General features: G+C 43.8%; 3 protein-coding genes across 8 annotated transcripts in view; 1 reads left to right on the top strand and 2 right to left on the bottom strand.

Moving 5' to 3' along the window:
- TMC7 (transmembrane channel like 7) overlaps positions 1-28,588 on the bottom strand; it is a 54,892-nt gene extending 26,304 nt beyond the window's left edge. For both annotated transcript variants that reach the window (XM_059415967.1, XM_059415968.1), the window contains exons 1-5: positions 28,230-28,588; positions 11,934-12,177; positions 10,655-10,803; positions 7,465-7,632; positions 5,311-5,393 (exon numbers count right to left, since the gene is read on the bottom strand). In XM_059415967.1, coding sequence (XP_059271950.1) covers positions 5,311-5,393; positions 7,465-7,632; positions 10,655-10,803; positions 11,934-12,177; positions 28,230-28,296 — 711 coding nt within the window. In that variant the 5' untranslated portion in view covers positions 28,297-28,588. The remainder of the gene's footprint in view (positions 1-5,310; positions 5,394-7,464; positions 7,633-10,654; positions 10,804-11,933; positions 12,178-28,229) is intronic.
- Positions 28,589-40,750: 12,162 nt separating this feature from the next.
- Positions 40,751-121,653, top strand: TMC5 (transmembrane channel like 5). Of its 3 annotated transcripts, none has more exons than XM_059415231.1 (21): positions 40,751-40,830; positions 75,728-76,594; positions 79,418-79,590; positions 84,367-84,456; positions 89,772-89,871; positions 92,278-92,365; positions 92,801-93,049; positions 94,813-94,964; positions 97,018-97,162; positions 98,631-98,786; positions 101,898-102,049; positions 104,424-104,502; positions 105,265-105,362; positions 106,403-106,498; positions 109,223-109,298; positions 109,487-109,620; positions 111,884-112,057; positions 113,541-113,619; positions 119,309-119,413; positions 120,603-120,645; positions 121,349-121,653. In XM_059415231.1, exons 2-21 carry the CDS (start codon positions 75,807-75,809, stop codon positions 121,393-121,395), a joined length of 3,024 nt encoding a protein of 1,007 aa, XP_059271214.1. In that variant the 5' UTR covers positions 40,751-40,830; positions 75,728-75,806; the 3' UTR covers positions 121,396-121,653. The 3 variants fall into 3 exon arrangements, with proteins under 3 accessions (XP_059271214.1, XP_059271213.1, XP_059271212.1); XM_059415230.1 differs by lacking the exon at positions 40,751-40,830 and adding an exon at positions 50,591-50,708; XM_059415229.1 differs by lacking the exon at positions 40,751-40,830 and adding an exon at positions 53,951-54,084.
- Positions 121,654-128,340: 6,687 nt separating this feature from the next.
- GDE1 (glycerophosphodiester phosphodiesterase 1) overlaps positions 128,341-143,733 on the bottom strand; it is a 20,373-nt gene continuing 4,980 nt past the window's right edge. Inside the window, exons 2-6 of one of the 3 annotated variants that reach the window (XM_059415226.1) lie at positions 138,688-138,863; positions 136,166-136,271; positions 133,055-133,147; positions 130,519-130,730; positions 128,341-128,986 (exon numbers count right to left, since the gene is read on the bottom strand). In XM_059415226.1, the coding sequence (XP_059271209.1) occupies positions 128,839-128,986; positions 130,519-130,730; positions 133,055-133,147; positions 136,166-136,271; positions 138,688-138,863 (735 nt within the window). In that variant the 3' untranslated portion in view covers positions 128,341-128,838. The remainder of the gene's footprint in view (positions 128,987-130,518; positions 130,731-133,054; positions 133,148-136,165; positions 136,272-138,687; positions 138,864-143,733) is intronic. The other 2 variants (XM_059415228.1, XM_059415227.1) reach the window with 2 other exon arrangements.

The raw sequence follows: 143,733 nt of genomic DNA, 5'->3' as shown, positions 1-143,733 counted from the left end.
TATCACTCAGTCAAATAAATAAATCAAATCTTAAAAAAAAAATTACAAATTTTATGGGGTACATGGGTGGCTCAGTCATTAAGCATATGCCTTCTGCTCAGGCCATGATCCCAGGGTCACAGGAGAAAGCCCCACATTGGGCTTCCGCTCAGCGGGAAGCCTGCTTCTCCCTCTCCCTCTCCCCCTGTTTGTGTTCCCTCTCTCGCTGTGTCTATCTCTATCAAATAAATTAATTAATTAAGTTAAATAAATTTAAAAAATAAAAACTTTTGTGCTTCCAAGGACACAATAAAAAATCTGTAAAGACAATCCAGAGAATAGAAGAAAATACTTGTAAATCATGTATTTGATAAGGCACTTGTATCTACAATATATAAAGAACTCTTGGGTGCCTGGCTTGCTCAGTTGGTAGAACATGCAACTCTCGATCTTGAGGTTTTAAGTTTGAGCCCCACCTGGATGTAGAAATTACTTTAAAATAGAATCTTTAAAAAAAAAAAAAAGAACTCTTAAAACTCAACAATAAAAAGACATAATCCAGTTTAAAAATGGGAAGGGGGGGCGCCTGGGTGGCTCAGTGGGTTAAAGCCTCCGCCTTCGGATCAGGTCATGATCCCAGGGTCGTGGGATCGAGACCCACGTCGGGATCTCTGCTCATTGGGGAGCCTGCTTCCTTCTCTCTCTCTCTCTCTCTCTGCCTGCGTCTCTGCCTACTTGTGATCTCTCTCTCTCTCTCTCTGTCAAATAAATAAATAAATAAAATCTTTAAAAATAAATAAATAAAAATAAAAATGGGAACAGGGGGCGCCTGGGTGGCTCAGTCGTTAAGCATCTGCCTTCAGCTCAGGTCATGATTCCAGAGTTCTGGGATTGAGCCCCACATCGGGCTCCCTGCTCAGCAGGAAGCCTACTTTTCCCTCTCCCACTCCCCCTGCTTGTGTTCCTACTCTCTCTGTGTCTCTGTCAAATAAATAAATAAAATCTTTAAAAAAAAATGGAAAGAGGATCCAAATAGACATTTATTCAAAGAAGATACACCATGGGGGTGCCTGGGTGGCTCAGTTGCTTAAGTGTCTGACTCTTGATTCCTGCTCAGGTCACGATCTCAGGGTGGTGAGATCGAGCCCTACGTTGGGCTCCACGCTTAGCACAGAATCTGCTTGAGACTCTCTCTTCCTCTCCCTAGGCCCCTCCCCCACTTATATGAGGGCTCTTTCTCTCAATAAAAAAATAAAATCTTTAAAAGAAGGTACATAATGGTCAATAAACACATGAAAAGATAGATGCTCAACCCCATTACTCATTAGGGAAATGCAAATCAAAACCACAAAGATGCTCCACTTCATACAAACTACACTGGCTATAATCAAAAAGTCAAGTAAATACCAAGTATTGACAAGAATGTTGGAGACATCAGAACCCTCACACACTGCAGGTGAGAATGTAAAATGGTGCCACCACTTGGGAGAAGTTGGGCAATTCCTCAAAAAGTTATACAAGGGGTCACCATCTGACCTAGGATTCCACTCCTAGATATATACCCTGAAGAATTAAAAAGATCTGTCCCCAACAAAAACCTCACCCATTAACGTCCATAAGCAGCATTATTCATAATAGCCAAAAAGGTGTAAACCACCCAAATGTCCATCATGAATGGACAAACAAAATGCAGTATATCTGCACAATGGAATCTTTTTCTGCCAGAACAAGTAATGAAAGATTGATACGATGTCACACATGGATGAACCTTAAAAACATGCTAAGTGAAAGCAGCCTGAGATAAAAGACCATGTACTAGAGGATTCAGTGTTGATGAAATGTCCGGAACAAGCATTTCGTAGACAGAAAGTAGATTCATGGTTGCTTAGGGCCGGTTAGAAGGACTGGAAGGCGATATGGAAAAGGCGATGGAATTATTTTAAGGCAATGGAATTATTCTAAGATTGACAGGTGGTGACAGCACCTATACACTAAAAGAAAATTGAATTGTACACTTTAAATGAGAGAACTGTATGCTATGTGAATTATCTCAATAAAGCTGTTACCAAAACCAAACCAAACCAAACCAAAAAAACCCAAAGGTGCCCTATGTGAAAATATAGAACAGAAAAGTTCCTGACTCCTTAGGGTGGAAATAACTGAACACACCACACGTCTCCTTGGACAGTGGGAAAATTCTAGGAGAGTGGGAAGACAGTATATCAAGAAAGTAGAAATAGTATATACATAGTACAGAGATGTTCAGTATAGTGTTGTTTATAAAGGGGTAACATGAAAGCAACAGAGGACTTGCAAGACCATGAAAAAGCCATATTATAAAATATGAAGCAACACCATAAGAAGTAAGTACACGAGAAAGGTCAAGAAGGCTATGAGCCAGTATGGCCTCTGGGAGAGGTATTTTTATCTTTCATTCAATAAATTCTTAAATTCATAAATTTTTTAAATGATTTTATTTATTTTATTTGTAGACAGAGATCATAAGTAGGCAGACAGGCAGGCAGAGAGGTGGGGCGGGGGGGAAGCAGGCTTCCTGCTGAACAGAGAGCCTGATGTGGGGCTCGATCCCAGGACCCTGGGATCATGACCCGAGCCGAAGGCAGAGGCTTAACCCACTGAGCCACCCAGGTGCCCCTCATAAATATTTTTTATGATAACCATATATTCTTATATTGAATATTAAAGTGTTTTTTTTTTTTCCTTAGGAGAAAAGTGTAGGAATAGAAGACTCCACCTAATTTTTCTAAGGGCTGGGGACACAGGCCATAAAAACTTGCCCAACTACAGGAAACCTGTTTCTATTGCCCCAGGTTGATATCAGGCTGTCATTGATATGTCCCTCCAAATAATGAAATATGATAGGGCAACGATCCAGTGGGCCTGGAAAATAATCTTTCTGATTTGATTATGAGCTCAACTGTTTTCAGCAAAGACAAGCCAGTGTCTAAAGATTCATTCATTCATTCATGAGAGAGCGAGAGAGCATGCTCCAGAAGAGAGTAGGCGGGACAGAGAGCAGGCAGTGGGGAAGGACACGGAGAAGCTGAGCAGGGAGCCTGATGTGGGACTCGGTTCCACAACCCCAGGATCATAACCTGAGCCAAAGGCAGACCTTAGCCAAACGAGCCACCCAGGCGCCCCGACAAGCCAGTGTTTAACCTCTCTGACCAACTCTTCTGTCATCACATACAGTCTATGGAACATTTATTAAGTGCATCTATCAAGGGTCCTACAATTTTTCCTATAAGGAAGGAGGTTATACTGTGTGGAGATCCACAAAGAGAAACTTCTCTTGTGGAACGTCATCTGCACAAACAGGCCCAACAGTAGTTCTGGGACTCCAATCCCACTTTGCTTTCACTAGTGACCTTGGGTTAGTCCCTGAATTTCTTTCTTCCTTACATGTTTTAGACAGCTGATTCCATTTCATCTTTTGCATGGTGGACATTTTAATAATCACCTAACAGTCCCTTCTCATTGCTCCAAGGAAAATATGAGCTCAGAGATGTAAAAACTGCTTTTTCAAAATCAAATGCAGTGGACAGACTCAAAGCTTTTTACGTTTCGAAAAGTGGACGCTCAATGACATGGCATTTTAAGACCAGTAACTTTCAGAAAGATTTATTTTATTTTATTTTTTAAGATTTTTTATTTTATTCATTTGACAGACAGAAATCACAAGTAGGCAGAGAGGCAGGCAGAGAGAGAGGAAGCAGGCTCCCTGCAGAGCATAAAGCCCTATGTGGGGCTCGATCCCAGGACCCTGGGACCATGACCTGAGCCAAAGGCAGAGGCTTTAACCCACTGAGCCACCCAGGCACCCCAAAGATTTATTTTATATATTTGTATTTTTTTTTTAAATCTAAAGGAGTGGTTCTTCTTCCTCTTCTTCTTTTTTTTTTTTTTTAAATAGGCTCTGTACCTCCCATGGGGCTCAAACTTCTTGCCCTGGGATCAAGAGTCACATGCTCTCCCCACCGAGCCAGCTAGGTGCCCCTCAAAAGGAGTGGTGGTGGGTTTTTTTGTTTTTGTTTTTTTTTTTTTAAGATTTTATTTATTTGACAGATAGAGAGCACAAGTAAGCAGAGCAGAAGGCAGAGAGAGAGAGAGGGAGGCAGGCTCCCTTGCGAGCAGAGAGCCCAATGTGGGACTTGATTCCAGGGCCCTGGAATCATGACCTGAGCCAAAGGCAGCCACTTAACCCACTGAGTCACCCAGGTGCCCCTGGAGACATTTTTGATTTGTCACAACTGTGGCTGCTACGGGCATCTAGTAAACAGAGGTCAAGGACACTGAACTTCCTATCGTGTAAAGGAAAGGCCCCCACAACAAAGCAGTGTTGGTTCCCAAACATCAGCAGTGCTGAGGTTGAGGGAAAACCGGTCTAGAAGGCAGACACGGCCACTTTTCATAGCTACAACCTTATTTCCTGAAAAAAAGAGGGTTATACAAATGGATGCACACACAAAAAATCAATTTTTAGAAGAAAGAAGATAAAAAAAAAAAAAAAACAACTCTTGGAACTACGATAGGAAGGATGAACTTAGTTCCACTTCAGAGCAAGGCTTTAACAAACTGGGGTGACTTTGGATTTGGGGGAATGTATATGGACATGTACGCATGTGGTGTGCACACACACACGAGCATATATATGTCTGATGCATCTCTCTGTGTGTGACTACTGGGAGGCAGAGGTGTGGCTTTCAGCGGGGTGGTCTGGGACCCTACCATGTAAGGCTTTACAGTGTCTGAGAAATTAAATAGATTCTATCTGGGGGGATTTTCACTGATACTTCTGTCTTTGGGGGAGACTCAGTATTTTGTTACAAGTCAGTCCAAAGGGGGCTAGGACTAGGGAATGGCCAGTGGCTGAAAGTGACAAAGCCTGTTTTCTCTATGTTCTAGCCATGGGTAGGGGAACATTATCATTGCTGATGAAGTCCCTGCAAATCCTGTTTCTTTTACTCATATTTGTGTCAAATCCTGTGCCTGGCTCTCACTGCAGACAATCAGGAATCTGATCTTTAAAATAACCTACTTTCAGGGTGCCTGGGTGGCTCAGTGGGTTAAGCCTCTGCCTTCGGCTCAGGTCATGATCTCAGGGTCCTGGGATTGAGCCCAACGTCAGGCTCTTTTCTTGGTGGGGAGCCTGCTTCCTCCTCTCTCTGCCTGCCTCTCTGCCTACTTGTGATCTCTCTGTCAAATAAATGAATAAATAAAATCTTTTTAAAAAATTAAAAAAATAAAAAATAAAATAACCTACTTTCAGTCTATTGAGGGTCCAAATACAGAATTATGTTAAATACTTACCGTGCCAGAGAGCAAGTCTATGACATAACTATAAAAGTATATGAGTCCAGAGCTACTTATTGGATATATGGTGCACTGAACATCTGTAAAAAACAAAAACAAGATCAGTGGAAAAGAGGTTTACAGTTTCCACAACGTGTCTATCATAAATTGTATATATAGGCCTGCACATGTATGTTCCTTTAGAGATGTCACATATAATCATGTTTGGATGTTTGTGAATTTGTGGTTTTCTGTTTGTAGTGCAAACCCCAATATACCAAGTATAGCACCATTTTCTCCCCTCCCTACACACCTGTTGATATATGTTTTTTCCTATATACTTTTTTCTATATACTTTGTATATACTATTTGTACATATTTTTTTTCTATATACTTTGTATGTAGGTCCACTTACATACAGTGCACATTACATACAGTGGAATCATTGCGATTGCGATTGTGATCACAATCATTGTGATTCCACTGTATGGACAACCAATTTTTTTTAATAAACAATTTTTTTAATTAAGAAAAAGTAGCATGGAAACAATCCAGGTGAAGGAAAACCAATTTTAAAAAGATCTTGGGGCGACTGGGTGGCTCAGTGGGTTAAGCCTCTGCCTTCGGCTCCGGTCATGATCTCACGGTCTTGAGATGGAGCCCTGCTTCGGGCTTTTTGTTCAGCAAGGAGCCTGCTTCCCCCTCTCTCTCTGCCTGCCTCTCTGTCTACTTGTGATCTCTCTCTCTGTCAAATAAACAAATAAATCTTAAAAAAAAAAAAAAAAGATCTGTACGTGTGTGTAAATAAACACACAGCTTCATTAAAACAACCTATGCATTTACATATGCACAAATAACTAAGAAATTATCTGAATGTCAATTTTAATGACACTACCTTATCCTTGAACGGCTCATTCATCAACGGCTCATTTTCCTGTATCAGTGAGCTACTGCTTCGTAACAAAGAACCACCAAGTCTCAGTGAACAAGTCTCCATCAGCTTTCTCATTCATGGAGCTGCAACTTAAGTTCATTGAGTTGATGCAGGCTGAGCTAGGATGGAACCCAGGCTTCCACATGGGCTCAGGTCTGCACCATATGACTTCATTCTGGGGCCCAGGCTGAGGCAATGGTTATCTGAGCAATGCTCTTCTCATAGGCAAGCCAACCACAGAAGACATTTCAAGCGAATACTCCACTGGACAAAATCAGCCACATGGCCAAGTGCAATACCAATGGGACAGAAACTATTCTCTCCCCACAGTGGGAGGCCCTACAAATCACAATTACAGGGGAGTGAAAAATTGAGGAAAATAACCCAATCTACCACCCCTTCTCTGGGCTTTAGTTTCCCCTTTGTTAAAGAAGGGAGTAGAACCAGTTCTGTCTGCCAAGGCCAATTCCAGTTCTGCCGTTTTATAATTCTCACTGAAGTCAGGCTCTGACTCCACTTGCCTACTTCTGGCCCCCAGCGCGGAGCTTCATACCTAGAGGGGAAACAGTAATGTCTGTAGAATGACAAAGACTCTCCGTGCTTTTGTTTGAAAACACAGGATGCCCCAAAGATGAGCCTTATGTTGATTATTCAATAAGAAAACACAGGTCCAGCACTTGGTGTAACATCTGGCACATGACTGGTGGAGGCCTGAGTGTCCCCATTACCAGACAAAAAAGTCTCAACGTAAAGTTACAGGAGTAGGTTATATCATGTTTGCTAAATTTTCCTTTTAGCTTGCAGTGCTTTCCTGATTTCAGCAAATGACTTGCTGAAATCAGGACTGGCCAAGTGACTTGCTTTGGGTAATGAGATGCAGCAGAAATGAAAAGTGTCATTTCCAGGCAGTAGCTTTAAGAGATGTTTGCCATTGGTTCCTTTTCCTTTGGACATAGTGACCATCAGTGGTCCAGAGAGAGGCTGCTCCATCAGCTTGGGCTCCAGAGTGAAGATAATACAGAACAAAGCCACCGCCCAATAGTACCGGGGTGAGAAAGAACCTTTTGTGGTTATTAGGTGCTGAGAGTTACGGAATCACTTGTTTCTGCAGCATACCCAAGCCCATCCTAACGTAGGCACCAACAACTTAGAATACAAAGATTCCCAGAGAAGGAAGCTGTGTAGACAGGTACACAGCCACAAGAACATTCTCACAGCAAACCAGGGCTTAGACTCACCTGTGTCTTCGGACGGAATGAGCACGAAGGTGCTGTTGGTGATGTTGTATTTGGTGAGCAAGACTGGGAGCAAAACCAGCATAAAGATGATCAGAAATATCACCAAATTCAGCAACACCAGAAACCGCAAGAAGGAGAAATAGGACTGAATCCCAGTGCCAAATTTCCCTGGAAAAAAGAAATCCAGACATCACTGATCAGGACTATTGACCCACATGCATTACCCACAGTAGAACCAATCAGCCGAAAAGCAATATTTCGAGTAATATTGATGGGAGAGTAAAGAAGTATTTTGGTTTTCTACCGTTGGTTTTAAGGTTCTCCCTCTTTCTAAATCTACCCTTGACCTTGAATTAACTACTTGACAATGTTGAGGCAGGACTCAATATCTATCTTTTCTTATATGAATATCTAATTGACTCAATGCCATTTTACTGAAAAGGCTACACTTTCCCCAGTGGATTAAGTGAGTGCTTTTGCAACGAACCATAAATGTATGACTCCAAATAAAATAAAATAAAATACAATAAAATAAAAGTATGAATAAAATAAAATAAAATAAATGTATGAATCCATTCCTGAATTCTGACCAGCCATGCACTGAACAAAAACCTCCAGGAAGGCCACCACTAACCAAAAAAGGAAGCTGGGTATAGTGGCTGAACCCCTGGGCTGGGAAGCTTGGATCGGCCTGGATCAAATCCTTCAAATCCTGGGTCTGCCTCATCTTAGCTGAGTGGACTTGGATAAGTATTTTAACCTCCCTGAGCCATGCAAATGATGCCTACAGGGAATGCTCTTATGAGGATTAACTAAGCCCATCCAAGGAAAATGTTCAACACAATGCACGGCTCACAGAAAAAGGTCAGTCAGGGTTAGCTTTTATTATTTGGCTCCAACTGTGATGCTATACTTAGATCTTAGAAAAAGTACAACCAGACGATTAAGTTTTAAGTGAGCCCACGAAGCCCCTGGTGATAGAGTTTACATTCCCCAAAGAAAACAACAATTGAAAAAGGTACTTCATTGAGTAAGTTACCAAGAGTATTTTATAGGTCTTAAAATAGTAATAATGACAGCATTTCTTCCATTCATCCTGCCACATTCCCTATGAACTTGACAAAATTCCTACATTAGCAGATTTGAGGAGTTGTTTGTAAATCGTTTTTGCTTTACGGTAGAAACTATGTCATCCTAAGAGGTATTTTCACCCTGGCTCTGCTATGTCACCCAAGTGTTTCAATGTTTTCCCCTAATTTTTTATTTTGGCGCAACTTCCAGTTTTTGTATACTTGCTATGGACTGAATTTTATCTCACCCCTCCAACCCCCACCCCTTCGCCCTACGGTGAAGCCCTACCCCCTAATGTGATGGTATTTCAAGGTGGGGCCTTCGGGAGGTGATTAGGTTTAGATGAGGTTGTAAGAGTGGGTCTCCATGATGGGGTTTAGTGGCCTTACAAGAGGGATCAGAACTTTCTCTCTCTCTCTTTCTCCTTCTCTTTCTCCAAGAGCACACAAAGATGAAGTCATGTAACGGTCATGTAAAGACACGGTGAGAAGGAAGCCTGGTCTTGAACTTCCAGTCTCCAGCATTTTGGGGCACCTGGGTGGCTCAGTCAGTTAACTGTCTGCCTTTAGCTCAGCTCATGATCCCAAGCTCTGCATGGGGTGAGGGGCAATCAGCAGGGAGTTTGCTTCTTCCTTTCCCTCTCGCTCTCACCTTCTGCCGCTCATGCTAAAATCTTTAAAAAAAAAAAAAAAAATTCTGTTGTTGAGGTCACCCTGTCTATGGTATTTTGTTACAGCAGCCAGAGCTGACTGACCATACTACAACCCAATCCTTACCCATGTGGAAAAGTAGGGATCTTCAATATTTTTAGGGCCATGGGTACTTTTAGCAGTCTGGCAACGCCTAACGAACCCCATCTCAGAATAACATTTTATTTTTTTTTTTCTTAAAGATTTTATTTATTTACTTGAGAGAGAGACAGTGAGAGAGAGCATGAACGAGGAGGTCAGAGAGAGAAGCAGACTCCCCATGGAGCTGGGAGCCCGATGCGGGACTCGATCCCAGGACTCCAGGATCATGACTTGAGCCGAAGGCAGTCGTCCAACCAACTGAGCCACCCAGGCGTCCCCAGAATAACATTTTAAATGCACTAAGTAGGGGCGCCCTGGGTGGCTCAGTGGGTTAAAGCCTCTGCCTTCGGCTCAGGTCATGATTCCAGGGTCCTGGGATCAGGCCCCGCATTGGGCTCTCTGCTCAGTGGGGATCCTACTTCCCTTCCTCTCTCTCTGTCTACCTCTCTGCCTATTTGTGATCTCTGTCAAATAAATAAATAAAATCTTTTAAAATAAATAAATGCACCAAATACTATATGTTAACAAACTAGAATTTAAATTAAAAATTGGAAAAAATTGGGGTGTCTGGGTGGCTCGGTGGGTTAAAGCCTCTGCCTTCAGCTCAGGTCACGATCCCAGGGTCCTGGGATTGAGCCCTGCATCAGGCTCTCTGCTCAACAGGGAGCCTGCCTCCCCCTCTCTCTCTGCCTACTTGTGATTTCTGTCTGTCAAATAAATAAAAAATCATTTTAAAAAATTGGAAAAAGTAAATGGAATCATATATTTTGCATATATATATGACAAATAAAATAAATATAACAAATAAAATACAAAATGAAATAATAAATGTACCAAATATAGGGGCACCTGGCTGGCTCCGTCAGTAGAACATGGGACTCTTGATCTCAGGGTTGTAAGACTGAACCCCATGTTGGGTGAATAGATTAGTTTAAAAAAAAAATAAACTCTTAAAAATAAATACAAATGGGCATACAGTTATAATACTAAAAACCAAATTTGTGCTAGAATAATACATGAGCATCTTTATTAGCACATTAAATAATAAGACCTAGTGGCTGATCTTGCAGATTCACTGCTGCAATTTCAAAGCAGTGATGAGCATGAGTGATATTCCAAGATAATACAACCAGAAGGGAAAGGAAAATAACTGATTTTCCTGGGGACGAAGACACAGGTTCTGCTAATCCTAACGGGTGCCATTGCTCCCATTCATCATGGAAGGAAGTGCCAAATTTCATCTAGAGGTTAGAGAAAATATAGCTGTACTTTCCCCCAGGCACAGGGGTCTCCTGCAGAGGAGCACGTGCAGAGAGGGGGTTTAGTACCTTCTATGCTTCGAATGTCCTCCCGCCACAGCTCCAGGTGGGTGGTCATCTCACGAGCCTTCCCTATGAACCTCTTCCAAGACTTGCTGCTGTACCGTTTCCACTGGTCCCACTCAGATAAATACTTCATTTGGGTCTCCTGAATGTTCCTGCGTTAAAAAACAATATGACAGGGGTGCCTGGGTGGCTCAGTGGGTTAAAGCCTCTGCCCTCAGCTCAGGTCATGATCCCAGGGTCCTGGGATTGAGCCCCACATCAGGCTCTCTGCTCAGCAGGAGGCTGTTTCCCTTCCTCTCTCTCTGCCTGCCTCTCTGCCTACTTGTGATCTCTGTCAAATAAATAAATAAAATCTTTTTTTAAAAATTAAGGAAAAAACCCCAACATGACAATGATCATTAAAGCGTCCTTAAGCCTCAGCATCAAATAAAACCCCAGCCAAGAGGATGTGGAAAACCTAGAGCCTTCCTACACTGCTGGTAGAAATGTACAATGGTGTGCCCCTAGGGAAAAGAGCCTGGATATTCCTCAACACGTTGAACACAGAATTACCACTATGACCCAGCGATTCCACTCCTAGGCAGATATCCCCAAAGAACTGAAAACAAGGGGGTCCCAAACAAAATCTTGCACACTGCAGCACTATTCACAATAGCCAAAAGGTGGAAACAACCCAAATGGTTGGGAAAATGGTGGGAACCCAAAACCCAAAATGGTGGGAAACAACCTACCAACAGATGAATGGACAAAAAAACCGAGGCATATCCATCCATACCATGAAGTGCCGTTCAACCGTAAAAAGGAATAACATACAGATACATGCCATAGCTTGGGTGAGTCTTGAAAACATTATGCTACGTGAAAGAAGCCAGGTACAAAAGGTCATATATTGTATGATTCTATTTACCTGAAATGTCCAGAATGGCAAATCTACAAAGAGTAGATCAGGGGTTAGCAGGGGTGAGGGGAGCGGAAACAGGGAGGGATTGCAGATAACAATGAGGCTCTACACAGCTGCAGAGCCACAAGCTGGAAAGAGCCTGGGTCCCTAAATGACTACAAAGTTCCCCCTTGATCTGAAGCCAGAACTGATGTGAACAAGAAACAAACTTCTAATATGTCGAGCTACTACATGTTTGGGTAACTTTGTCGCTGCAGCTTGGCTGACCCTGAGTCATACATTTCTAATTACGTGAACTCTTCAGGAAATGCATTCCATGCATAAAGCACACCTCTGCCCAAAACATACATCAGATGGCTTCTAGATGGCCACCAAACAAACCTTAGCCTCCGCTTCTCAGAGATGTTCAGTGCATACTTCCGAATCGACTGGCTATTGAAGTTTTCGGTGATTCCTCCCTCCAGCTGGGAGCTGTAAGAGTCTGTTGGCTTCAGCAAAGTGCCACTTTGCTTGTCTCGGGAAAGAATGGTTGTCCTCCTGCGTGCAATGGACCGATAGCTTGGCAATTCTTGAAGGAAATTAACAGGTGGAGAAGAAAAGCCACTGGAATCCACAGAGAGGTTCTCTGGGCAAGAAGAAAAAGAGAACCATCATTGACCACAGTGAGCTTGGGAGCCAATTAAAAAAAAAAACTTTGTTGGGTGCCTGGGTGGCTCAGTGGGTTAAGCTGCTGCCTTCGGCTCGGGTCATGATCTCAGGGTCCTGGGATCGAGTCCCGCATCGGGCTCTCTGCTCAGCAGGGAGCCTGCTTCCTCCTCTCTCTCTCTCTCTGCCTGCCTCTCTGCCTACTTGTAATCTCTGTCTGTCAAATAAAATAAATAAAATCTTTAAAAAATAAAAATAAAAATAAAAATAAATCTTTGCATACCTAAATTGTGCAGATGGTCACTAGCTTGCACCACTGACAAAAGCATTTGTGCTTTCATTATTCTATTTACCAGGATGGTGATCGGGACAATACCATCATCTGCAAACAGTTCACTTTCAGCAGCTGTGTGTGCAAATACGCTTTAGGTTACATAATATCTAGGTTCTAGTGTTTGGATGCAGCCACTAGCTAGATGTGTGACCTTGGGCAGTTATCTGAACTTGTTTACATTTGTCAGATGGGACCAGTCCTATTTGCCCCAACTATCTTTCCAAAGTATAGGCTATAATGATTTGTAGAACTCCAAAATAAAGCATTACTCAAATGCATAGTGATACCATAAATAGTAACAATAATAATAGTATTGACAGAGAACTTCCTGTGCACCAGGCACTGTGTTAGGAGCTTCACATGCATTCATGGATCTGGGCTGGCTGTGCGATCTGCTCAGACCAACAGAATGCAGCAGAAGTGATGCTGGCCAGTTCTAAGCCTTATCAGCTTCTCTGCTCTCTGGATCCCAGCTGTTGCCATGTGAACAAGCCCAAGCTACCTGCTAAAGGTTAAAACCAGTGGAGCAGGGACGATCACCCCAGCTGAGACCATCCCAGGCTGGCTTGCAGCCTGCTGTCACTCAGCTGACCACAGAGGCTCACACATATTGAGATAGGTACAATTATCAATCCCATTTTACAGATGAGAAGTTTGATGGGTTGCCCAACCCCATGCCAGTCCTCAAAGCTCTGCATGGTCGGACACTCATCTGTGTCTAGAGGGCTCTTTGTTCCCCAACTACATATTTTTTAAGATCTTTCAGAGACCAAGATGGTTTCCTCCTCCGATTTCCTCTTCCTCAGAGCCTTTGCATATGCTGTTCCCACTGTCTGCAATGAACTTACCACACCTATTTATCCTTTTAGCTCTGACTCACATGTCATTTCCTTAGGGAAACTGCCTCTGCCCCACTGCACTATTACAGGTGCCTTGTTACACATTCCCCCCAACACACACACACTAAGTCCTTTATAGCATGTAACAATTTGTAAATAAATATATAATATTTGCAAATAAATTTGTGTGACTGTGTGAGTACATCTGTCTCCTCTAGGAGACTGGAAGAAAGTTCTCAGAGGGCAGGAACTGGGATCATTTCTTCACCACTGCACCCCAGGACCTAGCATCATCCTTGATTCAGAAAGTAATTTAATAAATGCTCATTGGGTGGATGGATGGATGGATGGATGGATGATTGGATGGATGGTTGGATGGGAAGATGGATGGATGGATGAATGGATGGGTGGGAAGATAGAATGAAAGATGGATGGATGGATGGTTGGATGGGAAGATGGATGAATGGATGGATGGATGGATGGATGGATGGATGGATGGTTGGATGGATGGATAGAAAGATGGATTGATGAACGGATGGATTGCTAATTTGCCCATGCTTAATCTGTGAGTAGGGGCACTGAAAACAGAACCAGGTCTGCCTGACTCAGAAATCTGTATTTGTTCTACTACATCAGGCCACTGTTGGAGGCCAAGTTTTGCTGTGGCTTATGCTGTGGTCTAAGAAGGGAGGGCCTTCCACTGAAGCTGAGGGACACCACCTTCAAGATGGGTTTTATGCCTGATCCAATTTTAGTTGCAGAAAGATTACCTTTAATGGAGAAAGGACACAGGGAGTGGAAGTAGGAAACAGCCATAATTACCTAAGCAATTACCTCTATAGGCAGCAAAACTTCTAAGGCTTAATATTAGATGCTAAATTGCTTGGGTTTGAATCCTATCTCGGTCGATCATTAATGTGTGTGTCTTTGGGAAAGTTACTTAACCTTTGAACTTCAGTTTCCTCATCTCAAATATTCATTCAACAAATGTATCTACCATGTGTCCTATCTGGAGCTAGAGATACTGACGTGAACAAAGCAAATGCCCTATTCACATGGCACTTACATACTGAGGTGGGGGCTGGGGAAGATTAGACAGTAAACAGGTGATGAATATTATGTCAGGAGGTGATAAGTGCAAAAACAAAAACAGAGTGGGGTAAGGAGACACAGAATGCACCAGTTCTGAGAAGGTGGGTCAGGTATGGTCTCCGTACTAAAGTAGTATTTAAGCTGAGGCTGAACAGAGGGCATAAGCTCTGTGGATATTTGGGTAAGGGCAACCCAGGAGAGGGAAACAGCAAGTGTAAAGGCCCTGAGGCAGGGTGTGTAAGATGGGCTTGAGGAAGAGCATGGAGACCTATGTGGTTGGAGAAGAGTGAATGAATAGGAATTTCATTGTCTCTGTTGTTTTTGACCTCTGATGAGCCACACCAGCCCCTCCACAGTCCCCTCCCCTTGAATCTGTGTTAGATCTGTGACTTGCTTTAGCCAGAGGTTGCAACAGAAATGTTGCTCTGCCAATTCTAGCCTCAAGCCTTAAAAGGACCTGAAAGTTCCCACTTCTGTGCAGTTGGGACCCCAAAGTGGCCATGTAAGAAGTCTGGCAATGCTGCTGGGACCATCATGTGGAGAGGAAGAGGCCCCAAGTGCCCGAAGAAGAGACCCCAAGGAAACAGCGAGAACCATAGTCTCTGCCTCTGACCTCAGTGAGCTGTTGCAGCCAGCCCCCAGCTCTTGGGCCATCCTCATGGAGCACCACCATGGGCATGAAGAGGACTTCTGGAAGCTCCAGACCCAACAGACATGACATACAGCAGAGCAAACCATCTCTTCCATGCCCTGCTGATTCTGGCGCACAGAATGAGCAGAAACAATAAAACAGCATAAGCCATCATGTTTGAAGTAGTGTGTTAACAACAGGTAGATGGGACAGGGAGCATGGAAAAGCAGAGGTTAGAGAGGTGCCTGGAGCCAGACTGAGTCAGACTCTGTGGGCTGGCTGTGATGCTTGAATGTGGGGGACGGAGGGCTTGGAGCCAAAGCCCATTGAGACCTGACCATATTTTCAAGGATCACCCTGGAGGCTGCTGGGCCAAGCACGGGACCCATGAGGCAGGGGGGTGGGAGCAGCTTCTGAGCATTAAAGGCAACCACATGGGGAGAAACACTCAGCATAGCCGCTGGCACACAGTGGGCTCCATCAGTGTACTTACAGCTAATAGGAGGAGGGAGCCCTGGAGAGGGGGAAACCAGCCAAGGCCTCGCTCTCTGAGCAGGAGTCTGACAGTGCAGATTTGTAACGTTGGCCTCTCTGATGAGCATGTTCAGACACAACGGGACAGCTGTCCCACTGCAGATGACACACAGACACGCGCCTGGAGCCCTGCCAGCTGCCGGGTGCAAGCCGGTGAGTCTTACTCAACCTTCCACTTCCCTGCTCCCGCGCACCCAGAGGATGTGATCCACTTCCATTAGTAACAGTGGGCGTGGGGGACTGGAGGCTAAAGGGTCCAGGCCCTGGCTGGAGGCCACTCCTTCTGGAGAGCAACAAAGAGCTCTTATTAAGAGCAAACAAAGGTCTTTGAATACAGAGCACCACCCAGCAACTGAATATTCAGCAACTGTAGGGTCAGGAACCAGGGCAGGAGCTGGAGCCTGGGTTGGCTTGTCACCCACTAGCCAGGCCACCCCAGGCAAGACAATGACTGCCTCACGGTCACATGTTTTTCTTTCTCAGGAATGGGGCATATGATATCATGGACCTCATCAGCATGATCATAACAGTGGCATTGCAAACCACACGAATAATATTAGCTAGGATTTACCAAGCCTGTACTTTGTGCTAGGCTATGGGAGGTAATCAGTATGCTTCAATAGAATCATCCCATTTTGTGGATGAAGAAGCTGAGGTTTGCAGAGGTAAAGGGCCTTGCCCACGCACCCAGCTAGGAACTGTTGGAATAAGCAACCTGTCACAGGTCTGCCAAATGCCAAAGCTGTAGTCCTTAGCGTGACATGATTCAGTAGGCCACGGATTTGAGAGTGCTCTGTGAACACTAAAGACAGAAATTATTTCATGGCTCCTCTCTATACTCCTATTCATATTCCATAACAACAGTTCCTGGTGGAAAACTGTAGTTTCAAAATGGCGGCCATCGAAGGGGAATGACTTATCCTCTTCAGACATTCTTGGGAAATGCTGCATCTTCAAACAGAGAAAAAAAAATCACAAGCCTACCTTTGAGCACAGGCATCACTCTTTCTGTCAAGGAGATCCACCTTCCCTCAGTTTCACACAGGACCACACATCTGTCAAAGCATGACATCACCTGATTTCCCACGCCCACCTGCAGCAGTAGCCAGGGAAGGCTTCACTGGCCCGGCTTTTCAACAGGGAAATTGGGGCTCTGAGAAATGGTGGCTTGCCCAAGGCTTTGCTATCATGAGACTCCAGTTCTACCTTCTTAGAAAGACAGGTTGCATCATCTCTCAGAGCCCTGCTTTTTTCTCATCCTTCGAGAATAAGAATGTCTCCTTACGGCTACTGTCAGATATTCTCCTGAGTTGGTCTAGCTGAGAGTGTCGTCATCGGCACAGCCAACGAGGTCCTGTGCTCAGTGTGTGGCAGCCTGTTGGCCATTTGTATGGGAGGCAGGAGGGGTTTTGAGACATTGGGGGGGGCCTCCATCTAGGAATGTCTAGAATCTGTTGGCCATTGGAACCGGATTTCAGCAACTAGGAGATTCTTATTTAGGTGGGGAGGATGACTGGGTAATTACAGGAGATGTGGGGTCAGGGGTGGGCATTAAGTATGTCTTTGGATATCTGGCATCCTTCCAGGGTAAGGAAAAAGTTAGCCTCTCAGACTTAGAGCAGTGTCTTGCTCATGGAGAGCCCTCCATCTGAAGAATGAATGAATGAATGGGCAGAGGAATGGGCACCTGGAGAGCCTCTTTCAGTCCCAACTTTCTTGGCAGTTCTTTCCACAGGCCGTGAGATCCTACCCATAGGCACGGACACTCCCAGGATGTGGGCACAGGCCAACTGTGACCTAAATGGGACTAACACCACCACCAGCCTCCCTCGAGTGCCTGCCAAGAACCTAGCCCAACCGTATTTGGTGCTGGGTTCACATCAGGGTTTTTCTTTCCCCTTGCAGAATCACGGAAACTCCCGGCACTAAGGGACCTTCTGGGTCATCTGGTTCAGGCCTCTTGCCAGCTGCTGGGGGAATGAGTTCTGTTTGACAAACTGCATGGAGCCCCTCTCTGCAGGAGGCTCTAGAGAAGAGGGTTTGGCCTGCCTCAGTGAGCTTTCACTCGCTCCTTCTGCCCTATCTCCTGAGTGCCCATCCCACTGCAATCATCCCTAGTCCTATCCTGTCGAACTGTTTACTTGCACCTTGTCTCTGACCTTCTCCCTCCCCACGCTTAGGACTAGCAACCTGCAGGGGCACGGAGCCCATCTCTGTCCTGCACTGCTGAGTCCCCAGGGTCTAGCACAGAATCCAATACATAGTGGATGCTCGATAAACACCTGCTGAATGAATGAATAAATGAATCTTGTCCATGGGATACAGGCAATGTTGGCTCACCTACCAGGCAGACCAAAGCGTGTGCTTAGCACACTAGCAAAGCAGGGTACCAGAAAGGGAGAAAAACATTAAGGAATTTACCCACTGAATATCATTCTTTTCTATATGGATGATATATACTCTTTTTTCACAAACAAAAATTTAGAGGAAGAAAAATAAGCTGGCAAGAAATAATGATTGGGATGTTGATGGTATGTTATATCCTTCTATTTAAGGTACTTCACACAAACGAGCCTTACTAGAAGCAAGCTTTGCTGTTACCAAGAAATGATCAAATTGGGATGCCTGGGTGGCTCAGTTGGTTGGACGACTGCCTTCGGCTCGGGTCATGATCCCGGAGTCCTGGGATTGGGTCCCGCATCGGGCTCCCAGCTCCATGCGGAGTCTGCTTCTCCCTCCTACCTTCTCCTTGCTCATGCTCTCTCTCACTGTCTCTCTCTCAAATAAATAAACAAAATCTTTAAAAAAAAAAAAAGATATGATCAAATGGCTTGGGTACATCCATTGTGAGGTTACCAATAAGGCAATGTAGACATTGATTTCAAAAACTTTTTGCACTTCTTTCCACTCAGATTCTCTGATATTGTTATTTTGGATGCTAAGTGGAGGTAGAGGACCTCAAATAATTTGTGCTCACAACTCATCCTAACCCTAAACCAAGGGGTCACAGTTGAAGGAATCTAGTTGCAGCCGCTAGGACCTCTCCACCAAGTGGTCCAAGGCCAGAGTTTTATTACTGTCCTCCTCATGGAAAGGCCATACGCCTGCCCATCCATCCATCCATCCATCCATCCAGTCGCTCACTCCAAAACATTTACTGAGCAACTGCTAGGTGCCAGCCAAGCATTGTTCTAAGACTGGGACATAGCCTTGAATACATCCCACAAATTCCCTTGCCTTTATGCGACTTACCTTCTAGCCAGAGGAGACCAACAGCAATCAAGTTAAGAACAATATATTTCAGATGCTGACAGTGCATACAGAAAAACAAGGCAGGGATGGGTTTAAGCAAAGGCTACAGGAAGGGAGGGAAAGAGCCACATGGCTATCCAAGGGAGAGAGAAGAGCAAGGGCAAAGGCCCTGCGGCAGGACTGTGCCCGGTCAATTCAAGGAACCAGAGGAAGGCCAGTGTGGCTGAAGGAGAGTCAGCAGAGAGGAGAGTGATGGGGTAAGAGTTGTGGGAAGAAACAGGCCAGACCACACAGGGTCTGTGGGCCATGGTGAGGACTCTGGCTTTTGGTCTAGTAAGGTAGGAGCCATGCGGGGTTTTGAGCAGTGGCACGACATGATCTTACTCAGATTTAACAAGATCTTTCTGGCTGGCCCCGTGGCTATTTCTATCCTTGAGCTGCACAGCTTGGCATGGCTATATCCCATGCCAGGGCATCATATGACAGGCTGCACTGTCCTTTTGCAATGAAGGACATGTTCTGTATCTGCACTGTCCAGTACGCGGACCACCAGCCACACTGAGCAATTGAAAGGTGGCTGGTAAGACTAAGGAATTTTTAGTTTTATCAGACGTCATTAAATTTATATTGCATAGCCCCATGTGGCCAGTAGCGACTGGACTGGACAAGGTAGAGAGGCCTTGTTCTTTACAGTCCAACGCCTGGTCCCAGAGGGGAGGAGCCAGGGGCCTTGGGAGCCTCCTCCATCTGCTAGACTTCAGAACTAACTGCCAGGCTGGGAGAACCTGTATGAATCATGCTACCTGGCCCCTGGGTGGGGCCTAGGGACTGGCTGGGGCCAAGGCTTTATGACCAGATGAGCAAACAGTCTTCCTGAGGAGTGACTAATTGGGTAATCAGAGCGATGCTGGGTCCTAGACCCGAATCTCCTGGCTTTCAGGTGGGTGGGGCATCCGGTGGGCTATCTGGGGAGCAATCACTGTGATTCTGTCTGTCTGGGCAGGAGACAGACAGGACAGACAGAGTGGTTCAGAGCACCTCCTCCAAAGCCCACAACCTGGATTCAAATCTCAGGCCTACTTGTTACCTTATTGACGATTCCATGCCTCAGTTTCCCCACTTATAAAATGGTGATAGGAGTTCCCACCTGACAGGACCACCCTGAGGATCAGGCGGCAACTAGACACTTAGAAAAAGGTCAGCAAACCTTACAATTTCCTTACTATCCTCACCCAGGCTCTTGCCACAATTACTCATCTCTGCCATTGTTGCAGAAAAGCAGCCATAATCCACAAATGAATGGGCATGATTGTGTTCTAATAAAACTTTATTTATTAAAAATAGGTGGTAGGCTGGATTTGGCCCGTGGGCTATAGTGTGCAGACTCCTGGCATAGAGCAGTGCCTGGCATACTGTGCTATACGTCTGGTTATTTACTGAAGAACTCAATGTACAGAAAGGTTTCATGTTTGCTGTGAGGGATTCTTGCTACGGACCACGCTACTCCTTATGTGGAATGTTTCTCTTCCTGACCAAGACTTTTCCAAAAAAGATTTCCAACGTTCCTGGAAGCAACAACAAAAACAACTAGACTTCACTGAGCATTTACCAGGCACCATGGTTATGCCAAACCATTTATATACTTAGCTCCCATGATCCTTACCATCATGTCACTGCATGGGTCCTTCTTTTTTTTTTTTTTTTAAGGACTTGATTTATTTATATGACAGACAAAGATCCCAAGTAGGCAGAGAGGCAGGCAGAGAGAGAGGAAGGGAAGCAGGCTCCCCACTGAGCAGAGAGCCCGACGCGGGGCTCGATCCCAGGACCCTAGGATCATGACCTGAGCCAAAGGCAGAGGCTTTAACCCACTGAGCCACCCAGGCGCCCCTGCATGGGTCCTTCTTGAGTGTTACCTTCATCTTGCAATAAAGAAGTTCAGAGAACTTTGCACAAGGTCAAGCCAAAGTCTGACACTCCTGGCAATTAGCATGGTGCCCGGCACAACATAAATCAAATAAACATCTCTCAAATGAACACACGGACACATTGGCTCCAGAGTCACAACATTAATGTCCTTCTATTTCAGCAGCTCGTCAGTAACTTCTCAGAGCCTCAGTTTCCAGGGGTGTAAAATGGGCAAATCACACTTGGTGAGTTGCTGTGAATAATTTAAGAAATCTACGGGAGTCCAAAGCCAAACTGCTGACCGGCCAACTGGATCCTCAGGACCCGGCTCCTGCCTGCCTGACTTGGTCCCCTCTTCTCCTCCCCTAGGCTCCAGGCTGAGCCCTCCTCAGATACACCAAGGTCATGCCCACCTCCACCCCAGAAGTCCATACCTCGGCGAGACTTCTCTGATCACCTCAGCTAAGTAGGGCCTCCCCCTCTCTAGCTCATCACCCCTTTCATTCCTTCTCAGCAGTTACGCTTAGCTGTTAACTACCCTATTTTCTTCTTTACCTGTTCAGTGAGTGTCTCCCCTGCTTGGCCAGACACTTCCGGAAAGCATGTCTCTGGCCTGTCCCTCTCACTACTTGGTACCTCGCCTGGTACTGGGTCACGGTTCATGCACGGTCAGTTCCCTTCCTCCTCCTCCTCCTCCTCCTCCTCCTGCTGCTGCTGCTGCTGGTGGCGGGGTGGGTGGGTGGAGGGAGCCCCACCAAAGGTCTAGGTGGTCCCACACTCAAACAAAGCTCCTTTAAAAAGCAACCAGACACAACAAAGCTTACAACACTGAAAAGTCATTTCCCCCTTTTATCCCTCTAAATTCTTCACTTCCTGAAAAAACAAAACAAAACAAGCCAAAGAGGGCCTTTGGGCCTAATCTGGCCTGAGTTGCTGGGCAGAGCTCACTCAGCCTCTTCAGACAGAGGGGGAAAACACAACTCAAGTCAGATGGCTGGCTGGCTTACCAGAGAACCATCGTGGCCTTCCGTGCCCTTTCATGGCCTTCTGTGGCCTGTGCAGTCTCTGGCTGTGTCTAGACCTGCAGAAGATCCCTCTCTCCTGGGGCACCTTTAAGGGTGACAAGTCACCCTGATGCATGGGCTTAGCTGATAAGGGGAACAAAATAAATACTGCGGGATTAATGGTTACTGTCTTCCAGTTTAAGACAAGGTGTCAGATTAAAACAACCCAAATAGTTGCCTAACTATATAACTAATAGCATAACCCCCAAAATATAGGTATACGGCACATGAAATCATCAAGGTTTACAACAGTAAGGCTAGAGAAGGTCCAAGCAATAATAATATAATAATAACAGCAATAAGACCTTTGGAGTGTTCAGCATCTCCCAGGTGTGGTACTCACTCTTCAACGTGCCTATCTCAGTAAATCTTCTCAGGAACCAGGGCGCCTGGCTGGCCCAGTTGCTAAGTGTCCAACTCTAGATTTTGGTTCAGGTCATGATCTCAGGGTCGTGCTATCAAACCTGGGTGTTGGGCTCCATGTTCAGTGGGGAGTCTGTTTGGATTCTCTCCCTCTGCCTCTCCCCCCAGTGCTCTCACTAAAATCAATCAATCAATCTATCTATCAATCTTTAAAAAAAAAAATGCTCTCAGTGAGCCTGGACTAAGCATCTACCTTCAGCTAGGGTCATGATCCCAGGGTCCTGGGATCGAGCCCCACGTAGGGCTCCCTGCTGGGAAGCCTGCTTCTCCCTCTCCCACTCCCCCTGCTTGTACTCCTCTCTCACTGTCTCTCTCACTCTGTCAAATAAATAAATAAAATCTTAAAAAAAAAAAAATCCTCTCAGCGACGTCTAGCTGATAGGAATACAGCTATTCTCATTTTGCAGAGAAGAAAACTGAAGGTCAGAGGAGTAACAGGACTTGCTCAAGGTCACACACCAGATAATCACCCACATTGGGAATTATACTTGGACTGGGCAGATTTCATAAAAACTACTGCCAGATGTCTTCTTTATTTACCTTAACACAAAACAACAACAAAAACCAAACCAGGTCCCAGCCCCCACTCGCAGAAGGAGTATAGAGAGGTAGCTTCGTTTTATTCCTTTACCTTTCCAAATGTTCCTGCTCCAAAGGCGCAGACCGAGTCCCACCCTGCGGAAAATAGGGTCAATCCAAACCCAGTCACCCTTCCCCGAGTGCTGCCGGTGGGCAAGGAGAGAGGAGAGGCGAGCAGCTCTGAAGCCATCACGTAAGTTGCAATCCTGACTGGTGGCCACATGATGACAATCAGTCCATCTTGGTTGAGTCTGTTGGGTTCCCCTGATGAACTATGGGGTAATGGTCACAGCAAACCCCCACATAAGGGTTAAGAGTCCCTGAGTTTAGGGGCGTCTGGGTGGCTCACTGGGTTAAGTCTCTGCCTTAAGCTCAGGTCATGATCTCAGGGTCCTGGGATCAAGCCCCACATCGGGCTCTCTGCTCAGCAGGAAGCCTGCTTCCCCCTCTCTCACTCTGCCTGCCTCTCTGCCTACTTGTGATCTCTGTCAAATAAATAAATCTTTAAAAAAAAAAAAGAGTCCCCGAGTCTGGCCAATCCTCAGAAAGTTAAGCACAGAATGACCATAGGATCCAGTGACTCCACTCCTAAGAATATACCCAAGAGAGCTGAAAACAGATGTTTATCAAACACTTGTACACAAGTGCTCACAGCATCCTTTTTCCTAATAGTCCGAAGACGGAAATAATCCATCCATCAGCGGATGAACAGACACACAAACAACGGGATAACTACACAAGGGAATATTACTCAGCCATAAAAACAAATGAAGGACTGCCACATGCTGCCACACGGAGGAGCCTCGAGAACTTTCTTTCTGCTAAGTGAAGAAGCCAGTCACAGAAGGTCACGGTATTGTATGAGCCCATTTATAGGCGATGTCCAGAATGGGGCCATCCATAGAGATGGAATGCAGATTGCTGGTAGCCAGGGGCTGGGTGGAGGGGAAATCTGGGAGTGATCGCTTAATGGGCACACAGCTCCCTTTGGGGCTGAGGAAAATGTCTAGGAACTGGACAGAGGCAGTGGTTGCACAACACTAGTGTACTAAATGTACTAAATGCCACTGAATTGTATGCTTTCAAGTGGTTGATTCCGTTACGTGAATCATACCTCAGTTTAAAAGTCACTGCGTGCCAGTTGAAGATGATCTAGGATGAAGTATTTACCGAATGGAATGTGATAAACTTTTGGTAAACGGGAAAAGCCACCAGGAGTCATACCATGCAGTAAACATAGAACATCCTGGGAACCATGGGGCTCAGGGACCTGGGGGTGGGCATATGCCTCCTGGGGGGTACCTTAGGTAGGGCGGGGTCTTTGCCTCTCTGAGGAGGTGACATTTAACTGAGATCAGGCAGAGGAATAGTGACTACAAGACCTCAGGAGGAGAACACTGGAAGGGACCAGTAGCCTGAGGCGAAGGGAAAGCAGCAGGGTTTGGGGAGTGATAGCCAGGAGCCGGCTCAAGAGGCAATCCTCTCTAGAGGCCCTGGGAGAAGGTGGTCTTCCAACTTTTATTCCTGTCAGAACCTTCATTGATAGGGGTGGAAACTGAGGCAAATCTTGTCTGAACTTGGGTCTGCTCCATTCTGAAATCCCTGCTCTTAAAAATGATATAACTCGGGGCGCCTGGGTGGCTCAGTGGGTTAAAGCCTCTGCCTTCAGCTCAGGTCATGATCCTAGGGTCATAGGATCGAGCCCCGCATCGGGCTCTCTGCTTGTCGGGGAGTCTGCTTCCTCCCTCTCTCTCTGTCTGCCTCTCTGCCTACTTGTGATCTCTGTCTGTCTGTCAAATAAATAAATAAAATCTTAAAAAAAAAATGATATAGGGGCCCCTGCATGGCTCAGTTGGTTAATCCGATGCCTTCGGCTCAGGTCATGATCTCAGAGTCCTGGGATCGAGTCCCGCATTGGGCTCTCTGCTCAGCGGGGAGCTGCTTCCCTCTCTCTCTCTCTCTCTGCCTGCCTCTCTGCCTACTTGAGATCTCTGTCAAATAAATAAAAAAAAAATTTTTCTTAAATGATATAACTCAAGAGAAGCGAGAATACAGCTCAACGGATGCTTGGGCAGGGTGAGTCCTGTGGGCCAGGTGGACACGGATCAGGGACACAGAGTCCAGCCTGCGAGAGGGGAGGTAGTCAGGGAAGGCTTCCAGAACGAAGTGGCACCGGACTGAAAGAGGAGTATGCCTTATAATGGAACAAGGTGATGAATGGCACCCATGGCAGAGGGAACAGGAGGGGCTTTATATGCTCTAGAAGCATCATTGGATGAAATCATGAAAGGCATCCCACTCAACTAATACTCCCTGAAGGCCTACTATGTACCAAGCACAGTACTAAGCATGAGACATGATGGTGAGCCAAACAGGCCCAGCCCTTGCCTTCCTGGGACTCATCATCTAGTGGGGAACAGAGATGTTATCAACAGCAGTTAATAACTGCTGTTATTTACATGGCGCTGTGGCAGCCAGTCTCCAGGGTGGCTGCCAGTGATCCTCTCTCTGCAAATACCCTGACATTCACACCCTTCCATGGGTCCTTTCTACAATGAACAGGGCTGATCCATGTGACCAATAAGATACTGCAGAAATTTAAAAAAAAAAAATACTGCAGAAATAACCGGGGGTAAGGGGCACCTGAGTGACTCAGTGGTTAAGCATCTGCCGTCGGCTCAGATCATGACCTTAGCTTCCTGGGATCGAATCCCACATCAGGCTCCCTGCTTAGTGGGAAGCCTGCTTTCCCTCTCCTAGTCCCCATGCTTGTATTCTCTCTCTTGCTGTGTCTCTCTCTGTCAAATAAATAAATAAATTCTTTAAAAAGAAAAGAAAAGAAAAGAAATAACAGGGTGTGATCTCCAAGCTCTCCAGATGATAAAAGACATTAGGCTTCTTCCATGCTCTCTCCTGGATCACATGCTCCAGGGAAAGCCATGTCCACAGGGCACTCAAGCAGCCTCTGGGAGGTCAGTACGGAGAGGCTCCCTGCCAACAGCCAGTGTCCATTTGCCATTCCTATGAGCAAGTCATCTTTGGAAGGGATCTGCCGGCCCCAGGCAAGCTTTCAGAGGATGGCATCCCGGGCCCTCACCATGAATCTGACCTCGTAAGAGACCCTGAGCCAGAACCAGATAGGTCATCTCCAAATTCCTGGCTTGCAGAAACTGTGAGATAAAAGTGATTATCACTATTCTAAGCTTAGAGAAGTTTGGGAATAATTTGTTACACAGTATAGATAATATAAGTACTTACCAAGTTTTTTATGTTAATTAACTCCTAATCCTTATACTGACCTCCTGAAGTAGATACAATCATGACTTCCATTTAATACATAAGGAAGCGGCACCTGTGTGGCTCAGTCGGTTAAGAGTCTGCCTTCCGCTCTGGTCATGTTCCCAGGGTCCTGGGATGGAGCCCCGCATTGGGCTCCCCACTTGGCAGGAAGCCTGATTCTCCCTCCCCCACCCCCCCTGCCTGTGTTCCCTCTCTTGCTGTGTCTCTCTCTGTCAAATAAAAATCTTTAAAACACACACACAAGGAAAACTGAGGCACGAAGCACTTAAGTTCTTTGCAGAAAGGCAAGACCAGGACATGGAAAATGAGGATTTGCATATGGAAGTCCAGAGTCTAGATTCTCAACCTCTACACCACGGATGCCATCGTGGCTTTGGCTACACTTCATTCATCCATTCATTCATTCAACACATATCCATCATCTACTATATGCCAGACATTGTTCTATATCCTAGGAGAAGAAAACAAAGCCCCTACTTTTCATGGGACCCACATTTGAGGAGAGACAGCTAAGAGACAAGAAAAGCAAACCAGATGACTTCAGATGGTGGTGAGTGCTTTGAAGACATAAGCAAGGAAACCAGTCGGGGGAAGAGAGAGGAGGGCTGAGCGCAATGGGAAACCACTGGAAAGTTTTAACTTAAGAAGGGGAACGATATGATCTGTTTCATCATTTAGAAGGATGTATATTTCCCGATCTGTAAACCAGAACCCCTTTGTCTCCTGTCTGGCTCCAACTGTCCTCCCGCGATGCCCATACAGCAGGCCACCATTTACAAAGTACAACAAAGTTACAAACACCGTCCCTTCTGAGCCTCCCAGCCATGCTGGTGGATACAAGGTCATTTGTCCGAGGGACAGGAAGACCTTTTAGTCAGAGGGGCCAGTTATGACTCTTCTAAAAGAGATGTCTAGAGAGTCTCCTTTAACACCCAGCAAAGATCCATGATAGATGAATTTCATCATGCCCCCTGTAGGGAAACCAGGGTCAGCATCTTAAAGGGGATGGATTGTGCTAAAATAAGAGGAAGATAAATGGAAACCAACTAGGAAAATACTTGAATGGCTGCCATTAAAAGGCTGAAGTTGGGCTGATGTCAGCACTATTAACAAGCTAGAAAATAATTAGCATCAAATGGAACTTGACTTCTGTCTTCTGATTCCTGAGCAAGTTCCCAGGGTTTGGATCTCTTTAAGATGTCTTTCTTCTTCTTTTTCTTCTCCTAGATGTGAGGAACAATCCAATCATAAGGGCCCCATGTCCAAATCCACACCCATGGTTTACTGTAAATCCTTGTAACAAAATTTCTATTCTCAAATTGAAATAGAGGAAACGCTGCTTATAAAACTCACAGCAGGGTCTTGTGTTTTGTTAAGGACAAAGGTTAAGATGGGAATGCTGTAAGAAGCCTGCCTAGGTGCTGGCAACTTTTCTATCTCAACTGGGTGGCAGTTGTACATGTTTATGTAAAAATCCACAGAGTTTAGACGTCGACGTAAATTTTACTCAGTAAAAAAAAAGGAAAAAGGTGGTAACACTTGGCTGTCTACCGTTTTTTTGGTGCCTTTCGATGTATCAGGCACTTCACATATTTTTTTCACCATTGGTTCTACTAACATCCTAGTCCCATCTTACTGCTGAAGAATCCGAGGCTCAGAGAAGGCAAGCCATTTACCAAAGATACACAGCAATACAGAGCCAAGGCGGAATTCGTTTCCAAGCGTGTCTAATGGTAAAGCCTGCAATGTCTGGGAGGCAGTCACCTCGTGCCAAGAATGGTAGGGCTGGCGGGGCGCTCATACTCTTTTCAGTTACCACCTAAGGGATCCCTAAAGCAGTAACGGGAAGGCACCACACGGTCAGGACTCCCATTCTGATGCTTCTTTTGGGAGAGGGCAGGCGCCCAAGGAACTGGGCGACGGCGGGTTGCAGAAGGGAGACCAGGAGGAAGAGAAACGCGCTTTCCCCCAAAGCCAGGAGCGCCCGGCGCGGGCAGGTGGCGAGGGGCTGGGCCCGCGCCAAGCTCGCCGCAGCTTGCCCGCCGGCCGCCGGGAGCGCGGTCCCCGCCGTCCTACCTGGGTGGATGAAGGTCGGCCTGCTGCGCCTGCCGGGCGGGAGCGCACTGGCACTGGACTCGCTCATGGCTGCGCCCCCGCGCCCCGGAGAGCCGCCGGAGACCCGCTCCGGCCGCTACCACCTCCGCCGCCGCCGCCGCCGCCAGCTCCCCGGAGCCGAATTCCAGGTTCCGGCGCGGACGTCACAGAGGCCGGGGCGGGGCGCGGCGCCGAGACGGCCCTTTTCCCCGCGCGCCGCCGCCGCCCGACCACCGGGGGGCCCAGGGTTGGGGATGGGAGTCCCGGCGGCGGGCGGTGGGAGCAGGGATCCGACCCGCGGCTGCGGAGCCCCAGGCCCGGGAAGGCTCCACCCAGCGGCCGAGATCAGGGGCGACCTCCCGGATGTCTTAACTAAATTTAAAGAGTTATTCATAAAAATGAATAAAAACCGAGACTCTGAACAAGTGTATCTAGTAAGTCAACTTGTGGGTCCGTAAAGCGGGGCGGCGGGGAAGAGTATTTGTTCATGTTTGTAAATGCGGTTGGGGACCGGAGAGGCTCAATGAGGTGCAAGGGAGGGTCTCACGATCTAATGGGTTTGGGTTATAAATTTCCCACCAGATCCGTGCTTCATCGCTGGACGTCGACCCATGGCCCGTGTCAAAATTAAAAGTAATCGCTGAGTATAAATAAATGTAAAATGGTTAAGTACATGTAATTCTGTGTGCATTTATAAATAATTGCACACAGAATTGCCAAATTAAAATAAATAAATGAGGAAGTGTAGGTAAATTTCCTGTGCAGGATTTCGGATAATTTATGTGGAAACTTCAAGGCGGTATAGCCTCACTCTCTACTCTAAACGGGGGCTGCACACTGTGATTTCCTCCCCAACAGGGCAGTATGGCTGCGAGCGCAAGTAACTTTACCTGGATAATACTTGGCAAACACTTCTTCAGACAGACAGTCAAGGTCAACACCCACAGTGATGATGTCACGTTGATGGTATGCGCTCTCAGAATGATGGGATGAGAATCACACTAAAACCTGTCACCCTAGTCCAGTCATAAGAAAACATGAGACAAACCCCACACGTGAGACATTCTAACAGGATCCCTGGTTACTACTCCCCCACATTGTCAAGTTGATCAAAAAACAGGGAGAGTCTGAGAAACTGAACAGCTAAGAGGACCCTTAGGAGAGATGAACCCTGTTAAGTGTAATGGAGATAGGGAAGGGGAGGGATGTGGAACCAAAAGATCATTTAAGCAAACCTGAATAAAGGTTGGACTTTAGATAATAAGAACGTGTGAATATTGGTTCATCTATTGTGAAAAATGTCAAAGGGAGGTAAGATGGTAGTAATCAGAAAAACCGAGTATATGGAACCTATGTCCTATTCTCTCTATGGAAATTCTCTGTACTCCCTGGGCTATTTTCTGTAACTCTAAAGCTGTTCCAAAATAGAAACGTTATTTATTTATTTTACAGTAATTGCTTGGCTCAAAATAAAGGCTATTTTTATTATAGTTAAGGGTGGGGTCACTGGGTTTCCCTTTGGAACCTAGTTTCCTATTATTCCCTGAGTGAGCTGGACCCTGGGTCGCTACCTCTCTGAGACTTTGTTTTTTTCACCTGTAAAATGAGGATATATATTACTAGGTCCTGGGGTATAGTGAGAATACTCACCTGAAATGCCCGGTAGAGCATTTGCTGGTGAGACTGGGGAGGAGATCCTTATCTGGATGCCGATATCATACCATACACAAAAGAAAATCCAGAAAAGATATAAATATTTTTTAATATTGTATTTATTTATGAGAGATATAAATGAAAAAGAAAACCATAGAAGAACTAAAAAAAGGAAAAGGAAGTTTTTCAACAGGAATCCTGGGTGGCTTAGTTGAAGGCATCTGCCTTCAGCTCAGGTCATGATCCTGGAGTCCTGGGATCGAGTCCTGCCCTGGGATCCTTGCTGACTAGGAAGCCTGCTTCTCCCTCTGCCTGCCACTCCCCCTGCTTGTGCAGGCTCGCTCTCTCTGACAAATAAATAAACCTTAAAAAGGGGGGGTGGGGGCGCCTGGGTGGCTCAGGGGGTTAAAGCCTCTGCCTTCGGCTCAGGTCATGATCTCGGGGTCCTGGAATCGAGCCCCATGTCAGGATCTCTGCTCAGCGGGGAGCCTGCTTCCCCCTCTCCCTCTGTCTGCCTCTGCCTACTCTCTGTCAAATAAATAAAAAAAAATCTTAAAAAAAAAATGTATTACCAAGAGAAAAGCCTTAATGAATATGACCCAAACCAAGAAGCCAAAGAAACATGATAAATCAAACTCCATAAAAATTTAAAATTCTGCACCACAAGCAATGACATTTGTATAAGTATGTTCTTTATAATGCTGTTTATAACAGCAAAAGACTGGAAATAGTCTACATCTCTGTATGTAGGAGGCTGGTTAAAGAAATTTTGACACCTATGTCCAACTATTACATAGCTCTATATACAGACATATAGGAAATTATGCATAGAGAGTTATATAATTAAGTGACAAAGCAAGATGCCAAAGTGTATTAAGTAAGCTACCATTTGGGTTAGAAAGTCGTCTGTAAATGCATACAATATCTCTAAGTAAGAGTTGGGGGGTATTTAGTAATTATCCTTTTTTTTTTTTTTTTGGGTACTATGCAGATGTATTACCTGAATGTACGTGATTGTATTTTAAAAAATTACCTCTAGGGGCGCCTCGGTGGCTCAATGGGTTAAAGCCTCTGCCTTCGGCTCAAGTCATGATCCCAGGGTCCTGGGATCAAGCCCGACATCGGGCTCTCTGCTTGGCGGGAAGCTTGCTTCCTCCTCTCTCTCTGCCTGCCTCTCTACCTACTTGTGATCTCTGTCTGTCAAATAAATAAATAAAATCTTTTTTAAAAATCTTAAAAAAAAATTACCTCTAAAGTTTGTGGAATGTTGACAAATGATGGCTATTTCTGTCAGGCAGTGCCTCCCTCATCTCCTCACTCCCTCATCCCCTTGCTCAACAGAGGCCACCTCCTCGTCCCCAGTCCCAACCTACAGATCCGGAAGGGGAAGGCTGGAACCCAATGGCCTAAAAGGGGTGGAGTGACCTTAGAGAAGATGTCGTAGAGAAGAACTCCAGGTGTGAATCTCCTTCCTGCTGGTCTCACCTGGCACCTAGCCCTGGTTTGGGTTTGCACCCTGGGCTATGTGGGGTCTTAGATTCTCTCCAAGGCAAGGGAATGAATCCAGGCTCCTGAAGAAGACTCCTTCCTCCCAGGAAAGGACTAATTTTACAGGACTAGAAATTGGGTAGTTCTGGGGCTCCTGGGTGGTTCAGTCCATTAAGCATCTTTTCGGGTCATGATTCCAGAGGCTCCCTGCTCAGTGGGGAGTCTGATGCTCTCTCTCTCTCTCCCTCTGCTTCTCTGCTCTGCCCTTGTGCTCCCTCTCGCTGACTCTCTCTCTCTTTCAAATAAATAAATGAAATCTTATTTTTAAAAAAAATAGGGTATTTCTTTGGGAAATGACCATAAAAAAAATCTCCTGTTGGAAAGAAATAAGAGAAAGAAGGTTGTCAGCTAGAGAAGCAAATTCAGACAGAAAGGCCCTAAGTAAGACAAAACAGAACAAGAATGAAATCCTTGATTGCTTAATTGCTTTTAATTGCTTTTATTTCCAGGGAAGGCACATGTCTTGCCACAGTGCCCCCCATCTCCTTTTTACTACTTGTTTTGTCTATTTTCTTTCTAAAGAATTTATTTATTTATTTGATAGAGATCACAAGCAGGCAGAGAGGCAGGCAGAGAGAGAGGAGGAAGCAGGCTCCCTGCTGAGCAGAGAGCCCGATGTGGGGCTCGATCTCAGGACCCTGGGATCATGACCTGAGCTGAAGGCAGAGGCTTTAATCCTCAGAGCCACCCAGGTGCCCCTGTTTTGTCTATTTTCCACACTAGAATGTAGTGAGGCTCCATGAGGACTCTTTTTTATTACTAGGGGAATAATAACAATAACACCTACCCTTACTGAAAAATTACTTTTACCAACTGTTTATCCTGTGTTAACTCCCTTAACCTTCATCATTCCTAAGAAGGTAACGGGAGCCTCTAAACCCCATTTTAGGGAGAAAAGAGCCATGTTTTCCCCTGAGAGGCAGAGTGAAATCATTCGTGTTTCCTCCTTCCCACCATCTCCCAGCAGATCACCTACCTCAAGCACCACTGCCTCCCCCAGAGCAAGGACTACTTCTTATCTCCCTTGTCCAAACATTGTCCACGCAGCGGTCAAAGCCATCTTCCCAAAAAGGAAGTTGATCTTGTCATTTTCCTGCTTAAACACCCCTTCCTCCAACGGTTTCCTCTTGCCACTTAGAATATACACTCAGCCTCCCTATCATGTGTGAATCAGGCTTTGCTGGGTTCCCCCCAACCCCGTCTCCTCCCATCACCACTGTGGCTGGCCCCTTGAACACACCTAGCATGTTCTTGCCTGTGGGTTTCATGTTTGCTGTTTCTTTACCCTTGAAACCTACATCTCACACATGCCCCTGGTTTGTCGGCTGCTCCCTTCCCACGGCAAAAGATGGTCACATCACAGCTCCAAGTTTTACACACGCTGCAAGGACTGAGTAGAGGTCTGTGAGTCATTATTCCCAAAACCTGGGTGAGGAGAGTCTGGTATACTTACACCTAAACTGATATACATGCCTTAAATCAAGAGTAAATTCCTGGGGACGCCTGGGTGGCTCAGTTGGTTAAGCAGCTGCCTTCGGCTCAGGTCATGATCCCAGCGCCCTGGGATCGAGTCCCACATCGGGCTCCTTGCTGAGCAGGGAGCCTGCTTCTCCCTCTGCCTCTGCCTGCCATTCTGTCTGCCTGTGCTTGCTCTCTCCCCCTCTCTCTCTTTAATAAATAAATAAAATCTTAAAAAAAAACAAAAAGAGTAAATTCCTGGCCCCATCAGCCATGTTCTTCATGTAGGTTGTCCTGGTACAAACAGGGTTCTCTGTGTTAAGAGTGAGTTGGACAGTAGTTGGACAGTAGTCAGGGTCAGGGGCCCCAACAAGAAATTACGGAGTCAAGATGATGGAATTGTAGAATATAGATTAGGTTCAGTGGGGTGGAGTCTAGAGCCGATGACCAAGAAAGAATTCTTGAGACATTTTTGATGCACAGTGGTGGTTTGTTAAGGCATGGGACAGGACGCATGGGCAAGAGGAGCTACTGACACTCCTCCCCCACCCCCCCACCCCCCTGTTGGTTGTGAGGTTGTGAGGGGTGGCAGGTTATGTACATACGTTAAGGTTGGGGGAGGTAAGGAAAAAAACGGAGGTTTCAAGAACTCTCATATGCTAAAGAAGATCGGATACCAGAGGCCTTGTCATTCTCAAGGTCTATTTTTCCCTTCTTAGCAAGGTATTAACATTAAGATAGTTGGGAGATTCCTAAAAAATGTCACATAAGTCCCACCCAGGAATGGGGATGGGGGGAGGTTGCAGGATGTCAGCCTTTTGCTTTGTCCTCAGCCACCCTTCTGTTCCCTCATCAAGGGAGAATAAAACATCACTGCTTTGCGGGTTAGACAGGACCACACTAGCCTTCTGCTTTGTAGCCTTGGCGGAAATGACTTCTGTAAGATGTCCTAAAATAAGGCAGTTAATCCCAAAGCATTTGTCAATATCATGGGCAAGGGGAAGTTAAGACATAAGCCCCTAGATGTCAACAAAAAAGGACCATCAGCATGTTGACAGTAATCTAGTAGGTAGACAGATGCATGACCCAAGCCCTGATTGGCAGGGCTCAGCACCCCATGATTGCTTAAGGTAGTTCTACGAAAGATCTCATAAAACCTCCTAAACTTAGAAACTCCAGGGGCCACCCTCTGGCCTGCCCCCCTTCCAGAAGCTTTATACAATTATTGAATAAACTTTGCTTTTCTGCCCACCACTCTTCCTCTGGTCTACGTCTTCATTCTTTGAAGTGAGGTGACCAAGAACCGTGGGCACTGAAGGCAGAGAAATCCTACAACACTTGGGCATCCTACTGATGTCGTTTGGGAATGTTGGTGAGGTCTGGAGCAGGCCAAGGAAGAATTCTTGAAACCTCCTTGGTGCAAAAAAAGGTGGTTTTTAAAAAGCAAAGGGACAGGACCCAGGGGCAGAAAGTGCTGCTACACAGGGGTTGTGAGGAATGCCTGATTATATACGTGGGAGTTGGAGGAGGTAATGAAAAGGGAGATTTTCAAAAGGACTTTGATATGCTAAAGAAGATTTACAGGATATGGGAGGCCGGGTATTGGCCAAGTTCAGGTTGCTTTTCCTTCTAATAAGGCACTAACAATAGGACCCTTGGGAGTTTCCTTGAGGCATCTTATACTTTGCCTAGCTCAGGTTCTCTAGAAGTTAGGCTATTGATGAGAAGACTTTCTCCTAGTAAATCACAGAGACAGAGCACTTTGGTGGCTCAGTTAGGTTAAACAGCTGCCTTTGCCTCGGATCATGATCTTGGGGTCCTGGGATCGGGCCCCACTTAGAGCTCCCTGCTCAGTGAAGAGTCTGCTTTTATCCCTCCACTGCTCACGCAAGCATTTGCTCTCCACGTGCACATGCTCTCTCTCTCTCTCTCAAAAATAAATAAATAAAAATCTTGTTTAAAAATCACTAAGACCGGGGACACCTGGGTGATTCAGTTGGTTAAGCAGCTGCCTTCGGCTCAGGTCATGATCCCAGCGTCCTGAGATCGAGTCCCACATCAGGATCCTTGCTCCGCAGGGAGCCTGCTTCTCCCTCTGACTCTGCCTTCCACTCTGACTCTGTGCTCGCTCTCGCTCGCTCTCTCTCTCTGACAAATAAATAAATAAAATCTTAAAAAAAAAAAATCACTAAGACGGGACACCGGGGTGGCTCAGTCGGTTGAATGGCTGCCTTTGGCTCAGGTCATGATCCCAGTATTCTGGGATCGAGTCCCGCATCGGGTTCCTTGCCCCACGGGGAGCCAGGTTTTCCCTCTGCCTCTGCCTGCCACTCTGCCTGACTGTGCTCTCTCTCTCATTCTAACAAATAAATAAATAATTTTTTAAAAAATAATAGCTAAGACGTTGGTAAACAGACGGAGACTCGAGTCTTGCAGGAATCTGATCTTTATCAGCTCACCATTTGACCCTTCCTCGTAGTTTTAGGGCAGTGGGGAGTACCTTAGGAATGTCACACATATCCTCCCTGGGTTGTGGGGTGTCAGCTTGTGTTTTGTCCATCCTCAATTTGCCTTCTGCTCCCTCATCATTACTGCCTTGCAAATAGCCTCCTGCCCCCACCAGTTGTCATTCCACAAGTTGCCTAAAACAGAAATGCTTTGTAAATTGTAAATCTGTAAGTAAATGTTTATATAGTAGCTTGGCTGTGTAAGACTCATATAACTAGCAAAATCGGACAAAGACTCATATAACAAAGACACATATAATTAACAAAGACTCATATACCTACTGAAATCAGACAAAGAAGATAATTTTACATACTGATAGATGCATCAAATAAAACGTATCATTTTAGTTCATTTATGGAAAAAGAATTAGCCAATGTCTTTGCTACTTTGAATTCTCGTGGGTAATTTGAGATTGCCATTGCTTTGTTTTTCTTTTTACTCATTTGGATGTTTTTTTTTTTCTTTTTTACTCATTTTAAAATGTTGTATCGGCTGATTTGCTCTTACTTGGGAGCAGTGATAACCCACTGAGATTCTCTTAAGGGATATTGGGAATTTACTGAATTTACTGGAAGGGTAGTGGGCAGTGTGTTGCTGAACCCCAGGAGAAGATGGAATCAGTTACACCAAGAGGTTAGCAGTAGTTATCTCTAGGTGATGACCATAGAAGTCTTTTTTTTTCCTTATTGCTTTTCTGTATTTTCCAGCTTCTCTACAAAATTGCACTCATAACTGAGAAATGAAAGTCATTATTTTTATTTTTTTATTATATTTTTTAAAAGATTTATTTATTTATTTGACCAAGATCACAGGAGGCAGAGAGGCAGGCAGAGAGGTGGGGGGGGGGGGTAGTCTCCCCGCTGAGCAGAGAGCCCGATGAGGGGCTTGATCCCAGGATCCCAGGTGCCCCTTTTGGGTCAAACTCTTAACAGAAAAACAAGAAGTTGTGAGCATATAATTTTTATCTTTGCTATAACTGGTAATACTAATGTAGGTGTACTGGTTTGACTGTGTGGTCACAGACAAACCATTTCACCACAAAGCCCTTAGAGTTCCCATTTGCAAAATAAATGGATTAGAGCAGTGGTTCTTAACCTGGGGTGATACCCACCACCCAGGAGCACTTTGGAAATGTGGGGAGGCAGGTTAGCAGTTACCATGGACAGGGAATGCTACGAACTTAATTCAAAGGTGAAAGCCATGTTCCTCCCTAGCAATGAGCTGATGGGTCCTATCCCACACAATGAACATCCTGTTTCCTGAAACACAAACCACCCAAGATCTAAGCAGACATGCAAGCAGGTTAAAACCTTTTCTAATGATCTGAGCCAAGAACCAGACTCTGTCTGACAAACAGCCAGGATTTTTGTATGATTTGAACCTGTATTGAATTTTCCAGAACATAGCTATGGTGTACATTTTTTCTTTTTTTTCAAAGATTTTGTTTATTTATTTGACAGAGAGATCACAAGTAGGCAGAGAGCCAGGCAGAGAGAGAGAGAGGGAAGCAGGCTTCCCACTGAGCAGAGAGCCCGATCCCAGGACCCTGAAATCATGACTTGAGCTGAAGGCAGAGGCTTTAACCCACTGAGCCACCCAGGCGCCCATCTACGGTGTACATTGAGAGTGTATATCATCTAGCCTCTATTTCCATCAAGAGTTATTCACTATTTCAGAAAATCAAAGCCGCTCAGGGTACTTGGGTCATCACTGATGTGGGAAACAAAGGCAGAAGGAAATATAAATAAAATTAAATGTCTACTTACAACCTGCAGCTGACTGACAAATACTTGAGGCAGGCACTGTGTAACATATCCCCAGGAAGCTCCCACTGTCTTTTTTTTTTTTTTTAAGATTTTATTTATTTATTTGACAGAGCGGGAGAGGGAACACAAGCGGGGGGAGAGGGAGAGGAAGAAGCAGGTTTCCTGCCGAGCAGAGAGCTGCACACGGGCCTTGATCCCAAGATCCTGGATCATAACTGGAGCTGAAGGCAGACACCTAATGACTAAGCCACCCAGGCGCCCCTCCCACTGTTTTTTTTTTTTTTTTTTTAAAAGAGAGAGAGAACAATAGGGCAAGGAAGAGGGAGAGAGAGAGAAGCAGACTCCTTGCTGAGGGACCCAGAGATCACTGTGTGAGCTTGTGAGGGCCTACTCAGCTGGAGTAGCCCCACCTCGTTAGAACAGCCATTTTGTTGTTTATGCAGTGGACTTGGATTGACCCTGCCCCTCAGAGGAACTCTCTTAGAAACGGGTCTGGGAAACCGGTAAAATATGGCCGACCAGCCCCTGATAAAAGAGCCCATATACCAGGACAGGTCAGTTCAGGGAGAGATAACAGAGCCCAGGATGCGAGGTCGAGTCCCACCAGGTGGAGACAGCCAATCAGTAAAGCACACATACTATCTCCCTGACTGCCAAAGAATGTGGGCCCCGCCTTTTGGGCACCTTTGGGGCACCAATTCTGACCAAGGTGATAGGCTAGTTCAAATAGCTACTATAGGGTGAATTGTAATTCAATTGGCCACCTATTTTTGCCCTAGCATGCCTGTGCAGCTTTCTCTGTGTGTTACAATCTCATTGGCCACCTGTGTGTGGCCAGGCCCAACCACATGGCCTTTGCTCTACAGAAGTTAGTTTGTGAGGCAGAGAGAGGTTGCCTCTTTGCAAGAGACGGCCCAGGCCAGTCGATTTGATTCTCAATGCTTGGCGCAAAATAAAGCTTTGCTTGACCTTCACTTTGAAAAGTCTCGTTCCTTTGACCATGCTGAAGCTGAAGGCAGATGCTTGACCAACTGAACCATCCAAGATCCCCAAGCTCCCAACTGTCTTCTTGCCCGCTTCTTCCTCTCCCTCTGCTTGCTGCTCCCCTTGTTTGTTCTTAATCTCTCTGTCAAATAAATAAATAAAATCTTTAAAAAAAAAAAAAAGTTCTCCCTCTCCTTCTGCTTGCCCCTTGCCGCTACTCATGCTCTCTCCCTCTCTCAAAATAAAACAAAAAGTAAATTTTTTGCCTCATCAACCATGTTCCTCGTGTTGGTCATTGTCCTGGTACAAACAGACCTCCCTGGGCATCCCACTGCTTTTACCCTTCATCCTCCTGTCCTCCACAACAGTCATTCCAGAGGCTGTCTGCAACAGTCTATCCCTGCTTTGTATGATTTCTTTCTTTTTTTTTAATGTCAGTCATTACCTTCTAATATAATGTACAACTGACTTTTCCATTTATTGTGTGTCTTCCTCCCTAAAAGGAAAGTCCCACAAGGGCAGGGATCCCAGTATGTCCACGGTCACTGATAGGTTCCACATGTTTAGACGGGCAGACACACAAGAGGAACTCAGTGACTCTAGCTATTTGCATAAGTTGGGTTCCTGAAGTTCATTTGAGGATTAGAAAGGGGGCTCCAAACTCTAGTCAGCTCCTGATGAAATGTTTTCTGGAAATGTGAAAAATAATGGGTGAGGGAGGGGACTCTCTCTTCCTTTTTGGTATAAATTGCTCCATGATTTTTAAATACAATACTTCTTTGGTTGCAGGCATGAAAAGTAATTTTAGGGCAAACTGCAAGGTAATTCAGAAAATGTCAAGCCCCTCTGAGGTCAGGAGAGGCTGAGCCCACTTCTAGTTTTCCAGGCTCTTGGCAGACAGCAAAGGACTCTTAGCAAAGGTTCCCTCCCTGCTGGAGAGAGCCCAGCTGCTATTTTAAAGAGTGTTTGCAGTCTGGCCTTCATGCACATCCCGCTGGCCTGTCCCTTCCCAGGGGGCTCAGAGATGGACCAAGGTCCCGTCTGGAACACACTTCCTTCCTGCCTCCAGTCCCTTCTTGGACTGCAGCCTTAAACCACTGCCTCGTTTTCCCACAAAGCACAGACCATCCCCCCTCACCTTGGGAGGACCCAGTTTTAACCCCCTTAGGCCAGAAGCTGAATCCTAACAAAGGTGGAGCATTTTCCCCTGGGGCTGCTCACAAGCCTAAAAACCAGCTGTTAGAGCTCACAGTGGCCCCTTCAGTGACAGGGGAGTAAAAAAATCACCCTCTCAACTTGTTTTGCTCACACCACTTAGCTGTGGAGCACAGGACAATTGCTACATTACATTTTTATTACAAACCCCTAGGTCCACCTGTGCATTTGTGTGTCAAGCTGCAAAACTTTCTTTTTTGGGAAGGACTGTTGTATTCCGCTATGTTATCCTTTTTCATGTTGAAATGTACTGTCAGCAAGGAGAGGTGGCTAAGAGCATGGGCTGTGGAACCAGATAGCCTGGGTTCAATGGCTCGCTCTGCCACACCCTAGCTGTGTGATCTGAGGCAAGTTGCTAAACCTCTCTGTGCTGTTTTCTCATCTGTCAAGTGATTCTAATGGCAGTATCTACTGCCAACTCAGTTCTGGGACTAGAGTAAGGCAGGCAAGAGGTCTGGGGGCAATATTTAAGGAGATACCCAGGGTTGCAAGTACAGGGTTGACACCTGAGAATATCTCTCTCCTCCACCCTCCCCCCTACTTCCCCCAATACTCATCCCAGGGCAGCTGTTAAGTTTCTTGGAATGACCTAAGGAGGTCATTTCTATAAAGCACTTAGAACAGTGCTTGGTCCAGAGTAAGTGGTATGTAAATGTTTGTTAAAAACACTAAAGTTGTTTCATTAAATGTTTAGGTTAGTAAATGGTAATGTTATTTTCTTTTTATGTAATTTTGTCTACTGTGGGCCATATGAAAAAACAAAACTGGTGATCCCCACTTTGTTCCCAAAGTGTATAGGAAAAATGTTACTGCTTTGTATATACTTCTCCGTCCAACACGCCAGGAGGCCCATGACGTCAGATTGCCCCGCTACTGGCGATGTTAAGTTTGTCAGATTGTCCTGCTGTTGGTGATGTTAAATTTGTTCGCCTTGTTGAGATGGGGGAGTTTGGGAATTTTACTTTCTAGGTTAACTTTATTCTTCGGTATTTTACTCTTCGGGGTGCAATTTCAAATGGAGTCATTTTCTTAATTTTCTCCAATTTGGGAATTTAAAAGCACCCCATTTGGACCATTTTAACTTGCTAGCGTTGTTGCTCTGTAACCAAACCACCACGAGTGGGATCCTTGGGGAGTCACAGAAACGGCGCCAAGGGAGTCGTGGCAAAGAGAAACCTTTATTTGCAGCAGACGAGGAGATCACAAAGCGGAGACTCTCCGAGACCAGGCGAACGTGTAGCTTGGGTTTAGGATGAGGATGAATATTTAGATCGGGAAGCCTTGGTCATTGGAGGTAGAGGTGGGTTTAAGATTGCGCATGCGCCTGTAAAAAAAAAAAAAAAAAGATTGCGCATGCGCCCTAGGGAAACATGACCGTATAGACGTCCTACGTGGTGATGTGAGCGAGGCTTGAGCTCCTCCTGGGGCAGGGATTTTAGTGTCCTAATGAGGTAAAGGTAATGGTGGGTTGTTTTCCGTCAGTCTGTGCAGGCTTGTAGGGGGTTTAGGTCCAAGGGTTTGGGTGGGCTGGGCGGCGGGAGGTCTCCTCAGGGCAGTCGCCCTCCCCTGAGGGGTGGTTTTGGGTTTCAGTCACCTGAGGTAAGAGGCAAACCCGAATGAAGACCTCAAGGAAAAATGCAAGAAAAAGTCTAGTGAGTACAGGCAGGTGGACCCTAAAAGTCAGGTCTTGGGGTCTAGCTGGTGAGAAGTTCGTTCCTTGGGGGGTTTATGGGGAGAGACGACACCCAGTGGAGTTGTCACACTGAGGAAACTTGATTTGTAGAAAATTAGGACAACATGGGGAATAACTTGCAAAGTATTAATTCCTCAGGTGGGGATGAGCAGGTTTCTTTTATTCAGGGTCAGATAAATACTCAGAAAGGGGAGTCTTGTCACGCATGTAAAGGCGGGCGAAAGTTGGTGCAGGCGAGCTTAGAAAACGTGCCTAGACACCTGTCCTGTGTTGTGTTCCTAAAGCCTGTGGAGATTAAAAAAAAATTTTTTTTTTGTTTTTTAAAGATTTATTTGTTTGTTTGACAGACAGATCACAAGCAGGCAGAGAGAGAGGAGGAAGCAGGCTCCCCGCGGAGCAGAGAGCCCGATGTGAGGCTCGATCCCAGGACCCTGAGATCATGACCTGAGCTGAAGGCAGAGACCCTTTGGGATCAAGCCCTGATCGTTAAGCAGAGGCTGAACTGACTGAGCTACCCAGGCACCCCTTGGGTGGAGATTTTAATATTATAATGAGGTAGACATCACTGTGGGACACTCCAGGGGTGAGACCATGGTCAAGCTCAAACTGGTCCAGGCTGGTTGGAGCTCTCCTTGTCTTGCCTCTTCCTGGTAAGGTTAGGGTTTCTGTCCAGAAAAAAAGCAGGATCCATGAAGGTCCTGCTGGTGGCAGTTTTATCTTCATTAACCCCATAGGACAGGGTTTCAAGCCTGCAGAAAAACTGGAGAATGTGTGTTAGGTCAATCTGCTTCTGAAACAGCACTGGCAGTTTTACCTTTGATTTACGCCTGATAGGGTTGGGTTTTCTTCCTGGCCTCCTAGACACTGTTAGGTTTTGCATTGCCTTTGTTCCCTTAAAATCCTTAACCACTGAGGTTTTTGCATTTCCTTTTCCTAACAGCTCCTAGGAAGTTTTGCAAGAAGTGTGCCAGGCCAAGTAATACCAGTAAAGCGTAGATCACAGAAAATAGCTGGGGTTCCAAGCCAAGCGCTGCATCACAAGTGCTATGTCTCATCTTGCTTTTTCTCGGAAACCCCTAACTCTGCTAATATCTGTAAATTATATTCCTTTTGTTAATGTTATAGGATTCTTCTTTAGGGTCCTTTCTCAGTCAAGATTTGGGCCCATTGCATCTTTGCAATTTCAAAAAAAAAAAAAGTCAAACATCAGAGTGATTTGTGGTCGTCAGCAAGAAACATTATCTGTGGGGCGCCTGAGTGGCTCAGTGGGTTAAGCCGCTGCCTTTAGCTCAGGTCATGATCTCAGGGGCCTGGGATCGAGTCCCGCATCGGGCTCTCTGCTCAGCAGGGAGCCTGCTTTCCTCTCTCTCTCTCTCTCTCTGCCTGCCTCTCCGACTACTTGTGATTTCTCTCTGTCAAATAAATAAATAAAATCTTTAAAAAAAAAAAAAAAAGAAAGAAAGAAACATTATCTGTGCATGAGAGAAACACGTGAGCTCCCAGATGGAGACGAGACGTGGGTCAATGACACCGATGGGATAAATCACCTCACCTCATACAGCCTCTCCGTTAACTGGATCTATTCAGGGGGAACAGAGGCAAATCCAAACCGTGGGATTGCCAACTGGCTGGGATGTTTCAAAAATGCCAGTGTCTTAAAAAAAAAAAAAATGCCAGTGTCTTAAAAAAATGCCAGTGTCTTAAAAAAAAAAAAAGGGACAAATTAAAATTAAAGGAAAAGGAGAGTAAAGAAGAATAAAGAGGCATGAAAGTGAATGCCATTCATGATCCTTGTGGGCTCTGCCAGCTCAGCTTGCGTATCCTCACAACATGGCGACTGTCTTCTCCCAGAGTTGGTGATTCAGGAGAGAGAGAAAGGCAGAAGTGGCAATATCTTTTAGGACCTAGCCTTGAAGGTCACCTACTGTCATTTCTACAATATCTTACTGGTTATACAGATCAGTACTATTCAGTGTGGGAAGAAAATATACAGGGATGTGAATACCACGGAATGAAGGTCACTGATGGCCATCTTATGATGGTGGTAGCCTGGTTACCACCAGTACCTAACGCACAGGGTGGTTGTGGGAAAGAAATGCATTAGTACACGGAAAGGACTCCAGACCAATGCTCTGCATACAGTAAGTGCCTATAAATTTTAGCTTTTGGTATTATTGGCCCATAGGGTAGGTGTTTCCTTTTCTTCGACTCCATATCACTCTCACAATTTTTTTTTAAAAGATTTTATTTATTTATTTGACAGACAGAGATCACAAGTAGGCAGAGAGGCAGGCAGAGAGAGAGGGGGAAGCAGGCTCCCCGCTGAGCAGAGAGCCCGATGTGGGGCTCAATCCCAGGACCCTGGGATCATGACCTGAGCCGAAGGCAGAGGCTTTTTCCTCTGAGCCACCCAGGCGCCCCTACTCTCACAATTTTTAAGGCATTAATTATCTTTCCATCTTTAACCTAGGAGGCCCCTCAGAATCACCTGTGGGATTTTCAGTTTACTATTGCTTTTTAAAACAATTTTAGTATCTTATATATATATATATATATATATATATATGTGTGTGTGTGTGTGTGTGTGTGTGTGTATTTTCTCTTTTTTTCTTTTTCTTAGAGAAAAAGTCGGGGGAAAAGGAGAGAGAATCCCAGGAAGGCTCCACGCACGCTTTGAAGCCCGATGGAGGGCTTGATCTCACGACCCTGAGATCATGACCTGAGCCAAAATTAAGAGTTGGGCACTTAACCAACTGAGCTACTCAGGTGCCCCTAAAACAATTTTAAATGGTTTTTAAATTTATACAAACAATATGCTTGTTCAGCATTACAGGAATATGTATAACATACGCTTGTTCCCAATGACATAGAAACAGGAAGAATAAAAAATATCACCTCTATCCGGTTTCCCTCCCTAGGAGTAACCACTGTTCAGTTGATATTCTTCTTACCACTTTATCCTAATTTATAGGTGTGTTATACTAGTGTTCAATAATTGAGATTCTACTGTATATATGGGTGAGTGATTTAGAAATTGGTTTATCTTGGGAATAATGCATGTTATGTCAGCGCATTTAGATAACAATCTTTAGTCCCACCCCATTCCCCAAGAACTGAACTTTTTTTCTTTTTCCCAAAGGGCTTGGGGCATGTTATCATAATTTGCGATTTCATATGGGATGGAATAATGGAGTTGTGTCAAAGTTTGGTCCCCAAATAGCTCAGTAGGCTTAACCTACTTTCAAATCAGAAATGCAGTGTTGGGGAAAGTCCTTCAGCTCTGGATTCAAATGTTGGCTCTGACGCTTATTAGTGGAGTGACATCGGTCAAAATTTCTTTTCTTTGTATTACTCTCTCTCCTTCAGTCCCCATATTTGTAAAGCCTCCTCATGGAAATGTTAAATCGGGTCATCCATGATGTCAGTTGCCAGGCGGACTCTTTAGCGAGTACTCAGTTTAGTACTAAACTAAATTATTATTACACTTAGTGCTAAAGTGTACTCAGTCTAGTTTAGCGACGTTTGCTGTCACGGCACAGAGTGCGGGCACTCTGTTTGGATAGAGTGCGGAACTTGCCACAAGAGGGCGCAAGTGACCAGGTGTGAGTGCACGGCAGTCCTTGGGCTGTGCAGGCTAACAGAGGTTCCAGAGGCACCAGAGGCACCTTTGTATGAATTACAAATAACCCTGCAGGGTGTAAACACCATCCTCTCAGGAGATAGCAGAATAAAATTGTGTCATGAGTATAATTAGTGCTCCAGGGGGCGGCGACAACTCTGCTCTGCCTCTGGGGAGGTTGCCTTCTGGTTGCTATGGAATTTTCACCTCCCTTCTCCCAAAAGCACCAAGTCAGAGCCATTTCGTGACCAGGAGCCTTGGTTTCAACACCTTTAAAATGGATGGCATCATACTTTCCATTGCCTCCCCATCAAGTTAGCTAGAGAAATTTGGGCAGAATTGGGGGCCACTTGCAAAAGTGTTTGAATGAACACAAACTAACATATTCATATTTTTTAAAGTATTACTATTTTTAGGGGGGAGGGGCAGAGGGAGAGAGAATCTTTTTTTTTTTTTTTTTTTTTAAGATTTTCTTTATTTATTTGACAGAGATCACAAGTAGGTAGAGAGACCGGCAGAGAGAGAGGAGGAAGCAGGCTCCCTGTGGAGCAGAGAGCCCCATGTGGGGCTCGATCTCAGGACCCTGGGATCATGACCTGAGCCGAAGGCAGAGGCTTTAACCCACTGAGCCAACCAGGCGCCCCGGGAGAGAGAATCTAAAGCAAGTTCCACGCCCAGTGCAGAGCCTGACACAGGGGTCTATCTTAGGACCCTGAGATCATGACCTGAGCCGAAGGCAGAGGCTTAACCCACTGAGCTGTTCAGTTGCCCCCAAAAGTATATTTTTAAACTGGTTAATCATGCAGTGCCTGGTGGCTCAGTCAATTAAGCTTCTGACTCTTGATTTTGGCTCAGATCATGATCTTAGGGTAGTGAGATCCAGCCTGTGTTGGGTCCATAATCAAAGGAGCGAGACTGATACAAAGCAAAGGTCAAGCAAAGCTTTATTTTCGTGCCAAGCATCGAGAATCAAACCGACCGGCCGGGGCCGCTCCTTGCACGGAGGCGACCTCTCTCTGCCTTACAGACTAGCTTTTAAGGGCAAAGGCCATGTGGTTGGGCTTAGCCATGCACAGGTGGCCAATGAGATTGTAACAGACAGAGAAAGCTGCACAGTCGTGCTAGGTCACACATAAGTGACCAACTGAATTACAGTTTACCCTATAGTAGATATTTGAACTAGCCTATCACCTTGGTCAGAATTGGCACCCAAAAGGCGCCCAAAGGGCAGGGCCCATACTCCTTGGTCGCTCGAGAGACAGTATGCGGCCCCCCACTGTTTGGATACCTCCACCTGGCCTGACCCACCCTTGGATTTGGGCTTTGTTACCTGGGACTGGTTTTGGGGACTTGTTTTTAAGTCAGTCCCCTGGAGGGGGGGGGGAGGGACAGTTTAAGTTTTACTGTATAAGCAACAAAGTCACTGTTTAACCGGGTGGAATTGCCCTGGCTGAATAGGCCCTTACACCTGCATGGCTCCTCACTGAGCCGGGAGTCTGCTTGAGATTCTGTCTCTCCCTCTTGCCCCTCCCCCTACTCATGTATTCACTCTCTCTAAATAAATAAATGAATAAATAAATCCTTAAAGAAAATAAAGCTGGATAATCATGACATACCAAATCTTTTCTCATTCAACCCTCAGAACAATCCCATGCAGGGGATACTATCATTATCCCTCCTTGATGATTGAGAGAATGGGAGTCACAGAGAAGGCTAGCAACTTTCCCAACACCACACAGCACAACTAGGACGCTGTAGAGGCAAGTTTCAAAGTCGTGTTTGTCCAAACTCCACAGCTCGTACATCTAACCACTGCATATACAGCCTTTTTGCTTGAGGTCAAGACTCTTGGACTCAGAGTCAGAAGTCGTGGTTAAATCACAGCTCTTTCACCACTGGGTAAACTTGCTGTGGGCAAGGCTCAGCAGTTTTTTCTGTTTCTCCATGAAAAATCGGGGTCTGGAGAGAGTGTGACTCTTTAGTCCACTAATATCCCTCTCCTGGAGTAGCACATGTGACATGTGAGTGTGAACGTGCTTTGCAAATTGTAAACGTGTGGTAGGCTGACGAAGTTGAGGATGCTGATGGTGGTGAGGAAACAATCAGGGGTTGCAGGGTCTCACTGAATTTGTGGGTTGGTCTGCTTCCTTCTCCTTTCTTACTCTTAATCCCATGACTGTACTCATTCACCAAATATCGAGTGCCCACTATGGGACACCCTCTGTCCTGGGCACTGGGGATTCAACAGTCAGACAACAGAGCAGGCACAAGTCCTTACTCTCAGAAAGCTTCCATTCTGGTGGAGGGAGGCAGACGAGATACTCTTGTACCTGTAATGTGTCAGAGCACGAGTGCTTTGGGGCAAAAATAAGCAGGAAAGACTAGGGAGAGGGCCCAGGCTGGGAATAAGGTGCGGATGTAACTTGAGTGCTGAGGAAACGGGCTATAGGAATCAGCAAGAGGGGCACCTGGGTGGCTCAGTGGGTTAAAGCCTCTGCCTTCGGCTCAGGTCTTAATCCCAGGGTCCTGGGATCGAGCCCCGAATCAGACTCTCTGCTCAGCAGGGAGCCAGCTTCCTCCTCTCTCTCTGCCTGCCTCTCTGCCTACTTGTGATCTCTGTCTGTCAAATAAATAAATAAAATCTTAAAAAAAAAAAAAGGAATCAGCAAGAGACTGTCATCATCCTTTTAAGAGCACAGCTCTGTTGTGTTAAGTACGTTCACTCTGTCGTGCAACAGATCTTTAGAACTTTTTCATCTTGCAAAATCGAAACTCTGTACCAGAAAAACACTGATTCCCCCTGGCCCTCCCCACACCCTTTCTACTCTCTGTTTTCATGAATTTGACTACTTTAGGTATTTCATATGAGTGGAATGATATACAATTTGCCCTTTGGTAACTGGCTGGTTTCACTTAGCATAATGTCCTCAAAGTTCATCCATGTTGTAGCATGTATTAAAACGTCCTTCCTTCCTTTTTTTTTTGTTTTAAGATTTTATTTATTTATTTGACAGAGAGATCACAAGTAGGCAGTGAGAGGGGGAAGCAGGCTCCCCACCTAGCAGGGAGCCTGACGTGGGGCTCGATCCCAGGACCCTGGGATCATGACCTGAGCTGAAGGCAGAAGCCTTAACCCACTGAGCCACCCAGGCACCCCTGAACTCATATTTTCTTTATCCAGTCTTCTGTTGTTGGATATTTGGGTTGCTTCTACCTCTTGGCTATGGCAGATATGTCACAGTGAACATGAATGTGCAATATCTCTTTGAGATCCTGCTTTGAATGCTTTTGGATATATACTCAGAAGTGGATTTGCTGAATCAGATGGTAGTTCTCTTTTTAATTATTTAAGGAACTGTGTTTCCATGATGGCTGCACCAATTTACATCCCCACCAACATTGCCCGAGGGCTTCAATTTCCCTACATCCCAGCCAATACTTGGCTATTTTCTGTTGTTTTGATAGTGGCAATCTTAATAGATATGATGTGATAGCTCATTGTGGTTTTGATCTGCATTTCTCTTATGACTAATGATGTTGAGCATCTTTTCATGTACTTGTTGGCCATCTGTATGTCTTCTTTGGAGAAATGTCTATTCAAGTCCTTTGGCCATTTTAAAATCTAGTTGTTGTTTTTTTTTTTTTTAAAGATTTTTATTTATTTGTTAGAGAGAGATACAGAGCGCAAGCACAGGCAGACAGAGTGGTAGGCTAGAGGCAGAGGGAGAAGCAGGCTCCCTGCTGAGTAAGGAGCCCGATGTGGAACTCCATCCCAGGACGCTGGGATCATGACCTGAGCCGAAGGCAGCCGCTTAACCAACTGAGCCACCCAGGCGTCCCTAAAATCTAGTTATTTTTGTTGTTTGTTGTTGGGTTGTAGAAAAAAATTTTTTTAAGGATTTTTTTTAAGGTTTTATTTATTCATTTAACAGAGAGGGAGAGTACAAGCAGGGAGAGCAACAGGCAGAGTGGGAGGGAGAAGCAAGCTCTCTGCTGAGCCCGGAGCCAGATACAGGACTCGATCCCAGGACCCTGGGATCACAACCTGAGCTGAAGGCAGCTGCTTAACAAACTGAACCACCCAGGCATCTCAAGGGTTGTAGAAATTCTTTATATATTCCGGATATTAGCTCTTTATCAGATATATAGTTTGCAAATATTTCCCCCCATTCCTTAGGTTGGCTTTTCTACTCATTGTTCATTTTATTTAATAGACCTCTCCTGACTATCTCTGAGGTCACTGGCAGTGTCTTTTTGCTTACCATCCCATTCCCCCAAGTCTAGCTGTTGGAGGGTGTCATGGAGAGGACATGGACATTAGTTGGCCCTTGAGCTGGCCCTGTGCAATGCTGGCTTCTCACCCTCTCCTCTGTCTTTGGTATGTACATTCTGCCTACTGTTTCCACATTTGGAGCTGCTTTCAAAAATGCAAACTTGAGAGAGTAAGGTGTTGTTGAAAATATCTGGACTTGCTACTTGACTAAACCCCATTAAGGCTTCTATATAAACTATATAAGATTCTAGAAGACAGGTATAGAGTTCTACTTGTCTTGCAACTGCCCATGACAAGCCTGGTATATGTCTCCTTGCTTATTAAACCTGCCACCTATCAGTCTCTTTCTTGGGTCTTTCTTTGCCCTCTGTGTACAGGGCCAATTTCAAATTACACATGGGAAGCTCCTGAATTTGCAAACCAACACTAGCACCATGCCTGGTTCCCACCAGCCTTCCCCAAATGTTTCCTGGAGGAAATAAGGAAGGGCTGAATAAATTCTAGAAGAGAACTGGGAGAGGTATTTGAGGAACATCCTATGGGTTCCTGCCCCAAACCAGCAGTATCCAATGGAAGTATAATAGGAGACACATAATTTTAAAGTCTCTAGTAGCTGTATTTTAGAAAAGGAGAAATAGGAGAAAATAACTGTAATAATATATTTTATTTAACTATCTGTATCCAAAATATCATTTTGGATGCAATCATTTTAAAACTTCTTCTTTTAAAAAATATTTTATTTATTCATTAGAGAGAGCACAGCAGAGGGAGCAGCAGAGGGAGAAGCAGGCTCCCCGCTGAGAAGGGAGCCCTGCTCGGCTTGATCTAGGACCCAGAGGTCATGACCAGAGCTGAAGGTTGTTGTTCAACTGACTGAGCCAGCCAGGTACCCCCATTTTTAAACTTCTTAATGAGTTTGAAAAATGTGTTGTTGGATTTTTTTTTTTAATCCTATGTCCTTTTTTTAAATGATTTTATTTATTTATTAGAGATCACAAGTAGGCAGAGAGGCAGGCAGAGAGAGAGGGGGAAGCAGGCTCCCCACTGAGCAGAGAGCCTGATGCAGGGCTTGATCCCAGGACCCTGAGATCATGACCTGAGCTGAAGGCAGAGGCTTTAACCACTGAGCCACCAGGCACTCCCCCCCCCCCTTTTTTTTTTTTTTTTAAGATTTTATGTATTTAAAATACAGTGAGAGAGGGAGCACAGCAAGAGGGAGTGGGAGAGGGAGAAGAAGGCTCCCTGCTCTGGGAGCCCAAAGCAGTGCTCCATTCCAGGACCCTGAGCCAAAGGCAGACGTTTAACGACTGAGCCACCCAGGCACCCCTAATCCTATGTCTTAAAAACATCTCAGTACATTGGTGCCACAATTTCAAGTGCCGCATAACCGCATGTGGCTAGTGGCCAATGTTTTGGAGAGTGCAACCCTAGCCTGTGGCCCTTGGGAACTTTTGGGTGCCGGCACGTGGCAGCCAGTGGGAGCTTGGGAAGGTTTGCTGGATGGAAGAAAGCAATGAACGCAGATCTGGGACCATGAATAGAGGTCTCCAATGCCAACAGGTGTACTAACCCAGCACTTGCAGGAACTTGGCTAGATTCCAGGAAAGCGATCTCCCCTCCAGGCAGGAAGTCCGGACACACGCAGCCTAGCTACCTGCTGCCCCAGCCAGGATGTGCTTTGCCGGCAAGCAGACGCAGCAGCGGCCAGAGCTCCAGACTCTGGGGACGTGAAAGCCGACTGGAGGTAGGGCAGGTTCGCCAGGTCTCGGGGCCAGCTCCGGGACTGTCTTCCCAGGTATCTACCAAGATTCAGCGGCTTTGGCAGAGCCTCCTCCCTGGCTCCGAGAGAGGGGACCAATGCGCAGAACCAGGCGCTCCAGCAGGGTTTTCCCCCAACTTGGGGTGACTGGGTTGTGGCCCTGTGGTGGGGGGAGTGAGCTGGGATGGGGTACAAGAAATGGGTGGGGAGAACCACCCCGGGCCTGGAATCTTAGAATGGGAGGATCCAGACTTTGGCATCGAGCTGATCCATTGTGTTAAGAAAGCCTCTTAAGAGTGCACACAATACGTAGCCCTGTGTAGGGGAAAGAATAATTGCACCCAATTATCTGGCACTCACGGAACATGCTGGGCCACTGGGTCATGATTCAGAGCTCACTTTGGAATTGCACTGTTATGCGCTCTGTGCCTCTGGGCAAGTTACTTACACTCTCTGGGCTTCAGTGTTCTCCTCCATAAAAAGGGACTCAAAATAAGACCCCTTTCCTAGGGTTTCTGTGAGCCTTGTGTGTGCTGGGGACACAAGAAGCACTTCCTGAATGTTAGGTATCCATTTTTTTCCCCAGACAGTCTCCTGAGATAGTGCCTCCCAGTTCCTTTTCACCCATGAAGAGATTTGGGCTCAGACAGGTTAAGTAACTTGTCTGCAGCAATTAGATGGAAACAGCAGAATTTGAATCCAGGAAGTGGAGCTGTAGAGACTGGGCATAATGTCTAATCCAGGTCCCACTATTTCCTAGAAGGTTGAAGGGAGGTGGGAGAAAGCTGCTTCTGAGACCCCTTGTCCCTGTCTGTGTAATGGGTACAATGATGTAATGGTGAGGGGTTATTGTGAGGACTAACTGAGTTAGCACACATAAGTGTATCCTACTAGAGTGCCACAAGGGTAGGCTCCTTCTGTTCTGTTTGCACATCTAGCCCCAGTGCTTGGCACACAGTAGATGCTCAGTAAACACTTGATGAGTGGATGAGAAGCACATATTAGTTGTTATTCTTACAACAATCCCTGCTACTGATAAGGAGACTGAGGTTCAGGGAGGTTAGGTAACTTGGTGGATGTTACCTGGGTGCCTGGTAGAGGAGTCAGCATCTGAACCCGGGTCTGTTGATCATAAAGTCTGCATGTTCTTGACATTCAAGTTCCATCATCCCCTAGTCAAGTGAATATGGCAAGTTATTGCTCTTCTGGGTCTCAGTTTCCTTATCTAGAAAATGGGGACAATAATGATCACTACCCCACATGGTTTTCTTCTGGATCAAATAAACCTAAAGCACTCAGAACAGTGCCTGGGACTTCAGCAGATGCTCAGCAAACACTCGCTGCAGTGAATGCTGTGACTTTCCCTGCAAGAGTAAAGCGGATGGTCTAGCAGTCGTGTTCATTTAGAGGAGGCAGAGGGAAGAGTGGAAGTGGCAGGGGATGGAGGGGGGGGACCAAGGAGCTTACTTGCCTTCTGTGTAGTTCACAGAGCCAGGCCCCTGTTTGCTATCTGGAACATTCCTGAGAAACTCCCTACACTCAGTGCAGAGGGAGGAGTGTCACCTGGTATCCTAGTCTCCATCCAGTATCAAAGCGGCTGTCACTGGGAGGCTTTTGTTGTGTAAAGAGGGCCCAGAGCTTCAGTGCATTACCCACTGCAGCTGATGAGGCTTTGGGGAGGAGGGTTTCAGGTGGCAGGGACAGTTACATAGTAATTATTCTGGCTAGACCTGGATTTAGATATTGTCTTGGAGTATTTCCCAGCTCCGGGACTTTTGCAGGTTGCTTTCTGAGCTTCAGTTCCCTGATCTGAAGGGGCTCAATATGTAAAAATATGGGATAGTTTCTAGAAGTGGGGAAATGGAGGGGCAGAAAAATTTTCCTAGAGGAAATTGCTGAGGTGCTGATTTCCTTGTCTTGTCAATGGGAATTGGAAGATACTATCCAAAGTTTGTGACACACTGTATCATTCACAGCAGTGGTTCTCAACTGGGGGTGATTTTACCTCCCAGAGGATATTTGTCCATTCCTGGACTTATTTTTGGTTGCCCACAGCTTGTGGGGTTGGTGATGGGGAATGTCCTACTGGTACCTAACGGAGGGAAGTTGGGGACACTGCTAAACATCCTCTAATACTCAGGAGAGCCCCCACAACACAGCGTATCTCACCCAAAATGTCAACAGTGCTGAGGTTGAGGGACCCTGACTTATACCTACTTGAGAATTATTGATTTGTCCTTTTGCAGTCAAATGCTCTACCACTGAGCTATACCTCCCCCTTAAAAAAAAAAAAAAAGATTTTATTTATTTATTTGACAGAGAGAGATCACAGGTAGGCAGAGAGGCAGGCAGAGAGAGGGGGAAGCAGGCCCCCTACTGACAGGGAGCCCGATGCAGGTCCCTATCCCAGGACCCTGAGATCATGAGCTGAGCCGAAGGCAGAGGCTCAACCCACTGAGCCACCCAGGCACCCCTGCCTGGCATATCCTTTTGCTTTGGACTCTGAGTTGGCTGGGCTTTTGTAATCCAGGCATTCCACAAGTCGCCCCACGGATGACAGGTCTGGGAGCTATTAAGCCCAGTGGAGGTAGACTGTATTGTCCCCATTTTGTAGATGAGGGTGGGGAAAATTGAGGTTCAAAAGGATAGAATCGTAGAGCCTCAGACGGGTAGAGTTGTAGAGCACTAAAGTAAGGACCCAAGTCAGCTTGCTGTGAAATGTGGGCTGGTTCCACGCTGCCTATCCTTTATCTCTGGAAAGGCCCTGCCATCATAATCATGGAGTTAACTTATAAGGTCTGAATGTTGCCCCCGGGGCTGTTCCTGCTTGAGGATGTCTAGTGGAGCATAATGTTGTGGAAGAATGCTTCGGTGAATACAGGAAAAGATAGGCTCTTTTCACTCCACCTTACTCTCTGGGATTAAAAAAAAAAAATCAACCTAATTACTTCCTTATGGCATCTAAGAGATAAAATAACATTTAGTAAGGACTTTGCTCTTTTTAGTGGGCTGATGCGAAAAGAACAGTGTTGGGAGGGCGGCGCTGGGGTTCAGGAAGAAAGTACACAGGTTGGGCTCCCAGGCAGGGTGTCTTTACACACCTGGCACTCAGAGGCCACGACACCATCATGACATTGCAGATCAAGGACTGATCTGCATTTTAAGTGGATGTGACCCGGGGTTATTTATTGGCTGATGAGGGGAGAGAAGCTGGGTGGCCAGTCCCAGTAGGGTGACTAAGAGAACAAGCAGGCCTGTGTCTCAGACACAAGACGATTGGCTTTATGGGTTAGTATTTAAAAAAAAAAAAAAAAAGAGGACTTGTGTCTCTGCAGAGTGGAGAGGAAACGCAGGAAGGCAGGTAAGAAAGGGTTTTGTATTTTGTTTTTTAAGAGCTTATTTATTTATTTGAAAGAGAAAGTGTCCAAGTGAGGGGAGAAAGAGAGAGAATCCCCAGCAGACTCCGCGTTGAGCATGAAGCCAATGCAGGGCTCAATCCCCGAGACCCTGAAATCATGACGTGAGCCTAAAGCAAGAGTTAGAGGCTTAACTGACTGAGCCACCCAGGCACCCCAAGATACGGTGTCTTGAAAGTGGTGTGGGGGTTCCAGAAATGATAGAGAACCCTTGGGGATGTGCCCCGGGAGAAGGCAGAAACAGGCTGTCCTGTTGCTTATCACCAGGTGCCAGGTCCGGAATAAATGTACAATTTCCTGTTAGAGGCAAGAATGATTATGGGGAAATGGGAAGCAAGGAAGCGTGTCGGTGAGCAAGCTCCAGAGCTGTCTTCCTTTCCTGAATCAAAATCTGGGCTTCTCCAGGTCCTGCTGTGCCACTGTGTGTGAGTTATTGTTACCTTGCAGGGCTCCGTTTGCTTGTCTGTAGAATGGGTCGAGTGCTAAGGACTGCCACCTCCTCTTGATGTAGCAGGGTTAGTAAGACAGTATGGTGCACGGTAAGCCACTCAAGAAATGTTGGTTCTAGTGCCTTCTTAGCGCAGTAGGCAGCGCATCAGTCTCATAATCTGAAGAAATGTTGGTTCTAACTCCCCCTCTTCCTCTTTGCCCTTCTCTTCTTCCTCTGATAACAATGAAGATGATGACCATGATCCAAGTTCAGAGATACATGGGTTAGAATCCCATCTGCTTCTATTTAGCTGTGTGATCTTGGATAAATTACTTAACTCTCTCTGGGCTCCAATGTAACTGTCATAGAGTGGGGATAATAATACTAATAATATCTCTCCATAAAGTTGTTGGGGGATATGATTACTAATGCATGTGAGGGGCACAGCATGGTGCCTGGAACTTAGGAAGGCACTCAGTAAAGTGGCGCTGGCTTTGTGCTTATGGATACCAGTGTTGTCTGACTAGTTCCCTTCTGCCCTGGAGAGGGAAAGAAGAGCTCAATGGATATGGATGTTGAGGAAGTAAGGTTAATAATCACGTTCTGCCAGGCAGGGTGCTCTCCCCTGAGGGAAGGGTCAGGATGAAGGTATATACTTCTTTCTAGAAGTTCAATGAATCACTCCGTGGTTTATGTTTGCCAGGAGTTCCCAGAATGGAGTGCCGTGAGACTGGATTATATTACTGCTCAGGCTATTCTCAGCCACCTCAGGTTCAATGTTCCCAGAGATAAACCCAGGCTGATGCAATGCTAATCATCGGTAGGGTCATGTCTGGAAAGAACACTCCTTACCTATAAGAAAAGAAGTAAGGGGCTGGATAAGTTTTCTGTATTTTTACAAATGCCAGAAGAAGCAAGTTCTATTTTCTATGGCATTTGAATCAGGGTAGATAGCATTTTAAAAGAAGAACAGAAAGTCCTATTTCTATAAATTCACAGGGAGACTTGGAGGTCCAGAGTTGCTGTTCCCAGTCTTTCATTTGTTAGCACCCCCAACAAATGAAAAATTGTGGCTCTCCAAAAGAGAGGTGGAATCTTCTCCTGTGGCAGAGACTTGACTTACAAATTTTATGATCAGAGGAAAGCCCTTAGCAGGAGAGGAGGTAGGTGGAAATCCCAGGAAGACGGTTTAATTCGCCCCGCTGGAACTGTCATTCCTGGGGTGACTCATGAGATGCCTGAACTGCAGGGTCCTCTATGCCAGTCACTGTGGAACAGAGCCAAATTGGAAGAAAAACACAAATCAGTAACCTTTAGCCTGTTCTGGCATGTCTGGGTGGTTGGTTGGTTAAACATCTGCCTTAGGCTCAGGTCACGATCCTGGGGTTCTGGGATCGAACCCTGCCTTAAGCTTCAGGCTTTTTGCTCAGCAGGGGTATACTTCTCCCTCTTTCGCTCTGTCCTTACCTTGCTTGTGCACCCCCCCCCTCTCTCTCTCAAATAAATAAGTAAAATATTAGAAGAAAGAAAACCCAGGTACCCTCTGCTTCTGTTCCCCCCCCCCTCCAAATCTGGAACCATAATACTTGGGTTGTATTATATAATGTTTGTTTGTTTGTTTTTAAGATTTTATTTATTCATTTGACAGACAGAGATCACAAGTAGGCAGAAGAGGCAGGCAGATAGAGAGGAGGAAGCAGGCTCCCTGCTGAGCAGAGAGCCCGACACGGGGCTCGATCCCAGGATCCTGAGATTATGACCTGATTCGAAGGTGGAAGCTTTAACCCACTGAGCCACCCAGGTGCCCCCATACATAATGTTTGTTTAAATAGGCATTATAAGGAACGAGTATAGGGATCTGAATTAGTCTGGTTAAGAACTAAGTTTTTAGGGGTGCCTGGGTGGCTCAGTCAGTTAAGTACCTGCCTTCAGCTCAGGTCATGATCTCAGGGTCCTGGGATTGAGCCCTGCATCGGGCTTTCTGCTAAGTGAAGAGTCTGCTTCTCCCTCTCCCTCTGCCTGCCACTCTGCCTACTTGTGCTCTCTCTCTCTCTCTCTCTAATAAATAAATTAAAAAAAAAATTTTTTTTAAAAGAACTAACTTTCTAGTCCTGGAGGTGGATCCAGAAGGGGGTTCTTTTTCTTCTCAAAGAGAGAGGCTTGCTACAGACCCTGGGTGTGGATAGAGCTCACCCTGGCTTTACTCTTCTCTCCTGCCTTTCTGAGACCCAGTGGTAGAGAAAGCAGTAGGGGATCTAGCCACAGCAGATATTAAGGTTTATCATTTTTCCCTGCTCCTGGCAGGAGTCTGAGCACATGGATGGTGGCAAAGGGGATGAGGAGGGGTTTCCACTTCTCCTGGAAGTGAGGTCCTTCCTTGGATTGCAGAGGAGGCCACTGCTTCTAGCAGCTCTCGGTGGCGACAAGAGCTATTACATATCTTGTGTTGTGTCTGGCTCTCCCAGAGAGGGGTCCTTGTTCTTCTGGGACAGATTGGAGCAGGCCAGCCATGCAGGAAGACACTGAACTGCCAAGGTGCAAGTAACCCACCACTTTTCCTTCCCACCTCTCTCCACCTGCTTTAACCAGCTGCTTTGTACTGATTCTTAAACCTTGGGGTACAAAAGAATCTCTTGGAAACCTGATAAAAAGGCGAATTACCAGGTCCCATTCTAGATCCACGAAATAAAAACTTGTGGGAATGGGCCCTGAGCTCAAGTGGTCTTCCCAGGACTGGTGGGTTCCCAGGACATGGAACTTCCAGTGTTAAAACCAGGTCAGTTCTGGGTATACTGGGACTGGTTGGTCATCTGATGATCCACAGGCCTCCGTCTCCAGCAAGCTCCCAGGTGAGTCTTGTGGGCTCCTCAGCTTGATGTGCACTCATTAGTGAAGCTTTATTATTTTTTTAAAAAGATTTATTTATTTGAGAGAGAAAGAGAGGAAGGGAGGGGAAAAGGGAGAGGGAAAGAGAGAGAGAGAGAGAGAGTCTGAGATCGTAACCTGAGCTGAGATCAAGAGTCAGATGCTTAACCGACTGAGCCACCCAGGCACCCTTGATCAGCAAGGCATTAAATATTGGAGTTTCTGGGGTACCTTAGTGACTCAGTCTGCCTTTGGCTCAGATCATGATCCAGCCCTGCATCAGGCTCAGTGGGGAGTCTGCTTCCCCCTCTCCCTCTGCACTTTCCTGCCACCCTCCCTGCTTGAGCCCTCCGTCTCGCTCTGTACTCTCTCTCTCAAAAAAATAAAATCTGGGGCACCTGGGTGGCTCAGTGGTTTGCGCTGCTGCCTTCGGCTCGGGTCATGATCTCAGGGTCCTGGGATCGAGCCCCGCATCGGGCTCCCTGTTCCGCAGGAAGCCTGCTTCCCTCTCTCTCTGCCTGCCTCTCTGCCTACTTGTGATCTCTGTCTGTTAAATAAATAAATAAAATCTTTAAAAAATAAGTATTGGAGTTCATTTAGGCTTTATTCTTCCCTAGACTTGCACAAATATAACATCCTCATGGCTACTTACTGCTCTTTACATTAAAATTAATTAAAATAAAAAAATTAATTAAAATTAGGGGCCTCTGGTGGCTCAGTTAGTTAAGCATCTGTCCTGGGCTCAGGTCGTGATCCCAGGGTCCTGGGATTGAGCCTCACATGGGGCTCCTTGCTTGGCAAGGAGCCTGCTTCTCTCTCTCCCTCTGCCCATAGCATCTCTCTTGATCTCTGCCTTGGTCTCTCCCTCTGCCTGGGCACACACTCTCTGTCAAATAAATAAGCAAAATCTGTAAAAAAAAAAAAAAAAATTAAATTAGGGGTGCCTGGGTGGCTCAGAGGGTTAAGCCTCTAACTTCGGCTCAGGTCACGATCTTAAGGTCCTGGGATTGAGCCCCACGTCGGGCTCTCTGCTCAGCTGGGAGCCTGCTTCCCCCACTTCTGCCTGCCTCTCTACCTACTTGTGATTTCTCTCTCTCTGTCAAGTAAATAAATAAAATCTTTTAAAAATTTTAAATTAATTGGGGTGCCTGGGTGGCTCAGTCAGTTAAGTGTCTGCCTATCTGCTCAGGTCATGATCCCAGGCTCCTGGGATCAAGCCTCGCATAGGGCTCCCACTCGGCGGGAAGCCTGCTTCTCCCTCTTCCACTCCACTGCTTGTGTTCCCTCTCTCGCTGTGTCTCCCTCTGTCAAATGAATAAGTAAAATCTTTTTAAAAAATTAAAAAAAATTAATTAACTAAAATTAAACAAAATTAAAATCCAGTTCCTCCCTTGCACTAGCCACATTTTAAGTACTCGGTATATACATGTAGCTAGTGGCTGCTGTAGTGGACAGCATTGTATAGGATGATTATATCATGGTAGAAAGTTCTGTTAGTATTGCCTTAGATGATCTCTCGAATGGGCTTTCTCAACCTCACCACTATCAACATTTTGGGTCAGATAATTCTATTTTGGGGACTGTTCTGTACATTGTAAGATGTTTAGCATATCCCTGGCTTCCTCCACCTATTAGAGGCCAATATCACACACCTCACCCTGAGTTGTGACAACAAGAAAGGCTTCCAGAGGTTGTCAAATGTGGTATCTGAAGGCAAAATTGCACTGATTGAGAATCAATGCCCGAGACACATGGCTTCTACCAATCTCTTTCTTTCTTTCTTTCTTTCTTTTTTTTTTTTTTAAAGATTTTATTTATTTATTTGAGAGACAGAGATCACAAGTAGGCAGAGAGACAGGCAGAGAGAGAGGAGGAAGCAGGCTCCCTGCTAAGCAGAGAGCCCGATGCGCTCGATCTCAGGACCCTGGGATCATGACGAAGGCAGAGGCTTTAACCCACTGAGCCACCCAGGCGCCCCTACCAATCTCTTTCTGAAAGAAGGAAAGCCAGCCACACACCCTGCATTTCAGACAAGAGCGTTGGTACCTTAATGCAGATGTCATTTTGCACTTTCCTTGCATTGGTCTGCTTTACATAGAAGGCCTGTGGGCCTCACCTACTTTGGGGACAGTCTTATATACAAGAAAGTCTTGTTACAAAATGTTATTTGCAGGGCACTTGGCTGGCATGGAAAGAGCATGCAACTCTTGATCTCGGGGTCCTGAGTTTGAGCCCCACATTGGGTGTAGAGGTTCCTCAAAAATTATTTCAAATAAAATATTTAAAGTTTTAAATATTTTAAGATTTTTAAATTAAAGTATTCTTAAAATTAAATATTTTTAAATAAAATAAAAACTTAATATATTTTTTACAATGTCATTTGGATGGAGAGGGGTTTTGGTTTCAGTAAGTGTGAGACTGCTGGAAGGAACCTGGGGAGTCCTGGGAGAGTCCAGAGACTTCTCACCAAGAATGGATTGTAGTAGAAAAGGAGGTATCTTAGCTAGTGTAATGAGATTTGAGAGCCTTCAAAGCATCTATATCAATAAAAGAGTGATCCTATCCTAGCTTTTACTTGAATTTTCCTCTGAAGTTTACTTGGTGACATTTGTCAGTTCTATCATCCCAAGTATCCCAAATTATTTAAAAACAATGTTAGAGTCATCTTAATTTGATTATAGAAAGCACTTGTGACCTTCACGGTAACCGCAGTACATTAGACCATTCTCCGGGTGGATTTTTGCCATGTCTAGGTGATGCCCCTCATGAATTTAAAGTCCGTGTTCATTTTCCAGCCTCTGACTCTTTCTCACATTTTTAGCAAGCTAAAGGTCTTACATTCTTTTAAAAAAAATATATATATATATTTTAAAGATTTTATTTATTTATTTGATAAAGAGAGTGACATAGTGAGAGAGGAAACACAAGCAGGGGGAGTGGGAGAAGGAGAAGCAGACTTCCCGCTGAGCAGGGAGCCTGATGTGGAGCTCGATCCCAGAATCCTGGGATCATGAAATGAGCCAAAGGCAGATGCTTAAGGACTGAGCCACTGAGGCGCCCCTAAAAATATAATATATTTTTAAAAATTTAGAGGCAGGGAAGGGGAAGAGGCAGAGGAAGAAGAAGAGAGAATCTTTTTTTTTTTTTTTTAAGATTTTATTTATTTATTTGTGAGAGAGAGAGAGTGAGAGCGAGCACAGGCAGACAGAGTGGAAGGCAGAGTCAGAGGGAGAAGCAGGCTCCCCGCAGAGCAAGGAGCCCGATGTGGGACTCGATCCCAGGATGCTGGGATCATGACCTGAGCCGAAGGCAGCTGCTTAACCAACTGAGCCACCCAGGCGTCCCAAAGAAGAGAGAATCTTGACTAAATTCCATGCCCACTGTGGAGCCTGACATGGGAGGGGCCCCGTCCCACGACTCCAAGATTATGACCTGAGCTGAAACCGAGAGTCTGGCGCATAACCAACTGAGCCACCCAAGTGTCCCTCTGCTTGCATTCATAAAATATAATTACCTTTCTTTGGAAATTAAGCAAATGTCTTAAAAATTAAGTAAATTATTTTATAAAGGGAAAATATAAAGAAAGAACAGGAATATATATTCATTTAGCTCTATTTATATTTTTCCCTCCTATTCATAGTTTTGATACTGGCCTTTTGCAAACACAGACCTTATTTTCTGAAGGATCCCAATGTATAGTTGTTTTTTGTTTGTTTGTTTTCCCCAAACCTATGGTTACTACTACACCTGGGTCAAAGGTGGATACAGTCTCTGAGAAGGCCGTGGGGCATGAACTAATGCTTAGTTACCGGAGGGTTTTATGAAATGGGTGATTGAAGGTTTTGCCCTCACATGGTTGTAAGATACTATTTAAATTGCCTTTATTTCCTTGTTCTAAACATTACACACTGCAGATAAAAGATTCTAAAGCATTTGTTTGTAGTGGTGTGGGTGGTGACAGCCAAAGTAATCACTAAGCTAATATGGTAACAAAGAACATAAACAAAATCTAGGTTTCTGCTGAAATGTGGGTTTGCTTAGGGTAGCTTCCTGCCCTGGTAACTGCTCAGGGATGGGCGGTGGCCTTCACTTCTTGTGTTGGAATTGTCTTTGCAAGGTCAGGTGCCTGAGAATGAAATGGAGGCTTCCAGAACTGTGATTATGAAAGCTTGCTTGAAATGAGAGGCCTGGGAATGGACCATTTCTTCTTTTAAAATCCTTTTCTCTTCCCTTTCAGGAATTCTTAGAATTACAGACTGGTATTTTGTGTGCATGTGTTGGGGTAAGGGGTTGCGATGCAATTATATTATTATGTAATGTCTGTTGTATCCCAGGATTTAGTCTTCTGTGTTCCACCTTCATGATTTTTGCCCCTTTTCTTACCATGCGTACTAATATTTATCTATCTTTTTTTTAACCTAACAGATTTATTTTATTTTTTATTATTTTTTATTTTTTTATTTTTAAAAGATTTTAGTTATTTATTTGACAGAAAGACAAATCCCAAGTAGGTAGAGAGGCAGGCAGAGAGAGAGAGGGGGAAGCAGGCTCCCTGCTGAGCAGAGAGCCCGATGTGGGACTCGATCCCAGGATCCTGGGATCACGACCTGAGCCAAAGGCAGAGGCTTTAACCCACTGAGCCACCCAGGTGTCCCCTAACAGATTTATTTTAAAAGGAAGCTTATGTCATTATTGTAAATGGAAAACTTATGTTGCTTGCTATAAATATAGGTGACTAAATATTTATATATAAACATACATACAAGGAAAACCAAACCATGTTGTTAAATCCTAGCTAGATTATGCTGAGTGAAGGCAGTCAGTCTCAAAGGGCTACATTCTGTGTGGTTCCATTCATTCAATATTTTGGAAAAATGCAAAGCTAGAGTCACAGAGAATAGATCAGTGGTGGTGGACAGTGGGTGGTAGGAGTTGATCACAGAGGGATGGCACAAGGGAGTTTTGGGGTAATGGTACTGGTCTGTATCCCAGTGGTGATGGTGGTATGCATGTGTTCAAACGTGTAGAACTAGACACCAAAGATATTTTTTGTATGCTAATTTCGAAAATAAATTCTAGTCGAAAGTTGTGGCCTCATGAAGGTTCTGAGCTTGGAGCTTTGCTCTGTCTTTGTTGAAAAAGAGACAGTGGCAAATTCAGATAAGTGTTAAAGACTAACACCAACGGAGACTTCACCTAGTTGTTAGTTAGAAATATTGAATGGGAATTAAGAAAGAAGAAATGATCGCCAGAAGATTCCTTACTATTAAAAAAAAAAAAGATTCCTTAGTATTTTCCACAAGGGGGATGATCCTTTCAAAAATCCCTGAACTGTGGCGTCTGAGTGGCTCAGTGGGTTAAAGCCTCTGCCTTCGGATTGGGTCATGATCCCAGGGTCCTGGGATTGAGCCCCTCGTGGGGCTCTCTACTCAGCAGGGAACCTGCTTCCCCCTCTCTCTCTGCCTGCCTCTCTACCTGCTTGTGAACTCTCTCTCTCTGTCAAATAAATAAATAAAATCTTAAAAAAAAATCCTGAACTGATCCCAAACGCTCAGTTTATTTATTTATTTTTTTAAAGATTTTATTTATTTATTTGACAGAGAGAGAGTTCACAAGCAGGCAGAGGGGCAGGCAGAGAGAGAGGGGGAAGCAGGTTCCCTGCTGAGTAGAGAGCCCCATGTGGGGCTCAATCCCAGGACCCTGAGATCATGACCCTGAGCCAAAGGCAGAGGCTTAACCCTCTGAGCCACCCAGGCACCCCCCAAACCCTCAGTTTATAAATGGGATATGTTTGTGCTGAAAATTGGACCCAGGCATGAGAAATGCTATCTGTGTGAACCCTCCCACCAACCCCCTTACCCAGAGGAATCCAGTTGATCCCAGTGTAGGTTTGTTTTGCCTTTCATTGGTTGAGATGTCCTCATCATGATGGACCCCACGTGATGGATGAGATGAATGAGAACTCTGTAGGACAACCTTCATTTGTTCATGCAACAAATATTAATTGAGAGCTCTTACATGCCAGGCATGGTGCTCGATGCTGGGCATATGAGGAGCAAAATAGTGTAACTGCTGCCATGGCAGAGCTTTCAGTCTAGTGGAGGACAAGTATTGAACAATACAAGCACAGAAAGTAATATATAATTACAAACTGGTAAGTCCCATGGGCAAAAGGACAGGATGCTATGATAGAGGCTCAAGGGGAACTATTTGCATGTCCAGGAATAAAGGAGACCGCTCTGTAAAGCAGCATTTAAGGTGATACCTTAAGGATGAAAGGTTAGCCTGGCCAAGAGTGAAGGGACAAGCATTCTAGGCAGAAGGAATAGCATGTTCAAAGGCCATGACCCAGGAAAACAGGCCAGTGTGTCTAGTGCAGGGCATAGTGAACTACGTCCCTGGGTTCAGATGTGGCCTGTGAACTAAGAATGGTTTTTATATTTTAAAATTGTTGGCAAAAATCAAAACAATAGTTCATGGCATAGAAAAATTATATGGCATTCAAATCTTGGTGTCCATAAATTGGAACACAGACTTCTTTGCCTAGGGCTGCTTTTGTGCTAGCCATTGTGTGAGTCATTGCTACAGAGTTCATGTTGTTCCACAAAACTTAAAATAGTTCCTGTCCGATTCTTTACCGAAAAAGTGTGTTAACCCTTGACTTAGAGGATGAAGAACAAGGGGAGAGGTAGGAGGAGCCAGTTCGTGGATACTTTTCACACCATAGTAAGGTGTTTGTTTATTTTTTATTTATTTTTATTTATTTAACTATATTTTGAGGGTGTGCCTGTGTGGTTCAGTCAGTTAAGCATCAGCCTCTGGCTCAGGTTGTGGCACCAGGGTCCTGGGATCGAGTCCTGCATCAGGATCCTTGATCAGCAGGTAACCTGCTGCCCCCTCTCCCTCTGCCACTCCCCCTGCTCCTACCGTCTTTCTCTCAAAAGCAGGGGGAGTGGCAGAGGGAAAGGAGAGGGAGAGAGTCTCAAGCAGGTTCCACACCCAGTGAGGAGTCCTCTGCTGGCCAACCCTGAGATCCTGACCTGAGACAAAACCAAGAGTTAGACACTCAAACCAACTGAGCCACCCAGGTGCCCCTATTTATTATTATTATTACTATTACTATTATTACTTTTTGTTGTTATTGTTAAGATTATTTTTTAAAGATTTTATTTATTTATTTGACAGAGATCACAAGTAGGCAGAGAGGCAGGCAGAGAGAGGGGGAAAGCAGGCTCCCTGCTGAGCAGAGAGCCCGATGTGGGGCTCAATCCCAGGACCCTGGGATCATGACCTGAGCCGAAGGCAGAGGCTTTAACCCACTGAGCCACCCAGGCACCCCGTTAAGGTTTTATTTATTTAAGAAATCTCTGCTCCCAATGTAAGGCTTGAACTCACGACCCTGAGATGAAGTGTTGCATGTTCTTCCAACTGAGCCAGCCAGGCAGCCCACAGTAAGGAGTTTAGATGTTATTCTTGATTCTGTGGAAAGCCATTGAGCAGGGTTGGGATGGAGGTGGGGGAGTTACTGAGTTAGTCTCTCTCTCTCTCTCTCTCTCTCTGTTTCTTAACTTTTGGCATATGGTCTGGTTTTTCCAGAGCTCCCAGGAGACCCATTCCTCTGGATAAGAGAATACTCTTCAGCTCGTATCTGTACCCCCAAGTTTTGCTTCACCTTTGCTCTTTGCCATCCTGGTAGGGGAGGTAGGCTGCAAGTGTCCCATTTGTCAGTTGTTTTTGTCAAGTGCAGGTGGGGCTGGAAATGTGTTCAGGGCTATTGGTTTTTTAATTTACTTTCATTGGTGGGATGAATGCTATGCTCAGCATTTCAATGAGAGTTTTATTGTGTTTATTTTGAGGCTTTAAGTAAATGACACAGTTCAAAAACAATATGCTTTGATTGTAGCTAATTTTGATTTATTTGAAAGCTTCTGTAGTTTATTTGGGAGCTGAGGAAAAGAGCCTTCACGTGCTCAGCTTATTCTAGCATTTTCTCTTCCATTTCCTCCCCAGACATAGTGCTTTAGTGTTTTGCTTTTTTTAGAAAATGGGTTTTCACTTTGAAATGACTGTGATTTCGGAAGATTCTTGTTTCCTTTCTCTTATATTGTGATAAAATACATATGATATTAAATTTATCTTCTTAATCATTTTTAAGTATACAATTCAGTACTGTTACATACATTCACATTGTTATGCAAACCATCTCTAGAAGTTCCTCATCCTGCCAAACTGAAACTATGTACCCATCAAACAACAAATAACAATTCCCCATTTCCTTCTCCTCCCAGACCCTGGCAACCATTATTCTGCTGCTTATTTGCATTTCTGTGAATTTGACTACTCTAGGTAACTCATATAACCAGAATCATGTGTGTTTGTGTTTCTGTGCCTGGCTTGTTTTACTTACCATAATGTCCTCAGAGTCCATCTGTGTTATAGCAGGTATCAGAATTTCCTTGCTTTTTTTTTTTTTTTAAAGATTTTATTTACTTATTTGACAGAGATCACAAGTAGGCAGAGAGGCGGGCAGAGAGAGAGGAGGAAGCAGGCTCCCCACTGAGCAGAGAGCCCGATGCGGGGCTTGATCCCAGGACCCTGGGATCACGACCCGAGCCGAAAGCAGAGGCTTTAACTCACTGAGCCACCTGGGCGTCCCAGAATTTCCTTGCTTTTTAAGGCTGAATAATATTTCAATGCGTGGATAAAATTTTTCTTATCCCTTCCTCCATTGATGGACACAGGTTGCTCCCACCTTTTCACTTTTGTGAATAATGCTGCCATGAAAACATGTGTGTGTGTATATACATATTTTTTGAGATGCTGTTTTTAATTCTTCTTGATGTATGTCGAGTCGTGAAATTGCTGGATCAGATGGCAATTCTATTTTTAATGTTTATTTTTTTTTAAAAGATTTATTTATTTATTTGAGAGGGAGAGAGAGAAAGAGAGAGATCAAGCAAGCAGTGGGAAGGGGCAGAAGGAGAGGGAGAAAAGAGTTCCAAGTAGACTCAGAGCTAAGCCCAGAGCCCAGTGCAGGGCTGGATCTCACGACATTGATACCTGAACTAAAACCAAGAGCCGGTCACTTAACCAGCTGAGCCACCCAGGTACCCATGTATTTTTAATTTTTTAAGAAACTGCCCTCTGTCTTCTCTAATGACTGTATCATTTTACTTTCCCACTAGCAAAGCCCAGGGATTCCAATTTCTCCACATCCTCATCAACACTTGTTGTTTTCTGTTTTTCCTGATAATGGCCATCCTAATGGAAAAGATGTGGCATCCCATTGTGGTTTTGATTTTCATTTCTCTTATGACTCATGATGTTGAGCATTTTTTTCATGTGCATTTTGGCTATTTGTAAATGTTTTTTGGAGAAATGTCTGTTCAAGTTTGTTGCCTTTTTAAAAAATCTGATTCTTTGTTTTGTTGGGTTTTTTTATTGTTGTTGAATTGTGGTAGCTCTTTATATAGTCTGGTATTAACCCTTATCAGATATATGATTTGTAAAATATTTTCTCCCATTCCATGGATGCCTTTTCACTGTTTGGATTGTGTCTTTTCATGTACAGAAGGTTTTCATTTTTATGTAGGCCAGTTGATCTATTTTTATTTTTGTTGCCTGGGTTTTAATGTCATACCCAAGTCCAGTGGTGTGAAGCTTTTCTGCTGTGTTTTCTTCTAAGAGTCTTACAGTCTTAGGTCCTATTTTTAGGTCATGATCCATTTTGAGCCAGTTTTTTTATGGTAGAAGGTAAGAGTCCAATTTCATTCTTTTGCATGTGACTCTCCAGTTTCTCAAACACCATTTATTGAAAAGACTGTCCTTTCCTCATTGAATGATTTTGGCACCCTTGGCAGATATCATTTGATCTTCTATGCAAGGGTTTATTTCTGGGCTTTCCATTCTATTCCAATGGTCGATGTTTCTGTCTCTTTAAAATATTTATTTATTTATTTATCAGGGGAAGGGGCAGAGGGCAAGGGAGAGAGAGAATCTTAAGCAGATTACATGCTGAGCACAGAGCTTGATATGGGGCCTGATCCCACGACCCTGAGATCATGACTTGAGACAAAATCAAGAGTCAAACACTTAACCAACTGAGCCACATAAGAGTCCTTATGTATCTGTCTTTATGCCAATTCTTGCCTTCTTTTATTCAGACTTTTTTACTCTTTTCCTTTCTGCAAAGAAAGCTTCTTTTCACCTGAAGCAGAGTTGTGTTGTTTTTATTTTCTGTCTTTAATATGGGGAAACGTGTGATCCGGTTTCCCTTTTTGCTTGAGCTATCTTCATTAATTGTTCCAAATATGTAATTAAATAAGTAAATTAAAAAGTGAAAAATCTGTATGTGTAGCAGATGGTTCAGTGTAGTAGTTAAGAAACATATTCCTATCCTTGTTCCCACTTACTATCTGCGAGAACACACAGAAGTTACCAGGTGTTTCCGAGCCTCAATTTGTCATCTGTAAGATGGGAGCATGGAGAGTCTCTGTGCTGAATCAAGTGAAAACAAAGCAAGAGTGTGTGTGTACATCATTCTGCTCACTTCCTGGCTCAGAATAATAGTATGAATTATTACATCTCAGAAGTACACATTTTCTTACTTTGTCCACTTCACTTCTTCATTTAGCTTTCCCTTTCACCCAAAGTGTCCTCTTCTATCTCTTTTATGACAAACTCTCCTTTTTGCTCTGCACATCCTTTAAAAAAAAATATTTTACTTATTTATTTGAGAGAGAGAGAGAGAGCAAGAGAGAAGATGAGTGGGGGGTGGGGAGAGGGAGAAGCAGATGCCCTACTAAGCAGGGAGCCTGACGCAGGGCTGCATCCCAGGACCCCGGGATCATGACCTGAGCTGAAGACAGATGATTAACCTATTGAGCCCCGCAAGAGCCCCTAGATCCTCCTACATTAATAACAGTTTAACTCAGCTATTCTGAAACACAGGGGTGGGGAGGTGGGATAGTGATTTTGTCCCCAGCAGACATTGGGAAATGCCTGGGACATTTCTGGTTGTCACACCTTGGGGGAGGAGCTACTGGCACCTCAGAGGTAGAGGCCAGGGGGGCTGCTGGCCCTCCAATCATGCACAGCTTCCCAACAACAAAGAATTCTCTCACCTCAAATAGGAACAGTGCTGAGATTGAGAAAACCTAGTTTAATGGAGGCTAATCCTGCCATTCTTGTTTTTCTATATTAGCATCTTGCACCTGACTTTCTCAAGCTGCCTATAGGACTGCCTGGGAGTAGTCCAATGAAAAGGAAGAAAGAGCAGTTTGGGGGAGTATTCCTGGTTGTGCTTCTGAAATGACAATGTGCCAGTGAAAAGGCGATTGGAAATTAGTGCAGCTACTTTGGGACCATCTCCAGTAACATTGAAAACACTGAAGCCAAACAGATGGTGGCTCTTTGGAACTAGTTATGAATTTCTACAGGATTACTTCAGTGACTGTGACCATCAGTCCTAATATGCCTGTATCTTACATCATTTACGTTTATTGGAATGTAGCTAGCATAGGCAACATTGATTTCACTTAGGTTGAGAGGTTTACCCTGTCAGTTGTTGGCATGACAGATTTCACCTTTTTATATATATATTTTAAGGATTTTAGTTATTTGAGAGAAAGAGTGTGCCCAAGCATGAGCTAGAGGTGGGGGAGGGGCAGAGGGAGAAGCAGACTCCCTACCAAACAGGAAGCCAACAGAGGGGCTTGATCCCAGGTCCCAGGATCACAACTCTAGCCAAAGGCAGACACTTAGCTGACTGAGCCACCCATGTGCCTCCAAAGTTCACCTCTTTAAAAGATAAAATGTGCAGCTGAAAATAGAATTTGTGGTGGTGATGGTATGAGGTGATGTTCTGCATTTGGTGCTGTTTTCAAGGCCATTGGCTGCTCTTTCCTTTTCTTTCAGGTAATAATAACTGGCCTCAATTAATGCACATGGTTCACATCTGCATGGTCACGATTCTAGCCTGGCTCTGGGGCAGGAGATGGATGAAGGAGATTAGAGAGAGGGGCCATGCATAGCCAGCTCTCTTCTGCTGCTATGGGAAGATCTCAAGCATTCTTTTTGACAGCTCCATGATATTCCAATGTGCAGATGTGCTGCACTGCTTTGGCCCATCCCCTGTTCATGGTTTCTGGATTGTTTCCAGTTTTCTGTCATCACACACATGTCCTTATGATTTGTGAGGCTGCTTTGGTGATGCAGAACTGAGCTCATAGGTGGCATGCTTTGGCTTATGTTGTCTTAAGTCTGGGAAGGCTAAGAGGTAGGTGACATTCAGATAAGTAGCCAGAATGAGACCTCAGCAAGACTGTAGGATGTAATTAATCCCCTGAACACTCCTGGGCTAGCTGAATGACAAATGCACGACTGTTAGAATCACTCATTCAAACCAGGAGCCTTGCAAGATCAAACAGGGAGTCTACAATGAGTAGATTTAGAAGGCATATAATTGCTTGGGAATGTGATTGAAAACCACTGAAACTGTGAAGTGGGAAACCCTAAGTGGGATTCAAGAATGAGATGGATGTCAATGGGATGTCAAAAGGGGGACTCAGAATAGATAGCTCAATAGCCCTTATGGGGAAGGTAGTAGAGCAATACAGTTTGGAGGTGGGGGAAGATAGATATAGATATAGATATAGATATAGATGATATAGATTTAGTATCCTCGTTGTGCTTTTTCAAGGGACAAAGCAGAAGTATTCTTTTGAAAGGGCAAGATATTTGTTTCCTTAAGAGTTAATAGGAAGCTATGAGTAGGGTTCTTGGAAGGTCACTCCTACTACATTTGACAATCAATACAAGACTATTTTCTTGTGGCTATTTCCTCCTCCCTCCTTTTTTCCAATCCTTTTCTGTGGGCTTAGCTCTTTGTTTATTTAGGAATTTGTCCCAGTGTGGGTGGTAGTGGTTAGAACACCATTTTTCTCTGCGTTGTGATAAAGAAGTAGAATATATAAGCTCCTGGCAGATGTTATCAGTGGAACAGAGAACTGTACCAACAAACTTGGAACTAATTGTTGGCTGATCACATATAAAATCTTTCTCTCTCTCTTATATGAGTATACAATATATTGTTTAACTCATAAAATGTATTTCTTTTTTTAAAAATTAATCTTTAAAAACATATTTTATTTATTTATTTGACAGAGATCACAAATAGGCAGAGAGGCAGGCAGAGAGAGAGAGGGAGAAGCAGGCTTCCTGCTGAGCAGAGAGCCTTATGTGGGGCTCAATCCCAGGACCCTGGGGTCATGACCCGAGCCCAAGGCAGAGTCTTAACCCACTGAGCCACCCAGGCACCCCATAAAATTTATTTCTTGCTCATGAGAAGCTATCATGCATTGGTAGGGGTGGACTGTGTTTTATATAGTCAGGCAGGAACCCAGGCTCATGAATGGGTCCCCATCTGAAATGACACTCACTGCCATTGCAGGAAGAATAATGGAGCTAGAAGGTTGTATCTTGGCTCTTAGATGCTTTGGCTTGGAAGTGACATTGTCACTTAGACTCACAAACCATGGGCCAGAAATAGCCATATCCCGCTGCCTTTCTGCGTGGGGGCTGCTGATCTCACAGTGACCTGGAGGTGGCCCCAGTGTCTTCCCCCCTCTACCCCAGCATCTGAGTCTGGATTTGCTAGAGCTTCTGAGCTTTTGCTGGTGACCCTGAACCCTGGCTTTATTGTGTGGTTATCCCACCCCTTTGGAAACATTCTTATGATATATTCTTTTAAGAAAATCATCCTTTTGAAGAATTGGTATACTTCCTCTTTTCCAAGTAGTGAGTATCAGATAGACTTTCATGATTCCCTTTCAGTCCAGACTAATAAGAAGCTCACAGCAAAATTAAAACTTAGATTCAGTATGTTGATCTAGGAATTACGCAGAGTTGCTCCTCCCTCTACTTCATTATAAAACATTGTCTATTTTTTATTATTTTTTAAAAAAGATTTTACTTATTTGTCAGAAAGAGAGAGAGAGAGGGAGGGAATGAGAGAGGCAGGCAGAGGAAGAAACAGGCTCCCCAATGAGCAAGGAGCCCAATGCGGGACTTGATCCTAGGACCCTGGGATCATGACCCAATCCAAAGATAGCTGCTTAACTGACTGAGCCACACAGGTATCCAGAAACATTGTCTGTTTTTTAATCATGTCCTGGTTGAGTGTATGACTTTTTTTTTTTTTAAAGATTTTATTTCTTTATTTGGCAGAGAGAAATCACAAGTTGTCGGAGAGGCAGGCAGAGAGAGAGAGGGGGAAGCAGGCTCCCCGCCGAGCAGAGAGCCCGATGCGGGACTCGATCCCAGGACCCTGAGATCATGACCTGAGCCGAAGGCAGCGGCTCAACCCACTGAGCCACCCAGGCGCCCCGAGTGTATGACTTTTATTATCCACCCCAACTTCCCTCTCTTTTAGAACTTGCCAGGATTAATAAAAACAAATAATGATAAATAATAGCTTCTTTTCAGTGAATCCTTCCTTGGTGCCTTATCTCGTTAATTCTTTACAACAGCCTTATGAGATATTATTGTTGGGATTGGATAGGCCAGGAAACAGACTCAGAGAGGTTAAGTGGCTTGCCCAGGTCCCCACAGCCAGCAGATGGAAACTAAATCCAATTACACCTGATGCCAAGGGCTCGGCCCCTAACCACTTTCATTTAATAGCACCACACAGATAATTAGATTCAGATAATGTATCCTGTCCTTACTTAGCTTTGCTTTCATTAATTCAGATTTTCTGTGATATACATATGAGAAAATTGGGAATGTTTATGAGCTGGAACCATTCTTTTTTTCATAGCCCCTTGGGGGAAATAGAATGTTTTATGTTATGGCATCTAGCTTAGGTCTTTTTCCTTTCATTTTTCTTTTAAAAATTAAAGACAAATATATTTATAGAGATGTGTGCAATTTTCAAGTGTATTTGATGAATTTTCACACACATACATACACCACACACGCACACACACACCCATACACAGATACCCATGTAACTGTCACCCAGATCAAAATATGGAACATTCTAGCACCCAGACGCCCCCTCATGTCATTTCCCATCTCCTCCCTTCCCCAAGGTAATGACTTCTAGCACCATTTGCTCGTTTGCCTGTTCTGAACTTCAGGTAAATGTTATTGAGTCTGTACACTTCTGTATCTGGCTCTTGGGGTCATTGTTACATACATGATCTGTATCCATGTCATTGCATGTAGCAGATGGTCAGTCTTTGTTACATCTGTGTAGTATTTCATTGTATGAATATGCTACTGTTTATTGACTTCTACTGTTGAAGGACATTAGGTTGTTTCCAGTTTCTGGCATCTATGGAAAAAAAGCTGCTGTGAATGCTGTTCTTGCCTCTTGGTGGACATATTCATTTCTCTTAGGTTGGTATTGTTGTACCAGGTTTCACTTTATTGAATTTAGAAGGTATCAGTTAGCTTTTTAGATGTGATAGCTAGGGTTTTGGGAGGCCACGGAAATCCTAGATCATATATATGTTAATTTGTGGTCTTAAATATAAGCAAATAATTTGCATTATCACATAACATTTAGTTTTTGTGACACTAACAGTTTGTGTAGATGTTTCTGTGCGTGTGCATGTGTGTGTATGTGCGGTATGTGCGTACATGTGCATGTGTGTAGATGTCTCTGTTTGCAAAACTGGATATATCCATCAGGATTCTTCTCTTTCATTAGCAAGTGACAGAAACCCAACTTAAAACTTACTTATGTCAAAAGGGAATGTAATGATTCAGGTGTCCAGGGGTCAGCTGTCTTCAGGCATGGCTGGATTCTGGTGCTTGAACATTGTTGTCAGTATTTGATCTTTTGGTTTATCTCGTGGCTCTTACCTCTTCCCTATTGACATTCTCAGACAGGCTTCCTCCACTGGTGACCATTGACAGCTTCAGTCTTATAACTTCCTAACCCAAAGTCCAGCCACAAAAGAGAGTGTCTCTCTTCCCAACATTTCTGACAAAACTCGGTAATTGAATCTCACTTGTTCTGACTGGGTTCTGTACCCTGACCCAATCACTGTGGCCAGGAAGAAGAGAATTCTGCTTGAGTCATACATCCACCTGTGGCCCATGTGGATTGAGAGGGGGAAGAGGTATTATTCAAGGGAAAGTGTTATCACAAAAGAGAGAAATGGATGCTGGGCAGGGACAAAATAATAAGCAATCGACTTCCACTGTGTTGAGGAATCTGGAATTGAGTTGGCAAATGAACATTCTAAGACTATAGTTAATGGTAGAAGGTTAATTCTTCAGCTCTGATTACTCAACAAAGAGTCTAACCCTTTTGGTTTGCATAGAGATAGACTTGTCAACATTGGCTGAACTTTAAAAATGGTCTACTTCCTGCTTTCAGTGACATCAACACTTTATCTAATCACACTGGCTTGAAACTGTGGAGATATTTTTGTCTTTTGATTTCCTTACCTTTCACCCTTCCCATATCCACAAATCAGTCCACAAATCCTGTTGGTTTTTCCTTTACATTTTATCCCCTTCTTTTTTTCTTCTGTTTCTATGGATACTATACCAGCATTTCCAGGCTCACCTTCTATCACCATGGCAACGTAGTGACAAGAGAGTGCTTCTTTCCCAGTTAATCCAGTCAAGGCCCTGGAGGACTAGTCTGGGTTATGTGCCCATTCCTGAACCAAACCCTGTGGCCAGGGGCATGGTGGACACTGATTGACTAGGCCTGCGTCATGTGACTGTTCTTGAAGTAAGGAATGGGGGGGCAGATGCCCCCATGAAAATCAAGACATTGAAGCCAAAAGAAGGGAAAATGAGTAATAAACTAGTAAAAGCAACATATATCCAGTGCACTTTGAAATTTAAATCCAACTATTTCTGATTTGGGAAGTATACAATGTCTATAGACTAGAGCTCAAAGAACTCACAAAATCATATTTACAAACTGGAAGGTGAGGTAGCAATTGTCTTCTTACCCAATTCCTCAGTTACCAGTTACCCAGTTACCAGTAACTGTTCTTCCTTTGTGCATTCATATTTATGCTTTAATCAGTCCTACTACCACAAGTGCATTCAAAGTGCTTAAAAAGTCCTTGTTTCTTCCAGTCTTTTGGTTTAATGTTTTGCTCCCCCTACAACCAAAGGAATATAGTGATTCTTTTTTTTTTATTTTTTATAAACATAATATATTTTTATTCCCAGGGGTACAGGTCTGTGAATCGCCAGGTTTACACACTTCACAGCACTCACCATAGCACATACCCTCCCCAATGTCCAGAACCCCACCCCCCTTCTCTCAACCCTCCTCCCCCCAGCAACCCTCAGTTTGTTTTGTGAGATTAAGTGTCACTTATGGTTTGTCTCCCTCCCAATCCCATCTTTGTTTCATTGATTCTTCTCCTACCCCTTAACCCCCCCATGTTGCATCTCCACCTCCTTATATCAGGGAGATCATATGATAGTTGTCTTTCTCCACTTGACTTATTTCACTAAGCATGATACCTGCTAGTTCCATCCACGTCGTAGCAAATGGCAAGATTTCATTTCTTTTGATGGCTGCATAGTATTCCATTGTGTATACATACCACATCTTCTTTATCCATTCATCTGTTGATGGATATCCAGGTTCTTTCCATAGTTTGGCTATTGTGGATATTGCTGCTATAAACATTCGGGTGCACGTGCCCCTTTGGATCACTACGTTTGTATCTTTAGGGTAAATTCCCAGTAGGAATATAGTGATTCTAAGGTCTAAGTTTGACCACATGTATCAGAGACCCCTCAAAACAGTAGTTTATATAAGATAAAGTTTCTTTTTCTTTTTCTTTTCTTTCCTTTTTCTTTTTTCTTTTCTTTTCTTTTCTTTTTTTTTTTTTACATAAAGCCCAAGCTGATATGCTGGCACCGATATGTGATGTCATCAGCAACCAGGCTTCTTCCATCCGTTGTGCTATGATCCCTAGGATGGGTACCACTTTTGTATCCATGACCCAAGATAACATTTCCACATTCTAGCCCACAGGAGGTAGATAAGAAGACTGAGAAAAGGAGAACTGCCCCTTGTTGTAAACAGCACAAACCTGGTAGTTATATTTATTGCTTCTGTTCACATCCCATTGTCCACTCTTCTGGCCACATCTTGGTGCATAAGAGACTAGGAAACATAGTCCTGATTCTGGGCAGCTGTGTACTCAACTGTGAAAGAAAGGAGAATAGATAGTGGAAGATAACCAGAGATCTTGGCAGGGAAGAAAAAAAAATCTGAACTTTTACTTCCTTTTGCTTTTCAGATTAAAAAAAGAAAAAGATCCCTGAATAACTCAAATGCAAGAACATTTTAACACTCCAGGGTGAGGAATCTGTGCCAATATGTCTGCCTACTACAGTAATAAAGGGTATGAGGAAGATCCAGATCGTGACTATTCACGATCTCGGAACCGTACATGGGGACATTTGAAAACTCAGGATTATCCAGATTCTTCATATGCTCTGAACAACTCAAGCTACCCTAGCACCAGAAGCAACCCATACTCTGCAGACTACAGAACAAGTCCAGACTATCCCGAGTCTCTAGCAGAACCAGATTATCCAGGATCTCGGAGTAATCCAGACCAGTCTGGCACCAGAAGCAGTCCATTCTCTGCTGGCTCCAGAAGAAGTTCAGATTATCACACATCTTTGTCAGAGCCAGATTATATTGGATCTTGGAGAAAACCATACCATCCAGGCTCATCCAGAGAGCAAGACTACTCTGAATTCCAGAAGAATTCTGACTTTGCAGGTTCCAGAAGGAGTGGAAACTATGCAGGCTCCAGAACAAATCCTGACTATCTTGACTCTTTCGGAGAACCAGACTACCCTGGAGCTCAGGGAAACTCTAACCATTCTGGCATCAGAGCAAATTTCAACCATCTCAGTTCCAGAAGGAATCCAGAATATGCTGGCTCCAGAATCAACCCATACATAGACACTCTGGGAGAGCCTGACTATCCAGGAGCTGAGAATCAACTTAACCCTCCAAACTTTTTTGGGGAACCAGACTATCCCAATGCTGAGGACTATCAGAATACTCCAGACTTTTGGGGGAAGCCTGATTACCCAGTTGCTGAGGATGATCGTGGTTATGGCTCTCCTGAGACTTCAGAAATAACCAGAGAGTAAGTGCAATCATCTCCCTCCATTGGGGTGGGGGCCGAATGCTAGGTCATCAAGCCAGTGGTACCTGATTGGTGTTGTTCGGGTTAGGGACATGTAAGATGATTTCTGTGACCTGAAGTTGTAGGAAACTTTCATACCTATCTGTAGATCTTACCTGGTCCATGAACTTTCAGCCTGAGCTTTCAAGCCCTTACCTGAACAGAATCTTTCATCATCTCTTGCTTGGATAGCAACCTCTGCAGTCTCCCGCCTATTCCTATAATCCCTATAAGACATTTAGATTCCCACTGTTTTGACCTTGATACTTTGCCAATAAAGTTAGGGTTAAGACTTGGTCCTTATAAACCCAAACCAAAATTATAACCAGAATTATATCCACAGGAATTCATTTTTAACCAAGAAACTCCTTTGAAGGTCTAACTCCATGAACTCAATTTAATGCCTCAATTTTTTTTTTTTTAAGATTTTATTTATTTATTTGACAGAGAGAAATCACAAGTAGATGGAGAAACAGGCAGAGAGAGAGAGAGAGGAGGAAGCAAGCTCCCTGCTGAGCAGAGAGCCCGATGCGGGACTTGATCCCAGAACCCTGAGATCATGACCTGAGCCGAAGGCAGCAGCTTAACCCACTGAGCCACCCAGGCGCCCTAATGTCTCAATTTTTAAAAAAAAAATTCAAGACGGTTGTAACAGTCCTGATTTTTTTCACTTTTTTTTTAAAAGATTTTATTTATTTATTTGACAGAGATCACAAGTAGGCAGAGAGGCAGGCAGAGAGAGAGAAAGGGAAGCAGGCTCCCTGCTGAGCAGAGAGCCCAATGCGGGACTTGATCCCAGGACCCTGGGATCATGACCTGAGCCGAAAGCAGAGGCTTTAACCCACTGAGCCACCCAGGTGCCCCAGTTTTTTCCATGTTCGTTTTAATTTTACTATAATTGTCATCTGAATTGATCACTTTTCATGTTTATGGCAGATTTAGTTTAATGATCTTCTACCTTGTTGTTACATTCATCAAGTTTTATCAGTCATAGTTTCCCACATTGTTGGTTTTCCTTTAAGTTCATTCTAAAAAACTAAGTCCAATGTTTCCTAGTTCAGATTTTATAGATCTAAATGTTGTCAAAAATCTTTTGAGTCTGCCAGCAATCTTTGGTCATTGACAGACTTTACTAAGGATACTGGACATGGACAGTGTTAGTTTGGATGACGTAGTCCTACCAAATCTGATTTTTTTCTAGGTTAAGCTTTCGATGTTCCTGTTGCCAATAAGATGTGGTTCTTTAGTCAGGTTATTTTTAATCTATAAAAAATTATACCCTGTGAAAATTTAACCAATATGAATCTCATTTGGCATGTACCTGTTCTACTAGTGATGTTTATAAATTCAACCAAAGGTACTGGCTTGTATTTATCTTGAGGAATAAGGAAGGATATGAGATTTGGGTGTGCAGTAGGGTCAAATGTCTTCAGAATCTAAGTAGGAGGATTAACAGAACCAGATCAAAGTGGTCTCCTTGGTCTTATCCCTCACTACCTGATTCATCAGTTCAAGATATACCTTTGATTCTCTCACTCCTTTGTTTCTGATCTTTCATGGTTCTCTATAACCTTTGGAAGAAAGGCCACACTGCTTTGCTTATGAAAATTTTTTTTAAATTTTTTTTAAAGATTTTATTTATTTGTTTGACAGAGAGAGAGATCACAAGTAGGCAGAGAGGCAGGCAAAGAGAGAAGGAAGTGGGCTCCCTGCTGAGCAGAGAGCCCAATGCGGGACTCGATCCCAGGACCCTGAGATCATGACCTGAGCCGAAGGCAGCGGCTTAACCCACTGAGCCACCCAGGCACCCTTTTTTTTAATTTTTAAAAAAAGATTTTATTTTTTTGACAGAGATCACAAGTAGGCGGAGAGGCAGGCAGAGAGAGGGGGAAGCAGACTCTCTGCTGAGCAGAGAGTCCAATGTGGGGTTCAGTCCCAGGACCCTGAGATCATGACCTGAACCAAAGGCAGAGGCTTAACCCACTGAGCCACCCAGGAGCCCCGTGAAAATGTTTGAAAAAGAGAATGCACTGGTCTAATGTAAAGTGCTTCCAAAGACCTACCTGACTGACTTCCTCCTGTTTTCTTACTACCCCTATCCCCTCCCTACCTCTAAATCAGTGGTTCTTGACCTGGACTGAGCCTTAGAATCACCTGATTACCTGGGAAACTTTAAAAATAATACGGCTGCCTGGACCCAATTCTCAGAGCTTCTGATGCCATTGTCTAGGGGCAGGGACTGGGAATTGGCATGTACCTAAAATTGAGACCATTGCTCCAGGTTAATTGATTTTTGAAGTATTCCTTTTATATATTCATCATTTCTTTTTATGGGCTCACACCTTCATTTATGCTGTTCTTTATCCTTGGAATGCTCTCCTCCTAAATCTTTATATATGAATTAATCCTTCAAATCCCATCTGTGATGTTTCTTTGCCATGTAGATTTCCCTCCAAACTGCCTGCCAGAATTCTTTTCTCTTTCTTCTGAACTCCTTGTGCCTGTCTTTAGGTACTCACCAGTTACTGCTTTATTATAATTGCTTAAATATGTCTAAGAAGCTCTGCCAGACTGGACTGAGAGTTCCTTGAGAGTAGAGACCTGGTGTTTTTATCTTTGTGTTCTCACCCCCTTGACCCCCTTAGACCTTGCCTAACACGTAGTTGGCATTCAGTCAGCGTATGTGGAAAGAATGAATGGATCCATGGATGGATGAAAGATGAATGGATGACTGTCCTTACTATGCTCCTGGGTGAATCTTGATCCGTCATTTTGGGATTTCAGGGTGCTCAGCAGAACATCTTTAATCCGGCCCTCATTTTGTCAGAGGGGTGATGGCCCCTTGGGCATCCTTGGGAGAAAGAATGAAGACTACCCTGAAAGCATTGCAATGAAATCCATGGGGATGGCAAATCCATATGACAGCTCTGTGCCAGGGGCTCCTGGAGATGGTTATGGTAAGCATTTGTTAAGATGAAGATCATTTCCTGGGAAGGAAGTCATATCGGTGGGCTTTTAGGGGAGAGGTTATTTAAAAGTTCTAGGAAGAGAATTAGTTTATCCCTTCCCATTCAAACGTCTACCTTACAAAGTTTGAACATTGAAGGACTAGAAAGACAGCAGTATCATCACTTGTCAAAGTGGCCTGGTTAGGGATTATGAAAAAATGTGTGTGCATACTCTATGCCCATGTGACGTGAGTAATGTTCAGATTTGGCCCATTGGGGTTATGGGGGAATGTGGGCTCAGTATGGACAAATCCTCAGATTTTTCTAAAACCTCCTGATTTTTACATGCTCAAAAATAAAGAAAAAAATTGAAACACTGAACTGGGCAAACAAAATCACTTATGGGCTGGATTCAGGCTGTGCTGTTCAGACAGTCAGCATGTGAGTATTCAGAAGCTACTGGGGGGCAAAGGGAGTAAGAGGCAGCTCTGTCCTCAGGTTACTTAAAACACAAGGCTGGGTGACACCAGCATGTCAAGACTGAAAAAAGAAAAATAGCAAGCAGACTCTTCATATGTGAACAAACATGTTGTCCTCAGAATCTGCTGTGTGTAGAAGTTCAGCTCTGCGAGGCAAAAGACATGCTAAAGTTCTTATCCTCCAGGAGGGAATAGGGACTTGCTATAGAGTAAAGGGAGCCCTTTCATTATACGAGAGTCAATAGTGTAGAAATTTAGAGCCAGGGAAGAGGAGCCAGGGAAGAGGAGTGTTCAACCAAGAACAGAATGAGGGACCCAAGTGCTGGTTGGTGCAAATGGCGGATTCCTTATGCCTGAGAGGGTGGATGTGGAGGAGTTTGAAGCAGATGGAGAGGAGGGGATGGGGTGCATTGTCATACACTGGTGAAAACACTGACCAGTGCACATTTGCATAGAAAATGTTCATTTGGGCTCCTCCAAACCTTTATGTCATGCATTCTCATTGAGGGGGCAATATAAATCCCAAGGGTGTAAAATTTACTCTTTTTTTGAAAAAGATTTATTTATTTATTTGAGAGAGAGAGAGAGTGCACACTTGAGTGGGGGGTGGGCAGAGGCAGAAGGAGAGGGAGAGACTCTCACGTAGACTCCCTCCTGAGCACAAAGATTGCCACAAGGCTTGATACCTGGGCCCTGAGATCATGACTTGAGTCCAAACCAAGAGTTAGACACTTAACCAACTGAGCCACCCAGGTGCCCTGGTAAAATTTATTCTTGAAAGACCAGAAAAGTCTAACTCTTTTTTTTTTTTTTAAGGATTTTATTTATTTATTTGACAGAGAGAGAGATCACAAGTAGGCAGAGAGGCAGGCAGAGAGGTAGGGGGAAGCAGGCACCTTGCTGAGCAGAGAGCCCGATGTGGGGCTCAATCCCAGGACCCTAAAATCATGACCTGAGCTGAAGGCTTAACCCACTGAGCCACCAAGGCACCCCAGTCTTCCTCTTTTAATATGTAAAGCACCAATACACATATATAAACAGACACATAGTATGTCTGTAGTATTAAAATTTCATAGGAGAAGGTAATGGGGAAGAAATATCTAAAAAGGCTCCTTAGGGGCCAGTAATGAAAAAAAGATTGAGAAGCACAGCCTTACCCCAGTGCAAGTAGAGCTAATAATGCCAAACAGATTCTGAGTGTTTCCTATCCCCTGGAGATTCAGCCAAGCCCTTTGCTTTTATTGTCTTGTTCAAATCTGAACAACCACCTTTCATATAGCCACTACTAATTTCCCTCTTTATAGATGGGAAAACTGAGGCTCGAGGCACAGTGCCCAAGATCACCTCACTGTTGTAAATTGAAGGTGCCAGTCTCTCTGACCCAAAGCCTGGCTCTCACTTATCCTGTATCATTGCTGGGTAGGATCAGGGCAAAAGATTCCTGACCACTTACACTTTATTTATTTTTTAGAAGATTTTTTTTTTGTAAAGATTTTATTTATTTATTTGACAGAGAGAGATCACAAGTAGGTAGAGAGGCAGGCAGAGAGAGAGGGAGGAAGCAGGCTCCCTGCTGAGCAGAGAGCCCGATGCGGGACTCGATCCCAGGACCCTGACATCATGACCTGAGCCGAAGGCAGTGGCTCAACCCACTGAGCCACCCAGGCGCCCCTTTTAGAAGATTTTATTTATTTATTTGACAGACAGAGATCCCAAGTAGGCAGAGAGGCAGGCAGAGAGAGGGGAAGGGAAGCAGTCTCCCTGCAGAGCAGAGAGCCCGATGTGGGGCTCGATCCCACGACTCTGGGATCATGACCTGAGCCAAAGGCAGACACTTAACCAACTGAGCCACCCAGGTGCCCCTGACTACTTATGCTAAAAAAAAAAAAAAAATGTAGTTAAGTATAACTTCTTTTTCTGGACTCCTTTGTAGGACTGGGGTTGTAGCCCTTGGCAACCACTTGTCCAGGACTATGCTATCATTATAGACAATGCCCATCTTTATCCATATATTCTTTAAACCTCTAGGTAATTTTCCTAATGTCACAGTAGCTAGCCACAGCAGGTGTTTAAGTAGTGCTAAATGAATTAATAGCAACGACATTGGTAAGGATGTATCAGTTAGCTATTGCTACAGTAATGCTGCATAACAAACAGATGCAAAAACCCAGTGTTGTACAATAAAGAAGGATTTATTTCTCACTCACACATGTGCAGGTTTGCTTGGGAGTTTTACGGAACTAGGCTGGGTGTGGCTGTTCTTGATCCCAGGTCATGGGTCCTATGTCTAGAGCCTAGTGTCCTTCTTGAACCACAAGGGAGCCACTTGGGGGCATTGTTGTTCCATGGCATAAGCCCGAAGTACTCAAAGTGGCAAGTAAAAACATGGACCTGGCATATTGTCACTTAATGCCATGTTCCATTGATAAAAGTCACATGACCAAAGCCCAACTTCAGGTGAGATGTCAGGGGATGGTGGTATGACATATGCTGAATAATAATTGATCTACCACAGTACTTAATATATATCAATAGCTTACTGTGTTCCAGGATTACTTTAAGCACTTTGCCTGTGTTAGCTGATGAGATTTCCCTCAACAATGCTACGTGAAGTTCCCGTCATTTTTCCTGTTTTAGAGACTACAATATCGTAGCTCAGAGAGGTTAGGTAACATGCCAGAGGGTATCAGCCAGTAACAAAGTTGGGAACTGATCCCCAGCAAGAAGTTCAGAACTTCTTGCAATGTAATTTTGTGCGTGGTTCACATCAAACTGTGTTCCATTTTCTCAGTTGCCGAGTTTAGCTTTTAATGTTTACTGTGGGTGGAATAAAAGTATACTGAAATATGACAGTGTTGTTTAGATGCTAAGAATAGACTCTGTCCCTAAGAAAATCATGCCGTCTTTCAAATTTATTCATGCATTACCATAACATGTTAGAAATAGAAGGAACTTCTCTGATCATCTAGACAAGTTTTTTCTTTGCTTCATTTTTTTTTGTTTTAAATTTTTTTTAACAGTTTTAGGTTCACAGTAAAATTGAGGGAGAGGAAGGTGCAGAGATTTCCTATACAACTCCCTTCCCCACACAGCAGAGACTCTCCCATTATCAACATCTGCTACCAGAATGATACATGTTGTACAACTGATGGACCTACATGGACACATCATTTCATCTTGAGTCTGTAGTTTACATCAGAGCTCACTCTTGGTGCTATAAATTCTGTGAGTTCGAACAAATGTATAATAACATGTATCACCCTTATGGTATACAGAATAGTTTCAGTGCCCTAAATGTTCTCTGCTCAACCCCCTAGATAAGTATTTTCCAAATTCGAGTTGTAGCTTGTTAACAAGTTGTGAAATTAATTCTGAAAAATGAGATCGAAAAGAATGGAATGGGGGCGCCTGGGTGGCTCAGTCGGTTAAGCGACCGATTCTTGATTTTAGCTCAGATCTTGGTTTCAGGGTTTTGAGTTCAAGTCCTGCATTGTGCTGCTGGGCATGGAGTGTACTTAAAAAAAAAAAAGGAATGGAATAGAATAAGAATATATCAGAGATCCTTTTATGTAGTCAAGCAAAGTATTATTAGTGAAACTTGTTTTTCAGTTATATATGTGTAGGTATATTCTGGATCTTAGTGTAAAATTTTTAAATTTTTATCAAGTTTTAAATTTTAATTCTAGTATCGTTAATATTCTAGAATTAGTGTTATATTACTTTCAGATGTACCGTACAATGATTCAGCAATTCCATACATTACTCAGTGCTCATTGTGATAAATATCCTCTTAATTCCCATCACCTGTTTCACCCATTCCCCCATCCATCTCCCCTCTGGTAACCATCAGTGTGTTCTCTATTGTTAAGGATCTGTTTCTTAGTTTGTCTCTCTGTCTCTCTTATTTTCCTTTGTTCATTCATTTTGTTTTTTAAATTCCATATATGAGTGAGATCACATGGTATTTATCTTTCTCTAACTGACTTATTTCACTTAGCTTTATATCCTCTAGCTCCATTCATGTCATTGCACATGGCAAGATTTCATTCTTTTTATGGCTGAGTAGTATTCCCTTGTAACAATTATTTTTAACCATGGCTTATACTAAAATGAAAACCATTGATTGAAGCTGTTTGTACTTAATTGCATTGTTTCCATATTTATGTCCTGTTTTCCACCCAGGCATCCACTCATCAGTCTCTTAGGACCTTGAGGTCAAGGCTGAGGTCTTACTGACCATTATGTATGCAGTAATGTCTAGTTCGGTGGGATTAATTGGTGATGTCTCCTGCCTCTTCGTTTCTAGTGAACCCTGCTTATGTGAGTGAAAGTAGCCCCCACCCAGTTTATGGAAACCCACCATTGTCTGGAAGCGACTGGCACAAGTCACCCGAAGGTAAGGCTTAAATAGATGGTATTTAAAAAAAAAAAATCAGCTCTAGAGAGGAATGTGTTCAAGACAATACAGACATCACTATTTCCTTTTGACCTCCAGTGTGGTACCTGAAGCAGTACTTTCTTAATTTACCAGACCAGGGGTGTCTTTTAGATATGCAGAGTTTTTTCTCTCCTGGCTATCAAGGTGTCTTCATCAGACTCTTCTGGTTTCATGTGACAGAAACCCAGCTCACGTGGGCCCAAGGTGAAATGTACTGGCTTGTGTGGTGGGAAGGACAGGGGGAAGCACAGAGTTGAAGGTAGAGTTACCTTGCAGGACCTCGTACAGAGCTTGGGACATAGTAGGTGTTCAGAGATAGTTATTGAATTAATTTGTGAAAGAGTCTGCATTAATCAGAATTTTTCTGAATAATCATAGAATTATTATGATGCTGGGATCTAGGAATGGTAGGACCAGAGAAAGAATGCTATGAGATCAGTTAGGAGGCTCTGTAAGGATCACTGTGTGTGGTGATGAAGGTCTGATCAGAGGTAGAGACGGAGAGATAAAAAGGAAGCAAAAGAGGAGAACGGCCAGGGAATGCTGAAACTTGGAGGCAAATCTATGAACAATAAGAACTAAACCAACTGATGGGATCCTCTATACAATAGTGCGAACGAGGGGCCTCATGACCTAAAACCATGTCTCACCTTCTGCAATTGTAGCCGATATGACAGCCTTTTGCCTCATTCTTTTTTTTTTTTAAGTTTTATTTATTTATTTGAGAGAGAGAGAGAGGAGGAGGTGGAGGAGGAGGGGTAGTGTGAGAGAGAGAGAATCTCCAGCAGACTCAGCACTGAGCACAGAGCCAGACATGGACCTTTATCCCCTGACCCTGAGATCATGAGCTGGGCTGAAATCAAGAGTTGGAGGCTTAACTGACTCAACCACCCAGGTGCCCTTAGCATCATTCTTTAAGAGCCTTCTCAAGGAGAGGTCTATCTTCTACAAGGGCTGGGTATTCCTACATGGGAGGGAAAACCATGGAGGTATAAATGATCACATTCTCTCTTTGGTTCCCACTAGAGCAGAAAATGGTTTTAACTATTGAGGATAGGAAATGGCTTTTTACTTCATTGGACTGCTCTATCTAGCCAGCCTGAGGTTGGTAAAAGGAGAGTCCCAGAAGGCAGAGAAAATTAAAGAAATATAGGAGCCAGAGATGAATCTGGTTTTCTTCACCATTTTGCTTTGCATTGGTTTGGATTCTCAAACCATATACAATTAGCTGGTGGACAGCCTCCTGATAAAATGGATGGATTTGCATGGATTGTGCTATATACCTATGAAGCACCTGGCACATGGCAGGTACTCATAAATATTCATTTATTTATGAATGAATAAATGATACATCAACATCTTGTTACAGGAAGGGGCCGTTACATCTTGTGAAATGATTAAGAGACCCTGCTTTGGGTCCAGACAGACCTGGGTTTGACTCTCAGCTCTGCTACTTGCTGGTTTTATGACTTTAGGCAAATAACCTTATTGGGCTTCAGTTTTCTTCGCTGCAAAATGGGGTTTATTGTTGTACATACTGCATAGGGTGATTATGAAAATTAAGTTATATACTCTAAAGTACTTGGCCTGTAGTAATGGTGGTGAGAAGGAGGAGTGCCCTCATCCAATCCTGCCACTTAGTGAGAGTGTGATGAGAATCGAGGTCAGATGATTTTTGTGTACCTCAGTTTCCCCAACTATTAAATAAATGACATGGCTGAAGTGATTTCTAAATCAGGTCTTTTGGGTAGGAATTGTGTTCAGGTGCCTGGCACTGAAATAGGATGGCTTTGCAATCAAGGGATTTGTTTTTCTCATGTAACAAGGAGTATGATGGTGTTTGTGTGGAAGCTTTGCCCAAGATGCTATCAGGACTGAGCTCCTTCTTAGCTTATTTCTCCACCATCCTTCGCAGCTGAATGTGTGTCCTCTTGTTTTCAAAATGGCAGCCTCTGGTGAGGAAGAAAGAGAAATGGTGAACGGCGAAAAGTGGAACCAGGCAGACTGTCATTCTGGAAGCATTCCTGGAAGCTCTGTGTCTCATTGACCAGAATGGTGGGGCTACAGGTTCATTTTTAGCCACAAAGGAAGCTAGGAGAATTTTAGCTGAGGCCAGTGCCTACACAGGAAAGGAGTCTTCTGGTAGTATAGGAAAAATGAAGAGTGGATATGGGGGCAGAGACAAGGGTAGGCTACCCAAGGCAGTCAGGAGATAATAATTATATTACTATAAACCTATCTGGGTTTATATACGCATATAAAATTATAAATATAAGTTTTAGGCCAGAGACACCAAATTAAAAGGAAAATTTTGCCCTTTGATTATAAGTCATTTAGAAGAATCTCTGCCTTCTGTTTCTAGAACCCTATTGTCTTTAATGAAGGATTCTGTTTCCAGTTTCTTACCTAGCTACCAAGACAGAGGTCCCTGCAGAAAAACACTTCTCTTCATGAGGAGACCCCTCTGGTGTCTGATGTGGAGAGTTCTGTTGTGCTTTGTATAGGGCTGGTTTTGGCAATCTCATCCTGGTCTTTTAAAAAATGTGAATGGGGCCTCCCTCTGTGATTGTCATCAGTTTTCCTGGCGGCTCCCAACAATGCCAGTGTGACTGCTCTATGAGGTGTTTGGAAGGGTACTCCGGTGGAGAACAAGGCTGGGAGGAGACAAGAGATGCTGTCTGATGACCAAGTGAACGAAATCATCGTCGAGGTTGAAAATGTTCCATCTGGGGTTGTTCCAGAAAAGACGCTGGTGAACTCAAACTTCGGCATGGTCTCAAGCTTTGGCATGGTCTCATCCATTTCTGACACTGATGTGACAGACTCTCAGAGTTTCAGCAGCCCGCATGACAAAAAGAGCAAGCAGTTGTTGCGGTTTTCAACATTTTTGAATGAGTCATTTTCTCAGACACTTCATAGCCCAGGAAGTGTGGGCATAGACACGCCTCGTACTTCACATGAAAACATCCAAGGTAGCGAGACCCTGGGAGGAGTTAGGAAGATAACAAGGAAGGCTTCCAAGTTGTCTACAGGATTATTTAGTTTTAAGACATCAAGTAGGTTGAAGTTGGTAGATGATGTAAGGATGCGACAGACTCAGGAAGGGGTTACTTTGGGAGCATCTAACTCCTAGAAAGGAATTTACCTGGATCAAGTTTACTCTCTGTGCCCAGGACTCAGGCAAACACTTCCTCTTTGTTATCCTTTGAATTCAGTTTGACTTATTCCCCACACTTTGAGAGGCAGGCACATTTGTGACTTCCATTGGCTTGATGAGTAAGTTAAATGACCTGGCAGAACCAGGGCTCAAATGCAGGTCTGCCTGGTTCCCAAGTCTGACGCTTCAACCACTGTCTTGCTTTGGTCCAGGTCCAACCCTCACTCTGGATGGCAACATAGGATGGCCTTTATTGCCAAGTCTGCCATGAAACCAGGTCTTAACTGACACTACCTCCCTGCCTTCCTATTCCTGGAGCCAAACACTGGTTTCTTGGCTGCTATTTCTGTTCCAGCCCATCAAACTCCAGACATAAAGTCAAGCCTCTCTCAGTGATTTCTAGAAGGAAAAAAAAAATCCATTCATACCAAAGCATTTTGTGGGGTTAGGCCATTTATTGAAAATGGGGGTGTCTCCTCTCATGCTACTGACTCCCCACATCTCCCTGTTCTTCCTCCTCCACCTTGTCCTTTCTTCCTCTCCGTTTAGCTGCTCTTCCCTCTCAGGAGAGACACAAATTTCTTGTCTTCAGCAGAGTGAGTTGGTGGCCCTCTTTTGGAGATTTCCTTTTCATCTCAACTGGGTCAAATGGAGAGGTTAGCTCAATAACTCAACCAGGGAGCCACCCTGCTCCCTCTGTTCTCCCTCTGTTGTTGCCCCCGTCAGCCCTCCACCTGGCTTCCTCGTCATTACAAGATGGTGGCCGCCATTTCAGGCTTCACATGTGGCCACAACAACATCCAGAGCAAGAAGGATCTGTCTTTTTCTTGGAGTTTTTGTGTGGCTTTTTCAGTTTTTCTTTTTTGAGAAAGAAGAAACCTTTTCCAAGAAACTCCTCAGCAGATCACCCATCTCAGAACATTGGCCAACATCTTGTCACCTGCTCATGCTTAAATCAGTCACCTGCAAGGTTCAGCTTGGACTCATGGGGCTCACCCCCTGTGTCTGAAGATGGGTCCCACCCTGCAGAAGCTCAGGGCCTTGAGAAGGAGGGGGTAGATTCCTAAACAAAATCAGGATTCTATTAAAAAGGAGACATTACTGGGGTAGGTGACCCATAGTATGTGCCATGCTGAGTGAAGATGTGTAGATGAGTTATTGGGAGAAGATGGGGAAGTCATTCCTGGGGTTGGAAGAGCATAGGACAACAGTCAAGAAATATAAAGAAGGTGCCTGGGCCTGGAGTGTGGGGTCAAGAGAAAGTGATTTAGATATTCAAGTAGGGGAGGAGAGCGAGCTTGACCAGACAGGCAGGGGCTGGTGCCTTCACTGAATGCTTCTTGTCAGAAAAAAGAAAAAATATCAAGTTGGAATTGGGTACAAACATCATTTGCTTTGGCTTTGAGGTTAAAAAAATCACTACCTTGGGGCGCCTGAGTGGCTTAGTCAGTTAAGCATCTGACTCTTGATCTCAGCTCAGGTCTTGATCTTGGGGTTGTGAGTTGAAGCCCTGCATTGGGCTCCATGCCCAGCTTAAAAAAAAAAGCCAAGCAAACCACGTTGTCTTGTTTTCACTTGTGGCTTGGGGATCACTGAGTCCATATAATTATTCCCTCCTTGTGCTCTTATAAAAACATGCTCGGGGCACTTGGCTGGCTCATTTAAGCATCTGCCTTCAGCTCAGTTATGATTCTGGAGTCCCCTGATCAAGCCCCATGTCCTGCTCCTGGCTCAGTGGGGAATCTGCTTCTCCCTCTGCCCTTCCCCCAACTCGTGTGCTTGGTCTCTTTCTTTCACATAAATAAAATCTATTTTAAAAAAAGCTTGAAGGTCAGTGCCATATTTTTTTTTAGAGATTTTATTTATTTATTTATTTATTTATTTGACAGAGAGACACAGTGAGAAAGGAAACACAACAGGGGAGCAGCGGAGGGAGAGGAACAAGCAGGCTTCCCACCAAGCAGGGAGTCCAGTGTGGGGCTCGATCCCAGGACCCTGGGATCATGACCTGAGCCCAAGGCAGACGCTTAATGACTGAGCCACCCAGGTGCCCCAGAGCCATGTTGATATTCTGTGAAAGGAAACAAAATTAAATTCCATTTATTTTCCTCCACAGGACAAAAGTTAATTGCATCGCTGATACCAATGACATCTAGAGACAGAATTAAAGCCATCAGGAATCAGCCAAGAACCATGGAAGAGAAAAGGAACCTTAAGTATGGATCCAAAGCTTTTCTTCTTTCCCAGATTTCAAGTGAATTTTAGTCTTCTACTTTTGTCCCATCTCAGAAAGATTAAAAAGAAAACAAGGGCTCATGGGTAATGCATTCAGTTGGGTGTCCAGCTCCTGGTTTTGGCCCAGGTTGTGATTGAGATTGAGCATCAGGCATCAGCTAGAAGTCTGCTTGAGATTTTCTCCCTCTCCTTCTGCTCCTCCCACTCGGGCTCTTTCTTTCTCTTTCGAATAAATAAATAAATCTTAAAGAAAAAGAAAATAAGAAATATATGAATGCAAAAGAAGCTACAATCTTCCTACAGAAGAATTCCAAATTATATAGATGTTCCTCTTTCCTCTCACCTGGACTGTGGGCTATGCTTAAGGATGTGCTTTCAAAGGGGGTGGGCATGAGAAATGAGGGAGAGTAACTTTCTAGGGATGTGGTCTGGCCAACACTTCCTTGACCAGGTGATCAGGTTAGCATCCCCAGAGATCCGTGGTTAGAAGAGCATATCCCCTCTGTGGTACTCCTGAAGACTATAACTCCAGTATCACCAGAGAAAAAGATCAGGTAAACCCCAGTGGAGGGACATTCTACAAAATACCGGACCAGCACTCCTCAAAATTGTCAAGGCCATCAAAAATAAGGGAAGTCAGAGAAATTGTCACAGACTAGAGGAATCTAAAGAGACGTAATAACTAAATGGAATGTGGGATGAGATCCTGGAATAGAACATGGCATTGGTGGAAGAATGAATGAAATCAGAATAGTACAGAATTTACGTACTTGTATATGTGCTAATGTTGGCTTTTTAGTTTCGACAACTACCTTGGAAATGTCAGATGTTGGGTGGCTCAGTGGCCTGGGCATCCAACTCTTGATTTCAGCTCAGGTCGTGGTCTCAGGGTTGTGAGATTGAGCCCCACATTGGGCTCTGCACTGAGCATGGAGCCTGCTTAAGGTTCTCTCTCCCTCTTCCTCTGCTACTCATCCTCCCTCTCTTAAAAAAAAAAAAAAAAAGAAATGTAAGATGTTAATAGGAGAAAATAGTGAATAGTGTATAGGAATTTTCTATACTGTTTTTGCAACATTTTTGTAAATTTCAAATACTCTAAAATTAAAAGTTTACTGGAAAGAATAAAAGGAAAAAACAAAGTCCAGAGAGGCTTTCTAAGGGCAGGAATAAAAAAAAAAAAGTGAAAGAATGAGAGCTGTTTTAGCCATCAGACTTCACATTTACTCTTCCTCGTCCTTTTACTTTTGCAATTTGTACTCTTGGCAATAACTAATGGAGTGGATGCAACAATTGCTAATAAATAATTCAATGATGCAATTGTTCTGGGGCTGCTAAAATAACTTACAAAGTCTGACAGGGGAGTTGGATTTGACAACAAGTAACTTACACATGAGAAAAAGGAAGTCAGGCCAAATCAAGGTAGAGGAGACTGCGGTGACGGGACTAGCTAGAGTAATGCAGGCTGCTTGGGTGAAGCGGGAGCGCATGTGAGCCAAGGCCTGGAAGACAGTTGATGTGGGGGTGGGTGTTTGGGTGGACAAAGAAAACTAGAAAAGCACTAGAGCAAAGTACATGCAATGGATTCATGGAAGGGTAAAGACGTCAACTGTGGCTGATCTTTCTGAAAACACTCTTCCATTTCAAACTCTGCGTGGCTGCCTCTGTCAGAGGGTAAGGGCCTTATCAGGAGCCCAGAGACTTTATAGCAGGATTTTTCAGCCCCAGTATGACCAGCATTGGGGACTGGATCATTCTCTCTTGTGGGGTTCTGTCCAACTCATTGTAGGGAGTTGAACATATCCCTGGCTTCTACCCCTCAGGTGTTGGTAGCAAACCTCTCTCCACCAGAGTTTGACAACCATAAATGTCTCCAGACTTTGCCAAATGTCCACTGGGGATCAAAATCCCCCCAGGCTGAGGACCACTGACTCATCGGGCCCCTCCCCCTGCAATGGTTATCACTCAAACCCTTCTTTCTTCCCCATGCTCCTTCCATTCTAGCCATCCCAGCCTCCTTGGGGTCCCAGGTGGGCTGTTCCCTATGCACACAGCAATTCCTTATCCATGCCATTAACCCCGCCCCGCCTAAAAGACTTTGCTTGAATATTGTGCTATTTCAAATTATAGCACAGTCCCTATTCCAGGATTTCCAATTTCCTTACCTGCTCTGTTTTCTTTTTTCTTTTCCAGAGTACACCTTTTATTTATTGTTTATTGTCTTTCTCTTCCAACTAGAAGAGGTGTCTGTTCCATGAACCAGGGATATCATTCTCTTTTGTCTCACTACCTGGGTTGTGCCTACCACATCATAAGCACTCAGTAAATATTTTGGGAACAAAATCATCATAGCAAGGGTGTCTCTCCCTTTCTTCTGCTGTTCCCCACAGGAAAATCGTTGATAAGGAGAAAAGTAAGCAGTCCCGTCGTATGCTTGAGGTCAACTGCTGTGCCCAGTGTCTAAACTCCATTTCACGGGTAAGAAGCCTCTATTACAAGTCAATAAAATGGGCATCACAAGAGGTTAAAAACAGGGAAGTGGAAGAGTGGGCATGGAAAGGATCCAAGGGGAAGAGAAACCAAAATTCAGGGCTCTTTCATTGAAAGCCATAGAAATTGGGTTGGTCTAGGTACAGAGAAACCAGGTGGGGATGCAGAGGTCTAAGAGGTTGCTGAGTTATTTGGACAGCTGAGCTACTGTGTCACCTTCGTCAGCAAACCTGGGAGGTCATAATAACACTCACCTTGAAGAGTGGTCCCGCAGATTCAATGAGATCATTTTTGTAAGCCTGCGTAGTGCATGCCTGGCTTGTTATAATTCTCTGGACACAGTGGCCATCTTAGCTCTTGTGGGGCCTGCTCAGGTGTTTGTTGAGGGAATGTCAAGCCTCCTGCTTGGTGTCCCTACCCCAGGCTTACCGGAGATCTAAGAACAGCCTGTCAGAGCTGCTCGATTCCATCAGCCTATGGCAGAAAACGCTCAAGGTCATCGGAGGCAAGTTTGGAACCAGCGTCCTTTCCTATTTTAACTTTCTGAGGTGGCTCTTGAAGTTCAACATTTTCTCATTCATTGTGACCTTCAGCTTTATCATAATCCCTCAGTTTACCGTGGCCGAGAAGAACACCCTCCAGTTCACCGGACTGGAGTTTTTCACGGGGGCGGTAAGTCCTTCATTTTGCCCAACCGGGGTTCACCAACTGGGAATCTGCTGGACATACCTTGCTGGTCACTCTTCCAGACCTCTCACTTTGCCTGGGAGTGAAATGATAGGGAAAGTGGGGATTTAGTTATTTATTTGTTTGTTTTATTTTTTTTTTAAGATTTTATTTATTTATTTGACAGACAGAGATCACAATGTGTCAGCAATGCCTTCCTACTATGGTGGCCAAGTGGAGTTATTACTGTAGCTGCCACGCCAAAGAGGTTTACTCTCTAGCTCTTTTTTTTTTTTTAAGATTTTATTTATTTATTCGACAGAGAGAGGGATCACAAGGAGGCAGAGAGGCAGGCACAGAGAGAGAGGGAAGCAGCTTCCCTGCTGAGCAGAGAGCCTGATGTGGGGCTCGATCCCAAGGCCCTGAGATCATGACCTGAGCTAAAGGCAGAGGCTTAACCCTCTGAGCCACCCAGGCACCCCACTCTCTAGCTCTTTACAGAAAAAATTTTCTGACTCTTGAAGTAGAATGTTGTAAGTTTACTTTTTAAATTTCTTCCATTTATCTTTTTAATTTCTTTTTCTGTTAAAATTTTTTCCTTAGGATAAATTCATTAAAGTAGAATTATTGTATACATTTCATTTTCATTTTCCTCCTCATTATGATGTGCACATGTGTATATATGGACATGGAGTCCAACACAGAGGGCAAACTCACAACCCTGAGACTCAAGGCCTCTGCTGAGCTCAGACACTTAACCGACTGAGTCACCCAGGTGCCCCTAATGTATATTTTTTACATTTGTATGTATGAAACATTTTATTATGAAAAATTTCAAACATAAAGGAAAATAAAGAGTAGTAAGTAAACATTCATGTACTCACTACCTAGGTTTTAAAATTGTTTTAATATTTTTTCATATTGTTTTATCTTACTAGGTTTTAGAAGCATTTTATAGTAAATTACAGACATCAAGACATTTTACTTCAAATTTCTTCCACATGCATCTCTGAAAAATAAAGATACTTTCTGCAGTGCTTACCCCTAGCAAAATTAATAGTTGTTATTATCTAAAATCCATACTATATTCAGATTTTTCCCAGCTGCGCCCAAAACATCTTTCCTAGCCTGGTCTTTCAGACCAGGATCTAGTTAAGGTCTGTACTTTGCATTCACTTGCCGTTTTCTCTGAATTCTCAATTAATCTAGAATGATCTCTCCAGACACAGCCCCCTTTTTTCTTGAGAAGAGAGAAATGGGGGGAGGAGCAGAGGGAGAGGGATCAAGGTCACATTGACTTGGTTACATTGACTTGTTGCAGAAACCGGCCAGTTGTCATGCAGACTTGTTTCCTATGGACTCCTTGCTTTGTTCCTCTGGTCCCTTATTTCCTGTAAATTGAAATTTAGACCTAATGGCTTAATTCCCTTCCTATTGAACATGTTTGGCCATAATACTTAACAGATGACAGAGGCCGCTAATGGCTGGCTTTCCTGGTTTTCATCAGGCTTTGCTTGATCACTGTTTCAAGTGGTGACAGCTCGGTCCCTCCATTGTAAGGAGGGTTTGAGAGTCCTTTCCAGCCCAAAGAGCCTTGTGATGAAATGTCTGCATTCTCAGAAGCCTTGGGTGCTCTTTCCCTGCAAACAAAATGTCTAAACTGACTGATGCAAGTTTCTTGCAAATGGGAGAGATGCACTGTGCTGACTGACCGTAGTCATTGTTTTTTCAGTTGACCCATCTGACCAAGGGTTTATTATCCCTTCCAGGGTTATTTTAGAAACACAGTGATGTACTATGGCTTTTATACCAATTCTACGATCCAGCACGGGAATGGTGGGGCATCCTACAACATGCAGCTGGCCTATCTCTTCACAATCGGAGCATGTTTGATCGTCTGTTTTTTCAGTTTGCTATTCAGGTATAAGAGCGTCTGTGTTTCTTGATTCTAAGCTTGATTTAGATTTAGGTAAAATTTAAGAGACTCAAAGTTACCCAGGATACAGTTTCTCTGCAATTTTGACTTCCTGCTGCTGTCTGATCATTCTTGTTTTATTTATTTGTTTTAAAATATTTTATTTATTTATTTGACAGAGAGAGCACAAGTAGGCAGAGAGGCAGACAGAGAGGGGGAAACAGGCTCCCTGCCAAGCAAAGAGCCCGATGTGGGGCTTGATCCCAGGACCCTGAGATCATGACCTAAGCCAAAGGCAAAGGCTTAACTGACTGAGCCACCAAGGCACCCCGATTGTTCCTGTTTTAAAACATAGACTATAAGTTTAGGTAAAGGAGGGAGGTTTTTGTGTGCTTTCAAAGAAATTGGTCAGTCTGAAAATCAGGATGCAGTGACCCAACTAGTTATATGGCAAGAAGGAAGGGTATGGAGGGACAGTTGTCCCTTTGACAGCTGTCAGAGAGGTGGTACAGATGTTCAAGCCCTGTCTTCCATAACCATCATGCACAGGCTGGGTGGCTTAAACGCAGAAATGTGTTTCTCAAGTTCTGGAGTCTAGAAGTCTAAGGTCAAGGTGTTGGCAAGTTGGTTTCTTCTGAGGCCTCCGTTCTTGGCATATGGACAGCTGCCTTCTCACTGTGACTTCACACAGTCTTTCCTCAATGAATGTCTGAGTCTTAATCTCCTCTTCCTATAAGGACACCGAGCATATTGGACAAGGGCCCACCGTGATAACCTCATTTTAATAAAATTACCTCTATAAAGACCTGATTTCCAAATACCATTGTTTCTGGGGTACTGGGGGTTAGGACTTCAACATACGAGCTTTTAGGGTATACAGTTCAGCCCGTAACAACCTCACTGCCAGCACTCCAACTCAAAAAATGAGATTTCATTTTTTTCTGTTTTATTCAAACTAGGAAATGTTTCTTAAGCTGCTGTTAAGTCAGTGGCAAATTTTGGAGAGGTAGTGTCATTTTACTCAGCATTTTTTACATGTCAGGCTCAGTGCTAAGTGCTTCCTGGGCTGATGTCACTGAGTCCTGCTGTTGTCACTGTGATAATAGCTTTTGCTTTTATAAAGAGCTCACTGTTCTAAACACTGCATTGCTGCTCAGGGTGGGCTGAACAGTGCCCTTCTGCCTCCCAAAGAGGTCAGGTCCTAATCCCCAGAAGCTGTGAATATGTTACCTTACCTGGCAAAGAGGTCTTTGCAGATGTGACTAAATTAAGGATGTTAAGATGGGCGACTTAATCATAAGGGTCTTATAAGTGGGAAGCAGGAGGGTCAAGGTCAGAGAGGATGAAAGATACTGCTCTCTTGGCTTTGAAGTTGAGAGAGAACATAAACCAAGGAATGCAGGCAGTCTCTAGAAGCTGAAAAGTCAGAGGAACAGATTTTCCACCAAAGCATCCATAAGGAACACAGCTCTGCCGACACCTTGAGTTTAGAACCATCTTCTGACTTTTGACTTCTAATAAGAGAATACATGTGTGTTGTTTTAAGCCACTGAGTTTGGGGTACTTCAGTGCAGCGGCAAGCAGAAACTCACAGAAAGCTCTGTGAATGGGTCCTATTACTATTCCCATTATATAGATGTGGAAACTGAAGCTCATAGCAGTTGAAAGAACAAAGATCCCCCAAGTCGCTATCCAGGATAGTCAGCCAGGCTTGTCAGATCTTAAAGCCAGCACTCTTAACCATTATGTTTGTGATCTTATTGTCCCAGTAGAACCTGCTGCTAGCTCTTCCATGTTGCCTTTTGCTGTTAATGATCAGACTTTCTTTTTTTTTTTTTTAGTTATTTTTTATTTATTTTCAGCCTAATAGTATTCATTATTTTAGCACCATACCCAGTGCCCCATGCCCTCTATAATACCCACCACCTGGTACCCCGAACTCCCACCCCCCGCCCCTTCAAAATCCTCAGATTGTTTTTCAGACTTTCTTTTGTTTAATTCCTGCATCCCCAGTGTCTGCTTCAATAGCTTTCAATATTTTCGTTTCTGCCTTCCCCAGCATGGCCAGGTATTTCCGGAACAACTTCATCAACCCCCACATTTACTCCAGAGGGATTGCTAAACTGATTTTCTGCTGGGACTTCACCGTCACTCACGAAAGAGCTGTCAAGCTGAAACAGAAGAATCTTAGCACTGAAATCAGGGTAAGGCAAGCTTGCTTTATACAACACCTTCCCATGGCCAACTTCCTTCAGTATGTCTGTAACTTTTCTTAAAGTAATAATGATTTTTTTTTCTGGTTCCTGAGCATGGCAAAAAAAAAAAAAAAAAAGAAAGAAAGAAAAGAAAAAGAAACAGAACCAAAAATGCCTAAAAATATTCATAATGCTGGGGTGCCTGGGTGGTTCAGGTCATGATTCCGGGGTCCTGGGATCAAGCCCTGCATCAGGCTCCTTGCTTGGCGGGGAGCCTACTTCTCCTTCTCCCACTCTCCCTGCTTGTATTCCCTCTCTTGCTTTCTCTCTCTCTGTCAAATAAATAAATAAAATCTTAAAAAAAAATTCATAATGCCCAGTGCTGGTAATGGTTTAGGGAATGAACTTTTCACATGCTAGTAGCTCTGTAGTTGGTATGAGCTTCTTAGGGGGCAGCAGAGGGATTTATACCAAAATGTTAAATGTAAATGCTTCTTGACCTCACAGTTCCAAGTTTAACATTTTTTTTCCAGTGGTTTTTAACTCAGGACAGTTTTGCCCCTCAGGGGACATGTGACAATCTCTGGAGATTTTTTTGATTGTCACAGTGAGGGGGAGGGTGCTACTAGTGTCTCTGGGCGGAGACCAGGATGTTGCTAAACATCCTGCAATATACAGGAGAGTTGTCACAACATAGAATAACAGCTGAGAATTTCTCTGATGCTGAGGTTGAGAAATTCTACATTCTGAAAGAGGGAGAGAAAACCCATAAACAAACAAAAAACCCGAACACGGACTTCAAAAAAAAAAACAAAAGATTTATTTATTTATTTATGTGACAGAGATGGAGAGAGGGAACACAAGCAGGGTGGGTGGGAGAGGGAGAAGCAGGCTCCCCGCTGAGCAGGGAGCCTGATGTGGGGCTCGATCCCCGGACCCTGGGATCATGACCTGAGCCAAAGGCAGATGTTTAATGACTGATCCACCCAGTCACCCCCCCAAACACAGACTCTTAAATACAGAGAAAAAACTGGTGGTTGCCAGGACAGGGGTGGGGGGCGGGTGGTGGCTTAGTGGTGGAAATGGGTGAAATAGGAAAAAAAAAAAAAAGAGCAAGCAGAATTTATAAGCAAGGGCTTTGATAAGAGGTTTGAAAATGCTAACTTCCTTGGTATAAACACCTAGCCTTATTTTTCAAAAAAGAGTTTAATGACTTGAAAGAGCTTTCCTCAAGAGCACGGTCCTGATTTGTTGGTCCCTTCTGTTCCTCAAAGGTGTTTGACACCTTGATGGGGATTCTTGGTCCATTTGAGATTTTCCCATGGGTCTGTCATAATCCATGTCCAACTCGAACTTTCCCCTTTCTTCTGTGGATCCAGGGTGGGTTTGTGTCTCAGAATACCAAAGATTCACCCGGAGAGTCTTTGCTAACAGTGGAGAGGGTCTGTGGGCCCGCTTGACTTCCTTGTGCTTGTAGGAAAACCTGTCAGAAATCCGTCAGGAGAATGTCAAGTTAACGCTCAATCAGCAGCTGATCCGCTTCTCTGCTCACCTGGCGGCCTGGGTTGTGTCTACTGGAGTGGCGGTTGCCTGCTGCGTCGCTGTTTACTACCTGGCTGAGAACAACTCAGAGGTAACCACAGGAGCAGAAGCCCCAAAGTCCAGAGCACAGAACCAGGTGAAGGATGGGGTGCTGGAGGGGAGAGCAGGAGAGAGCTGCCGCTCACACCAGACTCCATGGCCAGCAGCATTGATGTCAGCTGGAAGCTTCTGAAAAATTGCAGAATCTTGGGTCCCTCCTTGGCCCATGGACCCAGAATCCATCTTTACCATGTCCCCAGGTGATGTGTGTGCACACCTCTGAGCTAGAAGCTCTGGGCTAGTGGAAAGATGGGCACTTGGACCACAGACCTGGTATTTGGGGTTTCTTTCTTTCTTTCTTTTTTTTTTTTTTTTTTTAAGATTTTATTTATTTGCCATAGAGAGAGAGAGTACACACAAGCAGGCAGAGAGGCAGGCAGAGGCAGCGAGAGAAGCAGGCTCCCTGATGAGCAAGGAGCCCGATGCGGGACTCGATCCCAGAACCCTGGGATCATGGCCTGAGCCGAAGGCCGCGGCTTAACCAAGCCGCCCAGGCGTCCTGTATTTGTGGTTTCTAATAAAAATAATGCCTCCCACTGCCCCTGGCACTGAGAAGATACTCAGGAAGTATTGTGATCTGATGGACTTTTGTGAATGAGTTAACATTTCTGAGCCCTGTATTCCTCACTTGCAAAAACAGGAATGATGGTATGTGGCTTTGTGGGTGTATGATCAGGACCAGAGAAGAGTTAAATGAAGAGTCTACTTAGTGTCCAGTACTGTGGGTGATGAAAGATGTTTGCTTTTTTCTTTATTTCCTAATGATATGAACTTGGAGACTACTAATTAGCTGGGAGAGCTGGGCAAAGTACTGCTTTTCTGTAGGTTTTGACTTTCAGATCCCCTGGAAAAGGGGCTCATTGTAGCCAGTTTGCTGACTTTTAGAATTGTGGTACAGGTAGGTGTGATTATGTCACTTTCTTTAATGGCTTCCTGTTGCCCTTAATATAAAATCTATCCTCCATGGCACGATTGACAGATCTTATATGATCTGACCCTGCCCATATCTCCAGTCTCAACACCCCACAACTACCCATATCCTACACACCAGCACTCAGTGCTGAACTGAACACAGTTCCCTGAACACACCATGCCTTTCCTTATCTCAAGATGGGACACATGCAGTTCATTCTCCACCCCATCTCCCCTAATTCCCTTATCTGGCAGACTCCTCCTCCTCTAGACGTCAGCACAGTCATTTCCTCCCCACCACCACCACCCTCACTAGACCGAGTTGGGTATTCCTATCCCTGTGCCCTTCTCATGTGTAGTATTGAAAAAACCTGTTTATACATCTGTCTTCAAAAGATGGTAGTGGGGCTCTAGGCCCAATACCTCATACATAGTAGATGCTCAGCCAAATGGGTGAATAAGTAAAGGAGAAGCCAGCAAGAAAATGGATGTGGGATTATATAAATCTAAGGGTTTGCCATCAACCATACGAAGGTGTGCCCTGAAAGAGGGAAATTAAGTCTCAGTGCTTAAGGCCTTAGCAATGCCCTACTTAGGATGTGACCAGGTAGCTGTAGGCATAAAGAAGACTGTTGAGTTTCTTCTTCACCTGGAAGCTTTTCTCTACGCCCACCTGAAGGGAAGGAGGACAGGTAATGGGGTGAGGAGGCAGAAGTGGAGTTGTTTGAATGTCTGCTCTGTGCCAGGCAGGGGACATATTCATTGGCAACTAGAGTTTCCTGTGAATGAGTGAATGATGTCCTACCTGTGTTATTTAGGGGCCAGACCTTGCCCTATTTGGTCTTATTTAATTCTTCTTATTTATTTGTTTATTTGAGAGGCAGGGAGTGCTGGGGGACAGGCAGAGGGAGATAATATTTTTTTTTTAAGATTTTATTTATTTCTTTGACCGAGACAGATCAGAAGTAGGCAGAGAGGAAGGCAGAGAGAGGAGGAAGCAGGCTCCCTGCTGAGCAGAGAGCCCGATGTGGGACTCGATCCCAGGACCCTGAGATCATGACCTGAGCTGAAGGCAGAGGCTTTAAACCACTGAGTCACCCAGGCGCCCCCAGAAGGAGAGAATCTTAAGCAGACTCCCCACTGAGCATGGAACCCGATGGCAAGGCTTGATCCCAGGACCCCGGGATCATGACCTGAACCAATATCAAGAGTCAGACACTTCACTGAGTGAGCCACCCAGGTGCCCCTGGTCTTACTTAATTCTTGAAATGACTCTATGGGTTCCATGATAATCTCTTTATTATACAGACAGGGAAAAGGGGCTCAGAGAAGCTGTGCATCTGGCCCCAGATCTTGAAGCTCATAAGCATGGGGAAGGGGCAACATTTGAATCTGTCTTACCCTGGTTATAAAAATATTGCCAAAGGGGAGGTGGGGCTTCCAAAACCATCCAGAGGTAAAGGAAGGCAGGGTCGGGGGTGGGGGTGGGGAAGGGTGTAGTGGGAGACAAAAAAAAAATCCACAGGAATCCCTTACTAAAAGGATACCTGTCCGAGAAGCACCCGAGACCCCACCCTGAGCCAAATACCAGGGTGTTGCATCCACATGAAGGAAGGGGTGCCTCTCTTGACCTCATACAAAGGTATGGCATGGTCTGGCAGAGGCCACCCCTTTCTCCTAATTCAGCACCCAATGATAGCGAAGACTAACAAGGCTGCCCAGGAGAGGGGAGGAAAAATTCTAGTGATCGATACCCACGTGCTGTAGCTTCACCAGATCTAAGGTTTTGCTCCAATGGCCAGGGCACACCTTCTTGTCGCCCCAGACCTCTTGCCGAGGATAGTAAAATCATAAAATGGCCATTAGCATTCAGGCCTCTAAGACACATCGACTTGGTTCAAATCTTCCACTCGGTAGTGAGTGACCCCGGGCAAGCATTTTTGCCACTCTGACCTCAGTTTGCCCATCAGATAAGTCTATTCATACCCACCTGCTTGGCTGTCCTGAGGATAACATGCAGTCATGTGGGTGATGCTTGGCTCAGGGTAAGTGCTCAAGAATGGGTACCTTGGTAGTTAATCCCAGAGAAGCTACTCCTGGGTTTTCCCCATTGTGGACAGCCTTCTGTGGGAGGCCGACAGGAGTTCGGTGCACACTTGGCATCTCAATTCTTTCCCTCTGTCCTCTGCAGTTCCTGAAGAGCCACAGGAACCCCGGGGCAGTGCTATTACTGCCTTTCCTTGTGTCTTGCATCAATCTGGCTGTGCCACGTCTCTACTCCCTGTTCAGGCTGGTGGAGCGGTATGAGATGCCACGGCATGAAGTCTATACCCTCCTGATCCGGTAGGTGTGCCTGCCTTGTCCAACACCGGCCTCTAGTTCCATGGAGGGCAGGTAGGGTTAGGTTCAAGTACCAAAGTGCTGTTTTCAAAAAGAAGTCCAAGAATAAAGTGTTTTGTAGCCAGAAAATCCAAAAAGCGCTCAGAAAATACAGTGAAGTCCATCTGCCTTTTGTTCAAAGTTAGGGCTTATCTTTCCCCCAATTGCAATCAGCCTGAGCATTAACATAGGTCTCAGTTATGACATGTACAGATGTGTATGTTGTCGACTACAAAAAAGGTTCCTGGCTGAGGAGTTGTGTGGGGACTGAAATTTATCCAGTGTTCCCATTAGTCAAACTGTGAGCCTTCGTAGCCATTGCCTTGGCTGGGAGGAAAAGGGCCATTTTTGTAATTCACACACCCATATGGAGGTAGAGAGGGTGCTTTTGGCAAATCATTGTCTGGGAGGGTGTGCCTTTTTGTGCTAGAAGTGACCCCGGGGTTTCAATAAACAAAGCATAAAATTCCCCAGGTTTTGTCCTTATTCCTTCTTCTGGCTAGTTCCCTGACCAGTTCCTGGTTATGGGTATTTATAATAATAGGTCTGTACAAGGCAAATTGAATTTCTTTACTGATCAATTCGAGAGCTCTTGCCTTCCACGGCATCTGAGATCTGACTCCTAATCAGCTCGCCAACCTCATTTGGAGAATTTGGAGGGAGGGTGGTAGACCTTTGTGCTCAGCGGGCCATTTTGTTTTTGTTTTATTTTGTTTTTGTTGTTTTTTAAAGATTATATTTATTTATTTGACAGAGAGATCACAAGTAGGCAGAGAGGCAGGCAGAGGGGAGGGGGGAGGCAGGCTCCCTGCTGAGCAGAGAGCCCGATGATGTGCGGGGCTTGATCCCAGGACTCTTGAGATCATGACCTGATCCGAAGGCAGAAGCTTTAACCCACCGAGCCACCCAGGCGCCCCTCAGCGGGCCATTTTGAACCAATCACTTTGCTATTTGTGTTTTTCCTGGTCCCTAAAGAGGTTAATTGTCTTTTCATAGACATCAGCCATTTCTACCACTTCACAAAATACTCAAAATATTCAAAATCTTCTCTACATGAAGAGAGAATGGGAAAGCTCAGAAATAGACAATTCTTTTTGATCTAAGATGAGCTTTTCTCAGCTTAGACAAGTGTGTTTTCAACTTCAGTGTGGAACTACCCTGCAATAAAGGTACACTAATGCATTAATCCAGATATATGGAGCGTCTGCTGCAAGCGAGGTATGGGCAAGAAATCAGGGATCTTGCATTGAAAAAGACAGAGCCAGTTCCCTTCCTTCACGGAACTTACTGTCTAACACTATGGTTCTCAACCTTCAGCACACACTAGAATTACCTGAAGGGATTGCCTGGCCCCATCCCCAGAGTTTCTGATTCTGTAGCTCTGGGGTGGGGCCTGAAAATTTGCCTTTCTAGCAAGTTTGCAGATAAGGCCGATACTACTGGGTTGGAGGACACACTTTGAGAACCACTGGTCTAGTGGCACACAGTTCTTGGCACACCAGTGCTGAAGCCCTATGAAAACTAGCAGGTGTTGACTTATGGCAAAGTGACTGGGTTTAAGAGCTCAGGCTGTTAGAGCAGGTGGTCCTCATTTTCAACCCCTTGCAAACTGTGTGACCTTGGACAAATTGTTTCACCTCTAAGATTTAGTTTCTTCATCAGTAAGATAGACATAAAATACTATCTGCATGATGATATGATTGTAAGGATTAAGAGTTATAAAGTTGTAAGTATTAAGTTGTAAAGATTAAGGTGGTTCAGTAAAGTTCTTAACACAGTGTACGGTCTATGGTCAGCACGCAGTGAATAGTATGTACGTTTACTGTTAATACAATCAGTGAGAAGTGAAGTCAGATAGTTTGGAGATGCACCAAAAGAGGTTAGGTCAGTTGATACGAATTAGGTTATGCTGCAGTAACAAACATCCCCGCTTTACTCAGTCTCAGTGGCTTAGAACACAAAGATTTATTTCTTGCTCATACTATATTGTATATTGTAGTATATTGTAGATGGGAGGGGGTTTTGGTCATGTCCTTCATGGAGGGATCCAGACTGAGAGCAGGAAGCATCTCAAATACTGCTGATGGCCATTCCAGAGGGAAGACAGTGAGCTCTAGAATCTCACTGGCATTTAATTGCTCCAGCCTTGAAGTGACACAAAGGGACACACATCACTTTTGCTCACAACTCATTTGCCAGAACTAGCCCTCTGGCCCCACTCAAACCAGAGGGGAGCAGAAATTTCAGTCCTACCACGGGACCAAAGGGAAATATCGGCAAACAGTTCTAATGACTGTCATGGAAGGTAATGGTAGTTGTTTTCTCTTCTGTTATTTAGAAACATCTTTCTGAAAATATCAATCATTGGAATTCTTTGTTACTATTGGCTCAACATTGTGGCCCAGGCTGGTGAAGAGGTGAGATTTCTATGCTGTTCTGCCTTGAGTTTGGTTTCTTAACCCCTTGACCACCAGGGAGGAAGTGAGTTTCTCTGGTTTCTCAGAATTTCTATTCATGATCTTAGAGTAGATATCATATTATCCTTCCATTCATCTGCCCATCCATCCATCCATCCATCCATCCTTGGGCTGCGCACTGAAAACCACCCTCTCTTTGTTTGGCCAAATCTAAAAGGTCCCAGTCCATCAGCTCATAGAACTGACTTCCTGCAGAAATAATTGACCACCAGTTCCATGAACTGAATAAGTCAGACTTCCAATTTGGGCTAGCCTGCTAAACCCCTAGGCCACTTTCTTAGTCAAGCAGATATTAATGGATTTTCTTAAGGTTAATAAAAAGGGTGAAGGCCTTATTGCCATTGATGCCTTCTGCTCTCCCTTGCTGAAAAATGGGATCCAGAGAGCATAGGACAGGGATGAAAAGTTTTAAGAGGAGAGATAGTGAGAAGGGAAAGTTTGGGGCACACGTTGGGGGGCAGAATTAATGGGGGGAGAAGGGGCACAGACAGGGAATAAAAACCCTTGAAAACAAACTCAGCAAATTAATGTTGCATCTGTGCCCAGAGTGGGTCTGCTTTTCTGGGTATGCCAGGTCTCGGTCAAACTGACCTAGTCCTAATGAATGTCATGTCCTAATGAGTGCAGAATGCCAGGAAGAGATGGGAGTTGAGCAGGAAGCAACAGCCCCTTGCCATCGCCTGACTCTTGTTTGCCTTTCAGTGTTGGGAAACCCTCATTGGCCAGGAAATCTACCGACTCCTTCTGATGGATTTTGTGTTCTCTTTAGCTGATTCCTTCCTGGGCGAGTTCTTGAGGAGGTAAATATTTGTCAGCCTTGAGTAATTAATACCTGATGTTGGAACCAAAGCTGTTGTCTTGGCTGAGCAGGAAGGCTGGTTATCTTTTATGCTTATATACTTAGTACATCGGTGTCCCTTGTGTACTTTTTATTGTGTACTATTAAAAGTCTGCCTTTGGTTCTTTGGGATACTGCTTTCTTCTGAATTAACTGATATTTCATTTTTACCTGACAGCCCTGTTGTTCAGGTTCATTTGGTTCAGCTAGCCCTTTACAACCTTCTCTTGGGGAAAAGAAAAAAAAAAGGCTAGAAACAAAACACAGAAACTGAAAGTCATTGGAGAACTTTCCGCTATAGATAATTTTCATTCTAGTATATATCCTTCCAGATTTTTCTATGCACATACTGGTTTGTGTATGTGTGTGTGTGTCTGTGTGTCTTTGAAATCACACAATCACGTATTATGTGATTTCAAAGACAGAAATAGGGTCACACTGCAAATCATTGTGGTGTTTGCTCTAATTAATCTTAAGACTCTGCTGGGGCATCTCTCCCTAACAGTACATCTAGACTTATGTCATGACTCATTTAGTTGGATTTGATTAATGTGCTAATTGTTATTTTAGAAACCAGGTATACAGAATTGAGGCAGTCTTCTCATTGGCCCATGTGTAGTCCTCTTTTATTGATTTATTCATTTATTTGTTAATAATATGCTGAGCATCTCATTCCTTATAGACACGTACAAGTTTCTTTGAGCTGCCCTCACGATAAGATGGCATGATGTAAAGATTCTTTCCTCAGGGGGTAGCTTACATGTCCAGTCTCCTCACTCAGTCTGCCCAACCTCACTTTTATTATAGCTTGTGTCCAGAGTCTGGATGTAAAAGTGAGGAGGTTTTTTTGTTGTTTTGTTTTGTTTTTTCAATGGGAATTTTTTCAAAGGGAACTTACGACTTTATTCCAAACTGGTTAGCCTCTGCTTTGTTGATTGTGGGGAATCTTTTGAAGGAGAGAGTTGATGATTTGGGTACTAAACTCAGAAGTTTTTTTCACAGACTCATTGGGATGCAATTTATCACAAGTTCTGGCTTACAAGAGTTCGACATTGCCAGGAATGTCCTGGAACTGATCTATGCACAAACTCTGGTGTGGTAAGTTTTGAAAATCTTCAGACCAACTCAGAAATATTTTGTAAGTGGGGATATTTTGGCTATTGTTACCCTTATGAGCAGTTTCTAAAAACCATGTTAGGAAAATGCATCATGTGATGGCATCTTAACCATTTCTAAGTGTACATTTGAGTCATGTCTATTTGCATAGCTGTACAACAGATCTCCAGAACTCTCTTCATCTTGCAAAGGTGAAACTCCCTACCCATGAAACAAAAACTCCCCAGCTCCCCCTTCCCCAGCCCCTTGCAGCCAGTGCTCTATTTTCTGTCTCTATGAGTCTGACTACTCTAGATACTTCATGTCAGTGGAATCATGCAGAGTTTATCTTTTTGTGACTCCCATGTTTCACTTAGCATAATGGTCTTTGGGTTCTACATATAGTAGCTGACAGAGCACTTCTTTCCTTTGTAAGAGTGAATAATATCCCATTGTATGGATGCACCACATTTCGTTTATCCATCCATCCATGGATGGCCTTTTGGATTGCTTCTACTTCTTGGTTGCCCTGAATAACGCTGCTATGATTATGGATATGCAAATGTCTTTTTGAGACCCTGCTTTCAGTTCTTCTGGGTATATACCCAGAAGTGGAATTGCTGGGCCTTATGGTGACCTCATTTTACCTTAATTACCCCTTTAAAGACCCTATTTCCAAATATAACACATAGGGTCACTCTTAGATTTTTTTTTACTAAAGGATGTTCCTAAATCAGCTAATCAGAGAAAAACAAGTATCATATGGTTTCACTCATACGGGGAATATAAGGAATAGCACGGAGGATTATAGGGAAGGGAGGGAAAACAGAATGGGAAGAAATCAGAGAGGGAGACAAACCATGAGAGACTGTAAACTCCGGAAAACAAACGGAGGGTTGTGGAAAGGAGAGGGGTGGAGGAAAGGGGTAAGTGGGTGATGGGCATTAAGGAGGGCATGTGAACTGATGAGCACTGGGTGCTATATGCAACTAATGAATCATTGAACATTACATCGAAAACTAATGATGTACTATATGTTGGCTAACATAATTTAATTATGTTAGCCAATAATTTAAATTTAAATAATCAAAACAATTTAAATAATTAAATAATTAAAATTTAAGTGATTAAATAAAATAATTAAAATGATTTAAATAATTAAAATAAAAGAAGATAACGGAAAGGTGCCTGGGTGGCTCAGTTGGTAGACCATCTGGCTCTTGGTTTCAGCTCAGGGCATGATCTCGGGGCTGTGAGATTGAGCCCTCATCTGCTCCCTTCTGGCTGTGGAGCCTGCTTGGCATTCGCTCTCTGCCCCTCCCTTGCTCACTCCCTTTCTTTCTAAAAAAAGAAGACCACAGAAAGCGAGTGTATGTTAGGGGATGATGATAGAGGTGAGGTGAGGTGAGGTGTTTCCCAAACTTCAGGCTTTTGCACACCAGCCGATTTTTTGGTGTATGTTTATTTGACGGCGAGAGAGGGAGCACAAGCAGGGGGAGCAGGAGACAGAGAAGCAGACTGCCCGCTGAGCAGGGAGCCAGTGTGGGGCTCGATCCCAGGACCCTGGGATCATGACCTGAGCCGAAGGCAGAGGCCTTAACCCACTGAGCCACCCAGGCGCGCCTAAAGATTTTTAAAAATTGATTTTATTTTATTTATTTATGTGAGAGAGAAAGAATGAGAGAGAAGGAGCATGAGAGGGGAGAGGTCAGAGGGAAAGGCATACTCCCTGCTGAGCGGGGAGCCGGATGTGGGACTCAGTCCTGGGACTCCAGGATAATGAACTGAGCCGAAGGCAGTCACTCAACCGACTGAGCCACCCAGGCACCCCATTCAGTGCAATTTAATGACTGTCCCTGCAGGACCTCAGACTGTCTTAAATGCCATGAAGGGAGGAGAGGGACAAGTCCCGCATTTGGGACATCTAGGTTAGGGCTTGCTGAAGGCCATTTAGTGGTATGTGGGTGCTGCTTTCTGCAAAATCTCTTTCCCAAAGCTGGGAAGAGAACAAGTGAGGATCCTGGATAAGGTGGGGGTTTTCCTGGTTTGCAGTGACAGAGCAGTCTCCCCCTTTTGTTAGGACTTCCATAAACGAAGTACCACGGAAGGGGTGGCTTAAGCAACATGATTCTGGAGGCTGGAGGTCCAAGATCAAAGTGTTCATAGGGTTGGTTTCTTCTAAGACCTCCATCCTTGGCCTGTCGATGGCACCTTCTCGAAGTGATCTCACATGGTTCTTCTGGGTGTATCTGTGTCCTAATCTCTTTATATATATATTTTTAAGATTTTATTTATTTATTTGACAGACAGAGATCACAAGTAGGCAGAGAGGCAGGCAGAGAGAGAGAGGGAAGCAGGCTTCCTGCGGAGCAGAGAGCCCCATGCGGGGCTCGATCCCAGGACCCTGAGATCATGACCCGAGCCAAGGCAGCAGCCCAAACCACTGAGCCACCCAGGCGCCCCCCTAATCTCTTCTTTTAAGGACACTAGGAAGATTGCATTAGGGCCCACCCTAGTGACCTCATTTTACCTTAATTACCCCTTTAAAGACCCTATTTCCAAATATAACACATTCCGAGGTACTAGGAGTTAGGACTCCAACATATGCATTTTGGAGAAACACAGCCCGTAACCCCCTCTTTCCCTTCCCTTCAAACCCCTATATCTCCCCCTACTCCCCACTCTCTGTGTCTCCCCCTGACCTCTGACACTCTTTTTCCCTCATAGGATTGGAACCTTCTTCTGCCCTCTGCTGCCCTTTATCCAAATGATTACTCTTTTCATCATGTTTTACGTCAAAAATGTGAGTCAATCTGAAGTTGGAGTCAATTAGCCTCTCTCAGTCCCATGTGACCCTGTGGTGGTTGAAATTGCATTGGGGATGGTAGGGGTTGGTGCTGAAAAGGGCATCAGGAAGCCAGTGCCCAGGTGGGGTCCCTCTGGCCTGCTTCTCTGGCCGCAGATGGGAGCTGGCTGTTTCTCTCTCTCCAGATCAGCCTGATGATGAATTTCCAGCCTCCAAGCAAAGCTTGGCGAGCCTCACAGATGATGACGTTCTTCATCTTCTTGCTGTTTTTCCCATCCTTCTCCGGGGTCCTGTGCACCCTGGCCATCACCATCTGGAGGTAAGAGATAGGAGCCTTGTGGTGAGGTCTTAGAGATGGGGTGGGTGAAGGCTTTAATATTTCGGCTTTATTATGATTAAGGTATGGTGAGGCCAGCAGATCAGAACGTGAATGCTGTTGAAAAGGTGATTTGTTATTCTCAGACCGCAGTAGAAGTGGTGGTGGGGGGGGTGGGAGTACCACACCACGGGGGGCCACGTGTGGAAGCCCCAGGGTTGGTCAGGTTGCAGAGGGAGTGAGGAGAAAATGTGAGCAAGAGCCTCTATGGTGGTTTCCATGGGAAGGAAAGGTCGAGGCAGGGTAGGCAGGTTTAGGATTGGCTAGTTGGAACAATTTCAGTGGGCTTTGAGGTATAGGGGCTGACTGGAGTTGTCTGGTACCTGGGCCTGGGGTGATCAGGGCACAGGGGTAGTGACCCTGAGTGTGAGAGCCTGATAGAGTCGGTGGAGGGTAGGATAAGGGCTCTGGACCAAGGGCTGTCTCTCCAGGGTCAGTAAGACCCTGGATGTCAAAACATCAGAGTGAGAAGACATGCTTAATAAGCTTGATACATTATTTTAGCCCAAGTTCCCTTGGAAATCAGCAGACACAACAACCAAGGGAAGGAGGAGATCTTGGTTTGGTCACCACCTACCTAGCAGGTGACTTGGCACAGCTTCCTCACTTCTCCATGTACAGCCGCTTCCCAGAACAGGGACAGGACTTCAGCCAAGTGAACTGAAATGCCCTGCTTGAGCTGGTTCCTTCCGAACTCTCTGACCTCAACCCACGTTGGCTCCACTTCCCTTCATCCTCGTGGCTCTTGCTCCATGCCTGGGACCCTGTGAGCCTCTCCTGACACAGGGTGGAGTCCTCTGTTTGAGGTGTTCTCCCCACTCCCTTTGCTTGGTGGCCTTCTGTCCACCCTCTGTTTCTTTGCTCAGAAGTCATCTTCAAGAGGTGACCCTCCTGACCCTGCTTATCTATGTCAGTTCCACCTCTTCTCTCTCTCAGGCAGTTTCCTTTCTTCATTCATCGTTCATGGTCAGAAAAGCCTTTATTTGAACCTTTGTTTAATCATTACCCAGTAGTTGTTCATCTTTCTTTTTTTCATAGTTTATTATTTTTTTAAGATTTTATTTATTTATTTGACAGACAGAGATCACAAGTAGGCAGAGAGGCAGAGAGAGAGGAAGGGAAGCAGGCTCCCTGCTGGGCAAAAGAACCCGATGTGGGGCTCGGTCCCAGGACCCTGGGATCATAACCTGAGCCGAAGGCAGAAGCCTTAACCCATTGAGCCACCCAGGCGCCCCTATTTTTTAATTTAAAAAAAAGGATTTTATTTGAAAGAGAGGGGGAATGCATGAGTGGGGGGAGGGGCAGAGAGAGAGGGGGAAACAAACTCACCCCACTGAGCAACGAGCCCGATGCGGACTCCATCCCAGGAACCTGGGATCATGACCTGAGCTGAAGGCAGATGCTTAACTGACTGAGCCACCCAGGCATCCCTAGTTGTCCATCTTTCTTACTAAAATGTAGACCCAAGAGGGCACAGTCCACATCTGTCTTATTTACTATGGAATCCCCAAGAGTTAGTATCTAGCACAATGCCGGGTACAGACAGGTACGGTAAACTTTTATTGAATGAATGAATGAATGAGTGAATGAATGAACAAATGAAAGAACAGAGGAGTTGACTTTTAGGATGTAAGCAGAACTGGAACCATAAGGAATTCAAGTGGCTTCAGGGCAGGCTCCTCAGTTTAATGATGTCTTTGCATCTCCCTTTTCTCTCTCTCTCTAACCAGTTCCTAGTTTCCCTCTAGTTTCTGTTGGTTCATAACAACTGACTGCATGTGGCCACTGTTGCCACAATTCAGCTCCAGCTTCACAATTCATAATTCACAATTCACAATTCAGGTTCAGCTTCCACAAATCACAGGGACCCCTCTTCATATTTCTTAGTTCAAGTTCCCCAGAAAAAGAATCTGATCACCCAGTTCAGTTCTTCACGCCAGGATATCACTGTCTCCTCTTTGGATGGGCAACAAGTAGATCTGGTGAGAAGCCTGTCTGGGAGCAGGTCCTTGGAGTACAAGTCACATGTATAAAACATAATAGCTGAGGCCTCGAGGGTGAGGGTTTCGTTTGGAAGGAGGGTATGTGTACAGCAGGCAAGAATTGCTGCTTCCAGGGGCAGAGCCCAGAAAGAAGAGTTTGATTCCAGAAAAAGCTATACCCAAGTCCGGTGCTAGAGATGTCTTTCTGTCCCTTGTTTTACCAGACTGAAACCTTCCGCTGACTGTGGCCCCTTCCGAGGTCTGCCGTTCTTCATTAACTCCATCTACGGCTGGATCGACACCCTGAGTAAAAGGCCCAGCTACCTGTGGGTTGTTTGGATCTACCGGAACCTCATCGGAAGTGTGCATTTCTTTTTCATCCTCACCCTCATTGTGTTGTAAGTGGAGCACCTGAGGAATCTGGAGGGGGAAACACACCCTTAACTCTGCCCTGGGTAGTCTGGGGGAGGTTTGCTGGGAGAGCAAAGAGCTACAGTGTAGCTCAGTGTTCTGAATGCTCCTGATTTTGCCCTTGAATTTTTAAAAAAGTTACTTATTATCATCTTGTCCTAGATTTTCCTTTCTTTTCTTCCTTTTTTGCCTGTTTTATGAAGGAAGCAATGCCTGCTATGCCTCCTCTTAAGAAATAACATGAACACAAAGTGAAAAAACATGAACACAAAGTGAAAATTTGGATTTGAGACTGCTTGGGAAAATTGTGTGTGTGATTCTTTCTGAGATTCTGATTACATTGAAATGGGTCGGGTGTTGTTAGTAGGTAGGATAGTGTTCTTCCATTTGCAGATAAAAACAATTGATTTCTGACTTCTTGTGAAAAAACAGATCTGCCAAGGCTGGTGTTATCTTCTTGCGGGAACAGTTGGTTGGCTAATAGCTGTCCCTATCTAGAAGCCTAGTCCTGCTGGCGTCCCCAAGAGAGACGAAACTCAAAAAGCACAGGCTAGTGGAACCAGTGGGTGGTGCTTACAGAGCAGCCTCTCAGTTTTATAGGTGGAAGTGATGAGACAGAGATGGGCTGGCTTGCAGAGATAGGTTCCGGGCTGCACAGCCTGTGAGTGACACAGGGGCTAAAACCAGAGTGTCCTTGCTCCGGGTCGTGCCCTCCCTTCCCTACACTAGGTTGTCACTGACCTCTTTAAAATGCTGAGCTTTCCTAGGGCCTTGTTGCATCTTACTTCTAATTCACTGGGTAGCTAGCTTATTAGAGATCCAGAATCTTGGGCCCTACCCCGGACCTACAGAACCCCAGAATCTGCATTTTGACAAGCTTCCCAGGAAATCTGTATCACATTGAAGTTGGAATAGCAATGTCCAGACTCACAAACTGGCTACACGTGAGAATCATGTGTAATTTCTAAAAATACTGTCATCTGGCCCTCTGCCCAGAGAAGCTCAGTTAATTGATCTGAAAAGCGGCCATGGAATGAATCTTTTTTCCATCTCTCATGATTCCGTGTGCAGCCAGGTTGAGAACTGTTGCTCTCTCTCTCTTTTTTTTTTTTTTTAACTTTACTTGAGACAGAGAGCACAAGCAGGGTGGGGGCAGGCTCAGAGGGAGAAGGGGAAGCAGACTCTGTGCTGAGAGGGAGCCCAACATGGGGCTTGATCCCAGGACTCTGAGATCATGACCGACCCCAGCCGAAGGCAGATGCTTGACCATCTGAGCCACCCAGGCACCCCTGGAGCCATTGCTCTGATGTATTTAACCTGTAACTCACCCAGATACAACTTTTCAGGAACACTGTAGGGCCACAATCCACTTGCAGGCACATATCTCCGTTTCTTTGCATCCTTTTGGAATTTAGGACCTGCAAAACATTGGCAAAAGTGTCTGTCATTCTTTCTTTTCTTCGCTTCTAGAATCATCACCTACCTTTACTGGCAGATCACAGAGGGAAGGAAGATTATGATCAGACTGCTCCATGAACAGATTATCAATGTAAGTTCCCTTAGTCCCTCTGTTCTCCTCCTCCTATTTTTTTTTTTTTTTTACATTTTATAAGGGGAATTTCCAGACATACTCTGAATATGTCTGAGTGCTCACCACTCAGTACCAACTACTGTCAACATGTGGATACTGTTATTTTATTAACCCTCACATAAATCTCTGGATTATTTTATTTTATTGTTGTTACATATAACACCCAGTGCTTATCATCTCTGGATTATTTTATTTTATTTAGTTAATTTATTTTTTAAAAAGATTTTATTTATTTATTCATCAGAGGGAGATAGAGATCACAAGTAGGCAGAGAGGCAGGCAGAGAGAGAGGGGGATGCAGGCTCCCTGACGAGCAGAGAGCCCGATGTGGGGCTTGATCCAAGGACCCTAGATCATGACCTGTCCGGAGACAGAGGCTTAACCCACTGAGCCACCCAGGTGCCCTTTCTGGATAATTTTTTTTTAATTAAAGATTTTATTTGTTTATTTGACCGACAGAGATCACAAGTAGGCAAAGAGGCAGGCAGAGAGAGGAGAAAGCAGGCTCCCCACTAAGCAGAGAGCTGGATGTGGGACTCTATCCTAGGACCCTGGGATCATGACGTGAGCCGAAGGCAGGGGCTTTAACCCACTGAGCCACCCAGGTGCCCTCTCTGGATTATTTTAAAGCACATCTAGACTTATATAATTTTATCTGTAAAAACTTATATGTGTTTAAGAGAAACAGACTTTTTGTTTTTTAAAAAGATTTTTTTTTTATTTATCTACGAGAGAGAGACAGAGATAGTGAGAGAGAGCAGAAGCCTGGAAGAGAGGGAAAAGCATGCTCCCCACTGAGCAGGGAGCCCGATGGAGATACAGGCTTTTAAAAAATATAACCACAATACCATCATCAAACCTAAAAGAAAGGGTAATAATTCCTTACTGTCATCTCATTTGCAATTAATGGTCAAATTTTCCTGATTGTCCTCTGAAGTGTTCTTTTTAAATTGTTTTTAAAGATTTTATTGATTCCTTGAGAGAGAGAGAGAGAGAGAAAGCACAAACAGTGGGAGAGACAGAGAGAGAGGGAGAAGCAGACTCACCATTGAGCTGGAAGCCCGACTTGGAGCACGATCCCAGAACCAGAGACCATGACCTAAGCCAAAGGCAGAGGCTTAACCATCAGAGCCATCTAGGCACCTCTGTGAAGTGTCTTTTTACACTAGCGTTGTTCAGATCAGGATCTGAGAAAGGTAGCATTTGTTGGTATGTTTCTTGATTCTTTCTTTCCTTTTTTAGATATTTATTTATTTATTTATTTATTTATTAGAGATCGAGAGAACACAAGCAGGCAGAGCAGCAGAGGGAGAGGGAGAAGTAGACTCCCCACGGAGCAGGGAGCCCAATGTGGGGCTTGATCCCAGGATCTTGGGATCATGACCTGAGCCGAAGGCAGTTGCTTAACCAGCTGAGCCAGCCAGGCGCCCCTTGTTTCTTTTTATCTATAATTGTTCACACCTCCTTTCTTCTCTTGCCATTTATTGTTGACGAAACCAGATCATTTGTCTTGTGGTAGTTGTTACATTCTGGATATATCTGATTTGCAATCTTGTCGTGGTGTTCACCATTGTTTCTTTTTTCTTTATATTTCCTGTACCCTGCTTGTGAGATTTGAAAACCTGGTTAAATTCAGATTCAGTGTTTTAGCTAGAATACTTCAGAGATGATGCTCGGAGCTGCTTATGGCGTCACCTTGAGATATAAAATGTCCAGTTGTCTATTTTTGTGATGTTAAAAGCAATCAGTGGGTCCATGCTTAGTTAGCCTGACCCATCCATTGCAAGGCTCCCCATCTGCCTTTCACCTGATGGATTTTGCAGGCTTTGATTAATATTGCCTAGAAGACCTACTGATTTTGTGAGAAATGACAAAATAGTGGTACTCTACTCCTAGGAATTCTTCTGCATTAATTAGCTAGAATTCCTCTATGAAAAAAATTCCTCTATGAAAAAAGGAATTTTTGCTCACCAACTATTTGACTATATTGTAATACAATTTATAGAGGAAAGGCAACATAGATGCATTTTCCCCTTTTATTTACCAGTTTTTAAAAAGATTTTATTTATTTATTTGACAAAGATCACAAGTAGGCAGAGAGACAGGCAGAAAGAGAGGAAGGGAAGCAGGCTCCCTGCGGGGCTCAGTCCCAGGACCCTGGGATCATGACCTGAGCTGAAGGCAGAGGCTTTAACCCACTGAGCCACCCAGGCGCCCCAATTTACCAGTTTTTAAATGATGTGTTGGTACCCTCCTGTATTAGTTTCTTGGACCTGCCATAGAAAATTACCACAAACTTGGTGGCTTAAAATAACAGATTTATTCTCTCACAGTTCTTGATGCCAGAAGTCCAAAATCAAGGTGCCAGCAGGTTTGGTACCTTCCAACGCTGTGAGAGAGAATCTGTTCCATGGTTCTAGTAGCTTCTTTTGGGGACCACTGGCTCACCCTGCTGTTTGTTTGTTCAGGGCTTCCTAACTGCTCTCTCTGCCTCCATCTTTGCAAGTTCTTCTTCCCTGTGTGCCTGTTTCTTCCTTCTCTTCTAAGGACTCATCATTGAATTTAGGGTTCATCCTCATCCAGAAGGATCTCATCTCAGAATCTTTTTTTTTTTTTTTAGATTTTATTTATTTATTTGACAGACAGAGATCACAAGTAGGCAGAGAGGCAGGCAGAGAGAGGGGAAGGGAAGCAGGCTCCCCGCTGAGCAGAGAGCCCGATGCGGGGCTCGATCCCTGGACCCTGGGATCATGACCTGAGCCGAAGGCAGAGGCTTTAACCCACTGAGCCACCCAGGCGTCCCTCATCTCAGAATCTTTAATTACATTGGCAAAGACCTCATTTCCAAACAAGGCCATAGTCACAGGTACTGGGGTCAGGATAACTTGGACATATCTTTTCAAAAGGGAGATACTGTTCAACTCGCTACACCTAGCAACCTCCAAATGTGGCCAATGAGGATTTAAAAATTATCCTTATGGGTTCATAGATTTAAGTATACTTGGGCATCTTTTTTTTTTTAACATTTTATTTATTTATTGGACAGACAGAGATCACAAATAGGCAGAGGCGCAGGCCGAGTGGGGTGCGGGGGGGAGCAGGCTCCCTGCTGAGCAGAGAGCCCTATGTGGGGCTCTATCCCAGGACTCTGAGATCATGACTTGAGCTAAAGGCAGAGGCTTTAACCCACTGAGCGCCCCGGGCATATTTCAATTATAATAATTTATTTGTGCTTAAACAGTCTCATCCTTTGCTAATGGAAATCCTTTTGAATTTGCTCCTAGGCTCTTTTGACATGACCCCAGAAGTCTTTCTTTCTTTTTTTTTTAAACATATTTTGTTTACTTGACAGAGAGAGCGAGAGAGAGCACAAGCATGGATAGCTGCAGAGGGAGAGGAAGAAGCAGGGAGCCCCATTCAGGGCTCTATCCCAGGACCTTAGGATCATGATCCAAGCCAAAGGCGACCGCTACCAGCTGAGCCACCCAGGCGCCCCTGATGACTCTAGAAGTCTTTGATAGGTTACTTGCTCTGTGGAAGGATAAAATGTTCCAGGCTTTTCTTGTTCATTACGTGTCCCAGAACATGAATAATTTTTTCAAGTAGTCCTGTTGAAATGGTATTTAGAGACCACAGTCTGGGAATAAGGTTGCTCATGGCTGCTGGGCTGGTTCCCTTTTCTTCTAAATACCAACATAATTATGACATGAACACTTACATCTAAGAACATAGGAAAGAAGCAGGATTCCCCAGCGTACTATCTACTTGAATCTTTGGGGTTTCAGATCACTTGGGTTGGTCCTTTATATGGTATAAAGAAAGGGCATGGATTAATTATGTTCTTTCACCTGCCTGTTCCCACAAACATCACCTGTATTTTTGTGATACAGCACGTAGAATATTTTGGGCAAGTCTTTAGAAGATTTTAACAGGGGAGGGATTTGATTTTAAAACCTTCTGTTGTAAGGGCAGTGCCAAGTTGAGGGATTTAGATGGCATCATTTCAGGGAGGCACCAGAAGCATCTCCACAGGTCTGCATCTGTGGGAGTCTGGCCCAGAGGGTAGACCACAAAGACAGGCTCGTTGTCTCTAAAAGAACCCAGACTAAGAGGCTGGAAATAGGCTCAGTAACAATCCTTCTCAAAGTATGATCACCTTCATTGAAACTCTTGAATGCTTATTAAAAATGCAAATTCCTATTACCCTGATCTCCTCCAACAAGTAATGGCAACAGATAACATTTGTTGAGCATTTACACGATGCCTGGCATGTGCTAAATAATGAACAAAAATTCCGATTTAATTTTTATTACTCTCTCTGGGGCATACAAATCTTTTAATCCCTATTTTAAAATTAAGGAAACTAAGGCTTACATAGTGAAATGACCTGCTGAAAGTCTCAGGGCTAGTAAGTGGTGGGACTTGAATTGGGCAAGGCCAGAGTTTGTACTCTTAATACCATGCAGCTTTGCCTCCCTAAGTTTAGATCATTTGGATAAATCCTAGGAGTTTTCATTTTTGCAAGCTCTCCAGGTAATTCTAATTGGCACTAGAGTATGGAAATGGCTGCTAGATACCAGCACTTTCCAAACCAGTTGGCTATATCCAAGACAGCTAGCAGACTTGTTTAAAATGCCAATTCCTAAGGACAGCTCTTCCTTGCAGAATTCCAGTGAATAAATGTAGAAGGAATGAGGGAAATATAAAATTATTATGAGGGGCGCCTGGGTGGCTCAGTCAGTTGGGCGTCTGCCTTCATCTCAGGTTGTGATCTGAGGGTCCTAGGATTGAGCCCTACACTGGGCTCCTTGCTCAGCGGAGAGCCTGCTTCTCTCTCTTCCCCTGCTTGTACTCTGTCTCTCTGTGTCAAATAAATAAATAAAACCTTAAAAAAGAAAATTATTGTGAAGCACATACCACTGCAAAAACTGTTGGATGCTAAATGATAATGATAACTGTTTGTTAGCTACTCAAATTCACGGGTGAAAGTTTAATGAGAAAAAAGGGCGGGGTGCCTGGGTGGCTCAGATGTTAAGCATCTACCTTCAGCCGAGGTCATGATCCTAGGGTCCTGGGATCGAGCCCCGCATCAGGCTCCATGCTCAGCGGGAAGCCTGCTTCTCCCTCTCCCACTCCCCCTGCTTGTATTCCTTCTCTCACTGTCTCTGTCTGTCAAATAAATAAATGAAATCTTAAAAAAAAATAAAAGACTCTCTCCCTCTGTCCTCTCCCGTCCCCTCCCCCCTTCAAATACATAAGTGAATCTTAAAAAGAAGAGACAGAGAGAGAAAACATGGTGGCAGTCTCTATCCTGTGTCTGGGACCCTACCTGCCTTAAAAAAAAAAAAAATCACTCTTCTTTCCATCATTTTCTTCTTTTTTTTTTTTTTAAAGATTTTATTTATTTATTTGACAGAGAGAAATCACACGTAGGCAGAGAGGCAGGCAGAGAGAGAGAGAGGAGGAAGCAGGCTCCCTGCTGAGCAGAGAGCCCAATGCGGGACTCGATCCCAGGACCCTGAGATCATGACCTGAGCCGAAGGCAGCAGCTTAACCACTGAGCCACCCAGGCGCCCCCATCATTTTCTTCTTAACCTCACACCATTCTCCTTATTTTTGTTCTTGTTTTTGTTTTCCTTCTTGGCAGGAGGGCAAAGATAAAATGTTCCTGATAGAAAAGTTGACCAAGCTGCAGGATGTGGAGAAGAGAGCAACCACCAGCTCGTTCATCCCGGAAAGGAGAGATGTAGAGGTGAGACGGGACTTCACCTGGGGGCCCTCGCTTGTGACACAGACTTGCCTCCTTGTAAAATGTGCGTCAGGAAACGCGGGTAGCATAAGGGCACTTCACTTTCTATGTTTAAACATTTCTGTATTTTTTTATTTAACAAGTAATGTCTGTTCAACCCTTTCCAAGCTGAACCTTGTTCTTGGTGCTGGGGTTACCATGATAAAGGCCCTCATGGGGCTTGGGTGCATCTCTTGTCTAATCCAGGCATCCAGAAGTATTTCCACCGAGAGGGAAAGTACCTTGAAATCTCATCCCACGGTGATAATGGTTCAGTGTATACTCTTCTGGATCTTCTTCCCTAGGCATCTCTAAATATACATATATATGCATCTGCATATACAAATTTATTAATTTATTAGAAAAGTGGGGCTATACTATACACCTAGTATCATAACTCCATCCCTCATCACTTAATACTAAATTTCTGACATTGTTTCAGTTGGTATATATTTGGACATTTGGGTTGTTTCCAGGTTTTTTGTTTCTAATACTAAAAACAGTGTGTAATGAAACATTTTAAACTATTTTTATGTGAGTATTTTTGCCATAGGGCATGCCCATGATAATGTTAATAGATTTTACCATATCATACTCTTAAGAAGATTTTACCAATTTTATGCTTACCAAGAGGGTATAAGAGGTATTTGAAATCCTGCTCTAAGTCCAAAACCCTTGTTTGCTTCCTTGGTGTCCCAGAAGATATGGATAAACGGTAAATCCAGTTTAATTTCAAATGCCACTGGGTTTTGGAAGCTAGGATCTTGTCGGAAGAGACTGCCATGCCATTTACTATCTGTGCAAATTAATACCATTTGCATGATGTAGATACAGCATCTAGAGGCCTGACTCTAAATCCTATGCAGGCAGAGATGCTGTCTGTATCCTTAGAGCCCCAGACCCTGATATATTACCTGGCATATTGTAGATGCTCAGTAAATATCTAAGAGATGAATGAATAAATTAATGGAATCACTTTCCCTTAAAAGACCAAACAAAACATGTTTTCTTTGTCTGTGACTGAGCCCTGGTTTCCATCTGCCACATCTTAATTTTGAAATGGAGGGGGCTTACGGATCCCATCAGCTATGCAACAGGACCCGAGTCTGCATTCTCTTCCAGTGATGAGGCCACCTGTTTTATTCCCTTTCAGCAACTGGACCCTTTGCATGTCAGGGAACAAGATGCTGCTTGTGGTGAGTAACCAGACTGGCCCTGAAGGAGACCCAACCAAATGAGAGCGGGTCAGAGCTGTTCCTGCATCAGCCTTTCAATGAAAAGAACTGACCCAAACTGGCTTTAGCAAAAATCCAAGAATAATTCTTGCCTGAAGCATGGCCAGAAGCTGAGACTCAGCATATGTCACCAGAACCTGGTTCCTTTCTATACCGTTTTTTTTACCATGTTAGCTCTTTTCTCGAACAGGCCCTTGCTCACAATTTATCAGCCTCTTATACCTTCTCAGATTCAAGTCTAGTGGGAAAGAAGGAGAGACCCAGAATTCTCAATGTATTTCACTGGATCTGACCGGGTGATGTGTGCATCAATGAGCCAATTGCTGTGGCCATGAAAATGTGGTGATTCATTGGCCAGATCAGACATCTGTAGGTAGAGGTGGTACAACCAAACAGACCCTAGGGACTGAGAATGGGGAAGGGTTGACTTCCCAAAGGAAGTCAGGAGTTGAGGCCAGAGGAGAATGAATTTTAGGGAGGAAACAAACAAACCCATTCATCTTTTTTGGGATAGCATTTACTGATGTCACCTAACGGTGGGAGTTCAAGGGGAGAATTGCAGAAACTTAACAGAAGAAGGCAGGAGGATCTTGAATTTGGTCTTTCCCTTGGAGACACGAGGCAGTGGTGCATCGGTGCTCATTCCTCTTTTCTCTGTCCATAGACCTGCGATTAAGGCGATCAGTTCAAGAAGAGAATCTAGAGGCGTGATGTTTGTTGCAGCAGTCAGACACCCATCAAATGAAAAGACAAAGATGGAACTACTTCTTCCATGACACCCGGGCCTTTCTGAGCTTCAGGAGGGGAATTCAAGCCATTAGCCATGACGGGAAACTCGCCACATTGTATATACTGATGCAAATTTGGTCATTCCCTGCTGGGTTTTTTTTTTTAATATATATACCTGGATTGCTGATTTTCCAAGATAAAATATTTGGGCTTTGAAAATAAAGACTGTTGTAACATTTAGACTGGTTCATAAAGACCTGGAAGAGAGAACCTGGGAATTATGTATTCAGTCTTTAAGAGATGTGCACATGGATTATTGGTCCTTAGAAATCTCTCCTCCTGGCCCCGGCAAAGGTTTGGAAACCAGTGCTCAGACAAATAGTCCGGCCTGAATAAAAATGGGATCCTTATTCAGGGATGTGAGGCCTCTAAATTTGGGAACCTACATTTGTTCATGACCTTGAACTACAAATATCCCACCCCATGTTACCCAAAGGTGAAATACAACAAGAGATCTTATCTAAAACCTTTATTGAATATCAAGTATGAGTCTTTGGAGCTGGCGTGGGTGTGGATGGGGATTCTACCCCTGTGAGGTTGACACATGAGTCAGCATCAAAGTCTTATGTTGAATCAAACATGAAACCAGTGGTGATGTGAAACATATGTATGTATATGTGTGTGTGGAATGGATATATATGTACGTGTGTGTGTATATACACACATATGTATACATAGCATTCTTTTTAATATTTTTATTTATTTAAGTAATAAATAATAAATTTTTATTTATTGAAGTAATCTCTACACCCAGCATGGGGCTTGAACTCACGACCCTGAAATCAAGAGTGGCACATTCTTCCGACTAAGCCAGCCAGGTGCCCCAACATATAGTTTCTTTTGCAGATTTGCTAAATGATTCACAAGGCGTGTGACTGTACTTAGAACTGAAGCATCCAGCAGAAATCACCAAATTATTCAGGTGGGAAGTCCCTTCTTGAGTAATCACCACCATGAAATGTAACTGGAACTGAATTTTGAAAACATTTAACATGCGTTTGAAACACAAGCATCTAGTCAATGCCCAGTCATCGATTCACATTTCATTCACTTATTTATTCGTTAACTCCTTTCATCAGCTGGTTAATTTTTGGGGTTTTGTGCTTGCTAGTGGTTGCACGCTGTGTTTATTCATTCATTTAACAAATACATGCCAAGTAGTTGTGAACAAGGTGGTGAACAACTCAAGACACTATTGGTGCCCTCCTGTGCTTATTGCCTAGCAGATTAATTTATTTCATTTTTTAAAAAGATTATTTAGGGCGCCTGGGTGGCTCAGTGGGTAAAGCTGCTGCCTTCGGCTCAGGTCATGATCTCAGGGTCCTGGGATCGAGTCCCGCATCGGGCTCTCTGCTCAGCAGGGAGCCTGCTTCCATCTCCCTCTCTCTCTCTCTCTCTCTCTCTACCTGCCTCTCCATCTGCTTGTGATCTCTATCAAATAAATAAATAAAATCTTTTTTAAAAAAATAAAAAGATTATTTATTTGCTTGAGAGAGAGAACGTGAGTTGGGAGGGGGTAGAGGGAAAGAGAGAAACAGAATCCCTGGGATCTTAACCTGAGCTGAAGGCAGATGCTCAACCAACTGAGCCACCCAGGCGTCCCTAGCAGATTAATTTAGACAGTTAACTAATAAATAGTAAGTAATTGTGATTGTGATAGGTGCTGTGAAGGAGAAGCCCAGGGGACTACAGGAGACTTAACTTGTTGGTGAGGTCAGTGAAGGCAGCCCACTGACTTGATGTCTGAAGTGACTTTTTCCCCCTCTGTGTCATCTTGATGCTGCTTTGTGCTTCTTTGGCTTCTCCACTAAAATATGAACTTCCTCTGAAAGTAGCATTTTTGCTTATTCACCATATGCTAAGGGCTTATATCTGGAATGCTTCTCTTTTTGCTTCCATGGCTTGTGTCAACTCCTACTTCTCCAGGAAGTATCAGGGAAGAAGAAAGATCTAGTCTGTAGGTATCACAAACATTTGGATGCAAGGATACTTTTAAAACTTGGACTCGAGGGGTACCTGGGTGGTTCAGTTGGTTAAGTGTTTGCCTTCAGCTCAGGTCCGGATCCCAGGGTTCTGGGATTGAGCACCATGTTGGGCTCCCTGCTCAGCAGGGACTGCCTCTCCCTCTCCCTCTGTGCTCTTCCTTCCTCTCATGCTTTCTCTCTCAAATAAATGAATAAAATATTTAAAAAAATTTTTTTAAAAAGGGAGCACCTCGGTGGCTCAGTGGTTTAAAGCCTCTGCCTTTGGCTTGGGTCATGATCCCAGGGTCCTGGGATTGAGCCCTGCATCAGGCTCTCTGCTCAGGGGGAGCCTGCTTCCCTCTCTCTCTGCCTGCCTGCTTGTGATCTCTGTCTGTCAAATAAATAAAATTTTTTAAAAATAATAAAAAAAAAAGAACAACCTTAAGCTTGAGATAGGGACTATATTGGCTTGCTAGGGCTGCCGTAACCAAATCCCACAGAAGGGCTGGCTTAAAAAAATTTATTTTTCCACATTCCTGGAGGTGGAGATGTACAAGGTCATGGTCCTGTCAGTGTCCACAGTTTTCGTTTCCTTCTGATGCCTCTTGGGCTTACAGGTGACTACCTCGCTGTGTCCTCTGCATGTATTTCTTTTACTTTTTGCCTTTTTTTTTTTTTTTTGCATGTACCTTTTATGTGTTCAAATTTCCTCTCCTTATAAGGTCAATGGGCAGATTGGATTAGGTCCCACCCTAATAGCCTTAATATAACTTAGGCACGTAATTAAAGGCCATATATCCAGATATGATTATATTTTGAGGTATTGGGTTCAGATTTCCAGCATATGAATTTTGGGTCAATACAGTTCAGCTTTCTAACAGGGGTCAACGCTCCCAGTCCTCTCAGGGCCCCGTTAGGCATCAGGGTCCTCAGCGCCGGCTGCAGTCAGAATCACCGGAGCCGCTGACCACCAACAGTCAGGCCCAGGTCCCAGTCTAGACCAACCAAATCAGGTGCCTGTACTTTAAAGGTCCCCAAATGGTTTCTGTGGAAAACCAGGGCTGAGAACTAGTGAACCAGGATCTAGAATACCTTATGCATGGTTTCGCTTTTTCAAGTTTCCATGATCCTGTTTTCGCGTAGGAGAGAGCACCAAGGAGCCAACACCGATGCAATCACATGAGGGTTTACTTGACAAGCTTGAGCTTGGGCCCAAGTATACCCCACACAGCGGAGTAGGGACTTGGACCCCAAGCTTAGTTAAGGCAGGGGTATTTATGGGTTCCTGTTACTAAAGCAGGGTGGGGCTTACTAAAGCAGGGTGGGGGAAATTTCAGCCCTTGGGCACAGGGGTCTGAGATGGCTGCCGGAGCTAAGATGGCTGTACCTATGCTAAGGCTAAACCTGAGGTGGGATGGCCTTGATTTTTCTCGGCCTCCACAGACCCCTGGTCTGCAGCCAGGAAGCAGATGGGTTCTCCTTCTGCCCAGTTGTCAGGAGGTCAGTAGTAGCCTAAGGCTATGTCACAGAGCCTACGCCCCTCATCTCGCTTCATCTCTTCACACAGGCATTTTATCTCCTTCAATCATGAGAAGAAGGGTGAGTACGGGACAATGTTTGGAGAGAGATTACATTCACTTAACTTGTTTTATAGTATATTGTTACTGTTATTGTCTTACTAGGTCTGATTTCTAAGGTAAGCTTTACCATAGGTGTGTGTGATGGGAAAACTCATAGTATGTATAAGGTTTGGTACCATCCAGGACTAAGGCATCGGCCCAGGGATGAGGGGGGAGTGCTGTACTTCTTCCCAAAATGCCTGACCAGAAAAGCCACCTGAACATGCAAATAGGGAGCTTAGAATATTGTATTAGGGAGGGGCGCCTGGGTGGCTCTGTTGGTTGGGTGTTCACCTCTTGGTTTTAGCTCAGGTCATGATCTGGAGGTCGTGAGATTGAGCTCTGTGCTGGGTTCTGTGCTCAGCTCAGAGTCTGCTTAAGACTCTGTCCTGTCTTCTTGGGGCACCTAGATGGCTCAGTCATTAAGCATCTGCCTTTGGCTCAGGTCCTGATCCCAGGGTTCTGGGATCGAGCCCCACATCGGGCTCCCTGCTCTATGGCAAGCCTGCTTCTCCTCCCACTCCCCCTGCTTGTGTTCCCTCTCTCGCAGTGTCCCTCTCTGCCAAATAAATAAAATCTTAAAAAAAAAAAAAAAAAAGACTGTCTTCTTTGAGATGCCGGGGTGGCTTGGTTGGTTCAGCATCTGCCTCCCGCTCAGGTCAAGGTCGCATGGCAGAGGGGACAATTTTTATCTGTATTGAGTTTCTTGGGATGACCCCTTGATGCTGCTGAATACTGAATCATTTATCTGTAACTCCCACTTGAACTAGGTCTGTACCTCTAGTTTCCTTGATAAGTTTCCAGTTGGCTATCCCATAATTCAGTCCTTCAACAAACATTTATTGAGCATCTACCATATAACAGGCACCATAATAGGTGTTAGGAATGATCAAGTTTTTCTCTTTAGTGAGTCCTTGCTACGCGCTGGATACAAGGATAGGCAGGGGTTTAGGGTATGAACTCTGGAATTACATCACCTGGACCAAATCCTTATGCTGTTACTGGTGTGTGACTTTAGGCAAGTTACTTAACTTCCCTGTGCTTTGGTGTCCTTCACTATAAAGTGGGATTGTGGGGCGCCTGGGTGGTGCAGTCTGTTAAGCATTGGACTCTTGGTTTCGGCTCAAGTCATGATTGTAGTAGGGTGGTGAGACTGAGCACTGTGTCGGGCTCTGTGCTCAGCAGAGAGAAGGCTGGAGATTCTCTCTCTCCCTCTGTGCAATGCTCCCCTCCCCCACACACTCTCTCAAATAAGTCTTTTTAAAAAACAGAGTGGGATTGTGATGGTAGTAACCTCACAGTGTTGTTGCAAACACGCGGAAAGCATTTGAAAGTGTCTAGTATGTCAGGGAGTCCATAAATGTTAGTAACATTTTACATGCCTTTTACATGCACTTTGTTATTTAATCAGCCGCCCCTAGGGCAGTACCAATACTGCCCCTATTTTGGGTGCCTGGGTGGCTCAATTTAAGCATCTGCCTTTGGCTCAGGTCACAATCCCAGGTTCCTGGATTGAGCCCCGAGTCAGCAGGGAGTCTGCTTTTCCCTCTGCTCCTCCCCTCACTTGTGCTGTCTCTCAAAAATAAAGAAAACTCTTAAAAAAAAAATAGTGCCCCTATTTTACAGATCAAATAAGGAACTTGTCCAAGCAATTAAATTGCTGACCATAAAATCGGATTTAGTTTTCCCTGATCTCAAATCCCATTTTTAATCCCTATATTAATCCTTCCAAGTGCCTAATAGTAGTACTAACACCTTCTTTCTTCACCCAAATTCTCCATTCTTCAAGGACCCAACATCTTAGCACTGGAACTCAATCCTTCACTGGGTCTGGGTCAAGGGCAAAATGGATTTGGGACAAAGGTCAAGTAACAGAACTCCTGGCTCTCAGGAGGTCTTCCCACAACAGAAGGGGTGTTAACTCTATACTGCCCTGGAAAGAATCCCTTGTCTGCTGTGCAGTGCACTTGCCAATGTGGGGTTCAGTCTTCAGAAGCGTTTGGTCTTTGGGCTCCCCTCCTCCTCTTGTTGTTCTAGTCGTGGTGTGGTATGGAAGTATGCACAGCTTAGGTATTTGTTCTGTTGATTGAATAAATCTTTGTCCTGTTGTTAATTTTCGGATTCAAGAAAACTTCTTTGTAAATGTTGATGGCAAATGTCCCAAGCCCCATCCATCATGCCCTTGCCAATGCCAACTGTAGCGAAACTCAACCTGCATGTCTACCATCAAGCCATGTGGACTGGTGGTCCGGTGGCTTCGAGTGGGAGGCTGGTGACCCACTGGGGCTTAGGAGGGAAGTCATGCCCAAGTTGAGGAGGGCCTGTGGGCCAGGGTGTAGATGTGGCCGAAAGGTGGGAGCAGGGTCAGCTACAGGAGACAGATGGCTTCGCAACTTTCTGAAGACTCAAATTCCATTTTCTTTCTTTCTTTTTTTTTTTTTTTTTAAGAGAGAGAATGCATGTGCGAGCAGTTGGGGCAGAGGGCGAGAGAGAATCTTAAGCAGGCTACGGAGCCTGATGTGGGTCTCCATCTCTCCGCCCTGAGATTATAACCTGGGCTGAAATTAAGTCAGATGCTTAATCAACTGAGCCACCCAGATGCGCCAACTCCGTTTCATTTTAGATATTGCTACTTCAGTTCACAGTAAGACCCCTGGAAGCTTCTGTGGAAAAGAGCACAGAGCTCGGAATTAAGGGCTCTACATTATAAAGGCAGACAGGGCAAATGGTTAAGAGCAAGGGCCCTGAGGTTGGATTGGCTTGGATTGGAATCTCCTTTGCACCAAGGACTCTGAGACCTTGGGTAAGTGACTTTAAGTTTTCAATGCCTTGGTTTCCTCATTCATAAAAAGGGAATAATACCTCTGTATGGTTTTCTGGGATTTGGGATGATGCATGTTAAAACACTGAAGTTCCTGGCAAACAGCAGATTTCAGTTTTATGAGGTCAGGCTGTGCTGTGTCACCAGGTGTGTCATTTCTGAAGACCTTTTCCTTCCACAGGTTTTGGTTTTCTTATTTGTAAAAGGAGGATAAGCCTAGGTGTTCTTGGATGTTCCTTAAGGGTTCCACCGTCATCTGCCCTGGAGTTGCCCCAACGAGCAAAACCCTGCCCCCTAGTGGTTTGTAGTTACTTCAGGATACCATAAAGAATCCCTTGCACTGGTATCAAGACTTAGCTACCATTTCCTTTGGCTCACAGGGGGCTGTTGCCACTGGTCCCTGGATTGCAGGGAGCAGCCTCCCTAAATTCCTTAGGTCTCAGGACATGATGCTTGGTACACAGTTTTCCCTTAGTGCTCCTTTTAATGATTTTATTAGTATGGTCACAAGTTTGATGTCTATAGTACATTGATAATGTAGCCGAATACAAATATTTTAAATAAGTAAATTACATAAGTGTGTCAAGTTTTAAAATGTCAACTTTGTGTGATCATGCATTTCCCATGCATTTGCATCTGCACCCCCAAATTGCACAACTCAATCTGTGCGTATCCTCTCTGGGTCTCGGTGTATGCCTCAGCAAGGCTGGGGCAGGAGCTGTTGTGTCTTTTTGCAGACCCAGATATTCAAGAGCAATAGTGTTGAAGTTAGGCATTCCATGGAGCAAGGAAAGCAAAACCAGGTTTTGCTCTGGTTCAGGTAAAAATGCAAATACCGACTATTGCTTGTGTGAACCACCTGATCCCCTAGGGCTGGGGCTAGCACAAAGGGTATTTTGATATCCCTGCATGAGGCCAGCAGGCAGTTTCTGTCCCCACGTTTCCTCCCTAGGGGAAAATTCTAGAACTGAGATGCACAGTCTTCCAACATGCTGTCAGTGATATAGCTGGAACCAAGATGGGATTCGTAGTAACTTTTTTCATCAAAGGTATTAACAGTCCAAGCAACAACCTGAATGCCTTTGGCTGACCACTTCTTCAAGTAGTCCCTGGAGAAAGAGGAAAAACCCATCCTGTTAGAATAAGGACCAGCTGTTCCAGAAATCTATAATGGTCACTAAGTATGGTATTCACTGAGTACTAATAATGCCCCCAAAGAGCCTCTTAACTGGGCCTCTGTGTGCAATCAGAGGGAGTGTTCCAAAACCCAGTACCAGAACCTCCTCCACACTGTTCCAATTTACAACACTTCAGTGACTTGCTAAAGACGCCCTCCACCAGACACACAGACACAGTTTTATCAGAGGCCGTACCTGGCCTCATCTGACAATGTACTTCCCCTTTCCTTTCTCTGTGACAGACCATGGATTTTCTTTCAATTCCTTGAAAGAACTAGGTTCCTTCCTGCCTTAACACTTTTTTTTAAAAAAAGATTTTATTTATTGGGGCGTCTGGGTGGCTCAGTGGGTTAAAGCCTCTGCCTTCGGATCAAGTCATGATCCCGGGGTCCTCAGATGGAGTCCTGCATCGGGCTCTCTGCTCAGCGGGAAGCCTGCTTCCCTCTCTCTCTCTACCTGCCTCTCTGCCTACTTGTGATCTCTGTCTGTCCAATAAATAAACAAAATCTTTAAGATTTTGTTGAAAGACGAGACGCCCCCCTGCCTTAACACTTCTGTATGTGTTTCGCCTCTGACTTGGCTCTCCACCCTCGCACCCTATTCCTACTCACACTTCTGATCTTAGCTTAGTTGTCACCTCCTTGGGGGTGTTTTCCCTAACTCCCCGATTAGGTGAAATTACACAGAATATGTACGCTGTTCTCTCTACACAGCATTTCCCTTAGTTGTAATTTTATATTTAAATTGGATTTCTGATCAGCAACTGTCCCTTCTACTTGACTATAAATTTCATGAGGGTAGACCATGGTTTTCCTTACCATAGCATCTTCAGCTTCTTAATACAATGCTTTGCAATATTGTGGGCATATACCAAATACTGACTGACTTGAATGCACGCATGCCTGAAATAATATGAAACTAACAACTCTAATCAGCTAAAATACATGGCCATAAAACTGCCACGATAAAGGTCAGAGTCGGCTAGCAGGGGAGGAATGGAGCTTTCTTGGAAGCAATGGAGCAAAGTCTACAGTGCAGAGCAGAGCAGGAAGAAGGGTGGGAGGGATCAGGCAGGCACTCACAGGCTGGCTTCACTGTGGCTCTGCCCTGGATTCTATGTTGGTTTTCAAAGGGAGCCAATCACAAGGATATGTAATCTCTCTTCTGTCACAGTTTAGCAGGTTTCTTTTTTCTTTCCCTTTTTAGGTTTATTTTTTCTTTAAAGTGCGCTAAGAATATTTGGTCAACTTATTTTGGAAATAGGGACATATGCCTGAACTCTTCCCACCTAAGAAGCTAAGTTAGGCATTCCACCTTAATAAAGGCCCGGTGGGCTTTGTGGGGGAAATCCAGTCCAGGCTGTCCACTGTTAATCCTTCCTTTCCAAGAAGAGCATTTCAGGAAATGTATCAGGAGAAGACTAAAAAAAAAAAACACAAAACCAAAAAACCCTTCCAACTTACGGGGATACAAAATCCTTTTGTATGAGGAAAGCTGAAATTCCACACAGGTACCACAGGATATTGTGCATGCTCCAGTCGAGCAAAATGTCCATTACCGCAAACATGGACTGTTTCCAGAGAGCATCATAGCGTGGTTTCCCATCTCCTGTATGGCTAAGGCTCCAAGGTCTATGAGTTAAAGCCGTTACTACATTCTGATCTGTTTGTCTCATCTGAAAAGGAATTATGGAAATTAAATACATATCGTATCTTAAGTCTAATACCTCTCATTTTTCTTTAGATTTAGCCAATGTTACTCATTCTGCCGAAGTTGGCCATAATGGCACCCTGGCCCCCATGTCTACTAAATAGACCTAAATCCTTTAAGTAAATAATGTAATGGATGTAAAGCATTTAACATACAATATAAATAAGAACATTTCCTTCATGAAATCCTTACCTTTAAAATGAGTAAACTATAATCTCACAGTGAAATCTTCATGCCGCAGGAACAAACTCTCAATGGGTTATCAATTTAAACTTTGGCTAGAAATAAGTAATTAGAACTCAGTGAGGGTGGAACCATGATCATTTCCAGATGGGCTGGTTAGCTTTTGATCCTTTCCAGAGAAAAATGGCTGAGAAAGGCTTGGGCGGGGCCTGGGGGTAAGGGAGTGGGGTAAGAAGGAAGTGAGGACAGCAGAGATAGACGAGAAGTAGGGGTAGGGGTTGTGGAAGGTCAACGAGAAATAGGAAGATGTGGATGTTTCACTCTGTGCTCCTCTGGACAATGTAGCAAACGTTTTGAAGGCCTTTGTGGTCAAGTAAGATTGGGAAACACGGATCCAAATGTCTGAAAGCCCCATGACCCTGTTCATCTCAATGACCGTTTATATGTGGACAGGTTCCACCCTTACTGTAAAATTTTCAACGCATATTCTGTTGGTCACTGTTGAAAAATGCTACAGAACCAACAGATTATCTCGGAAACTGGTAAGTAAAGGACACGATTAGCCTTTATTTCCAAATGCATAACTAAAATGAATGACGGTTTCTTTCTTCAGTTTTAAGTAGGCTCCACACCCAGTGTGGGGTTGAACTCACAACTAGCCAGGCACCACTGAGTTTCTTTTTACAGAAGTATTCTAATACATGAAGAAATGATAGCATTAAAATATTAAGATTTTGCAACCCCTAGCAAATTGAGAGCTGGCCACTGACATCAATAGCAGCCTACAAACAACACAACAGAAGAGTTAATCAGATGTTACCTGCCTCCTGATGAAAAAATACCCTCACCTATGAGATTATCTTGCCAAGAATAACTGAACCTCCACTAATCAAGTCTTTTGCTCTCACTACCAATTTATAGGAAATATATACAGGAGAAGAATGTGTTCAACTGTATCATGATAGAGGAAGCAAAATTTGGACTTGGGTCAACTCTACAAAACAACCTGGTTTCTTCAATAAATACATCACAAGGTGAGGAAAAAGAACTTAGAAACTTACAGGTTCTAAGATTTTAAATTGTAGTATGTAGTCTTTATCTGGGTCCTGATTCAAACTGACATTATTAAAAAAAACCCACTTACATTTCTGAGACAAATAAAAATTTATATGCGGACTAGATAAATTTCATAATCTTAAGGAGTCAGTAATGGTTTTAGATGGGATAATGACTGTGTTGTGGCTGTAGTTAAAAAAAAAAGGGAATCACTTTTCAAAGATACTTAATGCAATTTTTATGGATGAAATGATGTCTGGAATTTACTTCCAAAGAACACTGGGGAAGATGAATGGGGTATGGATGAAACAAGCTAGATCAGTTAAACGGGGGCTCATTTTACTACCGTCAACTTTTGTGCATATTTTAAATTCTCCATCAGCAAGAGTTATTTTTTTTTAAAAGGTTACTTATGTTACGTAATGAGATAAAGAGCTACATAATTCTTTGTTCTGAGAATGTTTACTAAAGTAATCTGAATGAGCCTGTAAACAATATAAAAGGAGCTTAAAGAGGAATCATGGTATTTTAAAATGGGGTAGGAGTTCATTCTCCTTTCTGAATTTCTCTTGCTAAAAGAGGAATTTCTCTTTCTATTATTATTATGTTCAGTTAGCCACTGTACAGTACATCATTAGTTTCTGATGTAGTGTCCAACAACTCATTAGTTCTGTACAACACCCAGTGCTCATCACAACACCTGCCCTCCTTAGCACCCATCACCCTGTTACCCCTCCCCCCGGGCCCTCCCCTCTGAAACTCTGTTTATTTTCCAGGGTCCACGGTCTCTTTTGGATGGTCTCCCTCTCTGATTTCTCCCCCTTCAGATTTCCCTCCCTCCCCCTATGGTCCTCCGTGCTACTGCTTATGTTCCACATATGAGTGAAACCATATGATAATTGTCTTTCTCTGCTTGACTTACTTCAAAAGAGGAATTTCTTAACTGAAATTCAGTTCCATTTAACAGTCTATCTTATGGTTACTTGGCCCATTTCTGTTATCACCATCAACTAACACAGTATTATGTACAACACAAATCCTGAATTTTACCTTATAGATAACTTCTGGCAAGAAAGAGCAGACGATACTATTATTGTATAGTTGAGGAAACTCCTTATAAATTTTCTTTAGAGCATCAGTAGCCTGTAAAGCATAGAGATTCATGTATTTAAATGTAATAGTCCCAGCCAATAACTATTACATACTAAGTACAACCCTACTGAATAAATCAGAAGTTTACTAATATATGTGGACACGGACAGGAGTGCTGGTAGATTCCATTATCCATTGGGATCCTTCTTAAATTCACATCTACAGTAGACGGGGGGTAAGGAGGAGAAGTCCTGTTGCTTTACTGTTTTGTAAGCTTTATCCTTTTGTCAGACTTTTTTGGAAAGTATGGCAGGCAGCAGGCCAGTGGAGGCTGGAAGCAAAATTTTAAACCTTTTTCTTATAACCCAGTTTAGCCACTAGGAAAAGTCCTTTTATACTCAAAACCCTATCACCCTCTGCCTTTCCTGGCAGAAGCATGAGCCAACCAGCCTGGGAACTACTAAGCGCAGATGTTCTTGGCATTCATCACCAACACAGAGGAAGAAACAATGGGATAAGGGAGGAACTGGGAAGAGCTTCAAGGTGAACAGAAGTTTCTTTTTGTAGTAGTCCAGTTAAATGAATGAAGAAGAAATTACTGAGCTAAATACTGACATTCTGTAACATCTAGTGAATTAACAGATTTGGCCGTTAAAAATCAATAGCAGTTGGGGCACCTAGGTGGCTCAGTGGCCACCTGAGTGGCAGTGGGTTAAGCCTCTGCCTTCGGCTCAGGTTATGATCTTAGGGTCCTGGGATCAAGACCTGCATCTGGCTCCAGCAGGGAGCCTGCTTCCCCCACCCCTGCCTGCTGCTCTGCCTACTTGTGATCTCTCTCTCTCTCTCTCTCTCTCTGTCAAATAAATAAATAAGATCTTTATTAAAAAAAAAAAAAAAGAAAATCAATAGCAGCTAACAACAGAGGTAGGTAGTAGGCATTAGGTGGGATGTTATGTCACTATATCACAATTCTTGAAATATCACTAAATTTTGGAAAAGTCACACATACTTAAAATCAAATGTAAGCAACAAAATGCATTCCAAAAAAGAAAAAATATAGAAATTACTCATGTCCTGTTCCCCCTTCACTAATGTGAGAGTATGTGCAGAGCCAAAGTTGTATCCTTGCTGTCTGAAATAACATATGCCTTGTACCTGACTCCTCACCCACGTAATTTATTTAAATCTTATAACAACGCCTGTGGTGATTTTTAAAATTACTCCCATCCCCACCACCCCCAACGGCTGCCCCGTGAGGAAATGGAAGCACATCAAGGTTAAGGTTACACTGTAGCAAGTGACAGCATTTAATCACAATCTGTTGGGACTCCAAAGCCCATGACCTTGGCTCCTGTGCTCTACGAACTCCAATTTGCATCACTTTGTCCTTTACACTAACCATTGTGGTGAATCAGATCACTATGTTCTAATGTGGCCCACACCACCTGTGAGCACCCAACCAGAAAGCTCAAATAGTCTTTCTTCTTTTTCCCCCTTTATTCTAAGACAATAAGCATGAAGTACACTGTGGGTGAAATGTAGGACCTTTGACCAACAACCCTAGATATTTTTAGAATTTCTTCTCTACATGATATGGTCCAGGGATTCATATTTTTAATAGGTATTCATGGTGATTCTGGTGCAAACTAACTGGAAAACCTAAATGTATAGAACTGTATATCAGAATACTACAGTGAGGGCGCCTGAGTGGCTCAGTTGTTAAGCTTCTGCCTTGGCTCAGGTCATGATCTTAGGGTTCTGGGATCAAGTCCTACATTGGGTTCCCTGCTCGGCAGGAAGCCTGCATCTCCCTCTCTTGCTCCTCCTGGTTGTGTTCCCTCTCTTTTAAATAAATAAATAAAATCTTAAAAAAAAAAAAAGAAACACAATGTACCAGAATAATTAATGAGCCAGAGCACCATTCTCCTTTCTTCAAAAATGAGAGTTTCCTGTGCTAAAGCTAGAATATATACTTAGGCTTTTATTTCAGGTTTTAACAACTAGTTTCAACTATATCCTGGGATGAATAAAAAAAAAATTGAGATCAGAATTCCCCACCAGTAGATGGCCACTACTGATTGATTATACCTTGCAAGGGGGAAAATATAAGTTGTCCAAATGAAGATAAAAAGTATTTGTACTTGAAAAGCTAGTTATAAGTGAACAAATGTAATCTAAACCATATTTGCCCATTGATTTCCACTGCAGTGATACGTTTTTATGAATAAAAGTGTATGTTCTAAAATTTAAGCAAAATTTTCTTTAGGAATGTCTTATGTATTTGAAAAAATTACAGTGATTTTACCATAAAAGTTTAACTACTCAAATCATAGAATAACAAAACTATACATAAGGGATAGAAATCATATAGGAAGGATAACTGTACATAAAAGATAAATGTCCTATTAGCTATCACAATCTGTTGGGACTCCAAAGAGTTCTCTTTAAATTCAGTCCACAGTTGTCCATCTAAAACCATTAACTTATCAGCCGGACGCAACTGGTCGTACATCTAACTCCTGAATTCTTCCTGAGGTTAGTCAAAGTACCTCTTTATGGTTTATTTACTGTCTTTTGTAAATGCTATTTATGTAAGTAAGAAAAACCCAAATCAATTTTGTATTAGCTGTAGAATATCAGGAGTTGTTCAAAGGTTCCATCAAAGGTTAAGAGTTCCATAATTTGCTATTTGCTTAAAGATACGGATTTTTGCATGGTAAACTTCTAATAAGCAATAAAAATAATTTAAGAAGGATAAGTAGCAAAATCTATGGTTGATTTTCGAAATGACTCTCAATTAAATAAGATGTCTTTTCAAGAAAGTGAAGTCTGGGGGCACCTGGGTGGCTCATCAGGTTAAAGCCTCTGCCTTTGGCTCAGGTCATGATCCCAGGGTCCTGGGATCGAGCTCCACATCGGGCTCTCTGCTCCACAGGGAGCCTGCTTCCTCCTCTCTCTCTCTCTCTGCCTGCCTCTCTGCCTACTTACGATCTCTGAATGTCAAATAAATAAATAAAATCTTAAAAAAAAAAAAAAAAAAGAAAGTGAAGTCTGTGGTATAAACTGTACCATATTTGCATGGCCCTTGACATCAAAGAAGATTGTGAGGTTATGGTTTAGGCACTCTGCAACGGCTTCTCTCAGGGTAGGGATCTTTTCATCAGGGAAATCATTCCTATAAGAGAGGGGAAAGGAATAGTATATTGCAGGAAAAAGAAAAAGATAAAAGTTTAGTGAAACAGATGTTTGACAAATGTCTTCCAACCAACAGGAAAAAGTGTTTTCCCTAACTTCCTTTCTTTAACCATACTGGAGTCTAGGGATAATTTACTTTATGTCCTCGAAACAGACGACAGATATCCTTGACCAAAGAACAGCAACAACAACAAAACTTACCTAATTTTTAGGAAATCAGTAGATTTAGAATATAATAGGACCTCTACTCACTAAAGGCCAGAGTATAATGCCTCTTCTGGAGTACTTGAGACTGAAATTTAAGACCGTAATTGCCCTAACAGAACCTGATGCAGGAGAAATTCCTAGAAATACATAAATTTGTTCACTGGATTTTTGTGCATTTAAGTGCGACTGTTTGAAATAAATGTCTACACATAATTTTCTGATAAAGAAAAGGAAAAAGTCATGTGCCTTAGATATATAAGAAATCAGATTTTCTCACATAATGAAATTTTATTCTATATGATTTAACTTATGCTTATTCAACAAAATAATTTCAAGTGTAGTATCTTGATTTAAAAAAAAAGATAATTTAAATAGTACAGGCAATTCGCCAGCCATTCTATTCAAAGCCTACTCCTTGGGAGTGAGAGATGAGACATGACTTTGCTATTCCCTTGGCCAGTCTTAGTTTCCATGCCACCCCCTCCCCCCAACTCAGGATGAGCATCTTACCACGTTGAGGATAATTCTAGAGAAAATACCTATTTTTCCTAAAACATGGTCCATAAACACAAGCCAATGACTTCACCTGATATTCAAACAGAGAAAATGCAATGAGTTCCAACTGGAGGACAAAGACTGGCTATGCTAAAGACTTAAGATGGTATACTGACACCAATATTGCATTTTTTCTTTTTTGACGTGAGAGAGGTGTTTAATTAGTTCTTCATATCTATTTTTCAATACAGATTAGAAGTAGCAAAAAACAAATGAAAAACCTATGTAGACTAATGTAGTATAACATAGTAATGGGTAACAGTTACCCAATGGAGATTTCTCATTTGATTTCCTTCTCTGTCTAGAGCTTTATGGGTTTAAAATTTTTTATATACTCCTTTCTCTAAAACACTGGAGTGTAAGATTCATCTGATCTAATGTGTTGTTCAAAGGTAATTTCGTTATTGATTTTCTGCCTGCATGATCTAGTCATAATATAATGCCTTTTTGAGGTACCTGGGTGGCTCGGTCATTAAGCATCTGCCTTTGGCGCAGGGTCCTGGGACCCAGCCCTGCACTGGGCTCCCTGCTCAGCAGGAAGCTGGCCTTTCCCACTTTTCCTGCTTGAGTTCCCTCTCTCACTCTGTCTCTCTCTGTCAAATAAATAAAATCTTTAAAAACTAAAACAAAGCAATACCATGCCCTCTTAAAGTATTTTATGGGTGATGATGACCCTGAGTATTTTTTGCTTTAATTTTTGACGTTGAAGCTGACCTCTTAGCCTCATTATCACTGTAATATTAAAACCAGCCTTTCTCTTGCAGATGGCAGAACAATGAAGTATCTGATGACTGCAAAGAGCAATTCCAGCAGCCTGCACTCTGAACTTTCAAGTGTTACCATTACTCTTTCTAGATTATAACTTCCTTCAGTGGCTTTTCAGATCCTAGGAAACTACAGTCTGAATATCTTTCAGGGAAGACTATAACATAATCACTAGGTTGAATACTTAATACTCAAAGAATATTGATCATTGGCCAGAGAACTGATACAACATGGGTAACAGTGAGTATACATTTTCAGTATTACAAAGAAGAGAGGGATTTACATAACCACATTCCAAAGTACATTACCCAGTATACTCATTCCAATGTGTTTATAGCCATTTATGGTGGGAATGGTGTCGTCATACGTGGTCTGTAGTCATACATGTTTGAGAAACATTAAATTAAAGGTAATAATTGACTGATGTGGACTATTTATCCCTAAAGGGAACATCTACCGTATACTGCTTGATCTTAGTTGATCTCAGAACCCTTTTCTTGTGGGATAGCTTATAGGACTAATTCTGAGATATACATATACCCGTATATCTCATATATAAAATTTCTATGATAGTACAAAGTAATTGTCTAATGTTACTAATGTTAGTGACTAGACAGTGTATTGTCTTGAGAATAATTCCCAGGCCAAACTGGCCACAGTGGGAAAAGATGAAAACTATCCATGTCATATTTCTGTTGTTCCTGGCACCCTGCTCATTACTTGGGAAACCTGTATATAGTTCAAAACAAAACACAGCAAAACAATTCTTCTGGAGCAGAAGATGCCAGTGTCTTTAGAAGGTGCCAGAGTCTTTCTGTGATCCCCAACAGAAGCTGAAAGGTATGTTTAAGTGACAATGAACCACTTACCTTAACCTGTGATTTGCTGCGGGATTAAGCTTCCTAATTTGTTCAAATGTCAAATCACACAGTCGACCAGTGCCATCAGTTGTCCTGTCGACTGTGTTATCGTGCATTAAGACAGGAATCCCGTCAGAAGTAAACTCAATGTCCAATTCCACACCTGTTGCTCCATTCTTAGCTGCCTTAACAAAAACATCAACAATATTAATGGCAAATGGCCAAAGATACCATTTTACAATCTACATGTTCAAGATGACCAACAGTGCTAGCTAGGTAGATAGCATCTCTTACCGATTTCTTCTCCTTCTAGTACCAAATAGCTATCCACCTGGTTCTTCTTTTCCCTGATAACTCTACTTCAACGTGCACACTTAGGGATTCCTCACACACTTTAAATTCCCCACTCCTGGATGCCTGGGTGACTTAATCGGTTAAACATCTGCCTTCAGCTCAGGTCATGACTCCAGAGTCCTGGGATCCTGTCTACACTGGGCTCCCTGCTCAGTGGGTAGTCTGCTTCTCCCTCTACTCTTCCCCCCTGCTCATGATCTCTCTCTCACTCTCTAATAAATAAAATATTAAAAAAAAAATTACCTACTCTTCCCATTCTCACAGTAGTAAATGGGGAGATTTCTGGAACTTGAGTTTTCTCTGGTTGCTTTAACTCTATGGGCCATTAATAGCTTACAGTGACAAATATTTAGATAAATTCCACTGCTTCCCTATACTCTATTTGGTACAGCACCTCTGATGATGCCCCTGTGTTTGCTGATCAGCTGTGTGTCCTGCACTACTTTGGCATAAACAAGAGGGGGTCAGGTTCTTGGTTTAACTCCACCCTCTGTAACAGGAACACCAAGCCTGCTTCTAGGGGGAACTACATTTTGTTTATGTAAGCAGCCCTGGCTGTTGGCCAACAAGCTGGTAAACATGATAAGGTATACTGGAATTTATCTAAAAAGAGAACTTGAGCATGTTCCTCTGAGATATACTATCCAACATTTGCTTTCTTGGCTTCTTTGTCACAATGAAGACATGAAATGCTCATTAGGATCAGGATTTTAAATTACAAAAATTTTTAATTATGCAAACACACAAAGCAGTATATAGTAAGAAAGACTTAACAGATGTTAACTTTTGCCACAGTTGCTTCAATCTCTTGCTGTCCTAAAATGTAATAGTAGTTAGTATTTATTGAGCCTTTTCTATATAGTCAGGCACTATTCTAAATGCTTTAAATATATTAACTCATTTGATTCTCACCACCCCTGGGTAATATTAAGATTCTCATTTTCAGATGAGGAAACAGAAAATAAGAAATTTGCTTTTAGTTATACAAACTATGACACGGTTGAGGCTGCACTTTTTTTTTTCTTTTAAGATTTTATTTATTTATTTGACAGAGATCACAAGGAGGCAGAGACGCAGGTGGGGGTAGGTGGGGGGTGGGAAGCAGGCTCCCTGCCAAGCAGAGAGCCTGATGCGGGGCTCCATCCTAGGACCCTGGGATCATGACCTGAGCTGAAGTCAGAGGGTTTAAACCTCTGAGCCACCCAGGAGCCCCTAGAGGCTGCACTCTTAAGCACTATATGTTTACTATTGACACTACAGATAAAGGGAAATTTCTCCCCATTCCTCTCCATCTTAAAGTTGGTGTGCATCATTCCTGTGTCATTCTCTTGAAAGTCTTTATATATTTGGTACAAACTTAAGTACTCAAGTACTGAGAAACAACATACGGTTCTGTACTAGTGCACAGCAGCGATTCAGTATTTGCTAGCCATTGTTATTTACTGCGTTCTTTAAAACGCATTTTCAATTTTAATACAGTCGAATTTATCAATCATGTACTTTATGGGCATAGATTATTCCTTCTTTTTAAATCCTTTCCTTATAAAGATACAATACAACTCCATTTTCTTCTAAGCTTCAAAGTTTGATTTTCATAGTATGACCAATATTTCCTCTAAAACTCTAGGCTCAGTTTCATCATTTTTAAGATGATATTTCTTGGGGCGTCTAGGTGGCTCAGCTGGTTAAGGGACCAACTCTCACCGACTCCTGATTCCAGCTCAGGTCATGACCATGGGACCAAGCTCTGTGTCAGGCTCTGCCCTCAGAGTGGGGTCTGCTTGGGATTCTCTCTCTCCCTCTCCCTCTGCCCTTCCCCTTTATTTGTGCGTGCACACACATGCTCCTTCTAAATAAAATACACATTTAAAAAAAGATTTTATTTACTTATTTGACAAAGAGACATCAAGAGAGGGAATATAAGCAGCGGGAGTGGAAGAGGGAGAAGCAGACTCCCTGCTGAGCAGGGAGCCTGATGTGGGGTTTGATCCCAGGACCCTGTGATCATGACTTGAGCCAAAGGCAGATGCTCAAAGACTGAGCCACCCAGATGCCCCATTTTCTAAAGAAAATCTTAAAAAAAAAAAAAAAAAAGAGATGATAGGTCTCTAAAGATCTTAAGAGACATAGGATTTAGAAATAATGCATGTAAATTACCAAGCTTGGTGCCTAGCTCAAAGTTGGCACTCAACATAAGCTATTATGATTTAAAAAAAAAAAAAATCTATTTCAGTGAAAAAGTCATTACAGTAGTGCTCACATCTTTACACTGCTTGGAAGGTGTATCTTTTTATAAGCTTAAAAGGTATCTTTTCTAAGTTAAAGACAGGATAACGCACTGGTAAATAAATATGCGTTGTATCATTTAAGACATAAAACAAGATCACATTTTCAGTATGCACAATGCATCTGTCTCACTGTAACACAAATATTTTTCTTATTCCCTGAGGCCAGCACTATAATTAGTTCAATTATTTTTGTATTCATTAGGGCCATCTCTATTTGGTAACCACACAAAAAATAACAGTGGTAAGACACTGAATTTTAGCAAGATTATTAGAACTAGTGAGTTCATTTATTTGTCTTTTCTGAGTAGTTTATTAAGGTCCCAAGCAAAAGCTTTATAAAAGTACCACCATATTAGAGTTTCTCAGACCAGATCTTCTAATGACTGCATTCAACTGTCTTTACCAATACTTTTATTGCCTCCTTTCAGAGACAAGATCTGTTTTAAATTCACATATTAGTATACAGTTCACACTCATCTTTTCATTTAGAGAAATTCCTTATAATAGTATTTTTGTTCTAAACATACAAATTTCACGTAAACTGGTTTATAAAAATAGTGCAATTTTATTAAAATTTTATTTAAAATGAAAAAATTTATTTAAAAACTATACTAATAGTTTAGTAATAGACTAGCACAGTGTAGTATCAATGCTTGCCTTGGGGCAGAGGTGTGATGGGGGTTAACTCCAAAGAACACAATGGAAGTTTCTGGGGTGATGGAAATGGATTAAGGTAGTGGTTACCCAGGCATATATGTTTATCAAAACTCATCAAACACTGAAAATGTTTGCTTTTTATAGATGTAAATTATACTTGGATAAAATTGATTTAAAAAGTATTTGCTTTCACAAATTCATTATATGTATATGGCTTTTTAAAAGTTTCATTGAAAAGTATCTTTTAAATATCCAACCTTATACTGTAACTTCACACAGCCTTAGTGTTACTAACTTAGTGTTTACTAACAATGAAGAAAACCATAGACTCCACTATTAGAACACAGAATGGCACAGCGTTTTTGGTAGAGATTTTTTTCAATCTGATGAAGTTCAGAATCACATCTTTCTTCTTCTTTTTAGCTTCGAGATTATTCACATGCCACGTAATTCCTGTTTAAAGTGTACAATTCAGTGGTTTTTAAAAATTAAATTCACTGAGCTGTGCAACTACCACCACATCTATTTTAGAACATTTTCAACACCTCAAAAAGAAATCCCATGTCCGTTAGCAGTGAGTCCCCAGTCAACTACTAATCTACTGCTATCTCTGTGGATTTGCTCATTCTGGATATTTTATTTAATAAAATTATATAATATGCAATCTTCCGTGCCAGGCTCCCCCACCCCCAGCATGCTTCTAAGGTTCATTCATATCGCAACACGTATCAGGACTTCTTTCCTTTTTCTTGCTGTATATTATTCCACCATATGGCTACATCACATTTTACTTGTCGATTCATCAGTTGCTGGATATTTCTGTTGTTTCCATTTTTGGTTATTAATATGCTATGAACATTTCTGTATAAGTTTTTGCATGATGTATGCTTTCAATTCTTTTAGATATACGTATATTTATATCTAGGAGTGTTACTGCTGGATCAAATGGTAACTCTGTGTTTAACCTTTTAAGGAACTGCCAAGCTGTTTTTCTCACCAGCAGTGTAGGAAAGTTCCAATTTCTCCACATCCTCATCAGTACCTGTTACTGTCCTTTTGTTTATAGCCACCCTAATGGGAATTTCATTGTGGGTTTGATTTCCATTTCCCTAATGACTGATAATGTTGAGTATCTTTTCTCGTGTGTTTACTGGCTATTAGAACTGCGCAATCCTTCCTACAAATACTTACCGAGTGCCTACCGGATCAGGCACTATTCTAAGGAGTGAGGAGGGTGGTGAACAAGAAAGAAAAGGATTATGGGTCTTGTATTTCAGTAGGGAGAAACAGATCACAAACATGTTACATATAAATTATGATAGTGATCAATGTTTTAAAAAAGAAAATAAAGGGTAATGTGAAGGTTAAAGGCAGTGGGGGTTACTAGACAAGGCAATCAAGAAAGTCCTCTCTGAGAGTATGTCATGTGAGCCGAGACCTTAATGATCAAAGGGAGCTAACCATATGAAGATCCAGGGAAATAGTTTCCCAAGCAGAAGAGCAAGTATCAAACAAAGACTACAATGTAGGACGGAGCCCTGTGTCAAGAAAGTTGACTGTCTACCCAAAGCTATTCCCCTTCTTTTTCTCTGCTGGTAGAGACCTGTTCTTGCCACATTGTTCAGCTTTTTCTTGTGTTCAGAGTGACCGATTTTCAATCCCTCTCTGTGTATGTGATGGAGACTTCTGGGAAAGGAATAGGGAAGAGGGATAGAGACTAGATGGCAATGTGTAAGAATGTGATGCCCGGGGCTGC

The sequence above is a fragment of the Mustela nigripes genome, chromosome 11 (assembly GCF_022355385.1).
Source record: "Mustela nigripes isolate SB6536 chromosome 11, MUSNIG.SB6536, whole genome shotgun sequence".
Classification (NCBI taxonomy): Eukaryota; Metazoa; Chordata; class Mammalia; order Carnivora; family Mustelidae; genus Mustela; species Mustela nigripes.
The sequence above is the reverse complement of the archived record's forward strand: the minus strand, read 5'-3'. Positions and strand labels throughout refer to the sequence as shown.

Bases quoted from the DNA above. Each gene is read 5' to 3' on its own strand.
- TMC5 (XM_059415231.1), top strand. From the start codon at position 75,807: ATGTCTGCCTACTACAGTAATAAAGGGTATGAGGAAGATCCAGATCGT. The intron at 84,457-89,771 runs GTAAGGCTTAAA...TTTCCTCCACAG, and splicing joins CTGGCACAAGTCACCCGAAG to GACAAAAGTTAATTGCATCG. The intron at 104,503-105,264 runs GTGAGATTTCTA...TTTGCCTTTCAG, and splicing joins TGGCCCAGGCTGGTGAAGAG to TGTTGGGAAACCCTCATTGG.